The sequence below is a fragment of the Malaya genurostris genome, chromosome 3 (genome assembly GCF_030247185.1).
Source record: "Malaya genurostris strain Urasoe2022 chromosome 3, Malgen_1.1, whole genome shotgun sequence".
NCBI classification, from domain to species: domain Eukaryota; kingdom Metazoa; phylum Arthropoda; class Insecta; order Diptera; family Culicidae; genus Malaya; species Malaya genurostris.
The window spans coordinates 217,341,256-217,471,322 of NC_080572.1; the positions used below are offsets into that span (position 1 = coordinate 217,341,256).

At 36.7% G+C, this 130,067-nt stretch overlaps 1 protein-coding gene across 1 annotated transcript; it reads left to right on the forward strand.

Annotated features, from left to right (window-relative positions):
* The first annotated feature begins 6,045 nt into the window (after positions 1-6,045).
* On the forward strand, positions 6,046-74,531 carry LOC131439462 (uncharacterized protein DDB_G0271670). Its single transcript, XM_058610502.1, has 3 exons — positions 6,046-6,664; positions 58,719-58,860; positions 73,702-74,531. The coding sequence occupies exons 1-3, from the start codon at positions 6,621-6,623 to the stop codon at positions 74,359-74,361; spliced, it is 846 nt and encodes a 281-aa protein (XP_058466485.1). The 5' UTR covers positions 6,046-6,620; the 3' UTR covers positions 74,362-74,531.
* Positions 74,532-130,067: the final 55,536 nt, after the last annotated feature.

Consider the following 130,067-nt stretch of genomic DNA (forward strand, 5'->3'; position numbering starts at 1 on the left):
ATGAATAGATAGATATGTGTTGCGAAAATAATATACACTGTCAGGTACATTATTATAAAAGTAAGCGTCTCGTGGAAAAATATTGAAGATGCAAAGTGTAGCTTATTATGAACAGCTCAATTAGGGTTTGTTAAACGTGGTGAATTGAATTTACTTGTAAAGCTTTCGAATAAACGTGTTATGTTTGTGTTCTGTGATTGTAAATCCAGAGCTTCTACCTAAAATATGAGCTGATCAAAGGTTGAGGGGCAATTGGAATACATGTCGTATTTTTGTCCATTAACTCGTCGTCATTGTTATTAATTTGTTGTTGTTGTTGACGGCAGTGTCCTAATGATTTGTCGTCTTCTTTTCGTTTTTATTATACTATACTGATGTTGTAGACAGCAGAAACAGACGTAGTTTGGTATACATACTTAATTCAAGCTACATCTCTGGTACATGATGAATAGTAAAAGGTGATTTTTTTGAGGTTAGGATTTTCATGCATTAGTATTTGCTCAGATTTTTTGAGGTTATGATTTTCATGCATTATTATTTGCTCAGTATGCTCTGACATTTCATCATGAAGCCGAACAATCTGCCACAACGTCGAATTTTCAGTGAATGGGCCCTAGAAAAGTTGGCAGAAAATCCGCTTTTTTATCGACAAATTTTGTTCAGCGATGAGGCTCATTTCTGGTTGAATGGCTACGTAAATAAGCAAAATTGCCGCATTTGGAGTGAAGAGCAACCAGAAGCCGTTCAAGAACTGCCCATGCATCCCGAAAAATGCACTGTTTGGTGTGGTTTGTACGCTGGTGGAATCATTGGACCGTATTTTTTCAAAGATGCTGTTGGACGCAACGTTACAGTGAATGGCGATCGCTATCGTTCGATGCTAACAAACTTTTTGTTGCCAAAAATGGAAGAACTGAACTTGGTTGACATGTGGTTTCAACAAGATGGCGCTACATGCCACACAGCTCGCGATTCTATGGCCATTTTGAGGGAAAACTTCGGAGAACAATTCATCTCAAGAAATGGACCGGTAAGTTGGCCACCAAGATCATTCGATTTGACGCCTTTAGACTATTTTTTGTTGGGCTACGTCAAGTCTAAAGTCTACAGAAATAAGCCAGTAACTATTCCAGCTTTGGAAGACAACATTTCCGAAGAAATTCGGGCTATTCCGGCCGAAATGCTCGAAAAAGTTGCCCAAAATTGGACTTTCCGAATGGACCACCTAAGACGCAGCCGCGGTCAACATTTAAATGAAATTATCTTCAAAAAGTAAATGTCATGTACCAATCTAACGTTTAAAATAAAGAACCGATGAGATTTTGCAAATTTTATGCGTTTTATTGTTTAAAAAAGTTCTCAAGCTCTTAAAAAATCACCCGTTATAATGGCATTCTTGAACCACCATTTACAAGTTACACTGTATAGTCGCTGCAAGCACATACTCCTCGATTTCACACACCCAGCGACCTCTTCAAGATTCTCTACTAATAATCACGTAGGCGTTTTTCTCTTCCAACACTCTTTTTACATAGATAGACTTTATTCAATCGAAAAACAAAACAACCCTCTAGCAAATACGATATGCCTGGAATTTCTATCCGAAGGCGAAGTTTATCTAACAGTTCAATTTTGTCGTTATGTATCCGTCTGGAAACAATGTCAAATGAAAAATCCGCCATGGAACAGCAAAGATTACCAAAACCAATCTGTTACATGGTCCTATTGCTAGCTTAGACCCCATATATCCAACTCCGCTCCTACGGAAAAGAATGATGAGTCGTCGTCCTTCCGGAAAGTAGGTGAAGCATCAACATTTCCTCTCTTCCTTATTATTTATCCTTCCCTGTGAACATTGGAGATGGGGGTGGCCGGTGATGCTGTTGAAATTTTAAATTTGAGTTGGAATGGTATCAATTTCCAATACCACATCCTATGCAACTCTTATTGATCAATCAGCAGAAAATATGGTGATATCAGTTTACAATCCGCCGAGATCATCGTCACAATTCAACGCAATGCCGTACGGGGCAACAGGTAGCATCAAAGACGGGTGTGCTAGTAGAAAACATTGTTCAGCTTTTGAATAACGAGAAAGCTCGTAACTAAAGCCGAGTAAACAATTTCGGTGAGAAATCTGCATGTTTAAAATTTTTGAAATGTTTTGAAAATTTTGCCAGAAACTTGAACACAAAAATTCGTCCAAATCGGATTCACATTCACATTAAACATGCTTCAAAATTTAGGAAAAAGTAGAACTCCGGATTTACCAACAAATTGCGAAGAAAATCTTTATATATTCAAAAGCCTTAAAATTTCCAAATTATTTTACGTTACACATCACTTACCATCCGAGACCACGCACAGATAAAAATATTTTGTGAATTTTCATCTATTTTTATGCACATATTTAGAGAAGACAATTAAACATAATGTAACTTTACAATCTTGTACGTTTCAATATAATTTAATCGCAACACTAAGCATTAATTGAAAGATACAGCTCTATTCATTAAAAATTCAATGCTATCCAATTTAGTTTTGCATCGATGATGGTTTTCAACCAAACTTTTGACACAAGCCATGTCTATTCCATGTTACTATTAAAGTACATGTCGTGTAAATTTCCTTTTAGCCTTTCTCGTATAGAAAGGTTATGCAATCACTGTGAAAACCGACTTTTGAACCGAGGCCCGGAGGGCCGAGTGTCATATACCATTCGACTCAGTTCGTCGAGTACGCAAAATGTCTGTGTGTGTATGTGTGTGTATGTGTATGTGTATGTTTGTGAGATGGCTAAACCGATTTTCACAAACTGAGATTCAAATGAAAGGTCTTAAGGTCCCATACAAAATTCCTGAATATCATTAGAATCCGACTTCCGGTTCGGGAGTTATGAGGTAAAATGTGAAAAAAAAGAAAACATGTGTTCTAACTTTTTTCATAGATGGCGCGACCGATTTTTACAAACTTAGATTCAAATGAAAGGTCCTGTGGTCCCATTCGTAATTCCCGAATTTCATGCGGATCCGACTTCCGGATCCGGAAATATAGGGTAAAGTGGGTTAAAAATTGTATACCATCACTGAAAATGGGGAAAAACCTTAAAAAAATTCTTAACGACCTCAAATGTTTTCCAATTGATAGTTTTTATCAGTAGACGGTCAAACAAACCGATTTCGGTTATTCTTTCAAGAATCGCAGAGAAATATTTTGAAGAATACCACAGTATTATATATGATAGTATGATTGATATGAGAAAGGCATCATTACACCACTAGGTGGATTAAAACAGGTTTTATTAATTTTTCTTTTCTTGATTACACCATAATTTTTTTCTTTCAAAAAAATTTGTTTTTTTGAATACACCAGATCTTAACGTATTATGAGTTTCCAAGTATTTCGGAAATCTTTAAAGTACCAGTCAATTTTCTCAATTTTTTTTTGATATTACACCAGATCTGAATGATTCATGCATTTCTAAGACATTTGACATAACAAAATTTCTTTAGTTTTGCGTTTTTTTCTTCTATGTGGATTTCTGAAGTTACGCGGTTATTTTTGAGCCCTCAGTGTACTACTTTGCAAATTATTACGTTTATATATTTGTGAATTTCGCCTAAACCTTTACCGACATCCGTATAAATCATTTGGAGTTTAGGGTTTTCATCCATGTTAAGTCCATACGCATGCCCAATCATTACATGTTAGGCATACATCTCAGTCGTGTTGGTTTTGTTGAGAATTCAAAAACGTAATAATGCGGTCAATGTGATTTATGCACGGTTGTCAAGAAAAAATCAATCGGAAATGAATTCATTTTATTCTAAAATAATCTCATCTAAAACCCGTATGATGACTGCAAATTTCTAAACATAAATTCGTTATGAAAAATTTGTTTTATCAGTGAATGCAAACATATAATCTGGCACCTCTGACGTGGAAAACCGTTGCATTTATTTACAGTGATGCCAAATGTTTTTTTTAAAAGAAATCTAGTAGATGAATATAAATAATAACCCTAGGCTGTCAACCATTTGGCGAATGATTTTAACTTGTGGTTAAAATTTTTTATTTCGATAGATACCTTTTGTTATCGAGTAGTTCATTTTGATTACAATACGACCAAACTAGAAATCTTACCGATGGAAATAATTGATTTTGTTCTGAAATTGAAATGATTGCAACAAGGGTAACGGTACCCCCATTCATCTTAGCTCCAGTAGTCAGTAGTCATTGAGATCAGCTGTCTCTGTTTGATAGGTTGACGGATAAGGATAAGATGAAAATAAGTGCTTTCGCTTCAAGTTTCGCATCACTATATAAGCTGTATTGAACAATTGTCGAACTGTTTTTCTGCGTTATTACGTCTTAGATCCGAAGCAAAGATTTTGCATTTGATGTTATCACAGTTCATTGATTAATAGTAGAGTAATCGCCAAAATAACTCTACTAATGGTATGCAAGATTTTTGTCAGTGCCTAAAAATAACTGTTGAATAGGGTTATTTGTAACAATGAAGTAAATAACTACTCGACTCTCAAACCTTAACCAAACATGAACATTGTTCGTTGAATAGTTCACAGTTATTCAGATTATTAAACAGATAGTAGGGTAACAGAGGTATTTTGGTCACTTCATATATTTTGACCCACCTAACAAACTTTGTGGATTTAATAGATGTTAAATAATCATCATGTTGTATCAATTTGTAGCTAATCACATTAAATTACTTATTGCGGGAGGGTTTTTCAAAGATATTACAACATTTGGTGGATATTTTTACAAAGTGATCCGATATAAAATCAATCCTAAAGTGGGTAAAATACCTCTGTTACTCTAACAGGTGGGACCAAAGTACTGATTGAGAATACGCTATATGGCTTTTAATTGCTTGTTCTGTTAGTTATTTTTGAAATTGTTTATTTTTATTTGATGTGGAAAATACATAGCATTCGAAAAAAAATTGGAGAAGAAGACTTTAAAAATCAGAAAAGCAATTGTTGGATTGTTTTGTTTCTACAAATAATTAAAATAATTAATAATTGAAAACTTTTAGACGATTTAGGGTACTACTTATGCAGGAGCTACGATCTGGATGAAATCTTGGTGTCAAAATTGTACGAGCTTCGTACAATCGATGCAATTATGTTGTACTTTATGAATCGGTTACCAGAAGAGTAAATTGTTTTCACGGAATTTAGTGCCAGGACTTTGCTCTATGCCTATCATCCTTAATTTAAAATAATTTTTTTTTGTGAATTTTAATGACAATGGCATCTATTTTAAAAAATGAAGGAAAATTAGAACACTTACTTTTGGGAAGAAAAGTTTTACAACTATTTTCACATTTGTCTGTCATCATGTCGACTAGGCATTATCGAATGTCAGCAAAACTGGCATCTCAAATGACGTTATCCGCATGTGGCGCTACTCAGCGATGGTAGCCGTTGTATGCGTTTGTGTGTGTTGACGTTTGACGTTCAATTGTACACATCGGGTGCAGCAAAACATTTTTCAGCAGCTGACCGTGGGTGGCACACGGCGTTGTTGGTAGCAGCCAGCGACGCTGTGCTGCGGTACTATGGCTCAGACATTGCGTGTGTGGCAGTATCGGTTGGTATATGCAATACGCCTGTCTACTTTCAACCAATCAGGGCCCATCGTACGATCATCCGATGTTGGACCAGCTGTAGTGGTGCGTCCGTACAAGCGGCCTCGTGCTTACTCGGTTTATAGTATTTGAAATGAATGACACGGAAGAAATTTGTAGCACGGAAAAATTAAAATCAATTGCTTACTTCCATGGAAACTGGATCGTATTAAAGGTTTAGTACAAATATTTTGACATGAGTTATTCTAATTAGATTTGATATTGGAATTTTATGTTACACTTTTCTGAGTGCTTGTTCGCAGCAATATATGGGTGTGTGTGATGTAACCCGTATGCATTAGTTCATGTGTGAGTGTTGGCTACCAACCACGCGCATATACCACCGCACCGTTGTCCGTCCTGTGCCTCGTCATACCCGATCGTAAAACAGTCATCCGTCGTGAACCGAGCAGGCAGTTATAGTAAAATTCAAATCAAGGCTGCTCAACATTAGGATCCAAACGCTCGGTCGCGCAGGTTGTGTGTAGTCGGTCTTGCGTTCGAGAAAATCTACTTCTGGTGGAAGCAAAATTATTTTTATTTATCTTCATTTTTCATAGTCAACGCGTTATCTACCTTGTGGTGAAGAAAAAAAAAACGGGTGTGTGTTGTTAAACGAAGAGAAAATTGAGATTTATAATCGATTATTTCACCTACGGGCAGTGGATTAAATCAAAGCTTTGTGTATCTGACAGCGCGCGGTTCGAATACGACAAAAATTATTCAGTGTGCTATCCCGGAAGAGTGACAACTTTGACCAAATACTGGCGAAGTTTAGTGTTGGCAACTACCGAAGAATCTATTGATGAAATTGGTCCTATCTTTCGTCTAACCCTAAGCCCTTTGGAAAGAGCATTTACTCCAACATAGCCAATCTGCAGTGAAGTGCATCACAACCGTGCTTTATTTATTGATCAGTGTTTGAAATTCCTTCCTCTGGCAAGCGAGCTGTCAAAATCCCTACAAAATGAACGGATACGCAGACATATCGAGCTCCATAGAAAACAACCGGTAAGTGAAAGTACTCTGTCGAATTTTATACTCGGATCCATACGTACCGCTGAGATCACCGGGAATTTTGAGTTTAGTGGTTTCTATTCTTACAGTCGATTCGAATCTCGCTGCTCTATTGTTACGAAACTGAAATTTTTTCTTTCCTTCATTAATAAAACTTCTCTCACACCAGATCTTTTTTAATAATTGGGAAAACACTGTTTGCGGTTTGTCTTTGTCGCTATGTCAGTTGTTTTTACCAAGTCACAATCGTATTGTTTCTGGGTTTCTGTTCTGGGAATTGATTACGTATAGTATTTTCCCCTAAGTACTGTCTTAGCTAGTCTACCTACCGTAAGCGCTTTGGGAAGTATTTCAAAAATCAGATATTTTGCAAGGAATAATATTTAAGTGAATACTAGCCACAATAAAATTTAAAGTAATTTAAAAAAAGAGTACACTGTTAAAGTTTGACAATTTATGTGTTTCAGGAAATGGTTGTATAGTTCCATTGGAGTCATCCAGTTTATTAGAATTATTTTTCGAATACATCTGTTTGCCCAATTAGAAAAGAGCTTAGCGGGGGAATTTTTAAAAGAATCATATATTTAATTGTAAAAAAAAAAACGAACTGCAAATAAATGTTAATAAATGAGTTTTTATTTGCTTGATTTATCTTTGAGTTTTCAATGTTTTGTAAAATTTTCTAAATAAACCTTGTGCGAATCGATAGATTATAGATTTGACTATCATCTATAGCACTTGGATTGCAAATGTAAAAGTGGCTTAGTAACTGGTAAGATAGATAAAACTGGTTCCCAACGTTTCTCTTGCTTACTTTTTTAAACTGAACAACTTGAAATTTGAAATTTGTGAATAAAATTTAACAGTCACGGTAATCAAGTAAAAATAAACGCATATTTACTCTTCGAAAAGATGTCGGTACTTGTTTTTGTCATTTTTCGGTGCCAACAGATTAAAAAAAAAGTTCTAATCAGAGAACCTAAGATATTTTTGCATGCTTCCACTTATATTTCATGTCTTGTTGGATAGATCGCCATTTTAAATCATTTTTCTTACCTTTCAAACTTCATTCGTAGGAATGTGGTTTGACCGCGAAAATTGGAATTTATTGAGCACGTTTGAGCAAAAATACACGCTGTCAATTATTACAGTTGTTGTTAGAATGCGACTAGCTAATAATTCACTTTTGTTTGTTACGAAAATTTCGATTATATTTTGGATAAAATTTTAGAATTGGTTTATACATACTTTTTAAATTTTGCAGAATTCGGTAATTTGGCACCTAGTTTTTAATAGTTGACAAATCGGTTATCAGTTCGGTAATTGAATGCATTACAAAGCTTCCGGTAGTAAAATTTGTGTTAATCTGTCATGAACTACCGACCAAATCGGTAAGCAATGGTAACGGATGATGCGGTAAACTAAATTCTTATTCTGATTATTTGATTGAGTTTAAAAAGAATTCGGATTAGTTTATATATACCGCTTCTCTTATCCCACTGAATTATTCAAAATGCAGTCAAAAATATGATAATTATTTTTGACTGCAGTTTTAATAATGCATGATGTCGATGTAATTCCGACACATATCTGAGATATGTTCCCGGCTGTGCGATGATTTAGAAATCTGATTCTGATGTGTTCTAAAATTTATTGAGTTTACTGAACACTTGGTTATTTCTCATGTTAACCGAAGTTTTTCATATAAAGAAATGGTCGAACAGCGTAATCAAATCTATCTTAGTGTGTATCCTAGTCCATCGGAATAGAAGGAACTGCGATAATCCTTGTTTTTTTTTTTAAATGTATTATTTATTGTAATATGAGTTAAATTGCTAAATTTCCGCAATTCTGTGATTTTTTTAATTGCAAATTGTGAACCTACTTGTAATGTGTAATGGGTGAAAGGAACTTATATGCTAACTTACTAACTAATACAGATAGCGAATCGATTGAATTAAAGATTGCATCGATTTTTGTCGGAATTTGCTTATACTATTATGTGACATTACATCTAATGGTTCTATATTTGTTAGTCTGTGTAACTCATTTGTACACTCGAATCTTGAGGAATATCTGCTCGTTCGGGTAAAAAATCAGATTTACTATTCTGATAGCTAATCTGGAGAGTACGATCAGTTGAATAATTTAGAATCATTTTGAATTTTCGCTATTAATGCTTTGTGCCAAACACTGATGAATGTTTTTTCTATGTCTAGAAGAGCATTTCCAGTGGATAACTTACTTCAGATACTCTAACAAGTTGATGAGCAGTTTAATTACGAAATCAAGGCACGTACAGAAACACAGACAATAAAAAAGGTTGGATAGTGGTTTTCAGAGATTCGTGATAGTCGAAACTCCATTGCCACTGACAGTGTCAAAACTATATAAATTGGAGATAAAAACCGGGGTAAAATAAACGACAATAATATAAAAAATACGTAAAATTGTACTGAATGACCGGGAAGAGAAGGTACGCTAGCATACCATAAGATTCTACAGATGAGAAAGATATCCTGGTGCTGGATTCCGCACATACTTCTTCAGGACTAAAAATGCGAACGCAAGCGCTCTTCGACTACATGTTTGGTTGGATAAATTATTATACGCCAGACAGAACCACATCAAGACAGAAATGCAAGTCATTTAGGCTATCTTTTCATGTGCTTTCATATGCAGAGTAGTTTAATTGGTAAAATCATAACCCCGGTTAGGAGCTAGCTACGGGTTCGAGTCTCGTCTCTGCGATAACATTTTTGAGGTTTTTTATTTACATATTTGCATTCGCATGTCTTTTTTCCAGTTTCATTTCCCCATTAGATACTGATCAAATTTAAACTTTTGGCGGGTCTACGTCATAACAAGACTAATACAAATCATTGAGAAATGCAAGCATCAGCGTGCATTGATGTTTGTATTGTCAACAACTAATATGACCTAAAAACTTAGAAGATGTTTTTCGTTATCCACTAATCAGAGTAAGGGAGCTAGCTCAGACCACATCTCAAAATCTATCATCACAAATTTTGTGGATTGTTGTGCTCTAGAAATATTCATTTAGAAGGTCTTAGACATGTGTGACAGAAATTGCATTACAGTAAACGTTAAGAAATGGAATTTTTGGCAGGTACTTCCAGAACCGAAAACCAGAAACTGGTAAAGCCAAGTTAGTATAAAATGCAACTAACAAAATTCTAATCTTTATGAAAAATGTGTAATAAGGAATAATAACACCTTTGATTTGAATATTATTTCGTGAAACAGACCAAGAAATATCTGAGAAATCGGTGCGAGTTCCATTCCGACGTTTTTGATCGCTTTTCCAGATACTTCAGGAACTGATGAAGTCACCTGGCCCCTCCCGAAATGAAATCACAGGTACGGGCCTGACAAAATCCTAACGGCTCTGTCGCCAAAATAAAAAGTTCTCATTTATATAAGACATCATTTTCAACAAGATTTACTTATAAAATAAAGTATCTATTTGGTCGATAACTTGATGTACCTATCATCAATGTTTCTGCTGAGTTTTTGTCGGGTTTGATGATAGGCATTATTTTAGCATTTTTCCTTCTCTTAGAGAAGTAAACTAATGAAAAATACTCGTTGAAAATTTTAACCAAGAGACTCAATGCAACATCGGAAAAAATTTTAATAAGAATATTGAAAATCCCATCATTACCAGGAGCCTTCATGTTCTTAAATTTGCTAATGATTGAATTAATTTCATCCAAATTTGTCTCAGTAATGTCATCTTGTAACAATACTTGAGTTGAAATATGATCATATTTCAGTGAGACTTCATTTTCAAAAGGGACTCACAACGTTAAAATCAAAATTATAAACACTCTCAAACCGCTGAGCAAGTTTTTGAGATTTTTCGCGATTTGTAAAAAGTATTTGATTTCCTTTCTTGGAAGCAGGAATTGGTTTCTGAGATCTCTCAAGAACTCTATAAAGCTTCCAGAAAGGTTTAGAATATGGTTCAATTTGTTCAACTTCTTTAGCGAAATTTTCATTACGCAAATGAGTAAACCTATGTTAAATTTCTTTTTGTAAATCCGTAACTACGGTTTTAATAGTAGAATCACAAGAACGTTGATATTGTCGACGAACATTCTTCAACCGAATGAGCAGTTGTTGAAGATTGTCATCGATGATAGGCGAATTCAATTTAGTTTGAGCTTTGGGAATTGAAAGATTCTTAGGTTCGACAATGTAATGACTCAAATTGTCTATTGCTGTGACGATGCTCGCAGAATTTTCTAAAATAATTTCATGATCCACATGATTTTAATTTTATGAGATCTGTATTCAAACAAATCAGCTCTGTGACAGGGCGATAAAGCTTGTTAGTTTTTCAATCGGTCAAGTCTCGGTTAGTTTTTTTTTTCTTTCTATGTAATATCTAGTAGTGTCTTGTTAAAAATTTTTTAAATTATTCACGCTACCAAATTGTGCACAAGAGAGAAGTGGTTGGATTAATTTAACACTGATCTTATTGTTCTTTATTTCATAATTCTAGTTGTTACCAGTTTTGCTAGACATGAAATTATTTGAATCAACCAAATCTAAAAACCACGAACATGGAGTTAAAATAGCCGACAGAGTTTTCATGACTTATTAGCACTTGGTATTAATCACTAATAATGATCAGATTCGAAGATTTGCTGCCGAATACGGTTTAATAAGAAAATTTCCAAGTCTACGACTACTGAGGTCTCCTTGATCATATGATCTTTGGATCACCTATTTTACTAGCTTCTTATCAAATGCTAATTTTGTACATTGCTAAATAGCTACCTAATCCTAAGGGCATACCTTCGCCGTTGGGTAACATATTTAATTTAGGGAAATAATGTCTCAATCAGAGACGCAAATTTACACCGAGAAAATGCATCACTGTAAAATATATCCCATTTATACGTTAAATTATGGATTTTGTTACGAATAAGAAATAGCTTTATACTAATTCTCATGCAACTCGACTTAGACGGAACACAAAAGAAGCGACATCCCATCAGGATAGTCTAATTGATTCTGCGCACTCGAGCATCACGATGAGTTCGGCAGCGAATGGCTAGTTCTGGAGTCACCGAGCATCGAATGATGTGTTGTGTTGTTTTTAGAATTTTTAAAATACTAAAGCTCGGCAAAATTGTTCCGCTTGGGGAAGGACATCCGTGTCTTTTGTGTTGTTGTTTAGCTACACATTGCCATGCAAGTATTGTAGTATGTAGTAGCCACCTTAGCCACCTTAGTGCCATCATCGTCTTCGTTCGTCTGCCATCTCATACTCGCAATTCTTCTTCTTGTATCGATTGCGCAAAGAATAGACTTCGGCATCGGCAGCAAGGTGCGCTCACACACGATGTCCAAATCAGTTATCTTTCGATGCGATGCTGCTCTGCCGCTCCGTTCGGTTTGTTAGTGCGTAAAATCTCACGACGCGCGCAACTGGCTGACCTCGAAGGATCACAAAGGCCTGGAAAATGGCGCGTGAGTGTCGATTTGGATTTATTTATTTTTCTGCTGTATTGGCGACTGAACTAAGATGATTACGATGCATTTTGGTTGGATGGATTTGCTCAACGATGTTTCCGACGTTTGCCAAATTGGCCAAACAATTAGCCAATCAATCTTCGAGCTGGTGCAAGGCTAGTGGGTGATAATTTCTTGGAAGGTCGAACTAATATCCGTTTGCAAACTTTTTGGCTTAGTCTGAATCGTTAAATAGGCACGTAATTGCAAAACTTTCGCTAATGAAATCACTGGCAATTATAAACTCTGGTACTCATTCTGAAAGCTCATTTTCTTGCTACAACGCATATTCCGATCGATTCGTTCGTGACTTTGTTGGGATGTTTCAGTTCTTTCTATCAACTTCATTCACTGGTGGTGGCAGGTTTCTTCTTCGCGACGGCGATAATCTGAGAGTTCAAAAATAAAGGTAGAATCATCAGAAACTGTTAGGAAACAATCCGGTTGAATTGATTAAACAGTTTTGCATAATTTCGATCTTTCGTTTTCGTTTTGAATGAATGATATTTTTGTAGGTGTGTCTCTTTTGGCTATTTTTAACAACTGAATGCCAATCTTTTCTGTGTTCAACGTATTGCAGAATCTTCATTCTAAACAGGTTTTAGCTTGAGCAATTCGGCGAACATTGCTCAATTTCTACCAGATTGAATTTCAAAACCACATCGAAGATCGCCTACGATATTGTGATTGTTGAAATTTTCGCAAAATTTATCGGCTTGACACATTTGCTTTGCAATCAAATTGTAAAAATACAATATTACAATAGATGTAATATTCTGTCATCATTGTAATCTTTTTTCTAAAGTGCTAAGTGCTAGGTCTAACATTGCACCTCAGTTCATGATTCATAGTTTTACTATTAAAGAGCTTATCATCGGGTAGCGTACAGCGCAGAGTAGGGTTGTGCTAGTCAATAAAGTTACTCACTTTGAAACAACTGCTCATTCGTATTCGTCATAGGTCTGATATCAGTTTACTTTTTATGTTGATGTAATATGATAATAATTGGAACGAAAAGTCCCGGGGCTTTCACAGAAAAGACACGAATAGATAGCCCAGGTAATCGGTAAGCACTAATAGTGGCGTTAAAATAGCCTTTTATGAGCACCAAAAATGCTTATAACTTTGTATCTGCAATCTGAAAGCTCATCTTTTGTAAATCAATCGGAATTCAGCTTTCCGAATGCACACCAGCCATAAATAAGCATTATCTGTGAATAGCCGTATATTTTGCCAAGGTCGGCCTTAATTCAATCGCAAGAGCGATTACAATGCGAATTAGTGATTATTTTCTGTCATAATGCGGCATTAGTATGTGCTTACTGGTTACCGGGGAGATGACCCAATGCCAAATTTCAATCTATTAATCTATCCACTAGTGTTTAAATAACAGCTGATCGTGTCAGACGAGTTCTAGTTTTCATCAAGCTATGGAAAAAGACGCACCAGCGCATTCTTGCATATAAGCAACTGTGAAATTGAATGATTTGCAGTACGGATTGGTCCACCATCCCCCGTATTCTCCAGATCTGGCCCCAGCGATTATTATCTATTTCCAAACCTGAAAAGGTTTCTCCAGGGAAAGAAATTTTCGTCGAATGTTGAGGTCATTGCAGAAATGGAAGCCTATTTTGAAGGCTTTTACAACTCTTTTTTTTCAAAGGGCATCAAAATGTTGGAAGACCGATGGAATTTCTAGATGGTGATTCTACTGAAGAATAAAAATAGTTTTCACGATAAAAATCGACTTTTCCTAACAAGGCAGGATTTCACATTCAATGTAGTATGTTCGACGTTTCCAATTAATAGTTTGTTCCGATCATAGAGGTTTAATTTTATGGTTATTTGCCTCTTGGGTGAAAAAAAACGAGCTATCCCGATTTAAATTTTTGATTAGATGTGGTGTGATCATTACTCTTCAAAGTCAATTTCGTTGGATAAGTTTCCAGTGCTAATCTCAAACTTTGTTTACATTTTGAAGTGACAGTATTAGTTTTCCAATCGTTGCGAAGATGGAGTCGGTAGAACAGCAGCGGCGTAACATAATTTTGCGCATGCACCTTGAAAATCCGGATCTTTCTCATTGTGTCATCGGTAGGAAGCTGGGAATCGCACAATCTACGGTATCTCGTATTTGAAATTGGAGCAACGAACGTTTATTTGCTGATCGGAAGGAAATATCGGTCGAAATGGATTTACGTAAAGTGAAAAGGATATGGACATAAACGTAGCGAAACACTTTTTGCCGATGGTAATAAAAATAGGTGAATAATTTGTTGCTAGGTAGTTTCTAATTAGTTACGGTAATGTTGAATTTGTTGCTATTTTTTTAAATTTTTTTTAGTGCTTTGTTAAGTTCATATGAAGTTAGCGAATCACCCCTCCCAAATAAGCATTAAAGTGGATATTTTGTTGCTAATTAGTTGCTAAGTATTTACGGTAATTTCGAATTTGTTGCTCAATTTTTTTTAATTTTTTGAGTACTTCGCCATGTTTGCACTGGGTTCCGATTTGTTTTCAAGCTTTATTAGAAGAAGTGCTTCGTTAGCTTCATTTGAGCTTAGCGAAGCTCTCGAACAAATATAATATCAATTGAACAATAAATTCAAAACCATTGTAACTAATTAGCAATAAATAAATAACAAATTATCCACTGAGTTTCGAGTTTATTTTGAATGGGTTCTTCGTTAACTTCATATGAACTTAGCGAAGTATTCGAACAAATATAAAATAAATTGAGCAACAAATTCAAAACCACCGTAACTAATTAGCAACTGAACAATTTATCCATTTGTTTTAAAGCTTATTTAAAAGAGGTGTTTCGTTAGCTTCATATAAACTTAGCGAAGTGTTCGAAAAAAATTGAACAACAAATTCAAAACTACAGTAACTAATTAGCAACTTATTAGCAACAAATTATCCACTGTGTTTCGATTTGTTTTCAAGTTTGTTTAGAATGGGTTCTTCGTTAACTTCATATGAACTTACGAAGTACTCGAAAACAAAATGAGCCACAAACTTCATTTAAATTTAGCGAAATACTCAAAAAATTAAATAGAAAATGAACACAAATTTAAAATTATCGTAACTAATCAGCAACAAGCTATTGTCCTATTTGTGTTATCATCGGCGATTGGTGCTTCGCTAAGTACATGTTCAGAAGAATTACGATTTGCAATGAATGGCAGAATACGATGGGAAAATCACGTGCACGGAAGCCTTGTCTTAGCAAGGTCATCGCTACCTTCTATAAATTTCAAAATTAACAGATGTGTTCGCTCACTAGCGCGCACCATTGGTCACTTGGGTGTCTTTAGGCGAGAGCGCGTGAGAGCGATTCATGCGAAGAGAATGTGTTTCACTCGCGCCAGCTGCTTTAACCACAAGCACACACTCAAATGCTGTCTATTCGACACTGAGAAGAAGTGCGCTTTTCTCTTTGTGCGACGTTTCGCTTTTTGCATCCCCTGTGTAGACAAGAATCTGACGCCAGCGTGTATCACTCTGGTGAAATTCCATCACTACTGCATGGTAAGAAGAAGCTTACAGATTCAAGTTCGGCCACTGGCGATTCTTCTTCGCAAAGCTTCCATGATTTCAAACATCTATTCTTTACTTTCGGTGTGTTTTTCGTTTGACAATGATGAAAAGTAGAAGCTGACTTCATCAAGACAGCTTTCAGTGTTTGATTACAAAACCCAAAATAAATCATTAGTGTGGTATTATTTTAGCACGGCGCTGTATCGACGTAATTCGGCATAGGTAATGTATTGTTTAGTGAAAACTAAATTCTTTAAAAAATATCTAGATTTTGAGCCAAGCAAAATCATTTAATATCATTAATCGAAAATTTTCATTTTAATCAATGTTAAAAACTTCATGATAATTTCGGTTTTTATAAAAATTGAAAGTGTTTCTAGTTAGAGAGGCGAATAATATTGAATATTGGTAACAGTTTGTACTAGTCGTAATAATACACAGGTCGTCGTTTTTACACGTTTTTTATGGGTTTTTTTACGCAGATTTCCGAAGTTACACTTTTTTTTACGTTACGCGTTTTTTTTTATATGCTGATTTCCGAAGTAACGCGGTTTTCTTGTTTTGTCTTAGAAATGCTTGAAATGTCGAGATCTGGTGTTATCCTGATTTTCTGAAGTCAATTCTCTGACAGTTGAAAAATTTTCGATATTTTTCAAAAAAAAATTTTTTTTTATTACACCAGTTCTAGACAATTCATGCATTTCTAAGATATTTGGCATCAAAAAACATTTTAGATTTCGAAAATCTCAAAATTTTTCTGTCTTAAATTCGATTTTTTTCAAGCAATTTTTTTAATGAAAACACTCCAGATCTGAATGTTTCATGAATTTCTAAGACGTTAGTCATAAAAAAAATTTCCCTATTTTGCGATTTTTTCCCACACGGATTTCCGAAATTACGCGGTCTCAAATGTTCAAGTCGTAAGGTCGAATTATTCAAATTTTTTTTTGAAATTACACCAGATCTTGACGCGACGCGGTTTTTTGCGCATTTTTTTACGCAGTACGTAAAAAGAGACCTCAGTGTATACTAAAATTATTATATTCCATACGTTTCGTCTTCGACTCGTCATTGCAGAGCAGTTCAAATTGAACTGTTGAACTCTTTGCGAAACACTTTTTTATATTGTGCCGAAGCGGAATGTATTTCCGATCAGATGATAATAATTGAATTACAACAACTGGAGTAATTTATTTCAGAAATGTTTTGTAACAGATTTTGAAATGTTTTTGGCTGATAAGCTGTTAAAGTAACAAAATTATAACAAAAAAGACTCTAGCGGGAACAAAGTCGTAACATATTATGAAACGTTTGTATCACAATTATTATTGAATTTGATATAATTACAGAAGTCCGAAAGCAGAAATTCATATCACAGCCAACTTTTAGCATCGTTTCAACCCAAAATTGTTGAATGATTTTTTTAATTAAATGATTAATTTATTCAGTGATCTGGTTTCTTGTTTTAGTTTTTTGGAATTCTGATCATTATATAGGGTGATTTTTTAAGAGCTTGAGAACTTTTTTAAACAATAAAACGCATAAAATTTGCAAAATCTCATCGGTTCTTTATTTTAAACGTTAGATTGGTACATGACATTTACTTTTTGAAGATAATTTCATTTAAATGTTGACCGCGGCTGCGTCTTAGGTGGTCCATTCTGAAAGTCCAATTTTGGGCAACTTTTTCGAGCATTTCGGCCGGAATAGCCCGAATTTCTTCGGAAATGTTGTCTTCCAAAGCTGGAATAGTTACTGGCTTATTTCTGTAGACTTTAGACTTGACGTAGCCCCACAAAAAATAGTCTAAAGGCGTCAAATCGCATGATCTTGGTGGCCAACTTACCGGTCCATTTCTTGAGATGAATTGTTCTCCGAAGTTTTCCCTCAAAATGGCCATAGAATCGCGAGCTGTGTGGCATGTAGCGCCATCTTGTTGAAACCACATGTCAACCAAGTTCAGTTCTTCCATTTTTGGCAACAAAAAGTTTGTTAGCATCGAACGATAGCGATCGCCATTCACTGTAACGTTGCGTCCAACAGCATCTTTGAAAAAATACGGTCCAATGATTCCACCAGCGTACAAACCACACCAAACAGTGCATTTTTCGGGATGCATGGGCAGTTCTTGAACGGCTTCTGGTTGCTCTTCACTCCAAATGCGGCAATTTTGCTTATTTACGTAGCCATTCAACCAGAAATGAGCCTCATCGCTGAACAAAATTTGTCGATAAAAAAGCGGATTTTCCGAATGGACCACCTAAGACGCAGCCGCGGTCAACATTTAAATGAAATTATCTTCAAAAAGTAAATGTCATGTACCAATCTAACGTTTAAAATAAAGAACCGATGAGATTTTGCAAATTTTATGCGTTTTATTGTTTAAAAAAGTTCTCAAGCTCTTAAAAAATCACCCTATATTTCGATATAAAGCAACGGAAGAACTCATTTTTTCCAATTAATGAACGTTATCATGAGTCTTGCAAACGAACATAAAACATCATAACTGATTTTGTTATTATATTGTTATCATAAGCTTTAACTTTCAACTGTTTTCATTTGTTAAATATCTCAAAATAACACAAATCGTTATACATATCAACTGTTGATATACTTGTGTTATGATTTTGTTATATGCATCTGATCGGGTTTCCTGTCGCCCCCCGAACCCGAATATGTGGTTGGCCAGTTCAGTCGCCTATTCGTTTCCTTCGAGACGTCAGGAAAGACATTGCACTTTGGTGCAATATAAAAAAAAAGTGTCGTTTACACTAAGCAGTTCAATTTGAACTGCTCTGCACTAACGAATCGAAGACGAAAACGTAAAGATTAGTGAAACCCCTAAATAAGTATGTAATTAGACACTAATTACATACATACACGATCGAGTCAGATTGTTTTGATCCCATTAAGAATTTGCACACGATCTCGAGACCTCTTCTCCTAGTTCAGTGCAAATGTATATTATATAACAGTGCTCGCAACGTCTCCGTATGGGATAATCCCGTGTGGTCGAATGGCCAATCATCCGCAGCGATCGATTAGTGTTCACTTGGCGAACCAATAACCGACAGTCGGTCATGATTGGTCTTGTTTTATTTTCGCTATTGCAATTATCTCTGCTATCAGTCTGCCGATAATTTCGCTATCAGCTGGTGAATGGGACCTGCTGGTGCGGTTCGTTTTTTTTCATTCTACCAACAACGGGTGAATCATTTCCGGTCAGTTACCCGGAGAACAGCTCAGGTATTTGTTTTGACAAGTACGCTGATGTAATCGATATAGATTGTCGTTCGTGTGTGGTCTTGAATCCGCGCTTTCAACGTCAGACGTTTTTTTTCCTTTAGCATGGACCAATACAACATACGAACGACGATTTGTTTAGCATTATTGGAAAATTGAATACATGCATGAGGTGGTGCAATGTTGTATGGGATTCGCAGTTTGCGAAACAAAAGTGGGTGAAGGTTTCGAGTAATAAAGACCATCGGTCGAGACCAGTAGGGAAGGATATTTTACTACAATACACTGTAGAGTTCAAACAAACCTATATTTTCCATTGACATAACCTCAGTTGATCACACCTAAGTACATCTCATCCACCACCGCACTGCCCTGTCATTCGAATGGTGACGCACAAAGCCCACCACGACGCAGTTGGTGTGCGACTGGTCGCACTTGCGTGACGTACGATGATTCCCACAGTCGAACGAAAAAATTGGCAACCGACAATCGCATGGCGTACGTAACATCGAAATCCGAAACAACAGTGAAACACCAAACAGGCGGTAAGCGGTGGGAAGTTAGGGTGCTGCAAAAATCATCTGATCCGAAAACCCGTTGGTCTAGGATGCGTGTTTCTTTGGCGGCGGCATCAGTGCGCATGTACCGTGCACGGTTGCACCAATACAGTCGACACGAACGCGAACATAGTGACGGTGAAGACCTTGCCGAGGGTAGTCAACACGCGCGCGGCACTCCTTGTATGCAGCGGAGGTGAAAGCATTTTTGACATTTCTGATTGTTCTCTGGTTGTTGTTGGAATATCGTACGATTTTCGTATCTACCGCACCTAGTTTTGCAACACTATTTCGCGAGAGTCTCATGCTGATGCGATGTTTTTTTTCTTCTTTGTGTTCGTTTCTGTCTGTTCAACTAATTAACCCACCATGGAATACATACTTAAGATTCCTTCCACGCTGGCTGGACTTCCTTGGCTGGCGGTTCTGTTGGCCACATGGTGCCATGGACTTGCTGGAAATTCTTTTCCACATAAACCGCGTGCCTCGCTCGACCTAACCATACTAAGAGAGCGAGCGCGACTGGTAAACAAGCAAACCTGATATCCTCATCACGGTTTGTTGCACAAGTTCGACCTTAAACTTTTCGATGCCGCCAATGCAAGCTGTCAATTCAGCCACCAGTACGAATGATAGCCCCAAATGATATGCACCCGATTGTGCGTGCGGAATCGTGTACACGACGGCGTACATTGTGGCAATCTTCCGAATGGGAGAATCGATATATGTACGAAACGCCGTCCAAACACACACCCCCATCGATTCGATTTTTCAATCCGGTCCGCGCGCTTGACTTAGGAATGCAGACGGGCGATGTGGGCGACCTTTGGGTGTCGAATTTTGATGACAATGAATGCGCCGCTGCTGGAAATAAAACTACCAACGAAGCTTGCGTAAGTGTTTCGGAGAGTAGTAGTGGATGCACCACCGAAACGACACTGGTGCCATTGGAATTCCTACCGGTGTTATACGCAACCAAGTCAACTCGCACCCCTGAGACATGATGGATTTTAGGCAATGGTTTTGATTCTTGGTAATGACAAACAGGTTTTCTCTTTTTTGTGTTATTTACTTGATTTTGCAGCGAGGTTTTTGAGGATCTTAATTGTCACACGTTTATTTTTGCGAAATGGTCAATTCCTAGAATCTGCAAAAGCAAATATTAATTATGGTCATTCGAAAAGTCATCAATCTTTCGTTGACAGTTCGATTTCACATCTCATCCAAGGCAGTCGACGAAACAAACCCGCTTACCGCGCTCGGGACGGCAAAAATCGCCACTACGAAAGAATACAATTTTTGTTGACTTCAGGCAGTGCAAAATTCGACCTTCGATACGAGTACTTGAAGATTTGCTTAAGGACCAAATGTATCTTGATCTTAAACGAGTGTGGTGCATTTGCTTCAATGCAACAAGACAAATGGTGTTGTTTACATCCAGTTTTATAAAGAGTGGAAGAGAATTCAATTCGCTTAGGACAATAAAAATGTTCACTATATGAAGCATCAAAATACCGGTGTTTATGTAAGTGTGTATGCATGATCTACCCGCAAGCCGTACCGACCTTTATAATCGCAAAACTATGTTCCAGTACGAAGAGATTCTCTCCGTCCAAAATGAAGTGTGGAAGAATTCCACGCCCCCCCGGTATTCTACGTGGTGTACGCTTTTTACGCATGCACTTGAAGAAGACCATACCTTCTTATGTATTTTTCAACCAGGGTACAAGGATTCCATGTAAATCATTTGATACCTAAGACATTCAGATGAACACATGTCAATATTTCCAAAAAGTTGTTCATTACGGTAAGCGGTGTGATAAACTGGTCAAGAAGCCATCTACACGGAAAGAAATCCTTTACTGTTGTCATGATTAGAAAACCATGAAATCAATCATTTTAACTTTTCATGAAATCATGAGCAATAAGTCATCTCCCATGAAAATTAATCATGGTCCGAAAATGCTTTCTCTCGAAGCTCGTAGCTTCAATTTTCTACCCGTATATCACTTTGAACCCTATTCCTCAAGTGTTTAGTAGATGAATGGTAAGGCAAAAAGCAGACATTGCAGAGCAAGAACTGAAAATGTTTACTTGATACTGAGAGGCATATTCATTTCATAATTATGTTGTTTTACCCACCGGCTGACAGAGAATTGGCAACATAAAAATAATGAATCGAAAATTGATATCACAAGAGACTGAGCACGGCTACGCTTTTCATTTGGCATGAATCAACGTTGCATTTTGTGTGAATATATCTGAAAGTATTCACATAAATTTGATGTGACTGTTGTTGTTAGAATAATATTTCGAGAGCAAGCGTGAACCGAAAAATCAATTCGATTGTGAATTTCGAACACAATTTAATGAAAAACAGAATTTTGTTTTGTTCAACCACTTCGATTAATTTGTTTTATAGATATAAAAACACAAGATGTGTTGATTCACCTAAGTATTTTAAATAAAACGATTTGGTAAATGATTTTTTGAAAAATCGTTCCGCGGTATTTGCAAGAATTCGACATACAGTTTGTTTTTAAGAGGTTTGATTATCACGTGTTTTTTTCATGCAGTTTGTTTAAGTGTTCTGAAACACTATCAAAACTGGAGCAATGAATGGAAGTAAACACGTTATTTTAAAAGTCGTTTTTCAAATACATAATATTTTAATTGTTAATGATTCAGATTAAAAGAAATTCGTGGTGCTTTTCACTGTTATGCTATTCAAATATATATCATTTGAGACATTAGTTAAAATCGCGCAAAAATACGTTCATCACACCATTCCATTTAATTCCTATTTGAAATCTCCATATTTTAAAACATAATGCCTGCATTTATGTAGCAAAGATTACCATCGTAACAGAAACACGCCTGAAGCTATACTGAACAACGTCAAGTGCGTTTAAATTTCATCGAAATCAGTCCAAATGGATCATGATCCGAGAACTTTTAATCATGGTGTATTATCATAACATGAAAATATACTATTTTCCCCAAATCACGACTTGTTTTGCTGATTTATAGAATCAGAATTTTGCATACAACTTTGCACGACTTTGCACGCATGAATTACTATTGTATGGAAGCTCGCACGCAAGAGCTCGAAGGCTGCTCGAAGCGCCTCTACAGGAGAATTGCTACTTGGTGATAACAACCATTAAATTTCGTATACACATTGAAATCTCTACTTGGATGTCTGTTCTCTGTGGTGCAGCTAACAACGCACCCAATGCCTGGTCAAATTAAAGCAATAACGATGATTCTACCAACATCAGTGACACCGAACCAATGAATGAGAGTGTGAATAGCGAACAACTGCTCCCCCTTCATTCGCTGGATGGCAATGAAAACGCCTCTCCTTCGGGGAAGAAGATGATAACGAGATCTAGCAATAAAAGAATTATTTTGTTTCTCATTGTTGAACGGCCACATTGAGGTAAAATTTAATTCCAAAAAATGCACGCAAAATTTTTACCGCTTGAGTTAAACGAATCGTCGCACAAAGCATAACAAGGACACCCGATACATAGAAACCAGGAATATTTTCAATGATTGAGCGCAGTGGACTTACCACATGTTTTGTTGGTTTTTAAAAAAGGCGACTCTTATTGATTCGTAATGGTTTTGTGAATATTTCACAATTCAAATATATCCTATTCAATTTTCATTGTTATTGATTACTATTACACTTTGAACTATGAAGCATTAGTATTCATAATTATCTAACAAAGAGTAAATGAGTCAAAAAAAAAACATTTTATGAAAAAAATCAATTATCGTTGATTATGGAACTCTCAGACTACTTTTCTAGATACACAGAAAAAAATTATGAATTTTACAGGTGACACAATTTTGCAAACGATAGAATTCATATCTACTTAACATTTCAAATGACGCAATATTCCACTCGTACAGAATTTGACAGGCTCCGAATGTAATTTGCACTTGTCTACCAAGCGCCGCTGTATGAATTTATATGGATCAATTATTCATCAAGCGGATATGGGCTTCTTTGGTTCAGTCGATTAACTGACGAGCTTTGTGATCTGATGTTTCATTCGATTTCAAACTCCTGCAATTTTCAAATCATACAATTTTACGTGTTCTGGAATATAAATCTGTGTGAAATACACTCCATTTATGTGCATCTTATGAGATGTAAAATCACAAGACTTTATCGAACTGTGTAGGTTTTAGTTTATTTTTTAGTTCAATTATTGATAAAAAAATCATATGCTAGATGAAAAAAAAAAACATTTGTTTCGAATAACATTGGCCTGCTTTCGACTGCCAAAAAGCTTCTAATTTTTCATTTAAGTTTAAATTGAAAACTTTATTTGGGGACAAACTTTGTACATTTCCGTTTCGACTCTTTTGAGATATAGTAATTCTTATTGATCTGCTAGTTCAACTTAGTAGTGTTCAATAGAGCCCAGGTTAAGTGCTCTATACACAAATCACTAAATAAAAATACACTTTCAAACCCAGAAAGGAATTGTAGGTTTCCAGGTTTTTTGTTTACCAAAAAAAGGACTCGACATGCTACTAAATAAGCAAACTAATGTCGTTTTCGTTTTTAAATTGCACTACACCGGTGTAGCGAAAGCTGCACTGAAACCGTTCGTTTTTGCCAATTGCACTACACCAGTGCTACACTTTTTCTGTACCGATACCACTGCACTATGGTCCGAAACGGGAAATTAGCGTGACAAAAATATTTTCACTATTAAATATTAGTTTTTTGTAATTAGTGTCTTCACAAAAGTTGTTTGTAATCAAATGGCGCTCCTTTTGATGGAAAAAGTTACTAGGGTGGTCTTCATTCAGACTGAAATCTGAAATCTAACTTTCTTAATTGAACTCAAAAATAATTTTGTTGTACAAAACAGTTGTAGGTAATTTTATTTTGAGAAATTTTTCTGAAAAAAGCACCTCTCTAGCTTTTCATTTGATCGAGTTACATCAATTTTCCCGAGTAAAAGTAGGGTGGCTCCTGTAAAATCACTTTTTTTGTTCTAACTTTTTTGTGAAACGTTCTACGGAAGAGTTGTCTTCAGAAGAGTTGTTGAACTGATCATTGCGCATAATTTTGCTCAATCAAGTTTTTTCATATGAGCTACCAGTAAAAAGTTATGGTTGTTTTTTCATCAAAAACTAGTTAAGCTTCAAATATCAATATTCATTAGATGCCAGATCGATAAAAATGTATCCTATGCCACAAAGGACAATGTATGGAACACTTGTAGAACTGATTTAATACTATTATTTTGCTGAAGGAAGTATGTTGATACGTTAAGGCGTTTAAGAGCTATGCAATATTTTTGAGATTGTTGAAGGTATTTTTAAGACTACTTTAAATAAGTTAAAAAAATAACACCCTTCCAATTTTCTCTTAAATTTTTACTTATATTATGACCTTTCAGGAACCGCATAGGATACATTTTTATCGATCTGGCATCTAATGAATATTGATATTTGAAGCTTGACTAGTTTTCGATGAAAAAACAATCATAACTTTTTACTGGTAGCTCATATGAAAAAACTTGATTGAGCAAAATTATGCGCAATGATCAGTTCAACAACTCTTTCACAAAAAAGTTAGAATAAAAAAAGTGATTTTTCAGGAGCCACCCTACTTTTACTCGGGAAAATTGATGTAACTCGATCAAATGAAAAGCTAGAAAGGTGCTTTGAATTAATCTTCCTACAACTTTATTGTATAACAAAATCATTTTTGAGTTCAATTAAGAAAGTTAGATATCAGATTTCAGTCTAAATAAGGACCACCCTAGTAACTTTTTTCATCAAAAGGAGCGCCATTTGATTACAAACAACTTTTGTGAAGACACCAACTACAAAAAACTAATATTTAATAGTGAAAATATTTTTGTCACGCTAATTTCCCGTTTCAAACCACTGTGCACTGGTGTAGCACTCATCAAAAGTTTGGTGTAGCTCTGTGCAATGGAATCGTTTATTGTAGTCAATGGTTACTGATTATGTTTTCGTCATTTTTGTTCGTTTATTCATGCCTCAGTGTAGCACTGCACCGGTGTAGTGCAAATTAAAAACGAAAACGCCATAAATTGGTCTAAACTGGTGCAAGCAACACTTTTTGACCTTTGTGCCCCTTATTAAACTTTGTAACTGTAATCGAGTTCCCTACATGAGATACGTAGATTCATTTGCTTATAATTGCTGTAATTTTGTCTCGACACGGACAACAGTGAAATAAAGGGGGATTTTTTAAGAGGTATAGGATTTGATTTTCAAAACAAAAAATTCCGGAAAATTGATAAAATCTTTATTGGAATCGACAGAATGTTTGAAGATGATTTCATGCAAATGTTGGCCGCGGCTTCGCTTTAGATGGCCCATGTGCAAGGTCCAATTTTGGCACACTCTCTCACTAGCATATCGGCCGGTATTTCACGAATAAATGCTTCAATATTGGCGTCAATCGTTGCTGGTTTATCTTTGTAGATATGAACCTTAACATGGCCTCATAAGAAATAGTCCAAAGGTGTTGAATCACACGATCTAGACAGTCAATTGACGGGCCCAAAACGTGAGATAAACTGTTCACCGAAAGCGGCTCTCAACTTGATCATTGTTTCGCGTGCCGTGTGGGATGTGACACCGTCTTGTTGAAACCACATGTCAGGACTGTCCAATCATTCCTTGTAGGAATATCTATTCAGTATGGTAAACTTGGTTTCCAATCAACTCTTATATTTTTCTGCATACTTTTACCTACATGAAACGGCCACTACATAACTGTCATAAATGGCGTTCATTTGCCATTGAAAATTTTCAAACGTTTCCGGTGAAATGAAGAGGATTTTTGCTCTACGTTTTGTTGTCTTCGTTCTCCGCCAAGCGACAGCATTTGAATACAGCAATTTCATTTACCTGAATGGCTATGACAAAATCAACAAATAAATCAATAATCAATAGATAAACATTTTAGTTGAAACAAGCAGGGCGTGAAACAACAATTGCAATATTGTAATTTTGTGTTTTGCGGATTCTCCGCGGGAGCTCACTCATTTTTCTTCAAGATGGATCAACCGATTTTTACAAACCAATGTAGCAAATAAAAGATAATCCGGAACTACAGGAAGAGGTGTGTAACAAAAGTAAAAAACAGAAAAATAACTGGTCCGAAACTCTTTCGATTTTTTTTAAGTGTAGCTAGTTTACATCCCAACAAATGCCCATATTTTTATTCAATGAGCAGTTTTTTTCCAAGAATACCACAGTAATATTGCTGAGGATACAGAGCACATGAGGAAGGCCTCATCACACCACTAAGTGGATTAAAACGGTTTTTTTTTCATCCGTTAGATCCTAAACGTAACCAGAATTCAAGAAGAAAATTAGTCGAGTTATAAATCTCTAAGGACAGGTTTTTATATGCAATTAATATTTAATTTAAAATGTTAAATCAATCATTAAATTAAAACATCGCTTTGGCCCCCCATTCCTCTACTCTAACTAACAAACTACTTTAACAATGCTTCCTTTCCCAAGTAGATTCGCCTTTTTTTTTTTTTTATTCAATATTATAATATAATTTTAAGGCACACTGCTTAAGCTCTAAGATGCCAAGGGTATTTACTAATCTTAATTACGACTAACTTAAAACTAGAATAGTATCATTATGTAATGTAGCGGTAGCGGATTCTCGAGAAGCGATCGGTAGTGGCCGGTGAATTGAATATTGCATGAGGGTCTTCCATATGCCGTTGGCGAAGATCCATGTTGGCCGCATCATTCGGTCCGTGTGGGTCCGCGGGAAACACCCCCAGGCTACGAAGGCCCGGCGGGTGGCCCGCGTGCTGGTTTTCGACTGGGGCGGCCTTCCGTGGACGATGATGGTGATGTTACGGAAGAGAATGAAAAAAAAAGTAAATATTGTGGAAACGGGGTAAAAAGGGGATGTGGGAACAAAATGTTTGAAAACGATAAAGATCTAATTAGTTGCCATCGAGATGGTGAAGAGACAGGGAAGGGGTAACGAAAAAGTTAGTGACAAAAAAAGATCTTGTTAGTTCCAATGAAGATGGTGGACAGGGACGGGGATCGAGAGAATCGGGCGGATGTTAGTGTCGAAGCTGTAGGTGGAGTTTATACTTTCTGAGCGAGGGATAACACATTACACTTGTATATCAATGTGTTTAAGGTACTGGTATATGAGAAGCATATATAAACTATCCCGACTCGCCAACACATCCCGAACCGGAACCTCAGGCGGTCTACCTCGGGCCCTAAGGGATTCCAGTAGCTTCGACCTGGCGTCACGATACTCTACGCACGACCACACGACATGCTCGATGTCCTGATAACCGTCGCCACAGGTGCAGAGACCGCTCTCCGCAAGCCCAACACGCCGGAGATGTGCGTTGAAAGTGTAGTGATTTGACATGAGCCGCGACATAACACGAATGAAATCGCGACTCACGTTCATCCCCCTGAACCAAGGTTTCGTCGATACCCTAGGGATAATGGAATGTAGCCATCGTCCCAGTTCGCCATTGCTCCATGAAGTTTGCCAACTTTCGAGAGTTTTCTGACGAGAGATACTGAAAAATTCATTGAAGACCTAGATTCGCCTTATATGCATCACAGGAAAAGGTAGCTTGCTAATAAAAGTAGGGGAATGTGGGGACAAAGCGGTGACCTCATTAACGAAACAAACTTGTTAGCAACAGTTTTTTAGCTGAAACTGTTTTAAGCAATGGTTTTTCACCGACCAGTAAGTTGATTCCAGTTGGATTTTGAGGCGAAAAAATCAAAAATCATATTTAATTATTTGAATTTTCCAAGCTCCAGTTATTTGAATCGGAAACCATCTCAAAACGGCAGATCGAATCCGACGCAAAAACATTTCACCGGTGGCCGTTGTGAGAAACGTATCCAAAAACTGACAGCTAATTCGAGTCGGACTTTCGTGCATGTCTTAAACACGATTGTGAAATAAAATAAATTCGACCAGTTTTGGATGCATATTGCTGCTACTGGTCGTAATGGGTAACGCTATCGCAAATTGACCGTAGAAAATCGTTTGGCCGCGTCCACATTAGCCGAGTCCCGCTGCCGACGAGACCGACTGGGAGACCTCAATCAATTTGCTGTTCGAGCAGAACCGGTTGAATGGCACAACAACGTAAATATTAAACCAGCACGTGTTTGTCTCGTCGTTTCTGATTAGTTGCAAATCGCGTTATAAAATTCCGTTCTTGCATCGTTCTAGTTCATTCTGCCGATTCCAGTTATCGACGCGGATAAATTGGCGCTCAAGTCAAGTCGCAGTCGGTGGTTCGGGTTTTGCAAATAGGTTTTTGTAATTGGCAATGTTTGACTGATGGGTTTCGAAATAGCTATAGATAGCTACACTATGCCATAATAAACCGTTTAGCACCGGTGCAAGACGGGAAGTGGTTCTGTCATTTGGAACATTATGACCAAATTCCTGATATTTTCTAGTATGGTTTGATTTTGATGGTTTATAGAAATGGATTCCGTTTAGAGTGTACTTAGGTATGCCTGAGTCCGTTCGCTAGTTTTTGCCAAATTGATTTACGATGACCCGTAGCTAATTCTTCCTTGAGACGTGCGTACGTGACATTAATGCAACTGTTTGATGTAGATTTTCTGTGTAAACCTACCGGTTCTGAACGTCATACTTCTATGGGGTAACTGAAGTGAAGTGGGTAAGTGAATAGTTGATAGGATAGCAAATTGCGCTTCGTTGCGAATTTGGACACATTATCCGAAGACATTCTTTACTAAGGACGGGAGTTTGGAAGCTTTCAAAAAATTATTTACTGATCAATGTACGTACATCCTCACGGTGAAGCAACGGACGAATGTAAAGTCCATTTGTCAGTGGTGAAATCATGCAACTTGGTCATCTGGCTTGGCAAGTCAACTTCAACATAAACTGCTGCCATTCGTACTTGCTATGTTTCTTTGATTCTTTGTCTTGCCCAACCATATTGCAACAGTAGGCACACGCATTCCGGTGACGGCTGAACCTCTCTCTCTCTCTGAAAGCACCAAAGCTGCGCGTTCAAATATCACTGTGCCTCAGCTCTGCCTTTTAGCCCAAGGCGACGGCAGGTACGGAGTACAAACCCGTTCGACTCGGTAAATAAACATGGTTCGGTGTCAACTTGCGCTTGAATTAACCCACTTTCCTTAAGGCGGCCAAACAAAATAAAAACATTCGAAACGAACAACAACAAGAACAAGTGTGGTAAACAAATTTCACTTGCATAAGCGAAATAAGTTCATGACCCTTTTCAGAATGTCGGTGTCGGTGACAATGAGCAAATCGATCACCCGGTGGTACCTTCAAAGCATACACAAACAGATTCACCTTAGCCCCACCAAACAACAAAATGCAAATCTTCAGGGCGGCCTTCCAAAGAAAGCAATAATAACTCGAAAAATGCTAATCACCCAAGTCCGTCCAGAGCGCGCGCTCGCGGTGGCACACGGGAAGTGTCGCAAGATTAGTGAACTTGTTTGGATGATCGCTTCGCCGAAACCGACCGTTTTCCAATTCGATGAGTATGATAATTTTTAAATTCAACCCAACCTGAAAGGTGCTGCTCAAATCGATAGGAAATTCAAATCCATGTAACCGGACACACTTTTGCGAACCGCGGTTGGGGTTAAACGAATGGCATTAATCTGAATGTTTTAATTGGTTCTGAGTTCTGATAGCCCCACAATTATTGTGGGAAATGTGACCATCTTTTGTTAAGTGCGCAATATTATATCTGGCACGGGGATCGTTTCGACGGAATTTCTGAATCGGTTCAAGTTCTTTGTCAATATTTTCCACCCGTAGCAGCAAAAACAAAAAAAAAACATCGAACTCTGCTCTGAGCTACGATTTTTGCACGGCTCAGCATTTCGCAAAGTTTAATAATTTGAACGAGCGGACGACCTTCGTAAACGACCTCCGCACATTGGTTGCTGCCGCGTCTGGTCAGCCAACCGCCCCGGCCACGGCAACGGCAACGACGGCGGTGCCGTAGATGTTTCTAGATGCTGGCAAAGTCAAGTGGACAAGTTTCTGGTAGTAGCAGCAATGCTTGCTTGCTTGCTGCTGTAGCACGGAGAATTGGAAATCAACTTTTACTTTTGCTTTGCAACTTTGCAACTGGCGGTGATCGCGCGCGCGCTCGCGCTGTGCTGGCCACTGATTCGATTCGATGGTGGCGGAAAATCAACGATATATTTTTGATTGAAAATCAAGGCCTAATGGGTTTTATTTCTGCGCGCGGGCAGTGCTTTGTTGCACTACCAGATTGAGCACAAGGCATCAGCCTAATAAGTAGTTGTGGCGTGTATGTGCCAATTTAGCATATTGCTTCTTATTCTAGCGCTCGCTCGCGTACGTACAGTCGAGGTGCGAGAGACCTGTTTACTAACAAAGGACTGGGTAAACAACCTATGCGGAATATCAAGTGAGCTGGCAGACTACGCGAGTATTTATTTAAAGTTATAGCCGACCTTTGAACTGGGTGAATCTTTTAGTTTGTAGTTGACACTTGAAACGTGATTTCGAGCGGCAGTTTGCAATATTTATATATTATCAAGTTTACTTTAGCAATCGGTGGAAGGCAGATTCCGATCCTGATTTTCACTGAAAGTGTATTTGAATACGTTCAGTCGAATAGTTGCCTAAGATCGTAAGCAATACTTGCCTTGTGGATTGTTGTGGACGTGGATTCAATAAACAAATTCAGAACATTCGATTCAATAAACAAATTCAGAATTCGCCGAAAGAGTCAAAATTGGCCGAAAAGGTTATTTCGCAAAATTTTTCATTAGAGTTAATATCATGATTGCAATTGATTTAAAAGAAAGACAAATGAAAAATGATTAAGTTTACTTCCGTTTTGTTGTCCTACATTCGTGCTTCTGAAATAATCCAGAAAGATTTGAATAATTTTTGTAGGTTTATTCATGATTCTTAGAATGGATTTCCCAAAAAAAACTTGTTGACTTTGTTAATGCATGTACCAGGCAATTGTTTGCGGTATTTTCCGATAACTGAGTGCAAATGAAAAAATATCTATCCTAGCTTTGAGTAGACCGGGCAAACGAGGCGGTTACAGGTTTTGTATGCAAAAGGCCGCCGAATCTGCCGGCGGGTCGGCGGCCAACTCAGCTGGCGTCGCCATCTTGGCTTAGGTTATGTGGCTGCGCCACATCAGTTGTCAAAAAAATATAAAAATAACTAGATATTTTTGATGAATAACCAGAATTTGCAGTTTTATAAAAAAATTATGTTATGTAAAGACTGTCCCAGTGAGTATGGACGCAACCAAAAACCGCTGCTATTTCAAAATGGTTCAGAATCTGTCAATTTTTATGGCTGCGTCCTGTTGTTTACACTCTTCTCTAACCACTTGTTCAGTTTTTTATTCTTTTTCATTAGTTTGTTCCGAAATGCAGCAGAACAACGTCGAAAAATTGTGTACAAATGGTACACAGAACGCGGACTACCTTTGAGAAAGATAGCAAAAATGGAAGGAGTAAGTGAAAAGGCCGTGCGAAACGGGTAAAAAAAAGGTCCTGCTAACCCTCAGTTAGATAAACGTATACTGAAGGCGTTCGAACAAAAGAAGGAGGTTTCATTTCGGAATGTGGCCAAAAAAGTGGGCACTTCGAAGTCAAATGTTCTTCGTGCTAAAGAACGTTTGAATCTTCGAACCTATAAGAAGCAGAAACAACCAAAACGTAGTCCGAAACAAGAAGCATCGATTAAGCCGAGTGTTCGGAAGCTGTACAATACGATTCTTGCTGGAAATTGGAACTGCATAATCATGGACGACGAAACCTACGTGAAACTCGATTACAAATCCTTGCCGGGACCACAATATTATACGGTGCGAGAAGGGTAAGTGTTGAACCAGTCCGAGACATCGATTGAAGTCGAAAAATTTGGTAAGAAAGCTATGGTCTGGCAAGCAATTTGTAGCTGCGGTAAGATTTCAAAACCCCTATCACCACTGCTTCAATGAACAGCGAAATATACATCAAGGAATGTATACAAAAACGACTTCTACCCATGATTCGAAGCCACAAGGATAATGTTGTCTTCTGGCCAGATCTTGTTTCTTGCTACTACTCGAAATCAACGGTAGAATAGTAACTACCAAAAATGTCACTTTCGTCCCAAAAGACATGAATCCACAACTTCGACTAATTGAGGAATTGTGGGCAATAACGAAGGCATTTCTTAGCAAACATGTCTCTGTCTCGGCAGCCGAAACCATTCAACAGTTCGAAAAAGATTGGGAAAAATGTGTCAAAACTTGTCGCCAAGAAATCTGTACGGAATTTGATGAGGAACGTTCGCAAGAAGGTGCGCCAGCTAGTCTACAATGGCTAAGTAGAAAATGTTGAGAATAATATTCTGTTGTTGTAGTCTAACATTGTCAGTATATCGAATAAAATTTGAATATCTAACACTTGTGAATTATTTACAGCGAAATCAAAGTGCGTCCATACTTTCTGGGACAGTCTTTATTCGAAATAACCTTTTCGTCGAAGTGACCTTTTCGGTGAAACGACTTTCGGCGAAATGGCATTCGGCTAAACGACTGTCGGCGATATGGCCTTCAGTGAAATGATCCGTTCCACTCGTCTTCATATGCACCTCATCCACTGAACAACCTGTCAATGTGATGGAATTAACTGCTTCCCCGTCCGCTATTTTTTTATTTTTTTTTTGTGGTTTAAAGTCAAAATTTCGGATTTCCACGAAAGAATACACCATTTTGTTACTGAAAAACCTCCCAAAAGTGATAAGAAACTGAAAGGAAAACGTTGGTAGGGTATTTTATATGTAGAAAGTATGTGTGAAATTTGAAAACAATTGGTGAAGTAGTTTTTAAATGACGGTGGACACGGATTTTTAAAACGGAGGATCGGAGTAGATATGACATGTGTGTTGAGACCATTTTTCGTCTACTGCACACATTGAGTATATTGAATACCAATTAGCTGTTGAATTTGATGCTCCGGTAACCAGCAGGCCAGTTCAGTACTATTGGCGATAGATTTTTTGTTGTTTATGGATTGGCGGTGAGAGGTGCGTGTATAAATGCGTCACTATACAGCGACTAATAGCGTAACCTTTTTCTGTCACTATTTTAAACGTTTAGGACTCAGTCATTTGACGATGGATTTATAGAATTTAACTATCAATCGATTCGGAAACATTTAACTTAATCACTATTGAAAAATCTGTTCGATTAGACTTATTTTTCACGACCCAATCGCAGCCTGCCATTATGATGTCATCATCTCGTTCGATTTGCACAGTACGAACTATCGAACAAAACGGAATTTATAAATACATAATTTATAAATACATTTTTTACTCAGTCAACTCCTGGCTGCGAACGAGGTTTCACTAGTGACTGGATGACAAAACTGAAAGTTACGTCCGTTCGCTCGCTGAATAGTCGCTTTTGTACTGTGTGCGGTGTGTGGATGCCATTTTCCGTCTACTGCACACCGTGTTCACTTGAGTATATTGAATACCAATTAGCTGTTGATGTTGATGCTCCGGTTAATAGGTTAAGCAGGCAAATTTATAACTATCGGCTATAGATTTTTCTGACGTAATTTGAAACGCTCGTTTCTCGGTGATTTGTTGATGGATTTGCCACATTTAACTTGATTCGAAAGCATTACTTCAATATTGTTTGCTTAAAAATTGGATCATTTGTCGATGAGGTCGTCAGCATACTGGAATCTCCATGGTATTCTTTGCGTGACATTTTTTTTCTAAAAATGATTAAATTTGATCGATTTTTCCTAAAAAATACTGGCTTTGGTTCTAATTGTTAGAAGACTTTTGTTAGATATTAGGACTATGGTGATATCGGAGTAAGAGTTAGACTATTTGTACTGATGAGAATGAAGGAGCAACAAGATAAGTTGTCTTTTGTTATACGCTTGATCTAGCATTGATTCAAAGTTCAAAGTAAAGCACCTAGGATATAAATCGCACTGCATAAGTTTCTAAGAAGTAGTCAGTGACATTACATGCGTCTTACGATGAGAGATGCGTGTATCAATGCGTCACTATACAGAGACTAATAGCGTAACCTTTTTCTGTCACTATTTTGAACGCTTAGGACGATGGATATATAAAATTTAACTGCCAATCGATTCGAAAACACTTTACTTAATCACCATTGAAAAATCTGTTCGATTTGATTTATTTTTACAGAAAAAGTCGATTTTTTACCGTTAAAACCTTTTTATTCTTCAGTATAATCTCCATCTAGGGGGATGCACATGACCCATCGGTTCTTCAACATTTTGATGCCCATTGAAAAAAAAAGATTTGTCAAAACCTTCGAAATAGGCTTCCGTTCCAGCAATGATCTCAGCATTCGATGAAAATTTCATTCCCTGGAGAAGCCTTTTCAGGTTTCGAAAAAGAAAATAGTCGCTGGGGGCCAGGTCTGGAGAATACGGGGGATGGTGGACCAATCCGTACCGCAAATCATTCAATTTCACCGTTGTTGTTTTTTTCAGAACACGAAATTGGCCTTCATCCATAGCTTGTTGAAAACCAGAACTCGTCTGACACGATCAACTGTTATACAAACACTAGTGGATAGATTGATAGGTTGAAATTTGGTAATTTGGAGGCTTGTTCTCAACAGAAATTTGGTATTTGGAGGCTTGTTCTCAACAGAAATGTACACGGTTCGAAACTATTCACATATTTTCTGTGAGAGGTCCGGGATTTTTCGTTCCATGTAGAAATTGACTATCAGTTAAAGGATATTTTTCAAAAACTTTAAAATGTAAAAAAATGTGAGAAAGGATCAAAATAGAAGAGAATCAGTTATCATGAAAGAATCTAATTGTCAATTTTATCATTCGCAAATAATCTGAACGCTCAAACTAGATTAAGTTTCTAATCTGTCCACAATTTGTAACGATTATCGATACTCGAAAGCGTGAAAGTTTCATTCCTAGTCTCGTCAGCCAGTTATGTCTCTAACATTACCTACCCGCTTTTTTAAGAAAAAAAATAGTCAGAGGTCGGATTTCAACCGGTAAAATCAGATGAAGACATTCTCTGATTCCATCGATTTGCAGGATCTCACATAACCAACTACAGCTATTCAGTAGAATGTGCCACCGATTTAATAACTGTTATAATGTCATCAACGGATATTTCCGCCATTTTATCAAAAATATGTTCTTCAGTAATTTTCTTCATAGTTTTTTCGGCTTCTGGTTTCTTGTAAACTAATCTTTTATAATGAGGATGTTTTATGCCTGTTGAAGAAAACAAAATAGCTGGAAACTGCTGCGCCTACAATCAAAGTAAGTTTTTATAGTGCTCAGCTCACTCCGTAGTCCCACCCATGTAGCAGTTAAAATGCTTCAATCCCGTCATTATTTTTCAATTGCATTTCTCTTGAGAAAATCATTCATACTTTTTCTTCCCGTAACCACTCTAATGGCACTGCACCTTGCCGTCAGTGCCCTTGCCGATCAAGCCGAGTGTTATCTTTTTTCTCGTTTTTTGCTATCAACAAAGCGATACAAATCACCACCAGATGAAAGGTGAAGCGCAACGGAAACGACGGCATTCGTGAGGTTGCTTGCTGCTAAAAGTGCAAGTGCAATATGTAAATTACGCGAGCTTAGCGTGCTTATGCATACTGTAGGCCACATAATAGTTACCTAGAAGGGTCGATCCGTGGGCACAGCCGGAGAGGGGGCGAAGTAGTCGTGTACACGATGTGACATAAATGTTCGGAATCCGGTGTGAGTAGTGGGGGGTATAACAAGCTATCTTACCCGAAACAAGACTTCGTTGGAATTAGTTTCATGATGATGATTTATGAAATGGAAATTTGCAAGTTTATAAACCCATTTGGCATGTCTGAGAAGCTAGGTCCGTTTTACCCTTAGTGTGTGGTTACGTTATATGATGACATGTTATTTTCTGGATCAATTCAGACTGGTCTGTAGAGGTTTCCTTCAGTGCAGGTAACCTCATAAATCGGATCGATTGTAGGCATTCTGTCACCAGTATGTGGCATAGGCAAACTTATCAACCGGTACGCGAGCACCTACCGCATGGTGTTTGAACAAGTTTCTATTCATTCATTTTCTTTCTTTCTGAGGAAGACTTCCAGCGTTGTCTCCCGATAAGACGGAGGTGTGACACGTTTACTTGATATCTTTTGTAGGTTCAGTATTTCTCGGATTTGGAAACTTATACAAGTCGCGCTCTTCATCGATTTTCAGCAACTCGAGATGAAATTGATTTCAAGCGTTTGTGTGAGAAATTTACTCTAGTTGTTACTGTTTATGAAGTGTTCATAAGATTCCTATGTGCGCTTGAGGTGCAAAGCAAAATAAAATATAAGTAACCCAAAATGGGGATCCACTTTCAACAAGAAGCTTAGATCACCTCACGAAAACCCCTTTTAGCTTCGTAGAGCGCAGTGCCTCCATTCGTAAGGCTGTAATAAATTGAGACTTCAAGAGAGGTACTCATCTGTACGATGTTTCCTTCATTGTACTTTATACTTTTCGCACACCAACACAAACATCGCCAGTGTGCAGTAAAAATTCGCCTCCGAAAAGTGGCGTGATCGCACAAAACCCTGTCCCGCGCGGTCCACCTTGGCTTCCCCAGGCCGGTTTTGCGGTCCGCACAGAATGACGACCGTAGTGCTGCCATTCGTTGCCATTCCCGAGCCGAGCTTGAGAAAAAGTCTTGCAAATTGTCATAAGGAATTTCGATCAGCTCTATTGAAGTATTTAGCAGTACTTGTAACTCTACTCATTAGTAACTGCCTATGAGAGTATGAGAGTTGATAGTAGGCCTACACTATGAAATTCACTAACCCAGTTTGGAGTCGCCTCTAGTCTAGATTGTGTGTGGAATCGGCGGCTTCACGGTTGGTTTGAAGTGAAAATGTTCCTAAGCTAAGCCTTGCCCCGCTAGTACTTACCGGGTGGAGGTGTGTCAGCACGTAACTGAAACTTACGAGCAATTAATCGGTAAACGGTGACGTATCGGTTATGTCGGAGGTACTTTTGAAGTCTTCTGGACGATTCGATGGTAGCGCTATCGCTCACCATCGAATTTGTTTTGTTTGGTTCGCTGAAATTCTGTTTTATTATTTGCGTGATTGATTCAATTGGCAACCCTTCTCTTCATATTATTTTTTTAGATAAATCCAATTAAATCAATCATTTTTCAATAACCGTCAAAGATGCTACTTCGAACATTTACGATAAAGAACTGTGTTATCCCAGTGCAGTCAACTGTCGAGTGGGCTTTTATGAGCTCTGATGCAGGTGGGAACGAATGCGTCTGCTATCGACAGACATTGACTGGTGTGTGCAGTTAGGTGTCCAATTACCGAAATTGAAACGTTGCTGACGCAGAAAAAGCAATTTGTTGTGAGAAGAAAAACTTATTGGTTTTTTTCGTGTATTGGAATAATTATTATAATTAAAATAATGCCACGAAACTGCTAGGAATTTCAAAGCGATGCGAACCGCCCTCTTATGGGCTCTTCTTCATTTTCGCTCCGATCGTGTACTTATTTTGCTCTTGTATTAGAACGCCAGAATTCTGAAACAGAAAGAAGTAACAGTTCGCATTCGGAAGTATAGAGGAAGCGTTTCAGTTTTATTTGTATTTTCATTATCCAGTTATGTCTCCTGACACTACCCACTCACTTTTTTGCAGGGAGAAAACGAAAACAGTGTAACGAGCTACCTTTCTGAAGTGAAAGTACTTTTCTTTAGTATGGGACATTTTATGGTTTATTTTCTCGCTCAACAAAATTTTTCGTGTTTTGCTTTGGGTCTCAGAAGAACTATGCAAAATTTTAGCTCGATCGGTTAAACTATATTCATTCCGCGCCCAAGGTTTAAAGTTTGTAAGGGATTTAGTATGAGAAAATAGACTTTTCACAAAACAAAATCGGTTGGAGAACAACTTATAAAGTCGAACAATCAGCGCATGTGTTCGTAAGAAACTTAACGAGGAACAAAATCTTCGAAGACCGAAAAACAATCCGACATTTATGGAAAAGGTTCTTAAAGGAAATTCGACACAAGGTCCGAACAATGGCTTATTCCTTAATATATCTAGAACCACTGCTGCTAGTGCTCGTAATATGAATTAACTTTCTTTTTTATGCTATATCGATTTATATGAGTTGTTTGATGTTTTCGCAATAGTTAATCAGCTTAGTATGAGAACTATTTTTAAGTGACAAGTCATGTAAAGACACACAAAAGTCTAACATTTTAATCTGAAAAAATAGGTTTTAAGTTTTTTCGACAAAGTTTTAGATATTCTCAAATCCAATAATTTTGCCGAAGACATAAATTCTCTATCTAATATAATTTAGAAGATATAGATGATGCTGTTTAATGCAAATAAAAAGAATTACAAGACTTTGTTTTTTTTGCCGAAAGTTTTGGAACATGGCTTGTCACTTAGAATCAATGTTCATACTAAGCAGAGTAACTATTGTGAAGACATCTAGTAACTCAGATCAACCGTTATAGCATAATAAAAGAATGTCAAATCACATTACGACCACTGGTAGTAGTGGTGCTAGATATATTAGGAAATGCGTCATTGTTCGGACCTTGTGTCGAATTTCCTTCAAGAACATTTTCCACAAATGTCGGATTGTTTTACGATCTTTGAAGATTTTCTTCCTCGTAAAATTTCCCTCCAAAAAATGTTTGTTATTTTTAAATTTCTTACAAAAAATGTCTGATATTTAGAGTCTATAGCAGTGCGAATTAAAAATGGTCAACAGGTGGACAATGAGTCGCAAATAGTTTGAAAAAGGGTCAAAGCAAATGAATTCAGACATGTAGAATATTTATCAAGAAATCATTTGCAATTCCTGTCGAGGATCAAGCCAACCTATTAGTTGCAAACAAGGATGGCTTTCAATCAGTGCCATCGAAGAGAGACGGATATCATCGCAGCAACAAAAAACCGGCATGGTTCATTTAACATAGAATGGACACCAGAGCGAGAGCGAATTTCTCTCAATGACGCTTTCTCTGAGCATCACGAGTTAGCTTGCTGCTGTGGGGATTCTCTCTGAAGCAACAAGCGGTCGCTTATTCCCGTTTCGCGATCTGATTCTACATTGGCAGTGGATAATTGCGATAGAATCATTTTTCATCAAGTCGAATCATCGATTCGATTTTCTGCGATAATTGCGATTCTCTCTTGGTAAATTCCACACAGCGTTGATCATTGCAAAACTGTATCTATTTTGGTAAGAGCCGAGAAATACTCAGAGTATGAGGTGGAGCGAAGAAATGTAGAAAAATTATCTCACGGTTCATGCATTGAGAGGCAGCGAGATCTTGTAGCATCATCTACCAGATTGGTGATGTTGTATACAATATAGAGAAATATCGAGCCGCTCTCTGCCAAATTATCGGCAATCACTAGCACTGATTGCAAATATGATGTATATTGTGAATCGTTTAAATCTTGTTAGGTTTATTAGATAGAAAACAGAATCATCAAAAAAACCCTTCTTAATCCACATAGTGGTGTGATAAGGCCTCTCTCTTCCAAATAGTCTCATGAATTTTTTTTATCTTTTTATAAAATAATTTCTGACAAGTCCTAGAAAGTCGACTTAAATTTTTTTTTTGAGATGACACTAAATCTCGGCGTTTCATGCAATTTCAAGACGTTTGGCACCAATTTTTTTTTTAAATTTCGGAAATCTCATGAACCACCCCCCAGGTTATTTTCCAAGATCGGTTAGCACCCCTTACCTATGTCCGATTTAGCTCAAATTTTGCGTGGGGACTTTTTTCGAGGTACTTAAACTTTTGAACAATAGCGATTAACTAAATTAGAGGTGATCCCAAAATGTTGGCACCCTTATATACATTAGAGCGATAAAAACAACGTGTTTTGTCGGTTACGTCACTTATACCATTATATCTCCGGAGCCAAAAGTCACAGCCATTTGATATTCGAACTTGATCAATGGTCTAACAATAGCTTTCAAACATGCCTAGGCTTGTTGAAATCGGTACAGCAATCTCCGAGAAACTTGCGCGGTAAAAAAACAACACGTTTTGTCGGTTACGTCATTTATACCATCATATCTTCGGAACCAAAAGTCACATCCATTTGATCTTTGAACTTAATCAATGGCCCGACAGTAGCTTTCAAGCGAGCCTAAGTTTGTTAAAATCGGTTCAGCCATCTCTGAGAAAATTGAGCGGTAAAAACACACGCACACATACATACATTTTCCGATCTCGTCGAACTGAGTCGAATGGTATATAACACTATGGGTCTCCGAGGCTCCGTTCGCAAGTCGGTTTTTGCAGCAATTATAATATTTTTTTATAGAGAAAGGCAAAAATTAAAAAAAACATTTGAAGAGTATTGCCTTCAAAAATTGCTCCGACAAGAATGAGTATTTACACTGCAATTTTCCCTTAAAAATTTAAATCATATTTATATTCCAAGTTCCAATAATACAGAGTATGGAAAAAATTCATTCATGTTTTTTTTTTATCTCGTTGACAACAGCCTGTTGCTTCTTCTTGAGTTTGTGTTTGTCATATGAAAAAACTCGACCAAAACAGAACAGAGCACTTGTGCAGCATGAGGAAAAGAAACGAACGTTTGTCCAAGCGCTCCGGTACATACATTAACTGGTTGATTATACCGGTCGAGACCTAAATGTCGCTCTTCAAGCCATTGCAACAGATGGCTTGCCACACGAGACATTTCTTTGCGAACTTCGACAACTCAAAGCATTAGAAATTCTCTCTTCCAGTAGCCGTAGAATATTTCTGTTCTGAAAGTCCCGATCATCCTGTTCCATGTAATCAAACTTCATCAGCTGCTTGCACTACCGATCGACTTGATAAGCTAATCGCTCGATTTGGAATCATCACATTCTTGTAGTTTTGCGAATTTTCGAAATCATCACATTCTTGTAGTTCCGGCAGATACTTTTATTACAATATTAACAGTTAGTTGCGCCAACAAAGCTAAAATTTCGACTAATGTGCGTGCGAGTAGCTTGAATTTTCGAGATACACAAGCGAAATTTTGACGCAATTCTATTCTTGTTTTGGGGCCACTCTAACAGTCGAGAAGCAAATAGTAAAATAAAACAGTAGAAATGATGCTTGTTGAGACTGAAAGCGACATGGTGTACCAACGACAGACTAAAGATAGAGATCTACAACAACTTTTTTCGAGAGTTTATATCTTAAATTTAGATCTTACTGTTTGTTAATATGTAGAGATAATTGTTAATAAAAATCTTTACCTATAGATCAGTGCAAAAAGTCAAAGTTAATGAATCAAAAAATTTGCTGTTGTGATAATTTAGAATGATACGGAAATAGTCGCGAAAGCTAATAGGTAGTATGAAAATGTCAAATATTTTTTCTGTCAGTCCCATATCAAATTTTTAGAAAAGCTTAACACAGCTAGGCACAATACACCGTTTTGGCCACTTATGTGTAAGCCATACTTTGCATGATAACACATCCAATGTTCAGCTTTAATTAATTACCCAACGGGAAAGCAGACTAAAAAATGACTGGTAAAATAAAAATAAAACTAAAACCTGTTTTAGTCCACCTAGTGGTGTAATGATGCCTTTCTCATATCAATCATACCATCATATATAATACTGTCATTCAGTAATAGCCGTTCAACCGAGAAGGTTGTGTATAGAAGCGTACAGTTTAACAACGCTGGTTAGTTTACACGCGTTAAATACGACAACGGTTGAACTACAGGTAGAGACCTGTTGGCAGCAGCCGTTAAAACGTATAGTCGTGCTGCATAAGAGAGCCCTAGTGCTGGGCCAAGCTGGTGAAGGAAACAACAAAGGGCGTTTCCCAAGCTCTACCCAGGCCACAATACACAGCCACAAGTGCTGAGCAAGAGAGTGCAAAGGCACATCGAAGAAGGAGAGTGCAAAGGCACATAGAAGCAGGAGAGTGCAAAGGCACACCGGTGCGAAGGCACTTCGGTGCAGAAGCATATCGGTGCGGAGCACAAGGAAGAAGGAGACAAGACAACTCGGTCTTTCCACTGCCATACAACACGCAGGTATACACCGGTGACCTGCGCTGGTTACAGCTGGCGAAGACAAAAGTAAATCGGAAATCGAGTGGTGCTTGATGTCAGGTAGCAGTAGCATCACATCCAACAAGAACATCTAGAGCAACGAGAATCTACACGGCAGTGCAACGGAGATAGACAACAATTTCAAGGTAGAAGTTTTTTCTTTTCCTTTTGATTGAGTACTGTGTAGTGTTGGTTTCATTTTTTATTTAAAGTTTGATTAAAAATTTTAATGTGATGGATGAATCCATGGACGTAAATCCTAGCATGAATCCTATACCCCCACGAACGAAAAAATATCAGAAGAGCTCTTCTGGGCCTTGGATAGTCTTTTTTAGACGTATATCAAAGCCATTAAACATTTTACAAATTAATAAAGGTTTGACATCACGATACTCTTCAATCAAAGAGATCATAAAAGTAAATAACGATAAAATTCGTGTTGTGGTAAATAATTTGAAACACGCGAATGATATTGTCTCTTCGGAACATTTCATTAAAGAGTATAAAGTTTACATACCCTCCAAAGATGTCGAAATTGACGGTGTTGTTACCGAAGCGAGTCTTTCGGTAGATGATTTACTCAAGCATGGTGTTGGTCGTTTCAAGAACTCTATGCTTGAGGGTGTGAAAATACTGGAGTGCAAACAACTGTACTCAGTAGTTCATGAAGAGGGAAAGAAAGTTTATCGCCCATCAGACTCGTTTCGAGTGACATTTGCCGGGTCTGCGTTGCCGTCCCATGTCTATGTCGATAAAATTCGCCTCCCTGTTCGGCTTTTTGTTCCAAATGTAATGAATTGTACGAACTGCAAAAAATTCGGCCACACAGCTACTTACTGTAGTAATAAACCAAAATGTATTAAGTGTGAAGGGCCTCATAAAGATAATGATTGCAACAAGGAAATTGAAAAATGTATTTATTGTGGGGAAAGTCCTCATGAGGATATTTCAGTATGCACTGCATTTAAAGTGCACAAAGACAAAATTAAGCTTTCTTTAAAAGCACGGTCTAAGCGCACATATGCAGAAATGCTTAAAACGGTCATTGATGTCCCCCCTTTGGAAACCGAAAACGGGTTTTCAAATCTAGAGGAACCAGAGGACTCTGACTCTGACGAAAATAGTGAAGGTAATTCGTTTATCACTACCCAAGGGTCAGTTAAGAGAAAGAAGTCTTCTTCCAAATTACCAAAAAAGACACCTAAAATTTCATCTTCAAAAAAAGATCCCCGTGTTAAACAAAAAAAGTCAAAACCAAAGACTGTGCCTCCTGGTTTGTCAAATTCACAAACCAATCCAGGATCTAGCACAGAAAAAGGTAATAATCCTGTGGGCTCTATTTCACAGCCACCAACAGGATTACTGAAGTTTTCGGAAATTGTTGAATGGATTTTCTCAGCATTCAATATATCTGAACCCTTAAAGACCCTCATAATGGCATTCCTTCCAATAGCTAGAAATTTTTTGAAGCAGTTATCAGCTCAATGGCCAATTGTCTCAGGTTTTGTATCTTTTGATGGATAATTTATCACCCGCCGCAAATGATACAATCACTGTCCTGCAGTGGAATTGTCGAAGTATCATGCCAAAACTTGATTCATTTAAAATTTTATTGCATAGCCAAAAATGTGATGTATTTGCTTTATGCGAAACATGGCTTACTTCAAACATAGCTTTAAATTTTAATGAATTTAACATTATACGTCTCGATAGAGACTCTCCGTATGGTGGAGTGCTTTTGGGAATTAAGAAATGCTATTCCTTTTATAGATTAAACATCCCTTCAACTTCTAGTATAGAAGTTGTTGCTTGCCAAATAAACATTAAAGGCAAAGATATTTGCATAGCTTCGGTTTATATTCCTCCAAAAGCACAAGTTGGACAGCGACAGCTTAATGAAATGGTTGAAGCCCTTCCTGCTCCACGATTGATTCTGGGGGATTTAAATTCGCACGGAATGATGTGGGGTTCCGTTTACAATGATAGCAGATCATCTTTAATACAAAACATTTGTGACAATTTTAGCATGACGGTATTAAATATGGGTAGCATGACACGGATCCCAAGACCTCCTGCACGCCCAAGTGCATTAGATCTATCTCTTTGCTCAACATCAATTCGACTAGATTGCACCTGGAAAATATTGCCTGATTTACACGGTAGCGATCATTTACCAATCATCATCTCAATTAGCAATAGCAATTGCATTGCTACTTCAGCTAGTATTCCATATGATTTGACAAAAAATATCGACTGGATTAAATACCAAAGTAGTATCTCTAGTATTTTGAATTCAATGGAAGAGCTCCCTCCACTTGAAGAATATGACTTCCTCATTTGCTCGATTCTGGAGGCAGCAGAACAATCCCAAACTAAACGCTTTCCTGGGCCAACGACTAACAGAAGGCCTCCCAACCCCTGGTGGGACAAAGAGTGCTCAGAGGCTAAACTCGCAAAACAAAATGCTTGCAAGACGTTTCTAAAACGGGGAGGAGGAACTCCTCAGAATTTTGAAAAACTTATGGCTTTAGAAACCAAGTACAAGAGCATACTTCGAGCCAAAAAATGTAGCTATTGGAGACATTTTGTCGAAGGTTTGTCAAGAGAAACCTCAATGAGCACTCTTTGGAACACGGCCAGACGAATGAGGAATCGTAACGTGGGCAATGAGAGTGATGAATACTCGAACCGATGGATATTTGACTTTGCTAGGAAAGTTTGCCCAGATTCTGTTCCTACGCAGAGCATTATAAGGGAATCTCCTCCAAATAATGGTTTTATTAATAACCCATTTTCAATGATGGAATTTTCTATAGCACTCTTGTCTTGTAACAATAACGCTCCTGGGTTGGACAGAATTAAATTCAACTTGGTGAAGAATCTGCCCGACCTCGCAAAAAGACGTTTGTTGGAATTGTTCAACAAGTTTCTTGAGCAAAATATTGTTCCACCTGACTGGAGACAAGTGAAAGTTATCGCCATTCAAAAGCCGGGGAAACCAGCTTCCAATCACAACTCATATAGACCCATTGCGATGTTGTCCTGCATCAGAAAATTGTTCGAAAAAATTATTCTACGACGTCTCGACACTTGGGTCGAGACGAACGGTTTGTTGTCAGATACTCAGTTTGGCTTCCGTAGAAATAAAGGGACGAATGATTGCCTTGCATTACTTTCGTCTGACATCCAAATTGCCTTCGCTCAAAAGCAACAAATGGCATCTGTATTTTTAGACATTAAAGGAGCATTTGATTCAGTTTCCATTGATGTTCTTTCAGACAAGCTCCACCAACATGGACTCCCAGCGGTTATAAATAATTATTTGCACAACCTTTTGTCAGAGAAACGCATGCATTTTTCATATGGCGATTTGACAACATTCAGAATTAGCTACATGGGTATACCGCAAGGCTCATGCCTCAGTCCGCTCCTTTATAATTTTTACGTGAATGACATTGACAGCTGTCTTGTAACCCCATGTACACTAAGACAATTGGCAGATGATGGCGTGGTTTCAGTTACTGGACCCAAAGCTATTGATCTGCATAAACCATTGCAAGATACCTTAGATAACTTGTCCGTTTGGGCTGTTCACCTTGGTATCGAATTCTCTGCGGAGAAAACAGAGTTAGTTGTCTTTTCAAGAAAGCATGATCCCGCGCAGCTTCAGCTCCATATGATGGGAAGAATGATCCAACAGGTTTTAACTTTTAAATACCTCGGGGTGTGGTTCGATTCCAAATGCAAGTGGGGAGGACACATTAGGTATCTGATAACGAAATGCCAACAAAGAGTAAATTTTCTTCGAACAATAACAGGATCTTGGTGGGGTGCTCATCCGCAAGATCTAATAAAATTGTATCAAACAACGATACTTTCAGTGATGGAATATGGATGCGCTTGTTTTCGTTCCGCTGCAAACTCTCATATTATCAAACTTGAGCGAATTCAGTACCGTTGTTTGCGAATTGCCTTAGGCTGCATGCATTCAACACATACAATGAGTCTTGAAGTTCTGGCGGGAGTTCTTCCATTAAAAGATCGATTTTGGGAGCTTTCATCACGCCTGCTAATAAGATGTGAGGTGCTGAATCCCATGGTAATTAATAATTTCGAACGACTAGTCGAGCTTCGATCTCAAACAAAATTCATGACAGTATATTTTAACCATATGTCACAGGAAATCAACCCTTCAAGATATATTCCTATCCATGTCAGCCTCCTAAATGTCCCTGACTCAACTTTATTTTTCGACACATCCATGCAGCGCGAAGTGCGTGGAATCCCGGATCACCTACGCTCGACGGAAATCCCAAAAATATTTTCAAGTAAGTTCAGGCATATTGACTCTGAGAAAATGTTTTACACGGACGGATCGCGAATTGAAGAAGCGACAGGGTTTGGTATGTTCAACAATAATGTTTCGGCCTCATTTAGGCTTCAAGAACCTGCATCTGTTTATATAGCAGAGCTAGCAGCAGTTCATTATAGTTTGAGTGTAATCGTCACATTATCTCCAAACCATTATTTCCTCTTCACAGATAGTCTGAGTGCAATTGAAGCCATTCGCTCAAACATGACTGGCAAGACTGAACCGTTTTTCCTGGGCAAAATAAAACAGTGCCTGAACGACATATTGAACAATAATTATCTAATCACTATAGTCTGGGTCCCGGCTCATTGCTCCATTCCTGGCAATGAAAGAGCCGATATTTTAGCCAAACGTGGTGCTATTGAGGGTGAAATTTATGAGCGACCGATTGCTTTCAACGAATTCTATAGCTCGTCTCGCCAAAGAACACTTGCCAGCTGGCAAGCTTCTTGGGATAGAGATGATCTGGGTCGGTGGATGCACTCAATTATTCCGAATATATCGACAAAGGCATGGTTCAGGGGACTGGATGTGAGTAGGGATTTCATTCGTGTGATGTCCAGACTCATGTCCAATCACTACACGTTAGATGCACATCTCCTTCGAATTGGGCTCTCCGAGACTAATCATTGTGCTTGCGGAGAAGGTTATCGGGATATTGATCATGTCGTTTGGACATGCGTGGAGTATCGTGATGTCAGATCTCAACTAATAAATTCTTTGCGTACCCAAGGTAGACTATCCAATATCCCAGTTCGAGACATTCTTGCTTGTCGTGACCTTTCATACATGAAACTTATTTATCATTTCATAAAGAAAATTGGAGTTTCAATTTAATAAAGGCCCCTTTTAAGACTTAGCTCTGATCCCAGCTGCGTCCATGAGTTCAACCAATAGCTAAATTAGAATAAAAATTATGTAATGATACAAACAAACTCGAAACAGTTTATGAAATTATCAACAAAATGTCTGAAAATATCAGCTTATTTTATAATTTATAGAAGTTAATCGTTTGGTTCAAATAATATTTCCGAGTAGATTTCATAATTAATGACGAGTTACCTAAGATGATATTTAAGCTATAAGAGAATATGTTTTAATAAATTCAAAACGTTGTGACTATGTTAGAATTAAATTAGGATAAGAATATTATGTAAAAGTGATGCTACGGCGAAGAAAAACTTATGTAAACTGCCTTAAGAAATAAACGTATTTATGAAAAAAAAAAAAATATATAATACTGTGGTATTCTTCCAAATAACTTTCTTCGATTCTTAAAAAGAAAAACCGAAATCGGTTTGTTTAACCGTCTACTGATAAAAACTATTAATTGGAGAAGATTTGAGGTCGATTTAGAAAACTTTTTACGGTTTGTCGCCCTTTTCAGTGATGGTATACAATTTTTAACACACATTACCTTATATTTCCGGATCCGGAAGATCCAGATGAAATTCAGGAATTACGTATGGGACCACAGGACCTTTCATTTGAACCCAAGTTTGTGAAAATCGGTTCAGCCATCTCTGAGAAAAGTTAGTGCACTTATTTTGACATTTTTTTGCACATTTTACCTCATAAATTCGGATCCGGACGTCGGATTCAAATAATATTCAGGAATTTTGTATGGGACCACTAGACCTTTCATTTCAATCTAAGTTTGTGAAAATCGACGTTACATACACACATACGCACATACACACACATATACACACAGACATCTTGCGTACTCGACGAACTGAGTCGAATGGTATATGACACTCGCCCCTCCGGGCCTCGGTTCAAAAGTCGGTTTTCACAGTGATTACATAACCTTTCTATATGAGAAAGGCAAAAAGAATAAGAAACCTGGCTTGGGGAAATCGTTCTGCCAATTGAACTACTCTGGATGTGATAGAAGACTAACTGATCTGACTGACTATTTGGAAATGCTCAAATGGGACATTTTACCGCCCCCACCGTATGCTCCTGATGTTGCTCCTTCTGATTACTGGTTGTTCCGATGGATGCCGAACGATCTGGCAGGTCATCGGCGTACTTCTTTCGCAGAAATCGAAGACTGGGTTCAAATTTGGATCAACTTAAAAGACGAGACAGTTTTTCGAGATGGAATTCGAAAATTTCCTGTAAGGTGGGATAAAGTGTTCACTAGCGATGGACGATACTTTGATTAATCTTCAATTTTTTTTTGTTTTGAAATAAGTGTAAAATAAATTTTTTACCCCGAAAAATCGGACCAAATTCATTCGTTCTCCCAATATGTTAATCTCATTTACTCATTTTTCCGAATTGAATAATACACTGAAGTCTTTTTTATGCGAGTTTACGTACCGCATAAAAAAACCGCATAAAAAAACCCCATAACTCTGAAAATTCGCATAAAAAAAACCGTATAAATCTTGCATCGCAATCGAAGTTTTCATAAAAAAAACCGCATAATTCTGAAAATTCGCATAAAAAAGTCGCATAAAAAAACCGCATAAAAAAGACCTCAGTGTATGTATTTTGTTTTTTTTTTTTGTTTTCATTTATAAGTTTTTTAAATGCTGCATAAATTTCATGGGTTTTGGTTTTCAAATTTATAATTGTGGGGTGTTTAAAGTCGATATGATTCACATAAGAGCTTTTGTGAGCGTGAATCATATGATAAAAGCAGCGCTTGTAGTGATTGAATCCCCCGGAAATAAATGATTTAGCAACGACTCTGCAGCTGTGGAAGGTTTCTTAAATTTACAGTGGATACTTTCTCATGGACTACGACAAGTGTCATTACGGATTTCAAACAGGATTCCGGACAAAAACATTAACTAGTAATCCGAGTAAGTGATTTTTCCAAGTTTGTTGCTCAGTTGAATCCGCCAGACGAGATCACTCGAACGCCGCCGAAAAAGTTTCAAACTATTTTTATGAAAATTCACCATTTCATATCAAACCGAAGAAACAGCTGATTTTATCTGGAAACAACTTCAAACTATTTTAATGAAAATTCACTGTTTCATTCCAATCCGAAGAAACACCTGATTTTATACGTCTGGCTTTAAAATGGATCTGACTTTATGGTTATGAAATTGACTATATGCTGAATTAAATGAGTTTGCAGTTCAGCAGACGTTTTCTTGTTCAAGCGTCAGTTACTAGCATTTACAAGCTGAACGAAAAATGACACAACACAAAGTGAAACGAAGAAATATTTGAAACAATAGAAATTTAATGCTGCAGTAGCTATTAAATATAAAATAATTAGTTCGAACATTCAAAGAAATAAATTCAAATTTCTTTTGTTACTCGGTATAGCTAGCTAATGAACTGACAGCATTTGCTGTGTGGTGATGAAACTTGATCACTCGATATCACATGGTTTAACCTCGGAACATGATATGTCTGACGACTGAATCATGCATTGCTGCCTCGATCTGTTGAGTTCATTTGCTTTATTTCATCAGCAGAATAAAACAACATTTTCTGATGCAACAATTTGAGAACATTTTACAAACACTATTTCCTAAAGGCAAATTTCGTCGACGTCACCACGACTACAGTTTTCCGTTTCTATTTAGCCAATTAATGAACCTTTCACCCGTCGCCAAGTTTCCGCTACATGTAAAAATCACTTAACGTCCTCGGTGGAGGGAGAGGCAGTCTCTTGGATGGTCGATTCGTAGTTACACATCTTCCTTCTTGCCCACCGTCATCGTAGCGTATCTTCAGCTCAAACGGGGTTTTCTAAACTTACACACTTTTATGCAACAGGCCAAAGTGTAAACGAGGATTGATTTCGAAATCAACTGTACGAGTGCCTGTACGAGCGCGCCAAGCTTCAGGCAATTTTCTATTGCATTTCGGATCGATCGTTTCGCTTGAAGTGACCCAAGATTAGACAGCTCGAGAAAGGTCGAGCCAGTTGCCGTGCCGGTTGGAATTGGCAAACAGCAAATAAAAACGCATTCGCTGCACTAATGTCCGAGCATGTCGATTTCCAGCTGGGCCAAAACACAAATGCTGTCAACTACGACTGCGGGGCTGTCGGAATCCCAGCAGATGGTTTCCCCCCGTGCACAACTAAATCTAGTCGTCGCAGTGATAGCAGCAGGGATTGCTCATTTCGCCAAGGTCGCTTGATCTGACGGGGGCCATACCAGTATTAACTGGCAGGGCACGACGCGACGTGTTGAATTTGGTGTGAGGTAATCGGTTAGCAAGTTGCTGCCTCGAACCGATCTCTATTAAGCTGAGTGGATTCGAGGGATCGTTCATGAATGGAGTTCCGTTGTTTGTCACTGACAGTAGGAAGTTATTGGCACTTTACATCTTTATTTGTGTGTCATAATTCATGGTCACCATGGCAATGAATGATCCGGAATATACGGGAATAATTCTGAATGCGATTTAACACAAAAATGACGATGTAACAAACACTAGTCGGCGGTTGAACTCTAACGAATCTACGTCTGTTGTAGTATAGGGGTACTTGAGCATTGATTTACGTCCGTTGTCGCTCGTTATATATTTATTCAACTTTTTGTTTCGAAACCGAACAGGGGTGTAAAATTCATGTGTTAATACAGCTATATTCGTCGTTTAGCTTCTTGTCGTAAACGAGATGACTACCGGAAAACCCGTTAGTCATGTTGCCTCGCCAAGATTATTGTAAATAAATTGGGTTTTCGTTGAGAATAACTTTGTGTCACGAGTCTAAGAAGAAGGTAATTTCACCGATTGGGTCTATATTCCTCTTTGTTGTCTCACACATATGGTTCAATCGAATTTTGATTAATTGCCAATTAAAGTTTACGATTTGATGCTTTAAACAGCAACAACATGCGTGTTTAAAATATCTTATTTTTTTCAGTATCGAGAAAATCAGATTGATGAAAAATTCATGAATGAAACGGCAGAAATAAAAATTTGCGAAAAAGCCAACCGAACTTATCGGGGGCAATAATTTTGCGAATTAAACTGTTCTATATGTGAAGCACACGCAGAATAAACCTAATTGAATAGGAGAATGTGCAGCAGTGCTCGGGTGCCACCATGTTAAATTAGAAGCAATGATCCTGCAGGCATCCTTCCCGCAAGATAGCAGTCCATACATCGCATCACCAGTCTAATTCACCCTCTGCTTTTGCTTCTTCGAAAGACACTGATATGAGATTTTTTGGATCCTGGTATTACCTTCCTTTTGTGGAATTTGGTCTTTCTGTTTCAACAGACTTCGCAGCCGATTCTTAGAGTACAGAATTATTGCATGGCTAGTACACTGAGTTCTTTTTTAGGCGGTTTTTCATGCGGTTTTTCTACGCGGCTTTTTTGCACGGATCTCCGAAGTTACGCGGTTTTTTCCACGCGAATTTCCGGTTTTCTTGTTTTTTTTTTTCATAAAAATGCATGGAATGTCGAGATCTGGTGTTATCCCAAAGTTTATTTTAGGTCTATCTGACACTTGAAAAACATTCGATTATTTTCCAAAAACAATTCTTTATTTTACATTATACCAGATCATGCATTTCTAGGACATTTGGCATTTCTAGGACATTTGGCATAAGAAAAAACTTTCTTTAGTTTTACGGTTTTTTTCTATGCGGATTTCTGAAGTCACGCGGCTTTCATTACGCGGATTTCCAAACAGCGATGCCAGATAGTAGTTGTGTCATTTCTGTAGAATGGCATTTTTGTCCGAAGCTCTGGCGGAGAAAAGCTTTTTTTCTCGTCATACAAAACGAGTTCTCGTTGTTCTCCGTTGATAAATTCAAATTTCCGTAGCTTTTGTCTACGGATCCGTAGTTCCGTAGAAAATCCTCGGATCCGTAGATCTACGGAGATTTCCGTAGATCTGACATCGCTGTTTCCAAAGTTACCTGGTTTTTTGCCTATTTTTTTAAGCGGTACGTATCCCCTCGTAAATAGAAACCTCAGTGTACTATGATCCTGTAGACAATAAGAATCCTACCACGTCGGGACTTGAACATACGACAACTGGCTTGCAAGACGTAGGATAGATTAATTGGCAAAATGATTCCCCCCGAATACGAAAAGTAACTAAGGGTTCAACTTAGGTCATTGAACAGAACTCCGAGAATGAATGAAAAGTCCTCCAAATTAGGAAGCTCTTCTGGTTCCGTATAGACATCTAGAAAGCTGAAGAATTACTACTTTGAAGGGAGTTCATCAAAAGCGATTCTAAGGTTCTAGAGCATATCTTCAATACCGAGTTTCTTGTGATAACTTCAACAGTATCTAATTATTTCAGCATCTCGATTTCATTTCGAGTCTTTAGTTTCACCAACAGTTCAAATTTTGTTTACATTTTAACGTCATGTCATTGACGCTTTTGTAAACTAGAATTTATCAGTAGTTCAATTTGAGTTGTTAGACAGTGATGAGTGGAAGACGAAACATGAAAGGAATTGGTTATAAACATCTGGTAGTAAAAACGAGTAGTAGTGACCGGAACTCTACAAATCGGTTTTTTTTTATTTTCCACTTATGAATTCTTCAGTCGAATTTTGAATAAAATTAGATCACAATGTTTCTTCGTTATACTAAAATCTTATCACTTGTATCAAAAGTTCAGGATGAAGCTTTTTAGATCCTAGAAAATAAATTTCAATATACACAATGGTTTATTTAAGCAAAAGAAGACTCCAGAATAATAATGTTTGCTTCTAGCAAATGTTGTATTTGGAATGTACAGAAATCTGGAGATTATTATTTGTATGTTAATTCACCGTTATAGAAATTATATAGAAATCTTCATATCCTATTAAGTAATTTTGTAATTTTGTTGACCTGAGTCATGCTATTAAACCAACTATTTAATTTAATTATTACACATTCTCTAAGAAAATTCAAACTTTTTGTTTCTTTGTTCTTGAAAAACTCGGGCATTCAAGACACTCTGAGTAACGAAATTTTCTTATGCGGTTATTTCTCACCACATTGCAACCATACAACTACAGTGATAAAGATCACTATGTATTTGTATTTGTTATAAGAATATTATTGGTGATTTTTCTACCAGCGAACTTTGTAAATATTAAACAAGCAAAACGTAATTATTAAGAACGCGATACTTGATCTGAGATTGTAAAGTGATCGTGAAATGATTATCTTTGAACATTAACTAGCTTTTCGATGATTTGAGCTCTGGGCAGCCGGCTGCCGGAGGAGATCTATGTTTATTTAAAATGGTGGCCTAACCTAACCTAACCGATCGGTCGATCAAAGTAAAAAAAAAATTTTTTTTTTGCTTCGATTATAGGTTTGAACCTTAAGGTTTGAACCTTAAGGTCATTCGCCTCTTCGGACCAGAAATCTAGGTCCCGCAGCTTAAGATTGCGTTCGATTTCCAACCCTGCTAGTAGAATCTGAAAGTGGGATTCGAGAGACTAATGAACTCAAAGTGGAATGATTTTGACCTTATAACTGACTTGTGAGATGATGAGTTGTGCTCATACACTAAACCAACCGGTTATAAAGAATGCACACAAAGAAAATGTTTTCGGGAGTATTTTTTCAAGAAAAAATTTAGCCGACGAATCAAATTTTATTTTCGATTTTTGCCTTTGTCTACTTTTGTTCGGAGCCTCAGGACTAGTGCAGAGTTGTTACGGTCGCGCGGATTTAGCAGATTTCACGATTTTTGCAGATTTAGCGCAGTTTCTGCTCAGATTTTGATGCGATTTCGCGAGAATTGCAAGAAACATCATTTCACATATGTGAATTATTCGGTCGAAAAAAAAGTTCTTTACAAATTTTTTAAGCTTGTGAGTTTCATGAAGCTCCAAAAAATTAAAGATGGGCGAACGTTCCAGCAATTGGTCGAGCTGGTCGAATTGGTAAATTTTCACTTCGATAAAACCAAAATTTACGAGAAGGCGGTTCTAGCTAATGTTTTCTTCAGTGGACAAAATTTCGATTGAGGGCTCTTCGAACTCGAGTGGTACAAACTGCTATTTCAGCAGAGCTGTTACCAGGAATTACGAAAACTTTTCGATATATGTGATTGCGTTACCCCAAAGAACGTAATAAATGGAATGCTATTCTTCGATAATATGGCCACAAATTCTGTGTTTGATAAAAATCGCATTCTTAAAGCAAAGATTGCACGACAGGATTACGAAGTGAAGTTGGACAAGAAACGAAACGAATAAGAAATAGTTAAAACGTTCATCTAGTGCTGGGCCCGACAGGATTTCATCCGTGGTGATGAGAAATTGTTCTAATAGATTGTTGGTTCCACTATCCAACATTATCAGTTCTTTGCGTTCTGGAATTTTTCCTGGTATATGGAAAAGATCCTATGTGAACAAGGGTATAACATCCAACTAACTTTGAAATTTGAAATTGACTACATATCTGAGACTCAGCATCTGAGACTCATGCCAAAGCGTTCAACTTTCACAAATATAGTAACCTACACTTCCTTCATCATACCTTCTTTACAAGCATGACTACAAGTAGATTCTATATACATCGATTTCGCTGCTGCATTCGACAAAATCAATCATCACATAACGATCTCCTAGTTAAACAGTCTGGTTTTTAACGGATCATTTTCGAATTGGATTCGATCATATTTAACTGGTCATAAAATGATAGTGAAAATATAAGACTGTACAACCTCACCATTTACTGTCACCTCTGGAGTTCCTCAAGGAAATCATCTTGGACCGTTTATAATTTTATTGTATCTCAACTATCTAAATTTTTCGATCAAGTGTATGAAACTATTGTTTGCCGATGACTTTAAAATATTTCATATAATCCAATCTGCAGCTGACTCAAAGTTCCTACAAGAACAGTTGGATAATTTGACTAATTGGTGTAACATAAACAAAATGGTTTTAAACGCCACTAAATGTTTAGTCGCAAAATGTCTGTATTGAAGTTCGACTATAACATTTCACAAACTGTTCTCGAACACGCATCATCTGTTAAGGACCTGAGTGTTCTTCTGGATTCCAAGCTCAATTTTTTAGGTGCACATAGAGTTACTATCTCCAAAACCTCCAAGCTATTAGCATTTTTTTCCGCGTTACTAAAACATTCTCTGATGTACATTGCTTGTAAGCTCTGTATTGCGCTTCAGTTCGCTGAACTCTCAAATATACTGCTGTTATCTGATCACCTTATTACCAAAACCATAGCCAACGCATTGAAGCGATTCAACGCAAATTTGTCCGATTAGCTCTCCGACGTTTTCCATGGAGATATCCTTTAAACTTACCGAGCTACCAAGACCGCTGAAAACTGATTGGTCTCGATGTATTACCTGTCCATCGCGATGTTTGTAAGGCTAGTTTTGTGTCAGACCTACTTCAGTGGCGAATCGATTGCTCCGAGCTATAATAGCTATAATACTAGCTTGTTTTAATTAGGCATTCGGCATATTTAACAAATGACTCAGTTCTTTCGATTTTCATTTATCACGTAATGTTATCAAGAAATCGTTCCGCATGTTATTGTCTGATTAGATTTAGTTAATATAGAAGCACTAGATTTATGGAAATGTATTATTTGAATGATTGCAATCTGTTGAAGTAATCGATGGGGAGGTTCTATGCCTGCTGGAGAGCAAGTTTGACATATACTCCAGTGGACCTTTCCTTGCTTCAAATAAAAGAATAAAAGATGAGGAGGAAAGGAAAGACATTCAGAGTAAAATCCGACAACAGGAGAAGGCGCTGTCTCAGAAAATAAATGCTAAACAGGAGGCGATAAATAATTGAAACTGAAATTAAAAATAGTAAATCAGATCATCCTGATGTAATCTACCTTGAAATTCTTCTTACCGAAAAGAAAAAGCTTGCCGAGCAAGATGATGTTGACGCAGTTGTCTTCGCTGTTTAACTTCTATTTCTCCTGTAACTTTTATTTATGTTCAACTTTTATTTCTCCTGTAACATTTTTCATACATCAGAGAGTATAAATTATCTAAGGACATCGAAAAGAATGGAGAATAAAATTGAAACCTTTTTCATGGGGTTTTTCCAAGTGACTTGTTGTATAGGGACTTATTTATTGTGTTTATATGGCAAACTTATGAAGATTGTTAAATTTTTTTAAAGTTGATTTTCAACCTCCTGCATGAAAATAGCCGTGTAATGCTAATTTCGCGCGTTTTTGTTTTCGACTTCGCGCGTTTTGATTTTGAATTTTTTCGTGACAACCCTGTAAGTAACATAACTGACAGAAACACATTTAGTTTTTACCACTCAATTTTCTCGGAGATGGCTGAACTGATTTCATCCCGCTTAGACTTGTTATAAAGCTATTATTGATTCATTGATCAAGTTCGAAGATGGAATGGCTGTCACTTCTGATTCCGGAAATATAATGGTATAAGTGACGTATCCGACAAAAGGCAGTACGAATATCTGTACCGTGTACCAAATTCTTGGTCGCGCGTACCTTTGAGACTAAATCTGTATGATTTCTAAGAGTATTTTCTATCAATTAAGGGAAATTCTTTTTCGATTTATTAAAAATTGTTTTGAGCAACCTGGCATCCAAAATGTATTCAGATTGCAAACGTTTCCAAATACTGTCGCTTTATTCGAACTAATTTCCATCAAATTTATCAATTAGCTTTAGGTTGCCGTAGTTCTGCGTATGTCATACCGGAGAGGTCTTAGTGTCATTTTGATTTTTTCTTCGGAACCGGTTACCCTACGTGACTTGAGCACGATCACCATACAACCTGACAACGAATTCTTCTGTTTTTGCGTGATAAGATGCTCGTATACCAAAATCGCGTTCTTACTGATCGTTGAACGTTGCTGATCAGACAGTTCAATGTTTGTCTCCTGAAGGACACGTATGGTGCACTGCGATTCACTTTCCCAATTCCGCACATCCGATCAGTCGAGTTGGCTAAATTTTTATAATCGAAATTCTAGTGCGTCTAGTGCGAATGGTACTGAAGCGTGAAAAGGTAATCCAATGGCGGCCGATCGAAATAAAACAATCAAGCACATAATAGATACCGTTCAGCCTAGTTATGAAGATTTGAACTTGATGTACGAGCCTTTTGTTTCGAATGTACTTTTCAATGGTTGTGCTGATATGTGGAAGCACGGAACTATTGAAAAGCATGTTTCTCTATTTCTTCAGCTCAGCGCTTAGTGCGCGGTTGAGGGTTTTGGTTGCCAAACTGATTTTTTCTCTTTTTTATTACCTGCAAGAAGATCACTTACTTCGGTAGCGGTTGGGTAGTGAGGAGAGGTGGTAGTTAGCGGGGCAAGTGAAACAAAAAATCATCCGTTTCAAGAAGCAACGAAGAAGAGTTGGATATCATAGATACCAACACTACAAAACACGGCTGTTCGTGTCTGGCGTTACCGCACAAGGTCGCCCGGTATGGCACCTGTTCTTCGCAGCGGGTTTCTGCTGAAAGTTTCTACGATTCAAGCGTCAGCCGCGGATGTGAATGATTCGATTGATGCCTTCAAATGATTTGATTAATTTATAGGGCTATGACCTCCGATCTGGGTTATTGATTCGTCGTATCCTTCTGATGGCTCCGTATCCGGAACTAGATGTTTGTTCGCTTGTGTTTTGGTATAACGTACGTTTCAATTCAACAACTATTTTTTCTTTCAGAAATTGCCTGCGACGAATTGCCAGACATGATGATCAGGAATTTTCCAATCAAAGCATTCTCAACGCCATGGAAAAGTTTGTAAAGACAGTCAATGCCATGGAGGAGACCATACTCGTGCCCTGCCGGCTGATGGACCGAAAGGTAAGCTGAGAATCATCGAGTTCCATCTATGGCTGCCTTTCCACATGTGTTTTTCCATTTTCTTGATACTCTTCAGTAAAGTTAGAAGACATAATCCGTGGAAAATTAAATTTAAGTTTGAGTTCAGGAAAACTGTCCTACTTTTTTACTAGGAAAAAACTCTTGAAAACCCTTCATTCAAATGTACGTGAAAACAGCCTTTCGCTGTATCAATATCATCGGATTCGATCCCAGAAAAAAGTATCTTTCCAATGAACACAGCGGAAACCTACTAATGAGGCGTGTTGAAATCCGATCAGTCAGAAGTCATTGCCGCTCGCGCCTGCACTGGAACAAACTGCTCCGTCGACAGCTTGCATGAGTGCATATGACAGCCGCCAACAGAAGTACCCAACAGTGGATTATGACACACCAGTCGTTTTGGTTGCGAAACGATTAAATCGAAGAAAGGCATTCGTAAAAGCGGAGGGAAGCCTATGATTAATAGAAACATTAGAAGGGAAACACACACACACACACTCGAAGTTGGTGGTCAGCGCTAAGTCTGTCGGCCTCACTGAAGCGGAAAGCCCTTGTTTGCCCCACTGCGGCCGTGTCGATGGCCCACATTTAACTTTAGCGCACTCGGAGATGATGATCTGATCGCAGTTCGAGGATATGCATCAGGTGTTTTGCGCAGTTCGTGCCAGCTACCGCCAGAGCTGCTTGAAATGAAAAGTTTTGGGTTTTGAACTGTTGGCGATCTAGCTGATCGGAAGCGAGTCCCGTTACGGTACGGAAAAAACAATACTGTTGAATGGTGACGATTAATAAAGCTATCCTAACTGCGGTGGGATCATCCTGACGACCGCCGTAGGACAGGGAATTTCTCAATGGCGTTCATGCAATGCATTACGACCGACGTCACAGGTTTTCGAAACGTTAACCTGACGATCTCAACAAAAACTTGTAGATTGAATGAGCTGTTGAGGTATAAATAGAGATAATCGATGTAAATAATTTTTATTTTGGCGTCGCACTTAGAGAAACCTGATTATTTCACCTAATGGCGTGTGCCTTTCTTATATGACTTATCTTCTTAGAAATATTATTGTTATATGCTTTAAAAAACTGTTCATCGAAAAGAAACAGATAAATTTGTTCGAGCGTAAACTAGAAAAACTACAGAACTAAATAGTTTTGAATCAAAATCAGAAGATTGGAATTTTAAACACACTTCACCCTGTAATTTCGGAATCGAAAGTTGGATGTAGACAATTTTCAGGAATTCCAATGCGTCAAGTCCTTTCATTTGAGTCTAAGTTGTAGAAAATCGGTTAAACCTTCTCTGAAAAAAGTGCGTGAGATCCGTTTTGAAGTTTTACACGACTTTTTCCGGTACTTTCGCAACCGGATTTCCCGGAGATCGGTAAGGTCGAAGTCAGTTCGAAACGCTGTTTAAAATGCTAAATTGGAACGCTCCGGACTGACCGTGAATTGGAAAACTTATAGTACGAAATTCCTGCCAGAAGTTGCGTCGTTTAAGAAATACCGTCGAAGACGCGGTGTTCTGGTTGGATCTTGTATCGGCCCACTACTCGAAGCGATCGTTGAATGAAATGGAGCAGCTGAACATCGATGCGGTACCTAATTCGGTGAACCCCGCCTAACATCCAAGCAATTATCTGTCTTAGCATTTATTATCACCATCAGTAAAAGGTTCATTTTGTAATGCAGACGTTATAGTCAAAACGATCCGATTTGGTCGGTGTCTACGATCATTTTGACTTTTCTGGGCCTAGTGGCGTTTTCAAAAATTGACTTAAGAAACTTGGATAGATAGTAAGCTTTTTATACTTGACGATTTTTAAAACACTTGTATGTCGTTAAATTACTTATGCTTAAGATTGTGAAAATTTACTTGCATATCAGTCCCATATGGAAAATCAGCAGATCGAGAAAACGACGATCAAAAATTTATTTCCGAATTTTTTGCTTAATTGTGCTACCTGATGCTAAATCATGATATTATTAAATGAATCATCGGTATTTCAATATTGCGACAAATGAAATTATTTCAATTTGCACTGAATGGGACTGACATGCAGGTACTTTGCATATGGGACACACATGAGTTGATATTTTTTACACATTTTACTAAACAAACCCTCAACTTTTATTGCAATTTCTGAAAGTATATTGAGGATAGATTTCATTCCTCAAGCTGACTCAAAATTGGCGAAAATCGATATGGGACTGATATGCGAGTATGGACAGTGTACGTTTGTGTAAAAGTAGAGAAGATGATGGTTTTTTACGTGCATTTGAAGATGGTAGATATTTAGGGGCTGGGGTCCGCTAGGATCAACTATCGCGAAGATCCGTTAATATCACATTTGTAATAACATAGTACATTAAATAAATATTAGAGAATGCTTGTTGATCACCTAACTCCGATAGATTTAAAGTAAATAAATAAATAATTTTCTCTCGGTGGTCGGCTGCCCATATCAACTAATATTATCAATTAATCATTTTTCATGGTAAATAATATAGTGAAAATAGTAAACAATTAAGACATGCGTAAAGTCTGTTGATTTTTTTCGTGATTTTAAATGATTTAATATAATTTATCGAATAATTAATACACGTACATGATAGAGTTTGAATAGAGTTTTCGAATGATTTCAATTTGTCATTACAATAAATCAACTTTTTAATAAATCAGAGTCATTCGTTTAAATTGTAACAGACAATTTCAGGAAGCTTTTGTTTTGTGGTGCATCCGCGCATCTTAAAACCGGAACATACTAAATTGGGCGAATACTACGATTACTGAAAATTATACTAACAAATATCCTTCTCCCGTGGCACTTGTGATGTGTGCAGTAGTATATACGGCCTTTAGCAACAACAAGTGTTAAACTAACATCCCTTCCCATTCTTTAGTCGATCTATGTTCGGACCTGGTCGGTGCCGTACTAAGTATTTCTGAAGAGTTATCAATCACATTCTACAAATGATGTCGCCCTTTCAGGCACTCAAGCTTATACATTTGGATATACATAGTCTTGTGTGACACGAAAACCTTATTATTAATTGCAAATACCTTGTCGTATCATAAGTTTTCTTGCAAATTTATCGACAGCAATTAATTTGAACTTGCTAGAGAAGCTGTTCATAATCCAGCTTCACGTACGTTTCATCGTTCATGGGTGTGGTCCTTGGTATTTCATGAGAACTTCATTGTACAATCTTCGGGTACGTGTTTTGGCCTCTAGTGTCTATTTCAATGTCCTGTTTGATTGCTTACTGATCCGAAAACCCTCTCGCAGACGAATGCTTCTGATGGTGCTTCTGCTGACATTGAATTTCTTGATGATATCATAATTTGACAACCCTGAAGACACGGAGAAAGCTCAGTGCGCAATGTTTTGAAATTGCAGACATACATTGTTGTTGGTTTTCCAGTGCGACAAACGTCGATTTGAGAAATTTTTGAAGAATTTTGTTCTGTGTCGCTTGAATTCGATTCTGAAAAAATTTCGTTTATGTTGTAAGATGGAATCGGTAAGATGGACAACCCTGGGTTCGCACTAATCGTTCTCAACATACCCGATTCCCAGTTCCGCTATGCCAGTGTCCGAAACCAATCTTCTCTTCACGGTTTCTATCAAGTGAATTTTCTTTGTATCAAACTGAAGCGTGACGAAATGCTCAGCACTGAAAGTTGTATTATTGAGCACCAGCTGTTTCAAATTGTGAACAGACTCTTCCGCAAGTTTACTCTTCATGATGATCCAGACATTTTCTGATAGTGTTTGTGTTTAGAGATTGAAATGGTTCTAGTTTGCTATACCGTTTTCCTCCTCCAAAAACTTAATTTCTGCTATTTTGCCCACACCTTTTTTGGTCAACTTTGTGAAGATTATTTTGTGAATTTCGTTCATTTTCGCTCCCTTCAAATGTTTACTTTTGTCTGATGATGCGATCAGTAAAATCGATACTGTTTGTTTCCTAACCAGGGACGCTCGAACAATTCCATTTCAAGGCATGCAATTTTTAATTCGCCCCATTTGGCATGTTCTGGAGTCTAAATTTACGTGAACTGCGATACTCCATTTATATGCATCTTACAAGATAAGGTGTAAAATCACAAGATTATGTTGAACATTGTCCCTTCGATGAAGAGCTCTAGTCTATGGAAACAAGAGAAAGACAATTGAAACGAGTATACCAAAGTGGCAAGTGATTGGAAAAATCGAGAAAACCGAAAAAAGTCGAGAATTCTGTTCCACCGGGAAAAAGTCGGGAATTTTAATGAAGAACCGGTAAAAATGTTAGTAGCCAATAGGAGGCAACACCCAATTGTTCGTTTGAGCGAGAAGTTCAGTAAAGCTTCTGCTGGATTCTTTGACATTTGAGAATAAGTATACAAAACTTGCAAAATTGTTGCCAAAGTTTCAAGGTAGCATCGGGAAAATTTTCAATAAAACTATTAAAAATTCTGCGGACCCTTCGGACGTTTTTAAATTGGCTAATGGTAGCCCTAATTCAGCATTATTTGTCTCAGCAATGTCATCTTGTGTTGTGCTCATATTTATGTGCGATCAGTGCAGTAAAACTTCATTCAATTCAATTGAAACTGAATGTGGAACACATTGACGATCTCTCTAATGCAGTAAACCTCACTCTCTGACATACACAATGTTTGCTGACGGCCCGAACGGGCAGCATTCAGTTCATCACTCGTTTCTCTTCAATCGAGGCTCAGTTTAACCACAGTCAGTTGATCTCTTGAAGTAACAAAATATCTCTTTAGATAGTGTGAGAGCGGCCTTCAAATGAGGTTCATATAAACATTCTAATTGGTTCAAGAAAATAGATGAAAGATAAACCAGATAGCTGAAATATCAATCACAGAATACACATAAATTAATTGTTTCCTCCTTCTGTTTTCATTTTTAATACTTTACCTCATTTATAATTCTATTCATTCGAACTTGCTTACTACCAAGAGCGAAGGCAATGAAACAGGTAGACCAATTGGCACTTGAAACTGAGCAAGCAAAACTTCAAATGATTAGGTACGATTATTCAACTAACGATGAGTCCTGGGAGCTTCACTTGAAAATGGCAGCATAAGTCAAATGAATTAGTAGGGATATGCTGACGGTCGGCCGTCATAAATTTCATTTTCATCTTATATTATTCGATTGAAAATGAAATTTTATTGCACAAAATTTAAAAAAGTCACAAAATTTAAAAAAAAGTTATCAACTTTGACCTTATCCACCGTTTGCAGGGAGTGTTTAATTTACTTCTTTCAGAGCTTAAATTGGTTTCCGAGGACTTGAAAAGAACCTTAGGAAGAACCTCAATTATAGATTCCATAGTAGGATCACAATAAAATTGATATTGATGTCGAAGAAGAAGTTATCGGTTATTGTCGATTATATAAGAATTTAGTTTTAGTTTCTGCAACTAATAGATTTAAGTAATGTTTGGCTGTATCGATATCGAATTTCTCGAAACAATTTCATTGCTTTTTGTGGAAAATGTTGTATTAAGAAGAATGATGAAGATGAAGAAGATGCTACAAGAACTCGTGTTTCAGTCGGTGTTGAACAGTCGTTCGCACCGCACGCGTATAGCTCTTGGCTCCTGGAATTTTTTTCTGGCTACCTAGAGTTTCATTGATTCAAGGCTTCAGTCTTTTTCAAGGCTACCTGAATCACTAACTAAGTGACTAAGTGATACAAAGAGTGATATTAGAGTGACTAAGTGATACAAAGAGTGATATTAGAGTGACTAAGAAATTAATCAGCCTTTTTTAAGGCTAGCTAGGAGTCTAATCGAAGACTAATTTAGCCTAGTTAATTTAATTTAAAATTTTATTAATTTCAAAAATGCCTGCGTCCAACCGGAAAGGCAACAAGCCTAAGGCTAAAAATAATTCAATACGGAATAAATCACAATCCGTTATTCAACATTTTTCTAATAACATTCACGATCTTATAGAATCTGAATGTAAAAATAAAAGACAACGGACGGATTTCCCTTCCGTTGATTCTATGCCGTCTAACAATATTTACGAGATTCTTCCTGAATCCGATTGTAGCGACATAGAAGAAAATTCTTCAAAAATTCCCAAAATGGACGCTTGTCGTTCTGGGAAGAAACATCAATCTATGCCACCAGTGACGGTGATGATTTCTGACTTCAAAGCATTCCGGATTGAGCTTTCTACTTTTCTCCCGGAAGTAAAAGTCTCATTTCAAATCGGACGAAGAGGAGAATGTCGAGTCTTGGTGGATGGATTGGAAGATTACGAACGTCTTATTCGATATTTGTCCGAGAAACTTCATAAATTTTATTCATATGATATAAAATCAGACAGACCCTTCAAGGCTGTCTTGAAAGGATTATCAAATGATCAAAGTATTGATGAAATTAAAAATGAACTAAAAGAATTGCTTGGTTTTGCCCCTTCCCAAGTAATACTTATGAAAAAAAGAGCGAATGGTACTTCTAAACCACGCTCTGGAATTTCCCATGAACTTTACCTAATACACTTCAATCGAAGTGATGTAAACAATTTGAAAACTTTAGAAAAAGTACGTTTCATTTCCCATATTAAAATTCATTGGGAACATTTTAAACGGCATAATCGTATTGCAAACTTAACGCAATGTCGTCGTTGCCAAGGCTTCGGTCATGGAACCAAAAATTGTCATATGGATATACGGTGTTTGAATTGTGGTAAATCGCATTCGAAAGACGATTGTCCAACGAATGAAACCACTGATAAATTTTCATGTTCAAATTGCAATGGAAATCATAAATCCAATTATTTGAAATGTCCTGTCAGGGAAAAAATTTTAAACGCTCGTTCGCTTCGACAACAAGTCAAATCAACGACCTTAAATTTACAGAACATACCTGAAAATCAGAAAACCGTTACAAATGCCACGCCTAATTCGGCACTGATTTCTTCGAAACAAAAAACAGGTACGCCTGCCAATTCGTCTTCTAACGAAAACAATTTATTGACAGGTAGATCGACCTCGTCATCATCTTCTTCTAATGTCAGCTATTTTAACTATTTTCACCTATTTCTTCTAATGTAAATAATCAAAACACAGGACCGCCTTGCAGTTCTTCTTCTAACGAAAACAATTTATTAATAGGTAGACCGGCCAAATCATCTTCTTCTAATGGCAGTCTACCTACAAATATTCCTTCAATGCCATTCGCTTCTTTAAATGAAGTCGATTTAGGCGATATAACTGAAAATAAAATGATCTACCTACAAGATCAACTTTTTCAAATGATCATCCAAATGAATTCAACTTCATCACTTTTTGAAACATTTCAAATCGGATGGAAATTTGCAAATAATATTATAATGAATTTAAAATTTAACAGTGATGTTAAATAATTATTTGAATATTTTAAATTGGAATGCTCGATCTTTGAAATCGAGTGAAGATGAATTTTATAATTTTCTCAAAGTTCACAAAATTCATATTGCCATTGTGACAGAAACTTTTCTTAAACCAAATGTAAAATTGAAAAGTAATCCACATTATGTGGTTCATCGATTTGACAGGTTTACTGGAATGGGTGGTGGAGTTGCCATTTTTGTCCAACGGCAAATCAAACATCGAATTTTACCTTCTTTCAATACTAAAGTTATTGAAAGCTTGGGAATCGAAGTTGAAACCATTCATGGAATTTATTTCATCGCTGGAGCATATTTGCCATTCCAATGCACCGGCGAACAATTAAATTCCTTTAAAGGCGATTTGCAAAAACTTACAAGATATCGATCGAAATTTTTCGTAATAGGGGACTTAAATGCTAAGCATGTCCAGTGGAATTGTAGGCAAAATAACAGTAATGGTAAAATACTTCATAATCAACTCTCAGCTGGTTACTTCACAGTTCTTCATCCCAGTAATCCTACTTGTTTCTCTTCCGTGAAAAACCCGTCTACAATTGATCTGGTTCTAACAGATCAAAGTCACATTTGTAGTGAACCGATTACTCATGCTGACTTTGACTCAGATCATCTTCCAGTAACATTCAGACTTTCCAACGAAGCTATAATTAATCCAATTAGTTCTATTTTCAACTATCATAGAGCTAATTGGTTGGATTACAGATCTCACATTGAAAATCATGTGGATCATGAAACTATTTTAGAAAATTCTGCGGACATCGACACAGCAATTGACAATTTGAATCATTATATTATCGAAGCTAGAAATCTTTCAGTTCCCAAAGCTCAAACTAAATTAAATTCTCCTATCATCGATGACAATCTTCAACTGCTCATTCGGTTGAAGAATGTTCGTCGACGACAATATCAACGTTCTCGTGATCCTGCTATGAAAAACATAGTTAAGGATTTACAAAAAGAAATTAAACATAGATTTACTCTTTTGCGAAATGAAAATTTCGCTAAAGAAGTTGAACAAATTAAACCATATTCTAAACCTTTCTGGAAACTTTCTAAGGTTCTTAAGAAACCTCAGAAACCAATTCCTGCTCTCAAGGAAGGAAATCAAATACTTCTTACAAATGGTGAAAAAGCTCAAAAACTTGCTCAGCAGTTCGAGAGTGTTCACAATTTTAATTTAAACGTTGTGAGTCCTATTGAAAATGAAGTCTCACTGAAATATGATCATATTTCAACCCAAGTGTTATCACACGATGACATTATTGAGACGAATTTTGATGAAATTAAATCAATTATTAGGAAACTCAAAAACATGAAGGCTCCTGGTAATGATGGAATTTTTAATATTCTTATTAAAAATCTTCCCGATGTTGCCTTGAGACTTCTGGTTAAAATTTTCAACAAGTGTTTTTCATTAGCTTACTTCCCAAAAAGATGGAAAAACGCTAAAGTAATTCCTATCCTAAAACCTGATAAAAACCCAGCAGAAACATCAAGTTATCGCCCAATTAGCTTACTTTCTTCTATCAGTAAACTTTTTGAAAAAATTATCTTGTTGAGAATGATGACTCATATAAATGAGAATTCAATTTTTTTACCAGAGCAGTTTGGATTTCGTCATGAACATTCAACTACTCATCAGCTTGTCAGAGTAACGAACATGCTAAAATCAAATAAATCTTCTGGGTTATCCACTGGAGTTGCTCTTCTAGACATAGAAAAAGCATTCGACAGTGTTTGGCACAAAGGTTTAATAGCAAAAATGTCCGATTTCCAGTTTCCTATTTATTTGATCAAAATGATTCAAAATTATTTAACTGATCGTACTCTTCAGGTTAGCTATCAGAATTGTAAATCTGAATTGCTACCCGTACGAGCCGGTGTTCCGCAGGGTTCGAGCGTAGCTCCAATCTTGTATAATATTTTCACTTCTGATCTTCCAAATCTACCCGTTGGTTGTCAGAAATCGCTATTCTGTGACGACACAAGTCTGTTAGCCACAGGTAGAAATCTAAGAGTGATCTGCAGTCGCCTACAAAGAAGTTTAAATATTTTCAGTGATTATCTGTCAAAATGGAAAATTAAACCAAATGCAGCAAAAACGCAATTAATTATCTTTCCTCACAAGCCAAGAGCTTCTTTTCTTAAACCAAACAATAATCACATTCTTAAATTGAATGGCTTGGAATTGACATGGTCTGATCAAGCTAAATACTTAGGTTTAACGTATGACAAAAAACTCACTTTCAAGGATCACATTGAAGGAATCCAGGCAAAGTGTAATAAATATATTAAATGTTTATATCCTCTTATAAACAGAAATTCTAAGCTCTGTCTAAAAAACAAACTGTTAATTTATAAACAAATTTTCAGACCAGCCATGCTTTATGCGGTACCAATTTGGTCAAGTTGTTGTTCCACCAGGAAGAAAACGCTTCAAAGGATTCAGAATAAAATTCTGAAAATGATTTTGAAGCGTCCTCCCTGGTTTAGCACAAATGAGTTACACAGACTCACAAATATAGAACCATTAGATGTAATGTCACATAATATTATAAGCAAATTCCGACAAAAATCGATGCAATCTTCAATTGAATCGATTCGCTCTCTGTATTAGTTAGTAAGTTAGTATATAAGTTCCTTTTCCCCATTACACAATACAAGTAGGTTTAGAATTTTCCCTACACAATAATCTCAGAATTGCGGAAGCAAATAATGTCTTCATGGTAATAACCAAATCATATATATATAACAGGGCTGAAAAGTCACCACTTGTGGCTGAACACCCAATTTAAATCTTAATAATTTAATTTTAACTCATATTCCAATGAATAGTTATTTAAAAAAAAAAAAAAAAAAAAAAAAAAAGAACTCGTGTTTCTCAATGCATGAACCGTGAGAGAATTTTTCTACCTTTCTTCGCTCCACTTCATACTCTGAGTATTTCACGGCCCGCAATCGCAAGTTGACAATTATCGCAGAAAATCGAATCGATGATTCGATTTGATGACTCTCATACTAGGTTGCAATATTTCAAAACCCTTGTGTGGAGCATTCACACACATTTTCATAGACACAACTTATACAAAGGTTATATGCATATGGTTAGAATGAGCGGCAATAGTAAAATGATTCTATCGCACTTATCAACTGCCCGTATAGGATCGGATCGCGACACGAGAATAAGCGACCGTTTGTTGCTTCAGAGAGAATCCCAACAGCAGCGTGCTAACCTTTGATTCTCCGACATGTCATCGATAGAAATTCGCTCTCGCACTGGTGCCTATTCTATGTTAAATATGCCATGCCGGTTTTTTTTGTTGCTGCGATGATATCCGTCTCTTTTTGATGATTGAACTGATTGAATCGTGTGAAGAGTTTGCTAGTGGGCGTTCTTTGATACGATAAAAGCCATCCTTGTTAATCATTGCTTTATTTGAAATCCTGAATATTATTGGTAGATGATCTGAATTAAAGTCGTTTTATGTAATCAGCTCACATTGATTTGCTAGAACCAATTGTAGATAGATTTCTCAAAGAAGATAAACTAGTTGGGCTATTTGGAAATAACACTGGCAATAAATTCTTATCTAGACATACGATATTGTGTTTGGTTCGCAGTGCCATCGTTCCGTTTATAATTTTCCTATCGAACTGAAATTTCCACTTTCACTTCCGAAAGAAACGAAGAAAGCTCAGTGCGCAATGTTTTGAAATTGCAGACATAGATTGTTGTTGGTTTTCCAGTGCGACAAATGTCCATTATGGGATTTTGGGATGGGAGTTTTGTTCTGTGTCGCTTGAATTATCTGAAAAACCCTTCTTAATCCACCTAGTGTGATAATGCCTTTCTCTTCTTTCATAACAGGCTCATGAAAATATAGTTATACTTTTATTAAATAATTTCGGATACTAATTTTGACACCAATTGATTCGAGTAGTTCACAAAAGCATGCTTCAGTGTTTAGTCACACAGTCAGCATCATTTTTCTAAACTAGTGGTAGACATTTGCGCTGCCTATTTGTATGAGAAGAGTGATGCTAGTCTAAAAATCCCCACTTAGTGGAATTTTCATATACCTTAAAAAATCACCATAGGGTGATTTTTTTTTTAAATGGATTTTTTGGGACTTCCCAGAAAGTCGATTTTTTCAAAAAAAATTTTTTTTCGAGATAACACTAAATCTCGACGTTTTATGCAATTTAAAGATTTTTGGCATCAAAAAAAATTTTTGATTTCGGAAATTTCATGTTCTACCTTCTATGGTGCTTTTTCAAGATAGAAAATTTTCAAACTTTAACCGCTGGGCAGCACCCCTTACCCATGTCCGATTTAGCTCAAATTTTGCATCAGGATTTTTTTCGAGATGCTTAAACATCTGAACAATAGCGCTTTACAAAATTAGAGGTAATCCCAAAATATTGGTTTTGTCGGTTACGTCACTTATACCATTATATCTCCGGAACCAAAAGTCACAGCCATTTGGTCTTCGAACTTGATCAATGGTCCGATAGTAGCTTTCAAACGAGCATAAATTTGTTAAAGTCGGTTCAGCCATCTCTGAGAAAATTGAGCGCGTAAAAATACAACACTTTTTGTCGGTTACGTCACTTATACAATCATATCTCTGGACTCAAAAGTCACAGCCATTTGATCTTTGAACTTGATCAATGGCTCGACAGTAGCTTTCAAACGAGCCCAAGTTTGTTCAAATCAGTTCAGCCATCTCTGAGAAAATTGAGCGCGTAAAAATACAACACTTTTTGTCGGTTACGTCTTTTATACAATCATATCTCCGGAATCAAAAGTCACAGCCATTTGATCTTTGGACTTGATCAATGGCCCGACAGTAGCTTTCTGACGAGCCCAAGTTTGTTGAAATCGGTTCAGCCATCTCTGAAAAAATTGAGCGCGTTCAAATATCTTCGAAAAGTTCACACACATACATACATCCGATCTCGTCGAACTGAGTCGAATGGTATATAACACTATGGGGCTCCGAGGCTCCGTTCGAAAGTCGGTTTTTCCAGCAATTCTAATACCTTTCTATAGAGAAAGGCAAAAAGATCGTTTATACATATTGTGTGATGGAATCGGTTTTACAGGTGGAGGAGAGTTGTTCCTCATTGATTCTTTTTAACCTCAGGTAAACGAAAAATAATGAAAACAGTTATGTGCGGTCAGGACAAATCGAATAAATAACCTTCAATGAAATCATTTACTTCCGTTGGAAGATACCAACAGAAAAGCGATATTGTTAGAAGCAAAAAAAAAAATAATCTCGATAAAAATCAAATCAAACATCAGTCAAACTGTTGTTGCATGATGAATAACTCAGAAAAGGCATAAGTAGAACTTGCAATGAGGACAATGGAAATGCGGTGGTCTTACCGATGCCATATAATATAGAAAAAATCAATCCTTAGACACATTGACAAGGAAGATGCAGTCAAAATGAAGCTCTAAAGATCGTAGCCATTTTGTCTATAAGGTACTTTACTATATTTAACAGTTTGCGTTCGCGTTGGCAGCATCCTCGGACTGTGAATATTATTCCGTTTTCGTTTGAAGCAAAATCCAACCCAGTTTCGACCCCAACTGCTGTCAAAAGTATGGATTTGACAGCAGCTAGGGTTGGGACTGGGTTAGTTTTGGCTACAAGCGAAAAAGGCATTAAGGTCTGAGGACAGAGTGCCACGTGTTGAGTTTTAAATCGACCACGTGGCTCGCTCAATTCCCTTTTCGCATCGTATTTCTCTTGTACTCTCTCGTATATGAGCAAACTGTACCGGGTTGCCAGCATACATTTTATTATTTTGATGAGAAGTTTTATCACATTAATCTATCGTATGGGTTGGACATTACATGGATTCCAATGAACAATGAAAAAATATTCAACTTTCACAAAGATTGAATGTCTGTGTGTTTGGCAGCCTTTTCGAGTCAATTTTATTTCTCTCTCCTTTTTCAGGATGCTATCAGGAAACCAAAGCGAAAAAAATGGCCGATGCATTGAAACTGGCTTTGTTTCACCGAAAAATTCCAAACCTTATTTTTATCGCGATAACATTTATGTGTTTATGTACTAATCGTATTTAAACTAAATTATCTAGACTTTGTCACGGTAGATTTATGATACAAGCCTTCAAAGCCGAGATATTCGATGAACAAGTAGAGGTATGCATTTCCGAGCGTTCCAATTTTCAGCAGTTCTTCAGTCAGAAAAAAATACAACACGACCGCTAAACTCAATGAATCATTCTGAAAATTTCACAGAATATTCTCAACTAAATTTCGAAGACATTGTCAGGTGGGTTTTTCTATATTCTGCACCGTTTCCAAGAAAATATAATTTGAAACGGGAAAATAGCAAAAAACCTACCACTTTACGGTACTGTCCTCAGCCCTTAAAGTAGGTTTTGAGATTTACGAGATCAGATGTAGGTATGTACAGCAATGCTTCAAATTGTTTCGTACTTTCGGTAATACAACTTTCGAATTCCGCGTCTGTTTGAAGACTAATGTAGTATTCAGTGAAAAGAAACGAGCTTAGGATGATTGATGTGAGATTTTCATTAGTTATGACTGAAAATGTTTCATTCATATGCATCAATAATAAAATCTTCTATTCGTGACAGCTTCTAAGGGTTGAGGTCTACTAGGAGATTGATAGTATCTATTGTAACTTTTACGGGTAGGATCAGCCTAGAGGCAAAACAATTAAGTCCACTGGAATCTTGTTTCCATGTCGTACTTTCAGTTAATCAGATTCCCTAAGAGCTTTACATCTGGTAGGTTTATTTCACTAAATTACTTGAGTTCTGTTTGAATTTGTTGCGGTACTTCTAGACAAATCAGAAGTAGTATGCAAATATATAACACCTGAAGTTTATTCCTTTCACGATGATCAGCAGTTCCTAAAAATATTTAAATCAAAGTTCAAGAAAATTAAAACGAAATTCATCGTCCGTTAAATATCTAGATGGATTCAAGCAGTTACAGTATAATTATTTCAAGAAACATTCCGTCATGTCGTGAAAAATTTCATTGTAGATGGGGCAAAAACAGTGATCAAATGTTGTTTTGAAATATGAGGTAAAACGCCTACATTATCTAGTGCTACTTATTCCACTTAAAACGCAATTTGTGTACTTTATTCAGCGAAGATTGATTACTGCTGTCTGTGACAGCAAATCTCCGCGAGTAGTTCCTTCGTCATCCCCGAGAATCCAATGCTTATTTATAGAAAATCATCTCATTTTCTGCTCGCAAGTTTTTGCGCACTTTGTCATCATCATTGATTATCGAACCGCTTCCAACTGTTAAGCTGTTTACTAGCACGAACTAATTGTTGGCCCGTTCTAACCTATGTTTTCCATTCCATTCCATTCGACAGGTTGGCGACTCGACCGACACAACACCAGTGGAACAGAAGCAACATCTCCATCATCACATCAGAAAAACCGGCAAAGCGTCTGTCCGAGACTCCCTGAACACCTCAGATCTGTTCAAACTCTACAACATGCTAAACATGGTCAAAGTGGATCTACTGTGGGGTCGTCAGGATTCCGAGGAAGCTTCCGAGTCGTCCAACACAGCAACGTCGTCGTCTTCGTCGTCGTCGTCGTCGTCGTCGTCTGCGATGGCGTCCGAACAGCAGGACAAAAACTCAGTTCGCTACAAGCAGAAGTCGGCTTCCCCGGCTCCGGTTCAACAGCAGCCAGTGACAATGATCAGCAACAGTTCGGAGCAGAGTCTGGCCGGCAGCACAAGTGACACGACAGGAAGCAGCATAAAGGGTCACATTCGGCGCCCGAGCACGGTTTCGACTGCTTCCACCAACAGTGTCAGCACATTGAGCGATTGCGAGAGCGAAATCAGTGCGGAGAACGATTCCGGAATCGAGTCCGAGGGTACCGTGGATCAGGATAAAAGCACCGAGCTGGCTAAGCAGTTCCGGACGCACCTGCTTGGCTTGTACCGATCGCTGGAACAGATGACTGACGCGGCCAATTACTTGACTAATCGGTATCAGAGTGACGTCGGACAAGTCTAAGACGGTGTAAGTTCCGCGAGACCCACCAAAAAAAAAAACAAAAAAAAAGTAGGTAGGAGATAGACGGAAAATGTTCCCCCGGTGATAGCAAAGTGTCCCCGAGACTACATACGCAAGTGTTCGCGCAGCGCGCGTGCGCTTCTTGAGTTATAGGAATACATAAAACTAAATTTCTATAAAAGAAAAGTGAATGATTTAAAAGAATTGAAGCTTGGAGACAGACGGCATGCATCAGCGGCAGACACTTTGTGCATGTGCGTAGGCCGATATCTTTCTTCCGTTTCGTACGAGTCGTCTACCGTGCAGTTAATAAGATAAACGTGATTGTGTAGGTGAGAGCGCGTGAATGTAGAGTGTAGTGTTCGTGTTTGAATGAGAGTAGATTCCTCACGCGATGCGATTGAGATACGCAATAAATCATACACAAGATAGCACAGCAGCAGCAGCAGTAGGGGTTTTCAATAGATCTGTGAACACACTTGAAGGGAGTCTGGAATCTCTCGCCGGAATTCCACCGAAACCGTTGCGATTGATGAGTTACGGTTCGCTTTGATGGGAGTGACCCTCAGTGCACTTATCTCATTCGCTTTCGCATAGTTGATTTTGTTCACATTTAGTCGGTTTCTAGGATAAACAAGGTTGCTGCTAATTAGTAGGAAGATCATTGATCAATATTTAAATTAGTGAAGAAAGTAAACAAGGTGAACAAGATTATTTATTATAAAATAATTATAAACTACTCTGAACATGTTTTCTCGGATGATTTGCTTGTTTGCTCGCTTTTTTGGTTTTGTTTTTTTTTTCTTGCGAAGGATACATGTGTACGTTGAGCTGCAGCGCGAATCAGATGCAGCAAGAGTGTAGGCGAAACGTATTTTGAGATTATGAAAATCATTTACACCTACTACTACGAAAGTGAGAGAAAGTAATTCAGGAAGTGCCAGCAGAAGAAAGCTTAGGTTTAGTGACTAAACAATGGAAGGAATATTTCAGTGATATAGTTGAAGAATGTTAACTCGAAAAAAAGAGAGGTAGAGGTAGAGAAAGAGCGAGGGAGAGAGAGAAAAAGTAAAGCAGAAAAGTCAAATCAATGTCGAACAGATGTGTGCAAGTAAGATATTTTCCCAAAACAATGAAACACTGTATATATTTGTTTTGTAAACATAAGCGTATATTTTGGGTTTTTCTTCGTGACTGGTAGTTAAGAAGCTAATGAAGAAGAATAAGAAGAAGCATAAGCTGAAAAATGTTTGAGCTTTGTACAACAGACTAAAATTTTGGTGACATGGTTTCAGTTCTTAGTTTGTTTTTGCCTAAATCGATTTAGGTTGAACTTAGTCTCTAGGGTGGCAGCTCAAACTGACTGAATCAGTTAAATGGTATGGAATGAAAATTGGCCTGGCAATGGTGAATGACTACAGCCCTGTGTTTTGAATTGATGCTTTTCGTCGGGGGTGAGGAGAGTTGAACCTAATAATATGCACTTTGAGTTTCTTTTTATTTTAGATACATGTCGTTGTGATTCACAGACGCCACTAGCATAACACATACCGATTTCTTTTTCAACGCTTGAGAAAAAAAAATACGCATCTGTTTGTGTTGTCAGATGTGATCTGAACTATACTGCCGTTCCCACATATATAGGGAGACTATTATGCGTAGAACGGCACTATACACGTCAATTATAGTAGAATGAATAAAGGAAAAAAACATCCTAAGTGTATATTATAAACATTCTGCGAATAGCTCAAATATCAGTTGACTCGTCTACTCTGTTAATGGATGTATCTATAGAAAATTATTACCACGGTCGTATCCTAACTGGTTATATAAAAACAATCACCAAATAGTAAAACAGGAAGAAAAAAAAACTAACTTTCCCTTTCTCCCGAATTTTCAGCAAAAGTGCTCGAACTCAAAATTTAGCTACTCAGTTGAGTGTTTAGAGTCAACTCTCGATAGTTTCAACCCCGTCGCTTCATGGATGTACATATTTCGAAAATACATCCAGTTTACTGTGTAGTTCTGAACAAGTACTCTGTAGTCATTTGCCATTGGCTGTAGAATATTAAGCGGAATTTGTTATCCTTAGAAAAATGACTGCACTGAATCAAACTAATTTGAGATAGAATCTTTTAATCGAATCATAATGTGCTTATCATAATTCAATGAGTATCTCCGAGTGCAGTCATTTGCTGTCGGTCATTTCCGAATACATCTATTCCGTTTAAACTGATTCGATCCAATTTTTTTTTTCAGCGCAAGCCCGAAATCATTACTTGGAAATTGTCTTTACCAAAATACTGTACTTCGGTCTCGTCGGTTGGTATCTGTTTTTCTTTCTTCTGTTGCTTAGTTCATTGAGGATTATCTCCTCACTTGTTCACACTTCTAGCGGCCTTCGAAGCCGCTTTGATATCAAATCAAATCGAACTTACTTTCGTCGATAGCAAAAAATTGTGTAGGTCGCATTTGAACAATTCTGACAATACTCAAAGAAAATTCTATTTGCAAAGCAGAATTTAAACCATTGATAATTGTTTGCTTCTTGTTCAGCTTTTAAGGTTTTGCTCAAGTTAGGCTTAACTATTAATAAATAGGGGTTATTTCATTTATTAGTTTTACAATCCGTGAAAGAGCTGATCAGCAAACAAAAGTATTTTTCGCTAGTGGATGCCAACTGCTTCGAGTCGAAGACTCTCTCACTTCGCCATCGTAATCTTTTGCCAAGTTAAAATTAAGTCTTTTTCTTCTTCCAATGGCACTTTAGTGGAAGTTGAGAAAAAGACGAATTAAAACATTCAATTGCTTTGGACGATGTTTGCATTTAGCGTGCATAACATTCCATTGTTTATCATTTGGCCAAATACTACAAAAAAAACGCGGACAACGACAGCTTTATTCTTTCGCTATCCGTTGAGTTGAAAGGGAAATTGCAATAAAAGGCTATTGAGTAACATTGGCCGAGGTGAGGGAGTATGCGCTAAAGTTCGCCCGGGGAAGACATGTGATTCGGCGTGTGATTCAGGCAAGGCTACGAAACAAGAAAGTGGAGTGTTTCATAATGTTCATATAATTTATGTTTAGTATCGATGCATTCCGTTATCTTTAAATATATGTCACGTGAAGAAAAGCGTTTTTGTTGCATGAAAAATACCGTTAGTTGATTATAGTTGACACTATGAAAATTCAGCTGCATTCGAAAAAATCGAAAATTAAGCCCTTCTTAGAAAACTGAATAATATGACAGAAAAAAAGTAGCATATGCAAAAGTAAGCAGCTTGGCACAAAAGTCGGTTGAGTTCCATTCGATACACTCTAGAGCATTGGTGAACAGCCAGAAGATGTATAGAACATTATTTCAAACAGAAAACAAATATACAAAAATAAAAAAAAAGCAAAACGAAACGCTGGACAAACATGGAAGATTAAAAGAAAATGTTGTAAAAATATATTTCAATAATAAAATGAACATATGAAAAACGAAGCGAGTTACTTTATTTGACTGATGGCTGAAATTGGAAATCTAAGTGATACATAACCAATCTTCGAAAAATATATGTATGGATTGATTTTGGTCTTTCTACTAAACAATTTTTCTGAGTTTTCTCTTTATGACTTTTTTTGGTTCTTGTCTTTAGTCTTTTTAGATCATTAGCCCCTCTGTCCCCATAGTCCCAATAGCGAGGAAAAAAATCTATTTATAGTAATGTACTAGACGGTGGGCCATTTAGAGTGGAAGCATTTGTTTCTGAACAAAATATATAAAAAAAACATTTTCATTCATTTTCGTTTCGATTATAATTTATTTTGGTACAAGGAGGCATGTTACAACTAATTTTTGAGAATGATATCGCGTGAATTTTCCTTTGGCTTTGGGTACAAATATGCCTTTTTGCGGCGTTTTCCATCGTTTTGGTCAATGTACCGGTCTCTATGTCGACGATGTCACGTCGTATGTTGTCTTTCGATATACCTTATGATAAAAAAAGAACCGGAAATTTCGTTTTAAAAGTCCCACGCTTGTCCAATCGGTAAACTTTTATTCTCTCAACGTTGGCAACACTTTTATACACATTCTGTCAAATTTTGACGCATATCGTACGATTAGTTTTTGTTTGGCGTCTATACAAAGAAGTTGAAAAATTTTCGTGTGGCGATTTTTATAATGGATGAAAATTTAGAACAACGTGCGTGCATCAAATTTTGTGTTGCAAATGGATTTAAGTGTTCCGAAACGTTGAAAATGTTAGAAAAGGCCTTTGGTGAATCGTGTCTAGGAAAAACACAGGCATACGAGTGGTATAAACGCTTCAAAGGTGGTCGTACAAGCTTGGATCATGATGAGATCCCTGGCCGCCCAACAACATCTGTTACTGAAGAAAACATTGAATCGTCGAAGCAAATCGTGTTGCAAAATCGTACTGTACTGATTAGAGAGATTGCTGTGTTGTTGGACATCTCTTATGGATCAGCCGAACACATTTTAACTGATGTTTTGGGTTTGAAACGCGTCGCTTCTCGGCTGGTGCCAAAAAAGCTGAATTTCATTCAAAAACAACATCGTGTTGATGTTGGTTGTGTCGCAGTTTTTGGCCAAAAACTCAACCAATATCATCAACCAAACACTGTACTCTCCAGATATGGCCCCGTGTGACTTTTTCCTCTTCCCCGGACTCAAATTGCCATTGCGGGGAACGCGTTTTGAGACCATAGAGACCAAAAAAGAGAATTCGCTGCGTGAACTAAAGGCCACACCTTCGGCGGCCTATAAAACTTGTATGGAAAATTGGATCAAGCGTTGGCATGCATGTATTGCCGCAGGAGGAGAGTATTTTGAAGGCGATAATGAAGAAATTTATTAAAAATTGAAATTTTGCGTTTTTACCTTTTTTAATAAAATTCCGGTTCTTTTTTGATCATAAAGAAATCGATAGTCGAGCTGTATGGAATGTTTCACCGTTCTTTTGAAACCAGTAGCCATCCAAATCATTTTCACGAACAATGGGCATCACAAAATCATTTATCATGACTCGATAACGATCGCCATTAACAGTTTTCGTTACTCCATTATTATCTTGGGAAAAATAGGGACAATCACCAATATCCGCACAAACACCACACCGAACTGGCACTTTTTGGTCGTATAGAAGCTGTTCTTCAATTAATTGAGAGTTTTCAGTGGCATAGAACCGACGTGATGATTCCGATGTTTCTACTTTAAATGGCCCACCCTGTACTTTACAATCAGAAGCATCGCATATTTGTTACAGCGCTCCAAGTGGTCGATTCTGGTGGTGTTTTGACAGAAGATAATTTTGGAGATTCTTCTTAAAACCGTTTGATGGAAACCACAAATGAGTACTGTGCCTCCTACTAGTCTAAAGGGCTTCATATTTGATAGCTATTTCAACGCCATTGATCACGAATTAGAACAAGCGCGGCAACTGACATCGTCCTCTATTAATCTTAACCCACCGAACAGGTAAGACGTGGTCCCAGGAGATTTGCTGTGCGAAGTGGTGGTTCCTTGCAGTTTCCACAGGTTCGTTTAATTTACCTAAAACTTCAGCGTGCCGTAATTTCAAAGGCACAGGTCCAGAGGATTCGTCTATGCAAAGGCTAAACCGATGCCAAACAGGATATTGCAACAGAATCGAACGACTAAAACATGAGCTCGGAAGTTTTTAAGAAGAGTCTCAAAAGGACAACGGCCAATTTTTTTATTTGGTAGATAATTTATTGGCTAAATGCCAACATTTAAATATGATTTCGGGACTATGGCCGCCCCTTTTTAAATTTTCGACCACTTTTCAAGCATTTGAGGGCGTATTTCAGCGAATTGAATTGAGTTTTAATTGAACATTGATTTTGAAAATAAAATTTCCTCGTTTTAGAAGTGAGGTTCTGAAGTTAACCTATTCATAATGATTTGCCAAACAATACTGAGTAGAGACGTCACTTTGCACTGTCAAAACAACTTTCAGACAATAGAGTAATCCCTATTGAAAAAACGTGATTAATCCACCTAGTAGTGAGATGATACCTTTTTTTATCAATCCGCATGTGTTTTTTGCATGAATATTCTTCGGTGTTTCAGTTTTCATGACATTATGCTAATGTCCGTCGTTTTAAGTGGCAATTTGAGATTTTAATCTCTCATTACTCTGTAATGTCGAAACTGCAAATCGGATCGAGTTTGAATCTAAAAGTGTAACAATCGATTAAACATTCCATGATATGTCGAAGTAATTTCCACTTTAGAGTTTAGGGTAATTTAAGGTACTTCCAGAGCCGGTATTCAGGAACCAGCATATCCCAAACCGATTCATATGGCCATATGACGAATAAATTGCAATAGTTTTGAGTCCAACTTAAAGCTTTTCGGGATTGTCATCTTCTATATCGCTTAGAATTTTAAAAATTCATCACTCTGTAATTTTTTGAATCTTAGATCGGTTCAGTCATCTACGAGCAAAATGAGTTACACAGTTTTAATTTTGTTTCACATATCATCCTGTAGTTCCGGAACTAGAGGTCGGAACCAAACATAATTCAGGAACCTTGTTTGGGAGTATACGATTTTTCATATGAATCTGAGTTTGTAGAAAACGGTTGAGTCATCTCCGAAAAAAATTGAGTAAAATTATTTGTCACACACGCATTTGCTGATCTCGACGAACTGAATCGTATGGTATATGGGAGTTATGTTCTTCCAGCATTTATTGCTGTAAGTAGTTTAAATCAATATAATTATGGAATTGCTTTCAACTCGACAATTCTGCCATCATCTGGTTAACATATGACATATTCGAACGATTATGTTGCCAAAAACGAACCGTGCTAAAATCTGTCCGAGGCAAAATATCATACTGTACACTGTCTTTTGGGTACTTAGAAACAAATGTATGTAACAGTATAAAAAATCGTGTTTTATGTTGCTCCCAAGCATTTCTTTGCCAGACAGTGCTCAAAACTTCTACTACTGGAATAGGAGGAAAAGTCGTTTACACAAAAATTTCTATATCTCCGTTAAAAATGGATGGATTTTAACTATCTATGGCTTGTTGGATAGCTATTACCGTGCGGAATCTAAGTCTGAAAACATATTCTGTTTTCAAGGTCAATTGTGACAGATACTGTCAAAAAACTTAAAATTTTGACATAAAACTTCGTATAACTCAAAAAGTATACATCCGATCTCAAAACCATTCAATAGCGTTCTGGGTGACGGGGGACCTTTCATTTGCGACTAGTTTGATCAAAATCGGTCCAGCCATCTCTGAGATCTCGACCTCTTTGTTGACAACACACATACACACACACACGGACATTTGCTCAGTTCGTCGGGCTGAATCGATTGGTATATAACATTCGGCCCTCCGGGCCTCGGAAAGTTTTTCGAAAGTTTGAGCGAATTCTATACCTATTTTTTATATTTATAAAAAAAGGTAAAAACAAACCTCTTAGAAAAACACCCGTTACAATCTAGTCTAGAGAAGTTGTTCCCAATAGATGATGATGATGATGATGAGTTTTCACCGGCAATTTGTAGTTGCGGACAGATAAACTCAAGCTTTTATTACAAATGAGTCTATAATCTAAGCTATTTAGGAGTGAGTAGTGTTTTTTTTTCTGAAATTCCTTAAAAACTACAAGGGAACTGTTCGAACTGTTGACATGGAACTGCACAACTACAATCAAAATTACTGTTATTTGTTGCCCTTCGTGCGTAACGAACGGCGCATAATAGAAAGTCGCAGGAAGTTCATTTGCTCATGTGCACAGCAGAAATGACATTTTTACAGATATGTTAATGAATCTGCATTTTTTTTATAGAAGCTGCAGATTTTTTGTCGTTTACAGATTTTTAAAGACTTTAGGATGTTTTTACAGATCTTCTTTTGATTTCCGATCCTTTTTCTCAGACAGTTAACAAAAGTTGCTGACTTGTGGAACTTACTCGGTCGTTTTCTTTGCTCGTAACTCTACAAAGTGGAGCTTGTTCTTTGGAGCGTTTCGCGTTCTACCGTCATTTAAAAAATTGACCTGGCATCTCTGGTGCACGAAAAAATTCTCTATGGGATTGACAAACTGCACAAAGTGCAACTCGGTACAAGACAAATTCTGATTGTGTGAAGGTGCTCTGTTTAAGTAGCAGTTCAAGTAGTATTTGTCTCTATTACGGGAAGCCGTGAAATTGACATTAAAGATAAGCAAAATTAGACTTTGTTTGACCACTAATTATTCAAAAAAGTTTTATCAACTTGAAAGCATAGAAATATTTTCAAGCGTTAGGTTTTGTGATATCGAAAATCTGTTCAAAGATGGTCGAAAGCATCTACAGGCTTAAAACCTGACCACTGTTTGTACGGTATAATTTCCCGAATTTTCAATTTGCACCCCTATGTAGAAAACGAAAACGTAGTCCTTCTCAACATTTTTTTTGACTATTGCTGTATCCATGTTAGCAAGGATAACTTGACGATCTTAACGGAAAACAAGTCGTTTGTTTTGACAACTTGGGAAAAAAGTACTAATGACGTTTTCGTTTTTAATTTGCACTACACCGGTGCAGTGCTACACTGAGGCATGAATAAACGAACAAAAATGACGAAAACATAAACAGTAACCATTGACTACAATACATGATTCCATTGCACAGAGCTACACCCAACTTTTGATGAGTGCTACACCAGTGGTGTCGGTGCAGAAAAAGTGTAGCACTGGTGTAGTGCAATTAGGTTTTGCACGAACATGACATAACCTCACAAAAATGAACAGAATGAACTTTTTTTTGACAGTCGACGTGTACTTGTTTACAGTTTAAAAGTTCATCAGAAGTTCTTCGTTCAAATGTAAAAATTGCAAGTCGCCTCACACTCAACAGATTCATACATATATCGCTCCTTGATGCTGGAAACACATACAGGGCAATCTTTTTAGTTATTTTCACTGTGGAATACGTTTTTAACAGGCACTTTTTCGTCATTTTTTCAATGTTTGCAGTCGCAAAACAAAACAAGTACACGGCAACTGTCAAAGATGAACTTGATTCATCGGCAGTTCATTTGTGTCGTCATCGTGCAAAACCTAATTGGTAAAAACGAACGGTTTCAGTGCAGCTTTCGCTACGCCAGTGTAGTGCAATTTAGAAACGAAAACGACATAAGTGAATTATATTTCGCGTGGAAACCTTATTCGTCGAAATATTTTTTCTCTAGGTTGGTATGACTGTCAGTGACTTCTGTGCCAAGTGTCATGTTAAAATATTCATTAGTATTTAGTATAAGCCTGTCTTTCTGAAGTATTATTATTAAAGTACAATCGGCGATTTTCACAATGAGTGAAGTTATTCAACGAAGAAGTTCCATTAAATTTTGGATGCGGAATCAAATTTGTGGTGCCGAAACGTTCAGAATGTTGCAGAAGGCCTTCGGTGATAATTGTATGCCAAGAGCAATTGTTTTTGATCGGTTAACGTTGTTCGAAGAGGGTCGAGAACGCGTCACGTCAAAGTAAGTCAAAAATCAAGGTAATGTTGACGGTTTTCTTTGATTATCGAGATGTGGTTCACTCCCAATTCCTTCCGACCGGCCAAACCGTCAACAAGGAGTACTATTTGAGTATTATGCGTCATTTTCGCGAAGCTATTTGTATAAAACGGTAGGAATTATGGGCCGACAACTCTTAGTTTTTGCAACCCGATAATGCACCGTCGCATATTGCATTGATTCTTTGTGATTTTTCGCCAAAAAATCAATCAATATCGTTCCGCAACCACCGTGTTCGTCTGATTTAGCTCCGTATGACTTCTGGTTATTCAGTAAACTCAAACGACCGCTCCGGAGACACTGTTTTGAGTCAATTGAAGACATCAAACGTGTATCGCTACGCGTATTGAAGGCTATGCCGGAAATTGACTTTAACAACTGTTTCGAGGATTGAAAAAAAAAACGTTGTCACAAGTGTATTGGAGTCGGTGGGGATTACTTTGAAGGGGACGAAATAGTCTTACTATGTTTTGCCCACAGTAGTATGGTTCATAATAATCTTAAGTTTATATTTGTAATAGCGACCCAAAAATCATAAACGAAACAACTAATTTGAATAAAAGCAATGAACCGAGAAAGCCAATGTCATTTAACCAAATGTTTTTGATAAATCAGGTGAAAAAATGAACTGAGGTGGATAAGGATGCGGTTAAATAGAAGCATGGTTAAGAACTAAAGCTGTTCCTATCTGTCAATAGAGTTTGTAATCGGATTCCGTCATATTATCCTGCGTAATTAACCAAAACGGCCATTCCTCCGGTACAGCACTAAACTATGCACTTTGTGGCCGATGGCAGATTCTCTCATTGCCAGTGCTGACATCAATTAGCGACTAATTGTAATGCAAACAACGATCTGCGTGAAACACACGGCGCACTCCGAATGGCTGTTTCCTTGGATGGTATGGAACTAGAAAATATTTAGAATGACTGATGCTTCTGTTTTTGCCATAATGTATGCACGATCCGGGCACGGAGTCCGCTAGAACCATCGAGAGGCCGATTGTCGGCTACGGTAGGAATAGTACTGACTACTACTGTCTCGTGTTAATTAAATTTTCTGACATTCAACCGAATTGTGACTGGCAATGTGCGAAACGTCGAATCTCAATTAGCAGTTCCGTCGGATGGTCTATCATTTCTACTCTAGCACTCCTTATCCTTATCCTCACATATCAATACCGCATTCGAATGCGGATGTTGTTCTGTAGTTGACGCATGAGTTGGCCGATTGATGTAGATCTACAGTGCCAACGAGATGTAAATTGTTTAGCGGAGTTTCGGTCAAGGGTTAGTGAGATCTTCCGCAGAAGATTTTACTCTGAGGACTTGGAACGATTACATTGCGGTAAATAATTCGATATACATATTATTACTCGCTAATAGGAATTGGCTTCATGTTTGATGTGATGTGCTTCCATAACGATGGGTTAAATGATACACGAGTATAAGACGTAGGTTTATTTCATTAAACGTGATTGCGTGATATTCGTGGCTTTCCGAGTAAGATTATCTGACCAATCCACACGATCAGATCTTCCTTTTCGAAGTTAGAAACATCTGAAGTTTCATGGCCCTTGCTGTTAGGATATGTGAGCAGCAATAGATTTTTTTTTATTTAATGATATATTCAATAAGGCACAATAAGGCTAAGGAGCTCTAAGATACCGAGGGCATTTCTTAACAGAACTTAAGACTAGAATTTATTGAATTATGAAATTGTTGTATTTGGTTTACATTGTCGTATTCTGAATAAGTGGAATCTCCAGCCTCATCTTGATTCGAAAGTTTAAGAAAGTCCAAGAATTTTTTTTGACGGTTAATGCATTTCTAAAACATTTGAATTTCCTCCATCCCTCCTCAAGATCTGGGTGGTTTCCCTAGATCACAAATCGCAATTTAAGAGAAATTAGAGAGAAGTTAGAGATGAACCTACCTTTTTTATTGGCATTAAATTTAATAGCATTTGTCTTACATTCATCGTAAAAACCACCGAAGATTTTTATGTTGTCTTATTTTGTGGTGAATACGACTTACTTTACTATGGAGAACTTTTTCAAAATTTACCCCGTACAAGAATGGCTAGAACTTAATCGCGAATATCTCTTGTTTTACTTAACCCAGCAACATAATTTTTGATATAAAAACTACCTTACTCTTCACTATACGAAGCCGGATGTCAATTGAGCAGTGCAAAACTAGCCGCTTAACCTTTTCTGTGATAATTTTGAACGATAATAACTAATAATTGTTGATGGGTTGGTATAATTTAACAGTTCATTCGGTAACATTCAACTTGAACATGTATGGCAACGTCGTTCATGTATTTCAATAGCATACTATTGAAAAATTGGTTTGAATTGACCTATGTTTTCACGAGTCAATCACAGCATGCCATCATGATGCCATCCGTTTGATTTGTCTCGTACGGTCGACGGTTTTGATCGTTGCTCTACAGCTCGAATTTTATTCAGTAGCAATTCTGCTTCGATCGGTATAGCCAGGATTTACGTCTTGCAAGAAAATGTAGGAGAAAGTGTTATAAAGCGTATTTGCTAACCAAAACGGCCCCCTTAGTTTTTTAAGCATTCAAGACTTTACTGAACAAAAGGTTTATCACTAACACTATCTTTTCGTAGCATCTTTTTGATATGTAAGTTTGACATGTCGTTTGCTGGAAAATATAAAAAAAAATTAGGGAGATTTTCGATATAAGTTTTTGCTTCGACTACATAAGCATTTTATGCGTATAAAACGTCAAATGGTCGGTTGCTACTTAGTAACTATTTTTTAGCAGTGCCAATGTCTCCATTTACGGTATATACCTTATGATCAAAAAAGAACCGAAATTTTCATTTTAAAATTCCCGCGCTTGTCCAATCGGTAAACTTTTATTCTCTCAACATTGGCAACACTTTTATACACATTCTGTCAAATTTTGACGCATATCGTACGATTAGTTTTTGTTTGACGTCTATACCGAGAAGTTGAAAAATTTTCGTGTGGCGATTTTTATAATGGATGGTTTCGGCTTGCCTTCGAAGCGCCATTCGGTCAATTGTTGTGCGGTTTCGACGTCATATTCATAGATCTACACCTCATCACCAGTTATGATACATTCGATGAATGTGGGGTCACTATCTGCGTTGGAAATTATCTTTGGCCACATCAACACGACGCTGTTTTTGAATGAAATTCAGCTTTTTTGGCACCAGCCGAGAAGCGACGCGTTTCAAACCCAAAACATCAGTTAAAATGTGTTCGGCTGATCCATAAGAGATGCCCAATAACACAGCAATCTCTCTAATCGGTACAGAACGATTTTGCAACACGACTTGCTCCGCCGATTCAATGTTTTCTTCAGTAACAGATGTGGTTGGGCGGCCAGGGATCTCATCATGATCCAAACTTGTACGACCACCTTTGAAGCGTTTATACCACTCGTATGCCTGTGTTTTTCCTAGACACGATTCACCAAAGGCCTTTTCTAACATTTTCAACGTTTCGGAACACTTAAATCCATTTGCAACACAAAATTTGATGCACGCACGTTGTTTTAAATTTTCATCAATTATAAAAATCGCCACACGAAAATTTTTCAACTTCTTTGTATAGACGCCAAACAAAAACTAATCGTACGATATGCGTCAAAATTTGACAGAACGTGTATAAAAGTGTTGCCAATGTTGAGAGAATAAAAGTTTACCGAAGCGCGAGAATTTTAAAATGAAAATTCCGGTTCTTTTTTTATCATAAGGTAGATGCAGAGAAACAAAGCTATTTCTTTGATATACTAATTTTCTCAAAACAGTCACCTAAAAAAATATTAAAATATTGTTTTATAGATTTATAACGATTAATAAAACAAGATTTAGCATACAATTAGTTGATTACGCAGTTATCTACGGAATTGGTATTTTTATACGGAAAACTACGGAAACTGTTACCTGTTTTGCATCGCTGGAATTTTCGAGAAGAATGTCAATCTACGGAAATGACATTTCAACTATCAACCATCGCTGATCGGTGGCTGACTGCCAACAAAGCAGGTAGCTTGTCTAGTGAGGATGACAAAACTGAGTTATATCCATTCGGTCGCTGGATACTCACTTTTGTGCTGTGTTTGGATGATATTTTCTTTCGTCTGCTGCACTCCGTGTTCGCTTGTGTATATTGAATACCGATCAGCTGTGAATTTTTCGGTAACTAGCAGGCCTGATTTAGAACTGATAGATTAGGTGATAGATTTTTTGAATCTATTTTAAAGCGATTGTATTTCGATGATTTGTTGATGGAATAACCTCATTTAACTTGATTTGAAAACATAATTTTAATATTGTTCGCTTAAAAATGGTTTGTCGACGTGTATACTGGAATTTCCATTTAAGAGCGAATCGGTGGCTTGCAAATGGATTTAGTTCAAAATTGTGTCATGTAGATAATTATATATACTTCTTTTTCATTAAGTGTGTTTGTGGGGGTAAGTAGGTTTTAACGAATGAAGAAATAAACTATTTTTGAAAATTATTTTTAGAGCTATGGTTAAAAAAAATCACATGTTTTGCATCATTCGAACAGCATTTTGAAATTTTTTCGTGGAAAAATATTGAGAAATGAGTCGGTGAAGGATTATGATGGAGGACGCCTTTCAAAATTATGAAATGCGGTATCCACTGTATCTCAGCGCAGACTAAAGCTTCCTTCAAATAGAATTGGAACAAAGCAATTGCCTGTATTTCAGTTATTTATAATTGAATTCAACATCTTTTTTTATACAAATGTAGCGTTTTCTTCATTCTTTTGAGAAAAAATACGGATAAAATTATTCGTCACGGTTTCGAAAGAATTCTCGAGTTTTTCCTGTAACACGGCTCATTAGGCGGCGCACACCTTCTTCGTCCATCGTTTTAGCTATCTTATTCCACCAGGTCGTCATCTGATTGATGTCTTTGAAAACCTTTCCTTTTGCCTTGAGCCTCCTCTTCATGATTGCCCAGTATTTCTCAATAGGGCGGAACTGGGGGGCAGTTGGGTGGGTTAAGATTTTTCGGAACAAACTGGACCCCTTTCTCTGCATATCATTCTTCAACGACTGTGCTGTAATGACAGCTTGCCAAATCGGGATCGAATGAACGGCAAAATTCGTTTTTGGAGACACTCTTTTTGGTATAGTTCCGATGTCATTGTCTTATTTGTAACGAAAACTTTTGTTTTTTTTTGCCACAGCTGCAAATGCCGTGCCAAATCATAAATTACCATCAGCCATTGCCAAGTAAAATTTTTGACCTGGGATTTGCCCGAAGTCAGCCTTGACATCGTCCATCGTCCATCGTTTCATCGTCCATCAGAAGACACCCGTCGAACTTGGTCAACACATGGTCATATAGTTTCCGAGCACGAATTTTGACCACACTATTCTGTTTCATGGTCCGATTGGGCTGTTTGCTAGCTCGAAACGACTTGATTCCTTCTCAGAGTCGAGTTCTCCGCAGCACCGAATTTTCTGGCCAATTCACTTTCCGATAGATTAGGATTCCTCTTAATCGTCTTCAAAATCTTACCACGCAGTTTCCGGTCAACAGTTCCACTTCGACGATTGGCTTGAGGCTTCCGAATCGTCGTCAATATTTCCTTAAACCGTTTGATAACGCGCCATATGGTATTTCTGGGCAATTTCAGCGGTTCAGCTAGCCTAGATGCAGACCACAATGGGTTTTTCAAATAACTGTTCACAATTTTTTCCCTTCTTCCGGCTTCCATGTTGATTGTTTACAATGTACAGTCGATTTGCGGAATGTCAAAAATCATACGTGAAGCTGACAAAATTCCCGACACCTGTGCGCCAAGAACTTCCAAATCCGTCCACCAGGAGTGCCACAATATGAGAAAAAGTTTGTTCCAATTCTAAATGAAGCAAACTTTAATCAGAAGTCAAAAAATCAAAACAGTATAATTATACTAGATCTGTTTCTAGTCCCCAACGTTTTTGTTTAATTTTTTAAGATTTTTTTTAGTTTTTGGTGATTGTTTAAAGTCAAAACTACACGGAAAGAAATCCATTATTGCTTATGATTAGAAAATTATGAAACCAATCATTTTAACATCTCATGAAACCATGAGCAATAAGTTTTCTTCCATGAAAATTAATCATGGTTCAAAAAAGCATTACTTGAGGAATGTATTTCTTTCAAAGCTCGTAACTCCAATTTTCTACCCGGATATCACTTTGAACCCTCTGCCTCATGTGATGTGATAGATTGCTCCATAGATTATTGGTTAGATGAAAAGCAGACATTGAAAAGCAAGAACTACTGAAAATGTTTACTTGATCTTGAAGCATATTCGTTTAGTAATCGTGTTGTTTTACCCACCGACTGATAGAGAATTGACAACATAAAAACAATGAACCGTGAATTTACATCATAAAAGACTAAACACGGCTACGCTTTTCATTCGACAAACATCAATGTTACATTTTGTTCGAATGTATTTTTATACATTTCATGTCACCGTTGTTGCTAGATTAATATTCCGAGAGCTAGCGTAAACCAACAAAAAAAAAAAAAAATTAAGCCGGGGTAAAATAAATGATATAAAAAAAAAATAAATAAATTCGATTGTGAATTTGGAACACCATCTAACGAAAGTCAGAGAACAAATTCGTTCAACCACATTGATTAATTTGTTTCATAGATATAACAATACAAGCTGTATTGATTCACCTATATATTTTAAATAAGACGATTTTGCAAACGCTGTTTTGAAAACATAAAAGGTAAAATCAATTCGCGGTATTTGCAAGAATTCCACATAGAGTTTCTTTTCAAGAGGTTTGATTCACACGTGGTTTTTCATGCAGTTCGTTTAAGTGCTTAAATTCTGAAACACAAAATCAAAATTGGAGCAATGAACGCAATTAAACACGCTATTTTGGACGTCTTCGTTTTTCAAAAACATAACATTTTGATTGTTAATGATTCTGATCTAAAGAATTTCATCGTGCTATTTACTATTATGCTTTAAAAATGTACATCATTTGAGACATTAGTTGAAATCGCGTAAAAACTACGTTCATCACACCATTCCATTTGATTCATATTTGAGATCTTTACATTTTTAAACAAAACGGCTGAATTTATGTTGCAAAAATTACCATCGTAGCAGAAACACTCCTGAAGTTATACCCAACAACGTCAAGTGCGTTACGTTGAAATTTCAGCGAAATCGTTCCAAATGGATCATGATCCGAGAAGTTTTAATCGTGGTGTATTATCATAACATGAAAATATATTATTTTCCCCAAATCATGATCCGTTCTGCTCATTTCTAGAATCGAAATTTTACCCGTGTACGTTTTTTCACAAAAGTAAATAGTTGTTGCTGTAAAACTTCCCTAAACAACGAACAAGAAAACTTTGGAGTCTGGTATTTTACATGTGGAAAGTGAGTGCAAAATTTTAAAAAAGTTGTTTTCGAACGACCAAGGAATGTTTTGCTAAATTTTCAAGTCAATCGAAGCAGGACACTTGGGCGTATCTGTCTCCGTGTAATCAGGTTTTCGTGTATAAAAAATTCTACAAATAAAACGCGGGTAAAAACGAAATTGGGTGTACATCTTGAACATTCGGAACTCTGTTTCTTCAACTTACAACATTGCATTGCGATACTTTTCATTCATCAATTAATTTGGAAAAATCAGCAGTTCCGAGCTTAAACATTATTCGTTCCATTTAGTTTGTATATTGTCTCACCAACCTGGAATGACTCCTAGTGTTTGTGGGATCGTAGCACTAGTCGTTTAATTATCCTGTATTGGAATAGAATAGAAAATTAAAAATAATGAAATTTTTCAAACATAAATAATGAAATATTGGTTACACTGAATGCATCTTCCTAAAGCATAAAACATGTTCACATGTTAGGAGCGCATGCTGGTCACGTGATATTCCAAACTAGATCATTTAGCTGATTATCACCAGAGCTCTAATTAACCAACAAATACAACGAAGGGTTGCCGGTTAAATTATTGTCCTGTCATCACTGAAATCAAAACGAATCAGGAAATATCAAGAGTAACAAACATTTAACTGTTTGATTAGGTGTCATTCAATCTTTCGACTGACTCGAACTTCAAATCGTGGTCAAAACTAGCAACAGTTACTTTAGATGAAACAGAACTAACGATAACAACCGGCACAGATAAAAGTAAACCCGTTTCTTTTGGGCGACCTTCATTGATTATTATTCTGTCTAGTCGGAGTTTCGTTTCGCTTCGGAATGGACTTTGGACTGCTGACTTAGTCAGTGTGTCTTTCAGCTAGATTCTTCACATTCTTTGGCGTAGTACAGTTGCATCGTTTCTGTTTTTTTTTCATTCCTTTCGTCACATGAGGCTCAAAGTACAAGCGATAGGGCAAGCACCACCGGAAGCGTAGCCCTGTGTATGATGAATGTTTAGAAATATAATGCAAAACAAATGTGCATCGGGCTGCATCTCACTAACAATTCAAGATTTGCTGTTATCATTGAATTACTGTAGATTGGACTACTTACAGATTTTTTCCTATTAAATGATTGAATATCAAACCTAATAAATAAAGATGCTTCTGATAATTACGAACTAGCCGGACTTTCTTTCAAATTAATAGTTGCTCAAATTACTTCGAAGGTTTCTCATATCAAAACCAAATTATGTTTTCTCAAAAACGGAAAGAAACATGAAATATAATGAATTAACTTACTACACCCTACGCAATCTAAACCTATAATTTGGTTTGACAAATGTATAACGTTAACAATATTGTAGAATAACTCTGAATCAAATTCTTGGTTTTGCAAGCAGAAATAACAGATCCATGAATAAGATATAAAATATGAGAAGATGCTGCTCAAAAATGATGATATTGATAATTCGAAAAACATATTTTCTCGAAAGCCGTTCGATTTGTACAAGAATATCCCATATGTACATACATATATGATCATAATAATATGTACATACATGTATGAAAGTATGATGAGCGACTACCACCTATTGTGCAAAAAGAACTGTTCTGTCCTCACATTAAAAATTGATCATCCCTGATCCTGAATATACGCCAGCAGGCAAACTAGTCATGTAATGGTTTAGTATGCTACAAATCGGCTACGAAGACTTATGAAAAAGTAGATCAAATTCCACAAAAAGAATGTAATACCAAGGCCTTGCTTTGGGTGCAGTACACCTTTCTTGTAATAATGAAAGCTTTCTTAATGAAGATAAAACTCATTGTCCACGTACTGTTATTAGTATGATGTTGGTATTCCCACTCTTCCTACCCAATGATCTAAGAAATATGTTTTATATTTTGTATAATGTTTCATGTGATTTTTGTTGTAACAATTCTGACGATTACTTTGTGCATATGTAATGCGCCTAATGTAATAAATGTTATACAATTGATCACTCACAGTAATGGTATTTCACTAGAGTGATACACCAGTGCGTAAGTTTCATTTCTACACTGCGGATGCATTCGGTGGGCTCCACACAAAGAGGAAAGCGCACTTCTTCTCAGTGTCCATTAGACAGACTTTGAGTGTGTGCTTGTGTTGAAAGAAGCTGGTACGAGAGAACCAATCGAATGGCATTCACGTGCTCTCACATAAATACACCCAAGTGATCACTGGCGCGTGATGGTGAGCGAACATTTCTGTGAACTTCAATTAATAGAGAGTAGATCTGGCTTAACTTAATGATAAATTGTTTTATTTTGCTGATTTGCATGCCCCACGCTTCTTCTACGTAAACCATACACCAGAGTTCACAAAAATGTACCAAATGAACTAATTTTGACAGCTATCACAGCTTGTTTGTTGATGTGATCATTCTAATTTGAATACGTGTTAATAGATATGTAAACAAACCACTGATAGCTGTCAAAAAAATGAACTTAATTCATCGGTAGTTCATTCGTGTCGTCATCGTGTAAAACCTAATAGATTTGCTGAATATCTGGCAACAAAAATGCACTGAATGAATCTGATAGCTAACGGAGGATTGATTACGTGATAATATTTCAATTTGAATTCCTGTTATTGGAAATGTTAACAATCCACCGGTACATGTCAAACTTGAATTTTATTCATCATGAGTTCATTTGTGATTGTAAAACCTAATTCAGCAATTCCACCGAAAATGATAGATTTTTATTTTGGAAACTTATTCTTGTATTTTTTAATGTGGTTCAAATTATACATAAGCGTTATTAATGGCCAAATGGAAAAAGTTGCATTAACAGTTTGCCATTTTAACTCTAGACTTACTTTCGAGAAGAAACTAAGTAAAAACCGGGCTAAAATAAACAACTAACTAACTAACTAACCTTTTGAAAATTTTTAATAATATATATCCCAGAAATGGTGGGTCCGATCGATTTGATATCTTCTGTAACGGTTTCAATAATTATAAAAACTTCTCTATCTAGTAGCGATGACAGTCAGGAAGCAATACCAATAGAGTCAACAAATTCCAGCATGATGGTTCTCATTCAGGAAATATTAGAATCGACGTCCGTAACATCAGTAGAGACAACGGACTCAAACCTTCCAGAATACATTCAAAAAGTTAATATTGATATTTTCAATTAATCAATCTCGAGTATTACCGTGGTTCCAATTTACAAAACAAAAAAAGGCGGGTGGGTAATGTCAGAGACATAACTGGATGTCGTGAATACGAAAACAACTCACATGTTCCTTAACACTTCCGAATATCAATTAGTTGATCAATTGTATGAATTATGCTAGCATTCCCCTTTTCCACATTTTTCGCAAAAACAAAGAAGGCTTCACTTGATCTCGATTACTGTGAATTTCACACAGCGAAAAGTGCGCAAATCTAACCAAACTGTTCTAGATTTGCACTAAACTGAGGATATTTACCTTCAATTTGCGAACAACAAATCCGAATAGTTCTTTAGAAAACTTTTAGAGCCATTAGAACGGCTGATTTTGTGTGATGCTCTCCACCGTTGCTTTTTCACCAATGCAAATGACTGGCAGCTGTGACGTAATCGCTCTTGTCGGAAGCGAAACTAGCTTTGCAAACGACACAAAATACATCTGCTCGCAGTGGCGACAGAATCCAAACTGATCCAATTTTTGTTGAGAGGTTTGTTTGTAGCTGATTTGGTTTGTAGCTTTTTCACTAATGGGCGGTCCTGAAGGCAATAAAAATAGCCATACAGAATTTTAATGTCGATTATTTCACTTCGGATTTGCATAATTTATTGAAAGAAACTATCAATATGCTGTAGGGATTCATTCCTGCCTTTAAGAAGGACCAAATTGTGGAACTCACTACGATATTAAACACTGTTCGGAATATTTTCTCGAACGATTTGTTGTACAGCAGCAGATATTTTGTTCTCTTCCTCAGAGCGCGTTGACATGGGTGAAATGAGACAGGTTTTTCAATAGTGTACTATTGAAATTCATCAATGCTTTTGCTATACAAGTTTAAGTTGAAAAATTTCGATTCTATTGGTAGTTAGATTATATAAATCCTTTCACAGATCGCTGAGCTATGAGCTTTCAAAATACGAGAAAGGCAAACGCGCCTTATAAATTATCTTTGATACTCGTTTATACCAAACATTTCAGAAAAGTTTAATTTTGAACTATTTGAAAATATGTCACACAACTGAATATTTTATCGTAAAATTGTGATCATATTTCCGATGGCATGTAGCAAAAATTATGTTGATTCGTTAGAAACAACAAGAGATATTCACGATCAAAAACTTATCACTCTCTCAGAGGATAAATTTTGAAAAGGCACCCCATAGTAAAGTAAGTCGTATTCACGACAAAAATAGTTCTGTTAAATATATTATGGAGAAATATCACGAGATAAATAGCATTAGAAGGCATATATTTGCTTAGATTTGATGAAAGAAGAATCGACGAGTTTTCCAGTGAAGGTACGACAAGGGCGGAACAATTTCAACTCTTAACTGTACTGCCTAAGTCATGAACAGCCGACAAAAAAAAACAAACAACAATATATATAGCAATGAATGCAAAAAGATTACTGAATGAGAGTGGTGTGCATTCTACTACTGAATCGAAGGCAGCCAGTGAACTAGATGAAAATATTGAGGACACCATTATGAAATTTTACGAGGATGATGAAACCAGCCGACCAATGCAATGCCTAGCCAACTTTATTGTGTTACAATTTGGAAGGACGGAAAACGCCAAACTGTTCAAAAAAGGCTAACGACCATTACTTTGCGAGAAGCCGATTTACAACTGATTAAAGGAATTGAACACTGAGATACAAATTGGATTGTTCATCCTTTGCTTAACTCGGGCCTAGAAATTGCAAACTATTAACAGGCTCAGGGACTCACAACGTGTATGTATGTACCATTTACGAAAATGTTGAAAGTGTATACAGATAGTTTGACATATGAAAATGCAATAGTGGAATGTTTTTTACGCAAGTTCGAAAATTTCATAGGTTCAGTCTTATTGGAAAAAAGTTTGTTAGAAGAAATGGATGAAAAATCTATTGATGAGATAGTTTATGAACAATGGGTCACAACCGACAGATGCAATATAGAAACGTTCATAAAACAGAAGGAAGTGTTTGTTTCCTATTTTATTATAAAAGTTAGAAAAATTGATACAACATGATTTAATTGGAAGAGAACAGTCTACTTAAAAAAAACAAAAAATAACTTGCAGGAAGGAGAATTTTTAGCTTTATGTGATTCTACAGAAAACTGCAAGCTGAAGTTCAAAGTCACTACTGAAATGCACACCAAATCACCATTCATCCATTTGACAAGAAAATAAAAATAGAGAGAACGTTTTCAATCTTTACGAATATAAGAATAACTATGATGTAGATGTTGGCTGGCATTTTTTCGCAACATCGCATGGTAAGGGAGGAACAACAAAACGCAAAGCTACAAAGAGCAGGTCTTGAGGAACGTGAACATCTTATTAAAAACGCTAAGGAACTGCTCGGTTGGGCTCAAAAATGACACAGGAAACAACTAACAAATTTTCTTTTCCTATGCAAGTACAAAAGAAAATGAAAATATCAAACAACATCGTAATGAACAATATTCGAAAGCAATTACTATTCAAGGTACACAAAAATACCATTGATTTATTCCAGAGTCTGTAGATTAAATAGAAATTGAACTATTTTTAAATTGTAATGCTAGAAAAAATTGTAGATATTATTCAACAATAAGAAATCTGTAAATAAGTGCAACTCTCGAACATTGCATGAGAACATAAAATAAAATTCTTACGGGTAAAACAGCCTTTTTTTAATAAACTCAAATAACCATCCAAAAATCGTTACAAAATATAAAATTTCATGAAATTTTATTTTCAAAACGCTGTATCTCGAGAACGCTAGCATGTAGGAAAATTTTGAACATATTAGGTATATTCGCATACTTTCATAAAATTGTATTGAAAAATTTTCAATAACTTTCAAAAATTTATATTATTTTGAAAATATGTAACATTTTCAAATATTATTTCTCCTTTCTAAAAATTTAACTGGATTTTATTTTGGACTTCAGCTACAACATATCGACTGAAAACACGTTTTTTTTGAGATATTTGAATTTTGCGCTACTTTTTAATCAAAACTAAAAGCACTATCAGTTTCAACAATACTAAATTTGTTTTACGTAGTCCTTATAATTATCTAAAACATTGCATAAGATACCAAATCGATTGAAACGTGTATAAATAAATATAAAAGTGTTGCCAATGTTGAGAGAATAAAAGTTTACCGAAGCGCGAGAATTTTAAAATGAAAATTCCGGTTCTTTTTTTATCATAAGGTAGATGCAGAGAAACAAAGCTATTTCTTTGATATACTAATTTTCTCAAAACAGTCACCTAAAAAAATATTAAAATATTGTTTTATAGATTTATAACGATTAATAAAACAAGATTTAGCATACAATTAGTTGATTACGCAGTTATCTACGGAATTGGTATTTTTATACGGAAAACTACGGAAACTGTTACCTGTTTTGCATCGCTGGAATTTTCGAGAAGAATGTCAATCTACGGAAATGACATTTCAACTATCAACCATCGCTGATCGGTGGCTGACTGCCAACAAAGCAGGTAGCTTGTCTAGTGAGGATGACAAAACTGAGTTATATCCATTCGGTCGCTGGATACTCACTTTTGTGCTGTGTTTGGATGATATTTTCTTTCGTCTGCTGCACTCCGTGTTCGCTTGTGTATATTGAATACCGATCAGCTGTGAATTTTTCGGTAACTAGCAGGCCTGATTTAGAACTGATAGATTAGGTGATAGATTTTTTGAATCTATTTTAAAGCGATTGTATTTCGATGATTTGTTGATGGAATAACCTCATTTAACTTGATTTGAAAACATAATTTTAATATTGTTCGCTTAAAAATGGTTTGTCGACGTGTATACTGGAATTTCCATTTAAGAGCGAATCGGTGGCTTGCAAATGGATTTAGTTCAAAATTGTGTCATGTAGATAATTATATATACTTCTTTTTCATTAAGTGTGTTTGTGGGGGTAAGTAGGTTTTAACGAATGAAGAAATAAACTATTTTTGAAAATTATTTTTAGAGCTATGGTTAAAAAAAATCACATGTTTTGCATCATTCGAACAGCATTTTGAAATTTTTTCGTGGAAAAATATTGAGAAATGAGTCGGTGAAGGATTATGATGGAGGACGCCTTTCAAAATTATGAAATGCGGTATCCACTGTATCTCAGCGCAGACTAAAGCTTCCTTCAAATAGAATTGGAACAAAGCAATTGCCTGTATTTCAGTTATTTATAATTGAATTCAACATCTTTTTTTATACAAATGTAGCGTTTTCTTCATTCTTTTGAGAAAAAATACGGATAAAATTATTCGTCACGGTTTCGAAAGAATTCTCGAGTTTTTCCTGTAACACGGCTCATTAGGCGGCGCACACCTTCTTCGTCCATCGTTTTAGCTATCTTATTCCACCAGGTCGTCATCTGATTGATGTCTTTGAAAACCTTTCCTTTTGCCTTGAGCCTCCTCTTCATGATTGCCCAGTATTTCTCAATAGGGCGGAACTGGGGGGCAGTTGGGTGGGTTAAGATTTTTCGGAACAAACTGGACCCCTTTCTCTGCATATCATTCTTCAACGACTGTGCTGTAATGACAGCTTGCCAAATCGGGATCGAATGAACGGCAAAATTCGTTTTTGGAGACACTCTTTTTGGTATAGTTCCGATGTCATTGTCTTATTTGTAACGAAAACTTTTGTTTTTTTTGCCACAGCTGCAAATGCCGTGCCAAATCATAAATTACCATCAGCCATTGCCAAGTAAAATTTTTGACCTGGGATTTGCCCGAAGTCAGCCTTGACATCGTCCATCGTCCATCGTTTCATCGTCCATCAGAAGACACCCGTCGAACTTGGTCAACACATGGTCATATAGTTTCCGAGCACGAATTTTGACCACACTATTCTGTTTCATGGTCCGATTGGGCTGTTTGCTAGCTCGAAACGACTTGATTCCTTCTCAGAGTCGAGTTCTCCGCAGCACCGAATTTTCTGGCCAATTCACTTTCCGATAGATTAGGATTCCTCTTAATCGTCTTCAAAATCTTACCACGCAGTTTCCGGTCAACAGTTCCACTTCGACGATTGGCTTGAGGCTTCCGAATCGTCGTCAATATTTCCTTAAACCGTTTGATAACGCGCCATATGGTATTTCTGGGCAATTTCAGCGGTTCAGCTAGCCTAGATGCAGACCACAATGGGTTTTTCAAATAACTGTTCACAATTTTTTCCCTTCTTCCGGCTTCCATGTTGATTGTTTACAATGTACAGTCGATTTGCGGAATGTCAAAAATCATACGTGAAGCTGACAAAATTCCCGACACCTGTGCGCCAAGAACTTCCAAATCCGTCCACCAGGAGTGCCACAATATGAGAAAAAGTTTGTTCCAATTCTAAATGAAGCAAACTTTAATCAGAAGTCAAAAAATCAAAACAGTATAATTATACTAGATCTGTTTCTAGTCCCCAACGTTTTTGTTTAATTTTTTAAGATTTTTTTTAGTTTTTGGTGATTGTTTAAAGTCAAAACTACACGGAAAGAAATCCATTATTGCTTATGATTAGAAAATTATGAAACCAATCATTTTAACATCTCATGAAACCATGAGCAATAAGTTTTCTTCCATGAAAATTAATCATGGTTCAAAAAAGCATTACTTGAGGAATGTATTTCTTTCAAAGCTCGTAACTCCAATTTTCTACCCGGATATCACTTTGAACCCTCTGCCTCATGTGATGTGATAGATTGCTCCATAGATTATTGGTTAGATGAAAAGCAGACATTGAAAAGCAAGAACTACTGAAAATGTTTACTTGATCTTGAAGCATATTCGTTTAGTAATCGTGTTGTTTTACCCACCGACTGATAGAGAATTGACAACATAAAAACAATGAACCGTGAATTTACATCATAAAAGACTAAACACGGCTACGCTTTTCATTCGACAAACATCAATGTTACATTTTGTTCGAATGTATTTTTATACATTTCATGTCACCGTTGTTGCTAGATTAATATTCCGAGAGCTAGCGTAAACCAACAAAAAAAAAAAAATTAAGCCGGGGTAAAATAAATGATATAAAAAAAAAATAAATAAATTCGATTGTGAATTTGGAACACCATCTAACGAAAGTCAGAGAACAAATTCGTTCAACCACATTGATTAATTTGTTTCATAGATATAACAATACAAGCTGTATTGATTCACCTATATATTTTAAATAAGACGATTTTGCAAACGCTGTTTTGAAAACATAAAAGGTAAAATCAATTCGCGGTATTTGCAAGAATTCCACATAGAGTTTCTTTTCAAGAGGTTTGATTCACACGTGGTTTTTCATGCAGTTCGTTTAAGTGCTTAAATTCTGAAACACAAAATCAAAATTGGAGCAATGAACGCAATTAAACACGCTATTTTGGACGTCTTCGTTTTTCAAAAACATAACATTTTGATTGTTAATGATTCTGATCTAAAGAATTTCATCGTGCTATTTACTATTATGCTTTAAAAATGTACATCATTTGAGACATTAGTTGAAATCGCGTAAAAACTACGTTCATCACACCATTCCATTTGATTCATATTTGAGATCTTTACATTTTTAAACAAAATGGCTGAATTTATGTTGCAAAAATTACCATCGTAGCAGAAACACTCCTGAAGTTATACCCAACAACGTCAAGTGCGTTACGTTGAAATTTCAGCGAAATCGTTCCAAATGGATCATGATCCGAGAAGTTTTAATCGTGGTGTATTATCATAACATGAAAATATATTATTTTCCCCAAATCATGATCCGTTCTGCTCATTTCTAGAATCGAAATTTTACCCGTGTACGTTTTTTCACAAAAGTAAATAGTTGTTGCTGTAAAACTTCCCTAAACAACGAACAAGAAAACTTTGGAGTCTGGTATTTTACATGTGGAAAGTGAGTGCAAAATTTTAAAAAAGTTGTTTTCGAACGACCAAGGAATGTTTTGCTAAATTTTCAAGTCAATCGAAGCAGGACACTTGGGCGTATCTGTCTCCGTGTAATCAGGTTTTCGTGTATAAAAAATTCTACAAATAAAACGCGGGTAAAAACGAAATTGGGTGTACATCTTGAACATTCGGAACTCTGTTTCTTCAACTTACAACATTGCATTGCGATACTTTTCATTCATCAATTAATTTGGAAAAATCAGCAGTTCCGAGCTTAAACATTATTCGTTCCATTTAGTTTGTATATTGTCTCACCAACCTGGAATGACTCCTAGTGTTTGTGGGATCGTAGCACTAGTCGTTTAATTATCCTGTATTGGAATAGAATAGAAAATTAAAAATAATGAAATTTTTCAAACATAAATAATGAAATATTGGTTACACTGAATGCATCTTCCTAAAGCATAAAACATGTTCACATGTTAGGAGCGCATGCTGGTCACGTGATATTCCAAACTAGATCATTTAGCTGATTATCACCAGAGCTCTAATTAACCAACAAATACAACGAAGGGTTGCCGGTTAAATTATTGTCCTGTCATCACTGAAATCAAAACGAATCAGGAAATATCAAGAGTAACAAACATTTAACTGTTTGATTAGGTGTCATTCAATCTTTCGACTGACTCGAACTTCAAATCGTGGTCAAAACTAGCAACAGTTACTTTAGATGAAACAGAACTAACGATAACAACCGGCACAGATAAAAGTAAACCCGTTTCTTTTGGGCGACCTTCATTGATTATTATTCTGTCTAGTCGGAGTTTCGTTTCGCTTCGGAATGGACTTTGGACTGCTGACTTAGTCAGTGTGTCTTTCAGCTAGATTCTTCACATTCTTTGGCGTAGTACAGTTGCATCGTTTCTGTTTTTTTTTCATTCCTTTCGTCACATGAGGCTCAAAGTACAAGCGATAGGGCAAGCACCACCGGAAGCGTAGCCCTGTGTATGATGAATGTTTAGAAATATAATGCAAAACAAATGTGCATCGGGCTGCATCTCACTAACAATTCAAGATTTGCTGTTATCATTGAATTACTGTAGATTGGACTACTTACAGATTTTTTCCTATTAAATGATTGAATATCAAACCTAATAAATAAAGATGCTTCTGATAATTACGAACTAGCCGGACTTTCTTTCAAATTAATAGTTGCTCAAATTACTTCGAAGGTTTCTCATATCAAAACCAAATTATGTTTTCTCAAAAACGGAAAGAAACATGAAATATAATGAATTAACTTACTACACCCTACGCAATCTAAACCTATAATTTGGTTTGACAAATGTATAACGTTAACAATATTGTAGAATAACTCTGAATCAAATTCTTGGTTTTGCAAGCAGAAATAACAGATCCATGAATAAGATATAAAATATGAGAAGATGCTGCTCAAAAATGATGATATTGATAATTCGAAAAACATATTTTCTCGAAAGCCGTTCGATTTGTACAAGAATATCCCATATGTACATACATATATGATCATAATAATATGTACATACATGTATGAAAGTATGATGAGCGACTACCACCTATTGTGCAAAAAGAACTGTTCTGTCCTCACATTAAAAATTGATCATCCCTGATCCTGAATATACGCCAGCAGGCAAACTAGTCATGTAATGGTTTAGTATGCTACAAATCGGCTACGAAGACTTATGAAAAAGTAGATCAAATTCCACAAAAAGAATGTAATACCAAGGCCTTGCTTTGGGTGCAGTACACCTTTCTTGTAATAATGAAAGCTTTCTTAATGAAGATAAAACTCATTGTCCACGTACTGTTATTAGTATGATGTTGGTATTCCCACTCTTCCTACCCAATGATCTAAGAAATATGTTTTATATTTTGTATAATGTTTCATGTGATTTTTGTTGTAACAATTCTGACGATTACTTTGTGCATATGTAATGCGCCTAATGTAATAAATGTTATACAATTGATCACTCACAGTAATGGTATTTCACTAGAGTGATACACCAGTGCGTAAGTTTCATTTCTACACTGCGGATGCATTCGGTGGGCTCCACACAAAGAGGAAAGCGCACTTCTTCTCAGTGTCCATTAGACAGACTTTGAGTGTGTGCTTGTGTTGAAAGAAGCTGGTACGAGAGAACCAATCGAATGGCATTCACGTGCTCTCACATAAATACACCCAAGTGATCACTGGCGCGTGATGGTGAGCGAACATTTCTGTGAACTTCAATTAATAGAGAGTAGATCTGGCTTAACTTAATGATAAATTGTTTTATTTTGCTGATTTGCATGCCCCACGCTTCTTCTACGTAAACCATACACCAGAGTTCACAAAAATGTACCAAATGAACTAATTTTGACAGCTATCACAGCTTGTTTGTTGATGTGATCATTCTAATTTGAATACGTGTTAATAGATATGTAAACAAACCACTGATAGCTGTCAAAAAAATGAACTTAATTCATCGGTAGTTCATTCGTGTCGTCATCGTGTAAAACCTAATAGATTTGCTGAATATCTGGCAACAAAAATGCACTGAATGAATCTGATAGCTAACGGAGGATTGATTACGTGATAATATTTCAATTTGAATTCCTGTTATTGGAAATGTTAACAATCCACCGGTACATGTCAAACTTGAATTTTATTCATCATGAGTTCATTTGTGATTGTAAAACCTAATTCAGCAATTCCACCGAAAATGATAGATTTTTATTTTGGAAACTTATTCTTGTATTTTTTAATGTGGTTCAAATTATACATAAGCGTTATTAATGGCCAAATGGAAAAAGTTGCATTAACAGTTTGCCATTTTAACTCTAGACTTACTTTCGAGAAGAAACTAAGTAAAAACCGGGCTAAAATAAACAACTAACTAACTAACTAACCTTTTGAAAATTTTTAATAATATATATCCCAGAAATGGTGGGTCCGATCGATTTGATATCTTCTGTAACGGTTTCAATAATTATAAAAACTTCTCTATCTAGTAGCGATGACAGTCAGGAAGCAATACCAATAGAGTCAACAAATTCCAGCATGATGGTTCTCATTCAGGAAATATTAGAATCGACGTCCGTAACATCAGTAGAGACAACGGGATCAAACCTTCCAGAATACATTCAAAAAGTTAATATTGATATTTTCAATTAATCAATCTCGAGTATTACCGTGGTTCCAATTTACAAAACAAAAAAAGGCGGGTGGGTAATGTCAGAGACATAACTGGATGTCGTGAATACGAAAACAACTCACATGTTCCTTAACACTTCCGAATATCAATTAGTTGATCAATTGTATGAATTATGCTAGCATTCCCCTTTTCCACATTTTTCGCAAAAACAAAGAAGGCTTCACTTGATCTCGATTACTGTGAATTTCACACAGCGAAAAGTGCGCAAATCTAACCAAACTGTTCTAGATTTGCACTAAACTGAGGATATTTACCTTCAATTTGCGAACAACAAATCCGAATAGTTCTTTAGAAAACTTTTAGAGCCATTAGAACGGCTGATTTTGTGTGATGCTCTCCACCGTTGCTTTTTCACCAATGCAAATGACTGGCAGCTGTGACGTAATCGCTCTTGTCGGAAGCGAAACTAGCTTTGCAAACGACACAAAATACATCTGCTCGCAGTGGCGACAGAATCCAAACTGATCCAATTTTTGTTGAGAGGTTTGTTTGTAGCTGATTTGGTTTGTAGCTTTTTCACTAATGGGCGGTCCTGAAGGCAATAAAAATAGCCATACAGAATTTTAATGTCGATTATTTCACTTCGGATTTGCATAATTTATTGAAAGAAACTATCAATATGCTGTAGGGATTCATTCCTGCCTTTAAGAAGGACCAAATTGTGGAACTCACTACGATATTAAACACTGTTCGGAATATTTTCTCGAACGATTTGTTGTACAGCAGCAGATATTTTGTTCTCTTCCTCAGAGCGCGTTGACATGGGTGAAATGAGACAGGTTTTTCAATAGTGTACTATTGAAATTCATCAATGCTTTTGCTATACAAGTTTAAGTTGAAAAATTTCGATTCTATTGGTAGTTAGATTATATAAATCCTTTCACAGATCGCTGAGCTATGAGCTTTCAAAATACGAGAAAGGCAAACGCGCCTTATAAATTATCTTTGATACTCGTTTATACCAAACATTTCAGAAAAGTTTAATTTTGAACTATTTGAAAATATGTCACACAACTGAATATTTTATCGTAAAATTGTGATCATATTTCCGATGGCATGTAGCAAAAATTATGTTGATTCGTTAGAAACAACAAGAGATATTCACGATCAAAAACTTATCACTCTCTCAGAGGATAAATTTTGAAAAGGCACCCCATAGTAAAGTAAGTCGTATTCACGACAAAAATAGTTCTGTTAAATATATTATGGAGAAATATCACGAGATAAATAGCATTAGAAGGCATATATTTGCTTAGATTTGATGAAAGAAGAATCGACGAGTTTTCCAGTGAAGGTACGACAAGGGCGGAACAATTTCAACTCTTAACTGTACTGCCTAAGTCATGAACAGCCGACAAAAAAAAACAAACAACAATATATATAGCAATGAATGCAAAAAGATTACTGAATGAGAGTGGTGTGCATTCTACTACTGAATCGAAGGCAGCCAGTGAACTAGATGAAAATATTGAGGACACCATTATGAAATTTTACGAGGATGATGAAACCAGCCGACCAATGCAATGCCTAGCCAACTTTATTGTGTTACAATTTGGAAGGACGGAAAACGCCAAACTGTTCAAAAAAGGCTAACGACCATTACTTTGCGAGAAGCCGATTTACAACTGATTAAAGGAATTGAACACTGAGATACAAATTGGATTGTTCATCCTTTGCTTAACTCGGGCCTAGAAATTGCAAACTATTAACAGGCTCAGGGACTCACAACGTGTATGTATGTACCATTTACGAAAATGTTGAAAGTGTATACAGATAGTTTGACATATGAAAATGCAATAGTGGAATGTTTTTTACGCAAGTTCGAAAATTTCATAGGTTCAGTCTTATTGGAAAAAAGTTTGTTAGAAGAAATGGATGAAAAATCTATTGATGAGATAGTTTATGAACAATGGGTCACAACCGACAGATGCAATATAGAAACGTTCATAAAACAGAAGGAAGTGTTTGTTTCCTATTTTATTATAAAAGTTAGAAAAATTGATACAACATGATTTAATTGGAAGAGAACAGTCTACTTAAAAAAAACAAAAAATAACTTGCAGGAAGGAGAATTTTTAGCTTTATGTGATTCTACAGAAAACTGCAAGCTGAAGTTCAAAGTCACTACTGAAATGCACACCAAATCACCATTCATCCATTTGACAAGAAAATAAAAATAGAGAGAACGTTTTCAATCTTTACGAATATAAGAATAACTATGATGTAGATGTTGGCTGGCATTTTTTCGCAACATCGCATGGTAAGGGAGGAACAACAAAACGCAAAGCTACAAAGAGCAGGTCTTGAGGAACGTGAACATCTTATTAAAAACGCTAAGGAACTGCTCGGTTGGGCTCAAAAATGACACAGGAAACAACTAACAAATTTTCTTTTCCTATGCAAGTACAAAAGAAAATGAAAATATCAAACAACATCGTAATGAACAATATTCGAAAGCAATTACTATTCAAGGTACACAAAAATACCATTGATTTATTCCAGAGTCTGTAGATTAAATAGAAATTGAACTATTTTTAAATTGTAATGCTAGAAAAAATTGTAGATATTATTCAACAATAAGAAATCTGTAAATAAGTGCAACTCTCGAACATTGCATGAGAACATAAAATAAAATTCTTACGGGTAAAACAGCCTTTTTTTAATAAACTCAAATAACCATCCAAAAATCGTTACAAAATATAAAATTTCATGAAATTTTATTTTCAAAACGCTGTATCTCGAGAACGCTAGCATGTAGGAAAATTTTGAACATATTAGGTATATTCGCATACTTTCATAAAATTGTATTGAAAAATTTTCAATAACTTTCAAAAATTTATATTATTTTGAAAATATGTAACATTTTCAAATATTATTTCTCCTTTCTAAAAATTTAACTGGATTTTATTTTGGACTTCAGCTACAACATATCGACTAAAAACACGTTTTTTTTGAGATATTTGAATTTTGCGCTACTTTTTAATCAAAACTAAAAGCACTATCAGTTTCAACAATACTAAATTTGTTTTACGTAGTCCTTATAATTATCTAAAACATTGCATAAGATACCAAATCGATTGAAATGACCGTTTCTGAATTATATATACAATTTCAAAAGTCAGAGAATTTTTTTTTCGATTCTACAGGTTTCAACCTTTTGATCTCACGGATCATAAAAAATTTCTGACCATTATACGAAATGCGCGGGCTTGGGAAACGAATTATTATTATTCAATCTTCAATTAAATTTAATTTAAAAATTCCCGTTCTTAGTACGCATTTTGCATTTGCATTTTAATGTGCTTATCAAATTCCGTATATTTCTGTACATTTAATATGTATAAAGCATTTGTAACGCTTGCTATTAGTACTGAACATGGTGATCCCAATTTGATATAAAGTTTACATTGTTTAAGTATGGTTTGTAGTGATGAGTAAAAAGCATTTGTTGTTTTTATGTTCCTGATGAAATTTTTTGACATATCATTCTAAACTTTTCTTAGTGTGTGAAGTTTTCACTGTTTTTCGTAGTTATTATTATGTGTTTTTTAGTAAATTTTTGTGACTAAGCGAATTAATGTGATGTAACATTCTTGAATTGTTTATGTGTGACAGAGATGCCCATCTCCTCTGTGTGACGAAGAGCAAGTAAATTTCTCCCCTAGTACTGACAACTTCAATGATAGTTCTTCTCTTTTACATATAAACACTACAGTTGTATAAAGTGTGCACGCATCATGAGTGCGCGTGTTTATTTTCTTTTACGTCTAGCATTGAATCGCACCAAAGTGCTAGAGCAGTGCTATCAAATTCTCTGAGGTGGATTGCAGGTATACACGCCATGTCATGTTCGTGAAAAACCTAATAATGAAAGGAGAAACCGCATTCAGGCAGTACTTATACTAAATTAATTCTGGAAACTACAGTAAAACATACGTTGGACGTCCGCAGAGCCAACTTTTTTTTAAACCAATTCTGACACATATATTCTGGTGAACAATCAACACAGTAAACTTCTCTTATCTCTCTATGAATAACAGTCGCTTTCCTACCTTTATGAAAATAACACAGTGCAATGTATTAAAAAGGCTTATTTTAGTAACCATGTCTAAACTAACCAATCATTAACAACTTTCAGCTTAATCGTTTGGTTCAAATAATATGATATTTTAAAAATAAGAGGAATATGTTTTATTAAATTCAAATCGTTGTGACTATGTTAGAATTATATTAGGATAAGAATTCTACGTAAAAGTGATACTACGGCGAAGAAAAACTTAGGTCAATTGCTTAAGAAATAAACGTATTTATAAAAAAAAACTTTCAGCTAGTTAATAACTATTTCACGATAGTCGTTTCTACAGAAACATGAAGTTATCGATTTTTAAACCTCACAAGAAATTATTCGAACATTGACACGAGAATAACGAAACAAACATAGACTGGGGTACAGTGACATGCTAATGCTCCACCTATTACAGCGTTCCATTATTAATAATTTCATAAACTGTTGTCTCAACCCAGCTTTCCAATGCGTCTTGCATGCACACACGCTAACTCGATTATCATGCACTTGCCCCATGCGGCACGAGTGATTCGTTGTTTGATGCATGTAATTTGAGATCGATCGGTCGAAGGTCTTCGCGTTATGGGGACAATTCCAATGCACGCATGAGGAAATGCAGGGAGAAATTAAGTCAACTTTAACAGCTATTTCAACTATCAGGCGGACTTTGGCACGTTTATCGTCGGGTTTCAACGCACAGCAGTAGGCAACAAATGCACTGATCACTCGGTAGCTGCATGCAACGGTTTTATTACAAGGGATTGACGTATTTTTGGTGTTTTCATGAGAAAAGGTATAAGTGGGGGCCATAACGCGATGCACAATAGGACAAAATTGGATGAAAATACAACTTTACTCAAAAATTTCATAGAAATCTATATAAATATTTTCAGGGTCGGTATTTCTTATGCAAAAATGAAAGTAGAATCGATTGATGATAATTTCAATAGTCGCGAAATTCATTATCACCGTTTGCCCGTCGAAAAACTGACTCTGAATAATAAAATGAATTCGACTAATTAGAAGGTTATTGGTCATTCATGACATTTTTATAAGTTCTGTATATGGATTACTGTTAAATAGAACGACCGCAAAAAATGTATACTGTTTTACCCCAAATCTTCTTCTACCATAAATGTACATAAAGCTCTACTGTTCGGTGTTTGAGCTAATTATGGTAAACCAAAGACATCATATTAACAAGATATCCAGCTCTCACATTTCCCGAACAAATTATTGGCAACATCTTTTTTTTTTCGAACATGGCGCCCTCAGGCGAGTCCGCATCGAATCTCCTACATAGAAGTGTGGGGGAGAAATGTCAAATTCGTGCGCGCCAAAATAGCAGCTCTGCCCACCAATGCAATTGACATGGCGAGATGGCGTTGCTGAACTGAAGATTGATCTCGCTCCAAGCTGACAGGGTCTGGGTAAACCAAGACAGTTCTATGTTAAAAATGCAAATTAATTACCAGATTGTTTCCACGATTCCACGAATCGTGCTACTTCGTTTTACCTCAATTTTCATCCGTGATTGCGTCATCTATAGCTGCTGGTCTTTTGAATTGGAGGAAAAGAAAACGAAAAGTGGACAACGATGGGGAACATTATTGGTACAATGACGTTAATAGGAAATGTAGAGGCGCTGCTTGTTTAGAGATGATACTTTCAGCAAGGGCTTTAAATTGGTCAAATCGGTCAAATCGGTCAAATCGGAAGGAAAAATATTATTTACTTCACCTTTTTAACGATTTCTTATAAAAACGGACAAATTTATTTGAAAAATCAAACATTAAAACAAACATTCTTGAACATTCTACACACTAAGATTTAATTCCTTTGTTCGGTAATATTTTTGACGAGAACTTTCGGTAATCTAAAGAAATAACCGATATTTCGGTACATGGGTTTTATTTTACAACAATTATGCAAATTTTCATCGAACGATCAGTTTAACGTAAATTTTCATTACAGAATTCTGTATTAGATATACAATTGATACGGTAAACGTAAATAGTCGCCGAGTACGGTAAAATCATACTATCCGTTTGGTAAAGTTATCTTCCAATAACCGAACTTCTGTGAAAACTGATTGTCATGAAACTAACTGTCAAACAGTTATTAAAATATTCAGTGAGTGTCTTTTTATTAACCAAACGAAAAAAATGTTGAAGGGTTCATCGAATGGATTGAGGAACAGGTGATAAAAGTTTTTAAAACATTAGGGCCACTAACAGCTTTTTGTTTACTTATAGGCAGAAAATAATTTTGTTTCACTTGTCCACTTGCCGCCAACACAAATCGTTCAACGGTAATTTTTGTTGAACTCGACAGATTGTGCTGTGTGTTGGAAGGCGCTCATAATTCCGGTCAGTCGGAACACCTGACACTTTATAAATTTCTCGTGGAATAAAACCATTTTCTTCATTCGTTTTTGTGAATATGTGTTGTTTTTTGAAATCCGAAAATCCAGAATTTTAACAAAAGGAAAACAAACAAACAAAAATTACCGAACAATCTGTTAGATCCATTTGGTTTACAGTTTACGGTGGTTGTTTGACAGTTCAGCAATTACCGAACGATCGGTAATCAATTCAATTACCGAACTAATTACCGAACGTTCAGCTGTTGAAAATTCGGTAAAAAATTACCGAATACTGCGAAATTTTCTAAGTGTGTAGTACTCGAGAAATCAACAATACACTGGTTTCTGTTTGAAAAAAAATGGGGATTCGAAAAAAAGTTATCTTACCCAATTTCACACATTTCTGAAGATTTTCCATGTTTAATCGTAGTTTAAAAGTACACTTTAAAATCGATTTTAGTCTACTTAGAGTTAGCTTTTATTGCTGATATCTATTTGTACTATTGAATAAGCGAAAAAATAGTTGCAAATCACTACTGCAAATCATTGCAAATCGAAGGTAAAATCATCAGTTTACTGCAAATCTAGAATAATTTGTATACTTTTCGCTGCCCGAGATCCGCCCAAGGAAATTGTTCCGAACAGTGTTAAATATCGTAGAGAATTAAACCCTTTCGAATGCCAGAAATGAACCTCGTACAGCATTTTGATAGTTTCTTTCAATGAAATATGCAAATCCGAAATGAGATGGGGAATATAATACAAAATTAACCGTTCTAGTGGCTCTAAATGTTATCTAAAGAACTATTAAGTTTGCTTCTCTGCAAATCGAAGGCAAAAATCATTAGTTTAGTGCAAATCTGGAAAAAATTGATTAACTTCGTGCACTTTCCACTATGCGAAATTCGCACCGAACGAGCGCAAATAAAGCTAGCATTTGACTGTGTCGAATTCAAGAAAAATGTTCCGAACCATATTTAATATCGTTGTGAATTCCACCATTTGACCATTCTGAAAGTCGGAAATAAGTCCCGTACAGCATTTTGGCACTTTCTTTCACTCAAATATTTAGATTTATGAAACATTTAAATATATGAGCGGTTTTAGGACTTGTGTTACGATAGTATTTATGTAATGAATTCTTCTAATTCAAGGATCAAGCATAGAAATGACTTGGAATGGTGCCCTACTTCTTGAAATACAAACGTAACCAAATAATTTTTTTACAGCACTCCAATGTTATTAACGGTTCTTTTCAGAACGTAAAGAACTTATTTATAAAACTATCTTAAACACAAATGCAATCTTTTGAAACCTTTTGGTCCTTTTCACCACTACACAATCTTGAACGGTCCAACGGTATCAAATCAATTAATGTCTACACACATCTCGAATGCAGTCCTACGTCAATTTCGCGGTTATGTCTCTGGCATTACCTACTCTAGTTTTTTTCTGCGCTTGATTGGCTAATTCATTCGATCAAAAACTTGAAGTTTTGTAAATGTTTTCTAATCCGATTTAGCTGTAACTTCTTTGTATTTTAACGTATTTTAATCATATTTTCGTCAAACGTTTTACTGCATTTGTCCGTAACGGACCGGTAACCGAAGCTAAGCCGAAAACTTTCTGGAAATTGAACAAAACACCCATTACAATTTGGTTTTGATCCTGCTCATCGAAAATTCAGGTATTGTCTCGAAACTTCATGGCCTGCTGTACCAAAGAATGTATGCTAAAACTTACTTTAGAATCTTTATTGAAAGTAATAAATTTGATAAAAAAGTTCACGGAATCACCACCGTGTTGTACTCTTAGTCACCCGAATGGAATTTTTTCAGGTGGCCACATCTGTCAAATTCTCAGCTTGATACCAGGACATTTGTGAAAGTTACACTGTATTGACTACAACTGCAATTGTGCGTGTCGTCGATTTTGTACAATTATCAAAACGGAATTGAATTTCCAACAACGAGTTTGCTTTAAATTGTACGTTAAAAGCTGAACTGGTTCTACAACATTGCAAATATTAGAAGGTAACGGCAACGATACTCTAAATAAAACAGTCGTTTATCAGTGGTACGAACATTTCAGAAGTGGCCATGAGTCTGTGAATGATGATGAGAGAGTTTTAGTCGAAAAAGAAGGCGAGTTTTATTGATTACAAGCGTGTTGTATAACATGAATTCCTTCCAAAAGGCCAGAACGTCAAAAAAAAAGTATTTTTTGGGCGTTATGAGACGTTTGCGTGAAGCAATTCACCGATAAACAATTAGTGGATCTTGCACCACGATAACGCAACATTTGGCTAAAAACGTAACAAATACCATTCAGCAACCACCGAATTCACCTGATTTGGCTCCCTGTGACTTTTTTCTATTTGGTCGCCTCAAGAAACCGCTCCGTGGAACGCGTTTCAGCACCCGAGATGAGATTATGGAATAATCGCAGATGGCTTTGATGACAACACCGAAAACTGAATATAAGTAATGTTTCGAGGATTGGATCAAGCGCTGGTATAAGTGTGTTGCAGTCGATAGGTCAAGGTACTTTGAAGGGGACAATATCGATTTTGATGAATAATCTTGTATATTAAATTTTCTGAATAAATTCCGGGAACTTTTCGATCAAGGTGAATGAGCGTTTTGCTTAAATTTTTGGTAAATCTAGTTTCAATACGTGATATGAAATAGAATTGAATAATAGATATTCATTTTTAGGTATGTTCTAAGAATCCGTTGAAAATTTCAAGTCGAGAATTATGTGCCGATTTAACCCCGCACAGACAATTCATTTTCGAGGCGCAATAATAATTCTTTTTTCCAAGTAATCGAAAGCACTTGGAATAATCGTTAGATTTAGCACGAATTGAACTTTCAAATGCACTAACCAAACCGTCGTTACGGTGGACAAAATCAAATAAATACAAAAAATCTGAAAATTAAAAAAAAAGTAATAATCGTACCCGTTTTGACATGAACACGATTGACGCCAAACTGAATTGACTTAGTGTCATTCAGCTAACAGAGGTCTGTCTGTCACATGAAAACGCGTTTACAAAGTCAATCCATGGACCGATATAATTGTTCCGGATGTCCGGTTTAAGCGCTATTCACATTAGGCCGTGACGTATCCGGAACGGGACTGGACCGGATCCCGTCCGGGTTACGCTTCAAAATTGTTTAATGTAGCTCCATGTGAATATTCTCATCGACACACGTCCGAAGCACGGTCAAAGCATGCGTTGACTCAAAGACACTATTGGCAGGTAATTGAATTGTCACATGCTTTCCATCCAAGGCTCCAAGATAGAGTGCCTATAACCAGAGTGACGACAGCTGTTCGTTTGGAATGACAGATTTGTTCCAAACGAGCAAACGACCTGTCAAATATAATGCAAAGCTTACGCGACTGCCAACATTTCGGATGAAATGTTTTGAATTGTTGCCAACGTTACGGATGACATGTCGTCACTCTGGTTGTAGGCACTCTACTCCAAGACACAGCGGGAAATTCCACAAAAATGATTAGCAATCTTCTTCCGCATATCTTCTGTTAGTTTCGGAAATTTTTCGGTAATTACACGACATATCTCGTGAACAATCTTGTAGACAGTCCCAAGTCTGTAACTAAATGCTATGGTTTTTAGCGTGTCTCCTGTTGCTAAATATCTGAAATCATGAGACGAACACAAACTATAAGCCATGTCATTGATGGTTATACAATTTTTGGTTGGAGTTTTCTTGACATTTACAAAGAAATCTTGTAAACAAATCAATGAAAATACCTTAAACAAACTGCCAGCCTCTCGAGAGTCACTGCTAATCGGAATGTAGTGTCATGCTTTTAAAGACACGGATGAATTTTACTCAACAGCGAGTTGAAACAGGCTTCTGACATTCGAAAATATGCCTTGATCTCGGCATTCACAAGCGGCTTATATAAGGTGGTGAATTCACCCTCAACTGCTCTTTTTCGCCAAAGTTCGTGCATCCAAATCTCCTTTCTTTTTTTTTTGTTTTTAAACTGCTGATTATTTTCGTCATTCAGAGCAATTGCAATTCTGGCAAATTCTTCGTTGGAAAAATGTGCCATTTTCGTGAGGAACAGAAGCACATCAAATGCAACGATTGTGTATGTTACTAATAGCAACGGTAGCGACACGGAAAATGCACGGTATGATGAGAATATTTTACAAATAAATCCCGGCACATTGCGGTTCCGTTCCGGATACGTCACGGCCTAGTGTGGATAGCGCTTTAACCTCGAGTCTGGTCTAGCCCCGGTCTCCTCTATAAAAATCCGTCTTGATTCGAAGTAGAGCCTCACTATCCGTGCAAAATTAATGGCTTGTCATACTAAAGACGTGTACAAGGTAACAAGTCGGTCCTGATTTCGTTACATTTACTACTGCTGCTTCAAAAGAAAAGAAATGATGTAAATCCATAGTAATCGGCAGTCGTAAATCGGCCCGGCATATATTTTGTTGGCTGGCAGCCCGGTAGGTTCTTCTAGACCCGACACTGCTGGGAGAAGACCGTGCCGATGGCAACACTAACTATAGAGCAATTCATTGATTTTAGTAGACTATATTGCAAAATAGATCGTAGTATTTTAAGCTGAGAAGAACAAATGTGCAATATTTTTGGTGAACGTTCCCAGATTAGATTGAAGTACATACGTTTCAATTCAATTATTATCATAGAATCGACACAAAATCCACCTTTCCTTTTTCTATAAGAATTTTCTATGAGTTTATGAGAACAACAATATTAGACCAATCGAATTGATTTCGTATACCAAGGACTTATCTCAATTGTTTCACTGAGATTCGAAAATTTATCAGTGAAATTTAGAGCATTTCGGATCAATGTTTTTCTTCGAATCCCGATTTTAAAGTCAAGCTGCTGAAATTTATATTGCCTGCATCCACCGATCTATACTACTATGAGAGTGTTCACAGTAGAGAAACTATTAGAATTCCGCTCACGCTCGAAGCGTAGGAAAATTCCAATTGCCGGCTGTGCGTAATTCTGCCCGGCGAAACTATAAACAACAATCAATGAGTAGCGTCTATAAACAACAATTAATAGTTTCATTGAGAACTTCTAAAACCCGTTTTAATTGATTACGACGCGTGAAGCAACGGAAAAATTTAATATATTACTAGAGCCGGAAAATTAATGCCCATGGTTGCATTGCGATCAAATGCCGCAAAGTTCTAGCTTAACGGGTTTGCATTACATTAACCGGTCAGTTCACTGCACAAAGAACTGCATTTAAATTTTAATGCGATTCGTTGCACACTATACAGGCTCGGTGGTTTATTGGAACCTGCGCTATTATGCATTGTTTTATGAATGTTATAAAGGTCATCGATCGATTTTACTTAAATGAAACGTTGCTAACGTTATTCGACGCTCAGCTAGAATGTATTAATCTTTGCGACGAAATGTTTTTTTGCAAAAATCAAGTTCATGTGACCGAATGTACAGTCCCCAAACGATTCCTTCATTTAGCGTCGTCTTGCTATGGTGTTGGGCGAACCTGTAAGCAGAGATACTTACACGAAACTCCGTGAGCGTGAAAATTCTCTTTCCTTAATAATATGGTTGAGCATGGATGAAGCATCTTCTATATCTGTACGAACCCGCCGGATGGTTTGTATTGAGATGGGCACATCAGACTCGTATAAAACTACTTGAGCTGGGGTCAAAGGAGAAATGAGCACAGTTAAAAAACCTGTTTTAATCCACCTAGTGCTGTAATGATGTCTTTCTCATTTTATGTATATTTTCAAAAGTATCACTAGAAGATTCAGTGAAGGAAGTTTTTTTTCTATCTTGAATAAAATAAGAAACTTTCTTTGGGTATGAACTAACCTATTTCTTTCAATTTGTAAACAGTTATGTCAAGTTAATAAGAATTTTGCATCGTCGCACTAAATGATTAAACACACTTTACCCTATACGACTATAAGAACTTTTATTTGAGTCTGTTTGTGGAAATCGATCAAATCATCTCTGAGAAAATTGAGCTAGTCTCATTTTAGACTTTTTGACCACTATTTTCGGTGACGGAACCGGGAACTTGGAACCAGTATAGCCGAAGTCGGTTCGTTCAGTATGTAACTAATATAGCCTACAAATTGAGTTAGTTTTAAGCCAAATCTAGATAGCAACTTATGGGACTACGAGATTTTTTATTTTATGAGTGACATTAATTGACACATACTCACACATATAGACACATACAATGCTCAGCTCGATGAACTGTGTCGAATTTTTAATCTACATATTTTTTAATCTACATTAAGTTTAATTTTTAATCTACATATTTTTTATATTTTAATGTGTCAACCCTGTACGCTATACGAAATTGAACAAAGCACGATGCGAGTTCGCTTTCACATCTCATCCAAGTCAATCGATAAAACAAAACCGCTTACGTTCGGGACGAAAGAAACCAAGTACAGTATTGTGTAGTGAACAATAGAACGACCTCGAAAATGAGTGAACCAAACGAACAAAAGCTACCGCCGGTACGAAAGAATACAATTATTGTTGACTTCAGGCAGTGCAAAATTCTACCTTCGATACGAGAACTTGAAGGTTTGCTTAAGGAGCAATTGCGGATCCGGGAGTCGGATCCACATGAAATTCAGGAATTACGCATGGGACCACAGGACCTTTCATTTGAACCTAAGTTTGTGAAAATCAGTCGCGCCATCTATGAGAAAAATTAGAACACATATTTTCTTTTTTTTTGCGCATTTTACCCCATAGCTCCCGAACCGGAAGTTGGATTCAAATAATATTCAGGAATTTTGTATGGGACCACAAGATCTTTCATTTGAATCTAAGTTGAAAATCGGTTCAACCATCTCCGAGAAAAGCTAGTGCAAAAAAACGTTACATACACACACATACACACACACACACATACACACACAGACATTTTGAGTACTCGACGAACTGAGTCGAATGGTATATGACACTCGGCCCTCCGGGCTCGATTCAAAATTCGGTTTTCACAGAGATTGCATAACCTTTCTATATGAGAAAGGCAAAAAGGGAAATAAAAAGAGTGTGTCAAGTTGAAGATTACAGAGAACTTGAAAGTAAGAGAGTGATCGTGAAGATTGGATTCACGATGTGACAGGAATGGCGTAGCCGGTGAAATTGATGAGATAATTTATTTGTACTCTATGGTGAAAACCAACGTTTTATTTTTGGTTGCATCTTATCTCATGGTTGTATCGCGAGTTTAGAGCGAATTGTAGCCCTCATACTTACCCAAATCTCCAAAATCTATGGAAGAAAAAGTTGAGTCGTCGTCTTTCCGTAAAGTAGGTAAAGGTAAAGGTATGAGCGATGAACACGTTGAGCTGTTTCGATTGAGCTGATATTTTACAATTTGTTCCAAATACTTTTTCATAAGTGACTCTTATTTGTCTATCAGTAGAAAACTGGATGATATAAGCACAGATAACAGATATACAGGCTTACATATGAACTGTGTGTAAATTTGCTCAACACTCAACACTGAACACTTGCAGATGTCACCACGATCGACACGAGGTGCCACCACGATTTTGTGACGCTTTCACATGAGCCACAATTTTGGGTGCAACATTCACTTCACGCTAGATTTTTGTTTTGCTGTCGGTTAAAATGACAAGTTTATTTTTGTTTTATTCCGATCGAATTCTCGTGTGATTTATGCGACATGGAAAAACCTGTTTCAATCCACCTAGTGGTGTAATGATGCCTTTCTCATATTAATCATACTATCATATATAATACTGTGGTATCCATCAAAATAATTTTCTTCGATTCTTAAAAGAATAACGTAAATCGGTTTGTTTGACAATTTACTGATGAAAACTATCAATTGGGAAAGATTGGAGGTCGATTTAGACATTTTTTTAAGGTTTTTCCCCATTTTAAGTGACGGTATACAATTTTTAACACACTTTACCCTATATTTCAGGATACGGAAGTCGGATCCGCATGAAATTCAGGAATTACGCATGGGAACACAGGACCTTTCGTTTGAACCTAAGCTTGTGAAAATCGGTTCAGTCATCTCTGAGAAATGTTAGTGCATTTATTTTCACAATGTTTTGCACATTTTACCCCATAATTCCGGAACCGGAAGTCGGATCCAAATAATATGGGACCACAAGACCTTTCATTTGAATCTAAGTTTGTGAAAATCGGTTCAGCCATCTCCGAGGTAAGTTAGTGCAAAAAACCTTACATACACACATACACCCACAGACATTTTGCGTACTCGACGAACTGAGTCGAATGGTATATGACACTCGGCCCTCCGGGCCTCGGTTCAAAAGTCGGTTTTCACAGTGATTGCATAACCTTTCTATATGAGAAAGGCAAAAAGTTACCTTTAACACTTAAGGGAAATCGTGTGATAAGTGTTAAATTTGTTGTAGTTGGAATATTTCTAAAACAGGCAGGAGGATTTTGTTATCGTTCCGGAACGTAGTGGAACGTTTTGAAAGATCGCGACGAACATTCGAGTAGGTGGCAGTAGTGTTTTCAACGTAAAGCAAATTTGAAATTTACACAGGATTTTGAGAAAAGCCTGTATATCTGTTATCTGTGATATAAGTGTGCAATTCGCCAACACCATCGTCACCACGCAGCGCAACGAAATTTCATATGAAGCTTTGCACCGGAAATTATTATAAGGCTATTTTCAAATAAAATTATACTGTGGCGTTTCTTGAACAACTGTATATTGTGTATATTTTTGTTGAGAACAACCTTCTGGATGGCCCAATACCAAATTTCATGACAATCTACCCACTAAAAGCTTATTTTGAAGGCCTTGATAAATCTTTTTTTTTCAAAAGGCGTAAAAACGTTGGAGGACCGATCGGTCAAGTGCATCGCTCTAGATGGAGATTATACTGAAGAATAAAAATGTTTCACGGTAAAAAATCGACTTTTTCTTTGTTAGGCCTAGGACTTCTCATTCCATGTAGTAACTGTTCATATAAGAAAGATTAAAAATAATCGTATCAGTAGTCAACCTACGAAAACAAACAGAAACTGCAAAGTCATTCTACTTTCATAATCATGTCATCATCAAACAAGAAAAACATGACACAAACAAAACCAAACCGTGTGCGTTTATTCGTTTCCGGTATAATCCAAGCGCCTTCTCGTACAATCACTTATTTGTGTTTGGTCGTTTGTTTTGACCATTCTTCCCTTGGCCGACTGTCTGTAAGTACATACGTCATCAGCTATCGAAGAGGTGCGTTCTAATTCACATTATTGGTAAATAACATGGAAGCTCACTTTTTCTCCTTCTAAGAAAGCAGAAGGCGGCAATTGTTGCTGACGTCAATCCCCAAGTCAAGGTGGATTATCAGGTGCAAAAAAAAAACAATTACTAACGCCAGGTACAGATGAACCTAAAGAGGATCTTCAAGAAAGTTAGAAACTTCGCAGTAAACATGGGAGCAGAATCGCATGATCGCGCCAAGCAAGAAGCAACCAATGGCTCGTTTGCTCTCCTTTGCTTTTGCTTGCTTTCGCATCGTTTTGATGATCCAGCAAACAAATTAAGCAAGTCATCGTTACGAACAGAATATAGTTTCGACGCCCACTTCTTGGGGATTTCCGCGCAGGTAGTTTCATTAAGCGTCACCGAATGATAATTTCATAATTCAAATAACGGGGAGCTCATAATTTGCGGGACTGGCATTTTGCACTATTTGTTGAAAAGAATCGAGATTTGCTGAAGCAGAATTGGTCATTTTTGTTAAATAGTCATAGCTTTAGCTAACTGCTGTCAAACCGTTTGTTTTAAGCCAGATTCGAACCTAGTTTCAACGTGATTGAACTGAAATTCGAGTCAATTTCGTACCTACCTGATTCTTATATCGGATGTGTTCACACCTCCGTTGTTAAGTGCGAACCCGACACAGTTTCATGAAAAGTGTTTGTTTGATGAAAGCACCCAGGGTCAGTTTCAGTTTTCTCAAGCCAAAACGACATTAGTGAGTGATGTAGTTTGTTTTCAACGTCACACTCTTTGCGGTATTTCTACCATATTTTAAATCGTATACAAATATTGCTTCAACGGCTGTCTGCTCCGTTTCAGTGAAGGTTGTCAGAATCGAGATGACTTAAAACATTTGTACGTTTTCTGGTATCCCCTATCCACTTTTTTTTTCGCTGCACATGTTGATGAGTACATCGCATCATATGATTTGAAGGAAACAGAGGAGTTTAATAATGATATAGGGCTACTGTACCACTAGTCATCTCATTGATAGCTTCGCCATGGTATTTCGCAGATTACTCGATTTTAAATCAACGGATTGTGATGAAATAGTAACTATATTTACGAACCAAATCCCAAATAAGAGAAAGAGATGTTTGAGGTCATTTCGAATTTCGAAATGGCGGTTTCTGGTTTTTGGAGATTCTTCGAAAATCGTTACACTATGGACATTCTCGGAACGGATTTGATGATTAGATATTAAATAACGAATACGATATTTGAGTTCCTTCCGAAATCCAATATTTATTTATTTATTTAATTTATTTATTTGAAGCTGGGAAAAGACCCATTGGAGGCATAAAACTTCTCATCTTTTGTACCCTCAGATTATAAATATCCAAATGATACATTACTTTACTAAAGAATTAGGAATTAATTAGGAATCATTCTTATCTAATACTCGAACTAATACTAATAACTAAAGCAAAAATCATCTTAGAAATAAATTCTTTATGGTGTTATGAGTTAAGTGAAAATAAAATACATTTAAGCTGCGATTAAATAGTCGGCACATGCTGTCGAAAAGCTTATCGACATCGACTTCGACAATCTCTCCATGTAAGTTTGCGAATCGCGAAACGAATGAATTTATGTTGAATGGCTTCTATATGCTGAATATCATTTTGATAATAAGGTGACCAAACAACAGCTGCATATTCGAGTGTAGAAAGAACCAGAACAGAATATAGCGCTTTTAGTCATTGTATATTATTGAAACATCTCGTAACACGAAAAATAAATTCGATCTTTTAAGAGCGGTTTATGAGGTCGAGTAGTCGAATTTAACTATTAAATGTGTTCGTGTAAATGACTTAATTGAGCATTTCAAAGTGTTCATAGTCATTCTGGCGACATCTGTTTTTTCATATTCCTAGAAAACTCTTACAATATGGATATTTTCGGAACGGATATGATTTGTAGGTACCGGAAAACGTCTTTCGAAATTAAATAAGGTAACTTTACGCATACTGTAAAGGTTTTCAAAGAATATCAATATACCGGAAGTCACCATTTTGTGTTTCGAAACGACCTTCAACATCGTTTTCCGATATCCACACATCAAATCCGTTCCGAAAATTTTTATATTGTAAGGAATATCAATAGACTGGATGTCTCCATCTTGGATTTCGGATCGACCCGATCAAAAGAAAACAGTTAATGCATACCTTATTATGTCCTTGTCTTCGACTAGTAAAAGATATTCGTATGATTGAATTAAGAGCTAAAATAACTAAACAGAATACCTACACACTTAAAAAAAATCCTGTGATTTTACATCTTATTAGATGCACATAAATGGAGCGTCGCAGCTCACGCAAATTTACGTGGAAGAACATTTAATATTGTGTCTAAAACTCCATGACATGAAATTCATTGAAATAAAAAAAATAGAATACTGATAGCAACCGCCGCGACTTGAACCAAGAATCATTGGATCGCACATACGTCTGTTAATCGACTGAGCCACAGAAGCATGCATCTGCTTGGCTGGTAAAAGGTGCATTTAAATTCATACAGTCGCTCCTGCTAGCAGAACACAAGTTACAGTCGAAACCAGTAAAATTCAAGCTCATCTAACATTAATTCATTACAAATAAAATTTTCCATCATTTGACAAATTAGGTCTTTATGAACTACATCGTATGACGGATTAAGGCACCTGTAAATTTTTTTTTGGAGTGTAACATTGTCACTCACATAAGCAGAGTGATATATAATTGAGGTATTTCCAATACCAAAACAATAGCACAACAGCATTGAAATTAATGTCGTTTTCACTTGAGAAAACTGAAACTGACCCAGGGTAGTTTCATCAAACAAACACTTTTCACGAAACTGTGTTGATTTTGCACTTAGCAACGGGGGTTTGAGCAATCCTGATATAACAACCAGGTTCGAAACTGATTCGATTTTCTGTTCAACAACGTTAAAACTACGTTCGAAATCTTCAAACAAACGGTTTGACAGCAGTTAGGGTGGAAACTGGATTAGGTTTGGCATCAAGCGAAAACGTCATAAGAATACAGTGACTAAACTTATGCCGTTTTTCCTTGAAAATCACTGGCGGCGTGGATTGCTCTGGTTTTGCACATTCGAGCAGAAATGCAACAGTCTGAAGGTGTTTTATTGCTATTTCTGCCAGTGTTTTTCAATGAAAAAACGCCATTAAAACGTATTTGAATTATCTTTGAGGGATATATTTCTTTTGTTGATGCAGAACGAATATATGACACAATAAAATAAAACGATGTACAACTAAAATAGTTTGTATATTTTATAATCCAACATTTTAATGAATATCACACAAAATTCGAGTTTTTCGAGCATTTTCACTACAAATTTCCTCTCTAGAAGTTGTCAATTTTTTTACAATTCATTAAATACGTTGGTCTTATACTTACATAAGTTATGTTATCTATAAATTGCGGAATAATAGCGAAACAAGCTATTATAATAAATTGAAGCATCATTTGGCCATTTCAATAATACAATAATGCCTAAATAAGCAATGACAGGAAAATAAGCTTTTACTTTGATATTAGGTTGGTATTGCTTTATATTTGGGGAAAACATTGTTTTCTGACAATTAAAGTCATCACAGTCGTTTCGAAAATATCCCTATGATCAGGGTTTCAAAACATTCGCTGCACAAACTTGTTTTACGAATTAAATTCCAAATAACGTAAACTTATTTTATGAACTAACTCGATTTACAATTCCCGTTCTGTTTGTAAATGAAGGTTTCGGTAATGATAACAATGGAAACACTACTAATGAGATGACTATCGGTACAATAGCCCAAGTTTGTTTTCGAATTGAAATTGATTGTCCGAACGAAAACAAAAGTAATAAAAGAACATACACTTTCACTTGCGTCTGAGTATTTATACGAAGAACAATATTTTTATCAATCCGAAACATAATATTCGAAAAACACAACATCGACTAAAATAATAAGAAGAACGCACATTTCCTGCTACGACTCTGGTCATTTTGGCTGCCACCAGTCTTGCAGATGGCTGACAGCCATGTCACTCTCAGAACCGATGGAACGAAATCCTGATAGATATGCGCTTTCTATTATCATTATCATGAGGCAATTGAACACCAATATGGCTGCCAGCCATATTTTACCCACTGGAAGGCATATGACAGTTACGCCTATGAAGAGATGGCATTTCACCAGAGTTATACACGCTAGAGTCAGATTTTTGCCACACCGTGGATGAAAAAAACGAAGCACCACACAAAGAGGAAAGCGCACTTCTTCTCAGTGTCGAATAGACAGCATTTGAGTGTGTGCTTGTGGTTAAAGCAGCTGGCGCGAGAGAAACACATTCTCTTCGCATGAATCGCTCACACGCGCTCTCGTCTAAATACACCCAAGTGACCACTGGCGCGTGATTGTGAGCGAACACTTCTGTGAACTTCAATTAATAGAGAGTAGATCTGGCCTTGCTATGAAAAATTTGCAAGGAAAACCGAGAATTTTACGATAAATTGTTTTATTATGCTGGTTTGCGTGTCCACGCTTCATCTACGAAAACCATACAGCAGAGTGCTCACCGGCGTGTACACCTCTGTGAAAGTATCTGCATCCACCTCAGAGAATTTATTAGCTAATGCTCTAGCACTTTGGTGCGATTCAGTGGAAGAGGTAAAAGGACCCAAGTAGCAATACGCAACTAATTCGGATGCGACTAAGTCCAAACTATGTTGCAACAAGAGCACGAATATGTTTTTTATGTTATACTGGTTAAAACAAGGTGACAACAATGTTTCTTCATAACATAACTGGTTACGAATAGTTATTTAGGTTTCAAATCACCACTCCTTTTTGTCATATTGAATTAATTATAAATTATAAGCTATCGTTACTTAATGCAAACATATCTTCAATAACAAAAATGCCTCTAGCTACTAGTTAAAAATAAGTTTATTTGACTCCAATAGTAGCAACCCGTAACTAGTTCTGATACCACTTAGCCCAACTATGTTACAACAAGAGCACAAACATGTTTTTTTATGTTATGCTGGTTAAAACAAGGTGGCGGCCGTCTTTCTTTATAACATAAACATTGAACTAGCTATCATTTGTAAGTTATCGTTACTTGATACTAACATATCTTTAATCACAGCTATGGTTTCAGCTACTAGTTGAAAAAAGGTTGCGAAACCATTATAAATAAGCAATAACATAGATATTACAAGATTATAACATACAATTTCTTCATTGATTCAGATAACTCTTGGTAGGTTTTCCCAACGTAATGATAACGGAAATGCAACTTAAAAAACTTTTTTTGGCTTGAATATGGCAAACACACTATGGAGTCGCAAGAAGTGTACAAAACATTGATAAAACCAGGATATTACTTTTTTCAAAACTACTTTTTGGCGAAAATAATGAAAGGCAGAATAGTCATTTTTGTTCTATGCACTATTATAAACTCGAAGAAAACAATATAGGGATTAACCACCGATTGTGATAGTACAATTATCATGATATATGAATTTGAAAAAATAAGAAATCACTCTACTTGGATTAATTTCGAGCATTCTAAGCATAAGGTTTTTTCGTTGTTTATTGTTCATATCTTCATAAACAGATTTTGATTGAAGGCGCATAAAAAACAGTTAATTAAAATTTAATTCCGCTCGATAGTTTTAAAATCGTTGTGAAATTTGTACCTTGCATCAAATTTGTAATTTCAAATACTATACTGTCTTTTTATTGTTGATAGAAACACATTATGGATTCATTCAATGTTTATAATGACGATGGCAACAAAGTTTCAACTAGTTTACTTGAAAATAAGTTATTTTCAAGTTATGGAAAATAAGTTATTTCAGTATGGCATTACAACGTAACGACAACTTATTTTTAACCGACATAGAAACTAGTAGAAACTGCGCTTTTTGAATCACGCTAGTGGTTAGATGTTAGTAACAATAACTTAAATTTGTGGTTGCAAACTAGTCACAAATAAGCTAGCATAACAAAAATTGTTACTTGGGGAAATAAACAAACGCACTCATGATGCGTGCACACTTCACACAACAGTGGTGTATAAATGTGAAAGAGAAGAGCTCTCGTTGAAGTTGTCAGTGCGAGGGGAAAAATTTTGCTTGCTCTTCGTCACACAGAGGAGATAGACATCTCTGCTATGAGGGATCTTTCAGGATTTCGTTCCATCCGTTTTAAGGAAGACATGGTTGTATTGTTGGTAACGTGAATAAAATACATCTAGATTCCCCAGTGTAATAGCAATGTAGTGGAGCAACTCGTGACACTAAAAATGCCGTCTGGTGAAAAATGGGTGCGTGAATGCTCCTGAAAAGCGTGCATAAAGTTACCTGCGCATTTAACACAACCACAGTAGCACAGATCAGACATCCAAGCTAGTACAAACTTTTTCAAAAAAGCTGTATAAAACATACAAGTAAAAATCCGTCAAAAATCACCGTTGCGCACGACTTTGCATGCATTAATTACCATTGTATGAAAGCTCGAACGCAAGAGCCCATAAGGGATTGCTGGGATGCTCGAAGTGCCTCTACAGGAGAATTACTACTTGGTGATTATTTTTTAAAACAACAGTTAAATTTTTTACACAAATAGAAATCTCTTCTCGGATGTCTGTTCTCTGTGACAACAGCCAATGGAAAGAAGTACACCCGTTTTCCACTAGAAGCGCTCCGTACAGTGGGAAAGCTAGGTTTATTTGATTTATGTTGGTAGCCAAGGTGATCGGTACCGCAAGTGGAACTGTGCGTTCTTCTTAAATTTTTGCTGTTGTTTTTTTTCCAAATATTATGTTTCTTATTGAAATGAAATATTGTTATTTAACAAACCTTTTTTGTCATTTCGTAGTTTTCGAAGTGCTGCTCTGACAAACCATGCACCATGGATCGGAACAAATGTTAATTGGATGAAGCATTGACCGGTGAATATTTAGTGTGGGACAGAACCTTCCATTTAATATTTCCAAGTTAATTTTTTACGAATTTCGAAGTATGGGGTCTTGCATTGTTATGAAGAAAAAATTCCTTATCGTGACGATCTGTAGATTGCGTTTGCTTTTCTTAGGTTGCTGTCAGAGTGAAAGCGTCACCAAGCGTCTAGGTGCGCGTGTGAGCTAGTTTCATTTGATCAAAGCAAACCTGTCAGAGTGAATGCGATGCGATAACAGTACATTGCATTGAATCGCTTCGCTTCGCATCGAGTTCCGCGTTCACTCTGACATCAACCTTACAATGCTCTGATAAAACGCATCAATTGTCGTTCGGCACAAACATTGACATTTTGGATACATTTTTGAAATGTCATATATTGGTACGGATAGCGCATGTTAGTAGCTTTCAGGAGAATATTTATCTCTGCATGTGCGACTATGAAAAGTTGTCTAACGCCATCTTTCGTAAAATGCTACGAATTAATTCCAACACTTGGTATTCAAAACGTGATGCCTGTTAAATATTCAAACACTTGTATCTGACAAACTCTCCTGTTTCTTACAAATCATATGATGCGCTGTTCTCACCAACACAAGTAGTGAAAAGATTCAGTTGATATGTGCGAATTACTAGGAGACGGGTAAACGTTTTATGTCATTATGATTCCGATAGCCGTCACTGAATTGATAGTGGAAGCCGTCTGGTGCCAAGGTAGTCAAAAACCGAGCCAGTTATCTGTTGCGTAGTTTTAATTGCGTCTATGTGTTTTTCATTCTGATAATAAAACCAAACTACGCAAAATTTTAGCACAACTCACTGTATCACAAATGACAGCTAATTCATCAAAGCCAAACCGTCAATGCCATTTCGCCACGTGATTTTCATAACAAAGCACGTTCCAGTCGTTAAGTGTTCAATCATTTTTAGACGGTATAAACAAATCAGCTCGAAATACAAAACAGTTGATAGTCTTTCTTGTAATGATGCTTATAATGCTCAGGCTTATCAACATAAATGGCTCAATTGAAGATGAACGAGCCCCCTACCAGGAATCAATTGCTGATTACAACTTGTTAACTTTGCGTTTTTTTAGTGTCGCGGAAAATGTTTTGACGAATTGGTGCGATAACGAAGAGGCAATGAATTTATGAATAAATAGGAAACAGGCTGGCTTGATCTACTAGAACTAGGTTATTACTTACTAATTGTCCATTGCCAAGGAAGCAATCGCTCAATCTGCGAGGTACGCTTTTCTTAGTCCTTGGAAAAATTACATTAATTGGGTACCAAGCATTAATTGGGTAGCGAGTAAATTAGCGAAATTAATAAATTTTGCCTAATATGAGTAAAAAAGAAAAAGATGCCTTCAAACAGTTATGCACTGACAATTTTTTCAGTAATTTGATTTTCTAGCATTGATAATAGTATATCATAAGAATTTCTCTTATCTGATTCTGATGCAGTTTATTCCATTTGAAACAGGGCGGGAGATCAACAATTTCAGAAGTAGATCATGTCATGTCTTATCTTGATCATATGTGATTTTCCTCCACCATCATCTAAGCTTATCGAATCATCCAATGATTGAACTTACATAAATCAAGAATCATTTTAGCTCAAAATCACTACGCATTGTGTGACGGAAGATCAGTACCGATATTGATCGATGTGATTTAAAATTCACTGATCAACTGATCTTGAAAAGATTCTTCGTCAGTGATCTCGTTTTGATGAGGTGTTGGTCTTTATTTTCTCAGCCCTGTCTGCTACACTAAGGAAATATTATTCTTTACCTAAAACAATAATATATCTATGTACCCCTAGGAGAAATAAAACAGATGATTTAAATGTTTTATCAATTCCAACTAAATATAATTGATCTTAATAAAATAATTACGATGATTTTGTAGTTTTAGGGATATTTTTTAATCTAATGACAGCATGTAATAAATCGATTTTTCCCTCATATTTGTATGGTTTGACAGACATATTGAGAATGTATTGGGATGAATTTTATTTATTTTGAATTCGTGACATGTGACATAGGGGGGGTGGGGGGTCTTTGTTTCTGTGACAATTTGTGACAAAGGGGGGATGGGGAGTCAAAAATCGTCCAAAAAAGCGTGACGTCTTTTATGGACAGCCCCTTAATGCTATTCCTGAAAACTACTAATTCTCACTCATTCAGTTGTCGGGTCAAAAATTCTGATAAGGATGCAATGCAGTCTTCTCAAAGAACAATAAAATTGCGTCTCAACATTTTTAAAACACTTTTATTCCACGATTTATCTTTAGGCTCATAAAACTCTTTCCAGCAAGCTTCTATTTAGGATATAAGAACCAAAAATAGTTGCTTGGGGCCAAATCTGGCCAATATGATGAATACGGGAGCTATCCAAATTGGTTTGGTCGAGAATAAATAGTAAGTATAATTTATTTTGCTATTCATACCTACAAGCCATATTTTCACTTATCTCATTCATGGTAAATCCAACTTCTGAAGATAATGTCAAAGTCTAGATTTTTTTAACTAATTTATGATGACTCTACGTCAAACCAACAAAAAATTAATAAAATCATCCACGTCGTTTTTAAACAAAAAACTTACAGCATAGCATCACTTCTACAAGTTTCTAAATCTCAAGCTTTACGTTTGATTCCATCAATTAAGTTCTGCTCAGT

Excerpts from the sequence above, each read along its gene's own strand:
- LOC131439462 (XM_058610502.1), top strand. The coding sequence starts at position 6,621 with ATGAACGGATACGCAGACATATCGAGCTCCATAGAAAACAACCG. Across the intron at positions 6,665-58,718 it reads AGCTCCATAGAAAACAACCG|AAATTGCCTGCGACGAATTG; the intron begins GTAAGTGAAAGT and ends TTTTTCTTTCAG. Across the intron at positions 58,861-73,701 it reads GCCGGCTGATGGACCGAAAG|GTTGGCGACTCGACCGACAC; the intron begins GTAAGCTGAGAA and ends TCCATTCGACAG.